The sequence below is a fragment of the Desmodus rotundus genome, chromosome 3, assembly GCF_022682495.2.
Source record: "Desmodus rotundus isolate HL8 chromosome 3, HLdesRot8A.1, whole genome shotgun sequence".
Classification (NCBI taxonomy): Eukaryota; Metazoa; Chordata; class Mammalia; order Chiroptera; family Phyllostomidae; genus Desmodus; species Desmodus rotundus.
The window spans coordinates 31,179,922-31,324,100 of NC_071389.1; the positions used below are offsets into that span (position 1 = coordinate 31,179,922).

General features: G+C 42.2%; 4 protein-coding genes and 3 pseudogenes across 6 annotated transcripts in view; 3 read left to right on the forward strand and 4 right to left on the reverse strand.

Annotated features, from left to right (window-relative positions):
* Positions 1 to 665: 665 nt before the first annotated feature.
* On the reverse strand, positions 666 to 47,758 carry STIL (STIL centriolar assembly protein). Of its 3 annotated transcripts, XM_053921416.1 has the most exons (18): positions 47,557 to 47,758; positions 45,427 to 45,513; positions 41,899 to 42,006; positions 40,101 to 40,213; positions 39,058 to 39,245; positions 35,966 to 36,213; positions 33,459 to 33,542; positions 31,205 to 31,291; positions 27,323 to 27,473; positions 25,043 to 25,152; positions 22,389 to 22,463; positions 21,552 to 21,666; positions 19,748 to 20,155; positions 14,631 to 14,796; positions 10,416 to 10,647; positions 7,159 to 7,372; positions 5,155 to 5,405; positions 666 to 2,240 (listed from the first exon to the last, which is right to left on the reverse strand). In XM_053921416.1, exons 2-18 carry the CDS (start codon positions 45,471 to 45,473, stop codon positions 1,454 to 1,456), a joined length of 3,384 nt encoding a protein of 1,127 aa, XP_053777391.1. In that variant the 5' UTR covers positions 45,474 to 45,513; positions 47,557 to 47,758; the 3' UTR covers positions 666 to 1,453. The 3 variants fall into 3 exon arrangements, with proteins under 3 accessions (XP_053777391.1, XP_053777390.1, XP_024426918.2); XM_053921415.1 differs by lacking the exon at positions 22,389 to 22,463 and having other exon boundaries at positions 7,159 to 7,369; positions 19,190 to 20,155; XM_024571150.3 differs by lacking the exon at positions 22,389 to 22,463 and having other exon boundaries at positions 19,190 to 20,155.
* Positions 39,589 to 40,028, reverse strand: LOC112314481 (small ribosomal subunit protein uS13-like; annotated as a pseudogene).
* Positions 47,759 to 52,554: 4,796 nt separating the features above from the next.
* On the reverse strand, positions 52,555 to 53,033 carry LOC112314665 (small ubiquitin-related modifier 2 pseudogene; annotated as a pseudogene).
* A 7,653-nt stretch (positions 53,034 to 60,686) lies between these two features.
* CMPK1 (cytidine/uridine monophosphate kinase 1) lies at positions 60,687 to 90,121 on the forward strand. The gene is made up of 6 exons (XM_024571051.3): positions 60,687 to 60,937; positions 82,615 to 82,761; positions 85,923 to 86,075; positions 87,730 to 87,806; positions 88,053 to 88,149; positions 89,069 to 90,121. The coding sequence occupies exons 1-6, from the start codon at positions 60,767 to 60,769 to the stop codon at positions 89,108 to 89,110; spliced, it is 687 nt and encodes a 228-aa protein (XP_024426819.2). The 5' UTR covers positions 60,687 to 60,766; the 3' UTR covers positions 89,111 to 90,121.
* LOC112314475 (histone H3.3-like) lies at positions 72,469 to 73,499 on the reverse strand (annotated as a pseudogene).
* A 32,769-nt stretch (positions 90,122 to 122,890) lies between the features above and the next one.
* On the forward strand, positions 122,891 to 124,524 carry FOXE3 (forkhead box E3). The gene has a single exon (XM_053921377.1). The coding sequence runs from the start codon at positions 122,891 to 122,893 to the stop codon at positions 123,830 to 123,832; it is 942 nt and encodes a 313-aa protein (XP_053777352.1). The 3' UTR covers positions 123,833 to 124,524.
* A 17,165-nt stretch (positions 124,525 to 141,689) lies between these two features.
* FOXD2 (forkhead box D2) overlaps positions 141,690 to 144,179 on the forward strand; it is a 2,646-nt gene continuing 156 nt past the window's right edge. Inside the window, exon 1 of the mRNA XM_053920623.1 lies at positions 141,690 to 144,179. This exon is cut by the window's right edge and continues 156 nt beyond it. Coding sequence (XP_053776598.1) covers positions 141,778 to 143,283 — 1,506 coding nt within the window. The 5' untranslated portion in view covers positions 141,690 to 141,777 and the 3' untranslated portion in view covers positions 143,284 to 144,179.

The following is a 144,179-nucleotide window of genomic DNA, read 5'->3' on the forward strand; positions in this document are numbered from 1 at the left end:
TTAGAGAGAGAGGGAGGGAGGGAAACATTAGTGTGTGGTTGCCTCTTACTGGGTTGCGTACCCCTTACTGGGGACCTGGCCTACAACCCAGGCACATATCCCAACTAGGAATTGAACTGGTGACCTTTTGGTTTGCATGCCGGCACTCAATCCACTGAGCCATACCAGCCAGGGCAGGAAGCAACTATTGATACATTCAACAACTTGGATAGATCTCAAGGATATTATGCTGAGTAAAAACCAATTTCAAAAAGTTACATACTATGATTCCATTTATATTAACATTCTCAAAATGACCAAATTCTAGTGATGGATAACAGACCATTGGTTGTTAGGGATTAGGGTTGGAAGGAGGGTAGAACTAGAATTTTTGAGGGGTGATGGAAGAGTTCTTTTTGTATGCTGATTGTGGTGCCGATTATGTAACCTATGATAGTGATATAATTTTGAAATTTCATATAATTTCATATACACCAAAAGGTAAGTCAATGTGTATGTATAGAAACTTGTGAAACCTGGAAGTTCTATAGTTATTAGTACTATATCCAATGTCAATTTCTTGATTTTTGATAATTTCTCATTGTTATGTAAGATATTAATCATCATCGGGGGTCACTGGGTGAAGGGTACTCCTGAACTCTGTACTATTTTTGTAACTTTCTGGTGTCTAAATTTCTTTAAGTGGAGAAGGATATGCTATAGCAGAGGACAAAGGAAAACAGTCAATCTAGACATTTTTAATTAAATTTAATACATATTTTAGTTCTATTAAAAATTAAAACATTTGAAAAACTCACAAAGTTTATAAAACACACTCATACCCAATAATTTTCTTATTCTGTGATAGTTAGCGCTGTATGTTGAACATGGTACATTACCTCAACCCACTATATTGCTAAAGTTTTATTTCCACAGAATTTAACAAATAGACATCTTAATTTAAGAGGATATATACACTCCTTATAAGAAAAGATCTTAAATTAGTTTTTAAAAACAAAACTTTCCTCTTAAATTCAGTAAGGGCTGATTTAGCTCATTGAGGCAGGGTCATGATAACTTTGTCCTTTTGGGCGATTCTGGGCAGATGCAGAGCTGCAGCGTGCTAGGAAAACAAACTTACTTCTCCAAATGCACGGTAGAAAAGAACAGTGCAGATTCAGCGTTAGAGTGTCTGTTTACCTAAGTTTGCTGAAATAACTGATCTCAGGGCTTATTTATTTAAAAAAGGTTTCAGAGACACTGAAAAGCTCTATAACAGAGAGAACTCACCCTCCCACCAGCCAGTCAACTCACAATCAGGTCACTGGTTCAGGTCTCTGCAGTCAGCTGTTGCCAAAACCAGGGTGACCCTTAGAGTAATTAGGAATCCCCAAACTACCAACAGGCTCTGGCTTCTTTAAGTATTTTCAGAAGACATCCTCTCCTCATACCAGGAGGGAAGGGCGTGAAAGATTTAAAATAATTTTGGCAACTGTCTGAGACGCTTTACATCTAAGAAGGTGCCTACGGAATTCATGCTATTCATTTGCTTTAAAGTTTCAGAAGGTTTCAGACTTTCAGGAAAAACTGGAGTGCCCCTTTCATTTTCTTTTTCAGGATGGTGGGTAAACTCTGCTTTTCCGGTTCGGAGGTTGACTACAGGACTCGATTTAAGGTTCTTTAACAAGAAAGCTGGGTTTTCATTCAACCGCTGTGCTGCTTTTGGCGGAACTTCATTTGTAATATTCCTCAGTACTGGCATATCTGTGTGGGTGCCCAAGGATTCACAGTTGTTACAATTAATTCCTTCACAGGCATTCCTAGAAGGCTCCTTCTGACAACCAAGTTGTTCAGGTTTGGATGTAAGGTTTTGATTCAATAAATGTTCACTCTTGCTATCTGTGTTCTTCAGAGGCTCCTCTTCATCTTCACTATTGTCACTGCTTTGTATGAGTCCATACCTCTTCATATATTTTTTGGTTGCAAGCGACATGTTGCTTGGTGAAATTAAGCTGAGCCCCACTGTGCTCCTGTCTGTATTAATATGTAGAAGGCTAAAAGATGAGTCACAGTTGTTCTGGTTTGACCGAGTGAGAGACAGCTGTGACAGCTGATTTTCATTGAGGTATTTCAGAGCTATAGCATTTGCCTCCATGCTCAGATCCACGCCGTTCGGGCTTAAGCCACTCACGCCAACATTAGCGAATGACACGTAGTTCAGTCCGGAGATCACCGCCTCAGGGCTGATGCACGCCAGCACGCTGAAAGACACAACCGAGTGGGCCGTCACGTACCTTATTTGGAGGGCCGAGTAGCATTACTCTAAAGGGGTTCCAGGCTATGACGTAACTAAAGGGCTTCAGCTCTAAGCCTCATGGTGCTCTTTATCTGAGAGCTCAGACTTCTATGTCTTGATGATCCAGATACATTCAAGGGGTAAAACTGATAACCTAGAAGGTAACCCACGACTTACAGACTGAAAGTGGAACAGAAATTAATTTTCCTAACCTTAAACATCAGTCATGGTTTTTAGACAAAATACAGGCCCCTGAATGTAAAAGTTATTGGTAAGGCAAATATTTGTAAAGTAAAACAAAAATTTTAAAAAAAAAACACATTTGATAATATCATAAGCTCTGGTGAGTAACTCAGAATATTACCTTGTTCACAGTTGAAGAGATTCTATTTGTAATGAATAAAAACCATCAACCAGTCTCGGAGCAGAGCACGTGACGGATATGGACTACTGCGTGCTCTAGTCCATATCCATATACCTGGTGTATGGACTACTGCGTGTGTGTACACCCTGATTTCCTTTTATTGGATACAACCTTCAACTCGCTTTGGCTGGTATTACCTCATTAATGTTAACAAATTCACTTGTCTTTCCCTTCATATCATATGTGCAATAAGAGCTGCTAGTTTTGATGGATGCCATATTATATGCCAGGCACTCTGCCATGCATTCGTTATCTTATTTAATCCTCACATTCCCCTTCCCCTACTTTTCTGTCTCCTCCTTGGCATTTACGGCTATCTGTATCTACTTAACTCCCATTTCTCGTTGATTGTCTAGCTCCCTTGTGAAAGCCCATGAATTTTTGTCTATTTCTGTCCCCCACTGCAGTATCCTTGGTGCCTGGGAGCAGGCACTGAATTAATACTTACTGAATGAAAGAAGCAAGTACTATTATTATCTTTATTTTACAGTTGAGAGAACTGAGGAATAGAGATTTTTAAATAATTTTCTTAAGTTGAACAGTAGTAATTGGCAAACTGAGGTCAGGTCTGCCTTACTCTCTGGGACTTATCCAGCAACTTGTATTTTGCTATCGGTTTTTTTGTTCCCTAAAAATAAGAGTCATTTGTATACTATTTGTTATGGTAAACAGTATATGCTAGTCAAAGAATAAGCTACGACTTTCCCTATCATTCAGTGAAGAAATTCAGCTGTTTTACATGTGCTAGCCACTATGCATCCTTACCCCTACAAAGCCCACATAACTATCGGGTAGTTTCACTCTCATCATTAATATTCCCGGAGACCAGCGATGCCACCACCCAGCAACGGGACAGCGTGCTCCGTAATGATGGTTTGTACAAGGACTTCTTCCTTAACCTTCTTGCTACTTAATGCTCTGGAGACTGTGGGAATAAGTTGAAAGAGATACTATCAATTTATCCAGATGTTATTCTTTTATGCTATAGTATAGTGATAACATACTCTGAATATACAGTCCTTTTCTACTTTCTTTGTTTATTTCCTAAAATTATAAGCAGTTTGCACTAAATCAGAAAATGTGTGCACACTAAAAATATATCTACATATTTGTAAATATATTTATAATATTAATGTAAATAATTTGAAAAAGCAAATAGAAACTTCTAATCCAAGAAGTTCGTTATACACTAAAGTGTGTTACTTTCAATGTTTCATACTAGAGACATTAAAATAGTGTGGCCACTGTGAAGAAATATATTACTCCCCAGAGGCAGCCACACCAAAACAGAAGGGCCCCCTGCAGACAGCAAGCTGATCTGTGCATTCCAACAAGTGTACAGCCTCTACCTCACCAATGCTAACTGCCTCACGCTCCTACCCCGTGGGGGGAGTAGAAAGTGGCACAACTACTCTGGTGGGGAATGGCAACATCTGCCAAAACCTCACACGCACACCTCCTTTGAGCCTGCCTATCTGCAGGCATTTATCCTGCAAAGATACTTGTACAAGGACCTGTAGAACGGTGTTCACTCAGCATTGTTTGAGATAAGAAATAAGAGATTCAGACTAAAAGGCCATTAACAGAGGACTAGGGTTCACTATATTATAGTACATGGGTCCCACAGAATATTATGCAGCTGTTTAAATGCATGAGAAAGAACTGCATGCGACTATAAGGAAAAGTAAGCTATAAATGTTAAGGAAAAAAACAACCACCAAATCATCAACCACAATCACCAACTCATCAGACATGTATGTACTTGAACATTTCTAGAAAAATATAAAACAAGAGGAGTAACCTTGGAGGAATCAGACTGAAACGTTTGGAGAGTGGGGGCTTTTGTATTTTATCTGATATTTGTGTATTATTTGATATATTTTTTTAAATCATGAGACTATTACTTTTGTAACTAGAATACAGCAACAAAAATAATTAACAGAAAACACGCTAACCTTAACAATATAATTTCCAGATTCTTATCCTTTTTTAAAACAGGTAGGTGCTAAGGTCATCTGTGACGCAGAGGAGTCTGAACAGAAGAACGTGGCCAGCTGGAGCATTTCTGAGCAGTAGGTAGTGTTCACGTAACTACTAGGGGGCCCAACTTCATAATATCCAGAAGCTGGCACAGACACCATCACCTCCAGCAAGACTTTCCAGGCCCCAGAAATGAATCAAAGCTCATTTCTCTTTCCCCAAGACTCCCAGAGCATTTCACTGGCACTTTACCCAGGAGACATCCCACAATATCTCTGTAATTACTTATATAACCCTCTCTCCTGCTTAAATGGAGAATCTAAAGGGTACAGATGATTTCTTATTCATCACACATATTGCAGGCCCTGAATAAATGATAAATCAACTGAACTGAGTGGCAAGTGTATGCCCTTTCTCATGAAATTGCTGCATACATTTAAAATTTATTCATCCTTTAAATAAATTTTAAAATTACCTGGCATGATCCACTTTATGTGTATTTTTCTTCATTTTAGTGGGAGAATCAATTTTTACTCCAAGGCTTCTTAGTTGCTTAAGGGTTGCATTAAGAACACAATCTTTGTCCACCAGTCCTGAATCATGTTTTTTTTTCTTTGCATGGTAAACATTTTGGGTTCTGGTACACTCATGGCTGACAATTACTGCATTGGTAGATGGTTGCTCAGTCTCTTTGGAAGAGTTATTTAATAGGTGGTTCACTTGACCCTGATGAAAAGAAAAAGGATATATTTTAAAAATCACCATTAACAATCTTAGGAAACAAAAATGTAAATGATAGCGTAAGTAAGGCCAGGGAACAGTAAATTAATATCTTCCCAAATTCTACAAAGTATCAAGTACATTTGTAGGTACAGCCACACCTCGGGACTCATCAGCTTTGGAACTCTGTCAAATCCTGTACTAGATGCATTTGGACCTGAAAAAAAAGTTTCAGCACTCGGAGCTTGCTCAGGACTCGCTGCACGTGTATGAGACATGACGCCACCCCGCAAGAGAAAATGCTTTATCATTCGTCGCTTGAAAAACTCGTTAGGGACTTGTCGGTCTTGGCACTCATCACGAGTTCTGGAGTGAATTGACGAAGAGTCTCGAGGCACCACTGTATTGTGGGGTTTTTATAAAAGCAGTCCATCCCAATAAATGCTTTGAGCAGATCCTAGAGGAAGCTGAGAATGTCTGTTCATGGGTGGGGGGCTCACAATGTGATGCACAGACCATGTATCATAGAAATGTGCACTGAAACCTGTGTGATCCTATTAACCAATGTCATCCCAATAATCTAATTAAAACATAAAAATGACTCAGAGGGAGGGAAATAATAAAAAACTTCCATTTTGCCTTTCACCAGCATATGTCAAAACTAAATTCTCAAGATTTATGAATAAAGTTTCCATCCTGATTTAAAAAAAAAATGTGTATCTGTTCAGAATTTGTTCATTTCAAAACCAACAGACATAAAATTGTTTGAGTGGTATTTCAAGTGTTTTCAGTATTTATAGAAAATTCTTTATAAACAAAAGTTTTAAACCATGCTTTCATCTGAAAAATAGTAATGTTTCAGTTATGCATGTCATAGGTCTTTGTTACTTTCAGAAGCTGACTCCTTTCTTCTCTCACTTTGAGTGAGAGTGAATACTACCTCCATCCTCCTGGCATTAAAGCACATTTCACTCCGGGGGCACACAGTTCCTCGCACCAGTCTAGGACCTAGCAGGCGAATAACAAATGTGTGTTCATTGAGGAATATAAGGGCTCCGTGAAGTAAGCTTAATTAGCCCTCAATTTTAAATGGAGAAATCGAATGTTCCAAAGCCTACAATCTGGATGGAAGTGATAGCTGGGGTTATGTGACCTTCATGTCCCGGTTTACATGTCTTAGCTTTCCTTCAACCAGAATTATATCTTTTTAGTCTGTGTTGCCTTTGCTTACAGCACTTCTCCACCAGCCCCAACTGTTTGTTACTGGTATCCGTGTGTTATTTCCCCATGGTTCTCAAGAGCAGAGATGGTCATATTCACATGTTACATTATCTACTTTACTTAGTTCAGTTTCTTAGGCTAGGCTAAGTATTCAATTAAAATGCTGCTTACCTAAATTGAAATCACTAAACATTATCATAAATAGTCTACTTCTTTCCAACATTCAAACTTCCTGCAAACTCTTGCTTGTTTTTTATGGTGCTAATTTCAGTTTGGATTTGGCCTAATATCAATTATTTGTATTTTTAAAATAAAGCTTCTCCCCCCTCCCCAGCTATTTAAGTACCTGATAACTGGCATGCTTACAGTTAATTATTAGATTTAGGTTATCACACTTTATGAAAAGCTAAAAAATAAATGATATATTACTAATTTGCAGAAAATCTTCTTATATCAAGGTCCCAATCAATTTAAAGATAGGAAAAGCTTAGGCTAAATCACCATCACACAGAAGATGAAATGCTTTACATTTTCTTACCAATAAATCCTGGTATATTTTCTGGTTATCTGACGTTTGATGAGACGAAGGTTGCATTACTTGCTCAATTTTTGGTTCCCCAGAAGTTACAGAGTTGTTACTAGCACCCTCTGTTGGTCTACTCTGTAAGCACATGTTTACGCTTTCTGCCAGCAGGGAATTTGGAAAGAACACAGGCACCTCAGGTTCTTTTCTCACCACTGGAGAAGAGCTGCTTGAAAGGATATATATATATAATGTAAGTGTTAGTTATCAAAGTATCCTTAAGATATATTTGAAGTGCAGTAACTCTAGAAGAAAGAGGTAAGGCTCAAGCAAGCATTCTGGTTTGTAACTTTAGCTCTTAGTGATGAGCATCTCATCTTATAGGCTGCATATAAGCCGGATCATGATACCTTTTTGAGTTACGTTATTTATAATATACTTAGATAACTTTCTTGAAAAGTTGGAAAACAACCTGTTGATTTCTCCTGAACTTGATGCCATAAAATTTTTTAGAGTTTAAAGATAGGAAAGACTTAACTAGTAATTTTTAGATACTCTAAAATTTAAAAATATATTATTTATTTACTTCAAGTTTTTTCAGATTTTATTTATTTTTAGAGAGAGGGGAAAGGAGGAAGAAAGAGATGGAGAGAAACATTGATCATGTGCCCTGACCAAGACTCGAATCAGCAACCTTTCGGTCTGCAGGCTGGCATTCAATCCAGTGAGCCACACCAGTCAGTGCTCACTTCAAGTTATAAACCTGTCAAATAAGAGTACCTAAGTTGTCATTTATAATCACACGACATACTTGGTTGTATTTTTATTCTTTATGCTTATATGTAATTTTCAAATTTCATACAATGAGTATTTATTATTTCCAAATTTAGGATATAAATACATATTTTAAAAGTAACCTTGGAAAGCAATATTTAAAAATATTACTTGTAAGAACAGTAATCTGTGGCTATTGTAGAGAACAGAGAAAAGTAGTAATAAACATTAACTAGCAGAAAGGGCCAGGCATTGTTTCAAGTACACCATCTTATACAATCCTTCCCCAAAAGACCTATGAGATAAATACTACATTTTATCCCTATTTGACAGATGAGGATATTGAGGCACAGAGGTTAGTTGGGTAACTGCTCAAAGTTATACCAGGTATAAAGAAAATAAAAGTCAAGGGTAACGGAATACCTAGAGATAACAGCTGTTAACACTTCAGAGGATTGCCATCTATGCTTTTTTCCTACTGATGACTTTTCTCTGAAGAACTGTACCATATTACAGCTTTAGAAGTTGCTTTTAAAAACCTAATACCATGTCATGAGTATCTTCCCACTTCATTAAATATTCTTAAAAAGCAAGTTTTAATCTTTATATAGTATTTCATTTTATAGATATGGTATGATTTTTCTAACCATACCTCCTTTAAAACTCAGCTTATTTTCATTTTTTTCCCATATTGTTTAGTTTTTTAAAAAGATTTTATTTATTTTAGAGAGAGGGGAAGGGAGGAAGAAGGGGAGAGAAATATCAATGTGTGGTTGCCTCTCATGCACCCCCACTGGACCTACCCTGGCCGGCAACCCAGGCATGTGCCTGACTGGGAATTGAACCAGTGACCCTTTGGTTCACAGGCCAGCACTCAATCCACTGAGCCACACCAGCCAGAGACATAGTGTCTAATTTTAACTTGATATGAAGTGTCAAGCACTCATTTGGTACATGAAAATCTCAAGAAATTATTAGCTAAAACGAATCTTTGTAAAATGCCAGTCAAGATATAATTCTAAGAAAAAAAACTCAATAAATCTGACAATCTAAAGTAAAAAATCATTACATGGTAAAAAAAACATCAAACAAGGTCAAAATACAACTGACAAACTGGAAGAAAATATTCACAATATTTACCACAATCAATGAACACCTCTGATACATGAAGAACACTTAAAGCTTGAGGGGTAATGGACATAAAACTAATAGAAAAATGGTATAAGAAAGACAAACACATAATTAACAAATATTTTAATGATCCAACTCACTTATAAGTTTAAAAATGAAAATTAAAACAATACCAAGATGTCAGTTATCACTTAAGAGACTGGTGAGCACTGTTTCTGGCATGGCTTTGGGGAAACAGATAATGCTACATACCGCTGGTGGGGATACAAACTCGAACAACCCTTTGCAGGGAAATTTGGCAACATGTAACGAAACTACATATGCAATTAACTTTGGATGCAGGAATTCCACTTCTACGATGATTCAAAACTGCACATGAACAAAGTAATTCACAGTAGCATTGTTTGTTGTTGAAAAACATTGGAAACAGTCTAAATGCTCATAAATAGGAGAATGTTTTATTAAACTATGGCACATCCAAACAATGGAATATTATACAGCTATTAAAATGAAGATGATCTCTAGGAACCAGTTTGGAGCGATTTGCAGTCTATACTGCCAAAGGAAAAGAGAAAAGTTTAGGAGCGTGCTTATGGCACACTACTTTCCTATACCCTGTTTAAGAAAGAAATAACATAAAATACAGATATATCTGCTCATCTGTACGAAAGAAATACAGGAAGGATAATCTAGTACCTAAAGAGATTGGGTAGAAGAAGAGGTGGTAAAAGGAGAATTTGGGAACAAGGTAGCGGGAAGGAGAAGGAAACAATCCTTTGAGTGTATACCTTTTTATATAGTTTGGTCTGTTAGAATCAGAGTGACGTTTCCCACACTGGAAAAAACAAACAAAATCAACTAGAACATGGAGGGACCCCCAAATGGAATACAAACAGTAACACCTTAGTGACACTGCAAACAAACAGCATAACCATATAAGGGAAAGGGGAAGAAAAAACTAACCTAAATGACAGTGAAAAAAGGTATTTTCATTCGATATTGTAAGGCTAAAGATAAAAATTATAAACAAATATACTCTAGTAAAGTTGTTTCAAAATTCTTAGTCATTCGGAAGCTACTTCATGTACACACTGAAGTAGGACTGACCCACTAAGTACAGTGCACAAAACGAGACCCAGGTTTCTCAACTGGGGAAAGAAGCTCTAAATAAAGAAGGGGGTGTAGGATTGGAATCAGACAATTGGCATGAAGTCAGGGATTTTCGAGTACAGACAGACACATGGAAATAAATGCAGATGTAGATGTATTCGTGGGTTAGTGTGCGCATTGAGTTAGATCACCAAGAGAACCATAGAATTTAAAAGAGAAAAGGAAGTCGGATGAATATTGAACCATGGAGACCTTACTTGGATACAGAAAGTGGCTGGTTAAGTTCTTCTTCCACAGCAATGTTGCTCTCTTCAAAACTGGGAATATCAACTGCTTTTAATGAAGATGCACTGCCTGGAGGACTTGTGACTTCATTATTAATATCAACAGAAAAATTCATGTCCTCACTGGAAATCTTGGTATCATCTTGCTTCAGCTGAGAGTCAGGTTCTTGAGGATCAGCTGCTGCATTCCAGAACAAGCTGGCACCTGGAGACCAAATGTTTTAACAGACACTGAAACACACATTCCGCTATAAAAATGACAAACCTTTGTGAAGTAAGACTAGCTATATTATTTTAACACAATTACCTAGAACTCTTCTCAGATTATATTTCCTTAGAAATGCCATGAAGAGTTAAGTGGCGGGTGAAAAGATAGAAAACCGGGGTACAAAGCAAACGGGGATATTCTGGGCCCTGATTCTTCAAGAGATGTGATGCTCAAATGATGTGTTTTATGCATGAAAATTTTGAATACAGTTTGGTGTGCTGTGTTGAAAACCACTGTTCTGAAAAACAGGACAAAATATAAAATACGAATCCCTGATTTTGATACTCTAATGAAACATTTATAAGGCCATTTTAGGGATGTATCAGATACAGGCAATATCAGGCACATATTTAAAAATCGAATGTTTCCCAAACTTTATGGATCAATTGCACAATTATTTGCAGAACTATTTGCATGTATTATTTCCCTGCTTGCTATTTTTGTCAACTCACTTTATTTTTACCTAGCGTCATCATTTCCAAGAAATCATAGATTCGAAGTGTTATATTTTTCCAATATTCCTAAGAATAAATACACCCACAAAGCATAAAATATTCATCTGTATAATACTCCAAGTCATCTTCTGAACCTCAGTGCTATGCATTCTACAATTTGGGAAATACTGCTTTATAAAATGATTTTTAGAAATAATTAAAACCAAAAAGTAAACCCAAGTCAAAATGCATTCTACTTTGAGAGCCAACTTGGATAATTTTATGAAAATAAATTAATAAAAGCATGATTTAATCTTGTATTAAACATTACAATCTTTTTTCTTTATTTTTATTGTAGACACCGTTGGAGACATCCCCATTTCCCCACACTTTGCCAGCTTCCACCCGTGCCCACCCCCCCTTCCCTCTGGCCATCACCACACTGTTGCCTGGGTCTGTGGGTCATGTGTATGTGTTCTTTGGCTAATCCCTTCACCTTCTTCATCCAGCCCTGCTATCCCCACTGACTGCTGTCAGTCTGTTCCACGTGCCCATGATTCTGTTTCTATTTTGCCCATCAGTTTATTTTGTTCATTAGATTTCACATATAAGTGAGACCATACTGAATTCGTCTTTCTCTGACTGGCTTATTTCACTTAGCATAATAATCTCTAAGTGCTACTTCTCCTGAATACATATCACTAGATATACTTTTGGGAATTAAGTATTATTATAGAATAAATGTGCTTCTAAGAGCCATTTAATTCAAATGATTAATAATTCATTTTTCTGCATATAAGTAACAACTCTGAATATGAATCCATGAAGTTTCAAAATATTTGAATTCTATATATCATGCTTGAAAACTTATTTCAGATAACTTTGGGATATCAGTTCCAGCATGTGAATAACTTCACTCAGTTATCACTTACTCAGCACATATCGTTTTAGGCATCATGTTAGGTAATGAAGATGCAACAGTGTATAAGGCAGTGTTCCAGACCCCAACAGCTTACAGTCTAGTGACATATACAGATGATGAGCAACTATAATACACTTTATGTACAGAATTTTTACAAGACAGCCTAGGAGGAAACTGAACTTTTGGTACGTTTATTTAGCTCACAATACCCGTAACTCCTTCCCCACCATCCCTCTACAACACACGTGCGCGCGCACAAACACACACATACACTTTCCCTGGGAACCATCACCCCTGCAATTAACAAAGATGGGACTCCAGAAGCTGTGTCCTCATTATGTGATTCCTAGCCCCCTTACCGTTGAAGCAGGGAATAAAACCTAACCCAAACTTGGCCTTTCAGTTTCTCTGCAATTTGGCACTGGGACTGATGGACAGTAACCTGGTTTGTGCATACGGCTAAAACTGTGCACACATAAACTTTGGGACTCTGAGTGAGCTATATTTTAAAATGTAAGGCAGTGAAGACTGCAGATGAATAAAACAGCCATGGAGAAGAATGGGATGGTCCTAATGGTATTCCAGTTTCTAGTTCTGATTTTTCCTGAAGTCCAGCCCCATTCTTGGCCTTGGCTTTCATGAAACATCCCTATATTCTTCCAGTAAATTTCCTGTCCTTGCTTAAATTACTTCAAAGTGGTTTATGTTGTAGACAAAGAATCTTAACTGAGTAATTAATACCTGAATGTGATTTATAAGTGTGCATGAAGTTCTTTTACCCCCACTCCTTCCTCCCCTCTATGTGGATAGTTTAGAAAAGAACATAAAATTTGTCTTCAATCCATTCCCACTCTTTTGACATTTGAGCTCACTATCTTCATTTGCAAGAGTAGCTTAGTCTCAGCAGGTCAGACTGTACTCATCCTCTCTCCTTGACTTCCCTAACTCGCCTCCTTCCCTTCAATACTACCATCTTTCCCTCTATCATCAAGGCTTAAAATCTTGGGATAACTTTTATATTAATTTTGGAATAATTCTAGATTTATAGAGAAGCTAATACGGAGTTTATACTCCTCTTCCAGGTTCCCTTGATATTAACATCTTATACTACCACGATATATTTTTCAAAATCAAGAAACCAACATTGTGCCCTGGTTGGTGTGGCTCAGTGGACTGAGTGCCAACAACAACAAATAAAATAAAATTATAGAACACCAAAATTAATAGCAATTTTAAGGAATTCCTCTCATTGGTAATACATTTTTCTTCTTTCAATTGCCTCATTTTCTGCGTAGTGTATCTTCAAGTTAAAACTTATATGTCATTCAGTAAAGCTGATTCATTCAATTAAAAACTGAGCCAAGCCTTTAACATGTCATTAGAAAGGAATGTAATTTAGCTCCATGCATTAGTTTTCTTGTTACCCGTCCAAATCTCATATTTCATAAGTATTTGATAACTGTGTAGCGGACTTAAAAAAAAAAATCAGCCCTGGATGGTGTGGCTCAGTGGATTGAGCGCTTGCCTAGAAACCAAAGGGTCACCAGTTCGATTCCTAGTCAGGGTACATGCCTGGGTTGAGGGCCAGGTCCCCAGTGGGGGTCTTGCAAGAGACAACCACATATCGATGCTTCCCTCTCTTTCTCCCTCTCTTCTCTTCTATCTAAAAATAAATAAATAAAATCCTTAAAATAAAGAGAAACCAACAGTGGTACATTCCTATTAATTAAAACTGTAGACTTTATTTGGATTTCAGCAATTTTCCCACTGGTGTTCTTTTTCTGTTCCAGGATCCAAGATATCACATTGCATTTAGCTGGAGTAACTTTTAAATCCTTCTTCTTCCTCAACTGCTATATCCAATTAGTTATCAAATCTTATCAGCATTTTAGGTGACTCTTCCTCTTCATTCTTATCTCTACTACCTTGTGTACTACACCTCTTGCTAGACCCCGGGAGGACACAAAGTTGTTCTTGAAGATTTCATGGTCTGGTGATGGATGAGTAAACATGTAAATAAATGTCATTTACATTGCTGATTTTTTTTTTGAGGCCTTTAATGTTGCTTACCTAACAAAGTAGATGGTCCTTTGCTAAGGATGTAAAAAAGGCTCTGCATAACACTGTAATGCAGAGTACTGAACAACTCAGAAGCCTGTCTTCTCTGAGCCCACACTATCTTCTCTGCCCAATCTGTTCTGCCATCTCTGGATTCCACCTACTAAAATCCTACATACCCTTCAAGGCCCAGTGTCAGTAACAGTGTGTAGATGAAACCTCCCTGGATTCCTCAAACCACAGATGATTTATCTTATTAGAATTAGGTCCAGCCTGGGAAAGTAGCAAAAACAATGTATTGTTATGTAGTTTCATACCTGTTTTCAGGTATAGTTTTATTTCATGAGGAGGAAAATTACAGAAAGACTTTAAATAGTTATACTCTTACTACCTTGGTTTTGGTTCTGTTTGTGTCATGCACCAATTTCAATGTAAAAACATTTTAAAGTGGACATGAAAAGCATTTTTAAAAATTCCTTACAAATTAAAAAAAGAAAAGAAATTACCTGTGCTTACAGCAATGCTTACACTTTTTCTCATGTGTAAACCCGGGGACGACTGTGCTTCCATGGAAACCAGCCCTGTTTGTGCTGCATCCTGCCCCATGTCTTCCACAGTGGTCGTCTTAGAGGAGCAGGGCTGAAGAGACTGTGCTTCCAATAAACGCTCAATCTACATCAATTAAAAACATTAAACTGACAGTGAATTAATCACAAAAATGGCAGCTGAGTTTAAATATGAATTATAGTTCTCCAGTTATAAATAACTAAACTTTATATTTTCTCACACTTCAACCAGATAATATCATAAAACGTATTCAATGTAGAAAATCTTTGTCATTCATTATTAAGAAACTGGGCTATGTGTACTGTAAATTTAAAAGTGAAAACATACAAGGATTTAGATTAGCATTCATAAATTGACACTCATGTTGAAAAGCCTGAATGTTAACAATTTAATCCTACATTTTATTCCTATTTCACTTAAAAAAATCAAAAGTATGGTAGGAGGTATATCCCGACTCCATGTACCAAATATTAGACATTTTTACTCAAGGTGCTTCTTATAAGGCTCGTCAGAACTGCCCATGTTTGACCATGGTCAAACTGGAAATATTAACAATTGCTAACAGTTACTGAGTGCTTCCTATATATGACACTATACTAAGAGTTTTATGTATAATTTTACAACCCCATGAAGAACATACTATATATATTAGATACATTTTACAAAGAATAAAACTTCAGGTATTAAAAATTAGGTCACTTGCCCAGGTCACATAACTAACAAGTAGCAAAGCTGAGGCTCAAACATCAAAAATGTCCCCTTCTCCTTTTTAAATTGAGATATAATTCACAAACTATAGAATTCATCCTTTTACAGCATACACTTCTGTGGTTTTTAGTATGTTCACAAACTCTGCATTCATTAATCCCCAAAAACCTCCCAACCCATTAGCGGTTACTTTCCACTGCCCCTCTCACTGGCCCCTGGCAACCACTAATCTACTTTCTGTCTCTCTGGATTTGCCTATTCTGGGTATTTTATGTACACAGAACCATACCATATGTGGCTTTATGTACCGCTTTTTTCACTTAACACAATGTTTTTGAAGCTCACCCATGCTGCAGAATCTATCGATACCGTATTTCTTTTAATGACTGAATAATACCCCATTGTATGTATGTAACACATTGTGTTTACCCACTCATCAGTTGATGGACATTTGGAGTGTTTTCACTTTGGGATATTATAAATAATATTGCTATGAACACGTGTATACAAATTTTTATGCGAACATTTATCTTGGATATATACTTAAGACTGGAAAAGCCTCCCTTTTTAAACAATGTGACTTTTTACTTTCCTATAAATTACACTGTTGTGTTCATCTCATCTTGCTAATTTTAGATTAACTTCATTAACACAGAAAAATAAGTATTATTAAGGAATTGTTAAAATCAGTGCAAATTTGACTTGCATTAATAATACAGAATAGCATACATACTTAGTGGCTTGGAGCATGAGATGTCTTATCATAAAGACATAGGTTTAACCAGAGGTGGCAAACACAAGGCCCACGGGCCGAATCCGGCCCTCCACCTTGTTTCTACCCGGCAGCATTACATTTACACAGTCCTAAAATTACATTTGGCCCTTTGAAGGCAACCTCGAGGCTGATGTGGCCCCTGGTGAAAATGAGTTTGACATACCTGGTTTAAATCCTTCTCCGTTACCTTTTGGAAAAGTGATTTAACCACTATGAGCTTCAATATCACGTGAAACTAAAAGTAGTTGTAAGGATTAGGAGATAAATAAGATAGCTGTAATTTGCTTAGTAGTTACTATAGCCAGGTCCTACAATAAGTACTTACATATGTATAATACACATATCTACATATATATATATACCAATATATGTACAAAAATATCTAATTAAGGCCAAATGACGAGGAGCTAGCCATTAGAAATAGAACAATGTTTCAGGCAAAGAGAAGCACATTTAAGAACTAAAGTGGAAACACATTCATGTCTTTAAAGAAAAAGCACACTATTGCAGCTGAAGTGTAGTGAACATAAAAAAAGTGACAAGAGATGAGCTGGGATAGGGGAGACAGGTGCCAAATCTAAAGGGCTTCAAGGGCCAAGGTAAGGAGTTTGGGTTCTGTTCTAATTGTAATGGTCTACTATTAAGAGTTGTAAGCAGGAGGCCTGTGATCTGACTTGAGCTTTAAAAAGATGGCTGTGGTGCTCCCAAATGCAGGACACACAGGGGACAGACGGTACTGGAAACAACACGTATGGAGAAAAGAAGGCAGTCTGAATTAGGGTGGTAGCATGAAAGGTGGTAAAGAGAGGTTCAGGGAATATCTAGAAAGTAAAGCCTGGGTTCTTGACACCTGGGGTTTGGGCCTGAGCGACAGGATGGGAAGTGATGTCATTAACTGAGATAATGATAATGAAAAGATAGTAACAGTTAACATTTACTGAGCACTAACTATATGCCCAGCACTATTCTAAGCCCTTACCTAGTAATTAATTCAATCCTTAATAATCCATACACATATGTATATCTTCATTTTGTAGATGAGAAAACTGAAGCCAAAGGTAAGAGAACTTGACCAAGATCACATAATCTATGTTACCCAGAAACTGGATTAGAACCCAAAGAGTCTGGTGCCAGAGACCAGCCCTTTAACCATATATCAAAATAAGACTTGGAATATTAGGAGAAGAGCAAGTTTGGACATCTTTGGGCATTTGAAATATGTGTGCTCTTTAACTCCACAATTTTACTCCCAGGAATGTATACTACAGAGATACAGGTACATATGCAGGAAGATGCAAGGATAAGGATGTTCACTGCTGCGTTGTTTGTAATAGCAGAAACTTCCAACCGCTGAGATGATAGGAGACCAACTAGAAACTTCGTTATGCATCATCACAACAGAATTCTATGCAGAATAAGATAGTTCTCTATATACTATACAGAAAATACAGTAATGACATTTTTAAAAAATTTAAATATGATGTTACCTAAAAAGTCTTAAAAATTTACTACACGAGCAAAATACTACATGTATTTATCATAGAAGCATTTTCTACATCATATTTTATATTCTCTAAGTATAATTATTCACATAATCTAGATTAGAGCCAGTAGTTCATAATTTGCATTTTAAGTATATAAATCCCAAATAACTGTGATTTTTTAATCCTCCATAATTCCTAAAAATAAACAAACAAAAAAAAGGTGTAGCTCAGTGGACTGAGCACTGGCCTGGGAACCCGCAGGTCACCAGTTTGATTCCCCCACCAGGGCACATGCCTGGGTTGCAGGCTGAGAGTCCTTGGTTGGGGGTGTGTGAGACGCAGCCACACATTGATGTTTCCTTCCCTCTCCTTCTCATTTCCCCTCTGTCTAAAAATAAAATAAACAAAAATCTTAAAAAAAGAAAAGTTTTACCAAATGTTTATAATTTGTTAAAATCCAATTTACATTTAACAATTTCAAAGAATTTGCCTATTTCTAAAAAAGAGCAAAGCTAAATTTTTCTCAGTCATATCTAAAGCATTTTAAGCAGAATTTTAAAAATGTCATTATCTTTTTTTCTGTTTTTGCAAAACGTAAACACTGATTCCAAATTTACGAAACAAAGATTTAAAAAAAAAAATCACACACATATATGCCCATTACACATATATTTGCAGTTATAGGATCATGGAAAAAAATATGAAGAAGTATACTTTGGGTTGTTTCCATTTGTACTGGGGGGAAGAAAGGAAGGGAGGATTTGGGGTAGGTATGTGGAAGAAGGATGTCAGTAATGAAAGAAAAATATATAATACTTAAAGACTCAACAGTACAAGAGTATCATTAAAAGACTAAGAACTTTGCCATAAAGACCAGAGGAAAGAAAACTTTCAAAATGAAACGAGTGGAACAAATCTAGTATAGAAATACTGAAGAGGTGTTTCTCTTCTTTAGAAGAGAAGAGGTATTTACCTTCCGAACTCTTCTCTAAGGGTTAGCATACATGCCATAAGGGTTACAAGCTAGAGCTCTATCAGAACCCATTGTGCAGCCTTTATAAAGGGTGGGGCAAAAAGTAGGCTGTTAGTACACAAAACAGTTTGCTCTTGTATTATGATTTATTAATTATTGTATTAAACTGTAAACCTACTTTTGCCCTACCCTGTATTTAGTCGTCTATAATGGTTTACTAACTTATATAGGCTTTTCATTAGAAGCAAAAAATGAAAAGAAAAATACAATTAGGTTGTAAGTTAGGATATGCACAAAACAGAGAACAGAAGGCTTGTTTTCTAGTCCTGATTCTACTGCCAATTAGCAATGAGTCATTAGGTAAGTTATTTTCTCTCTCTAATCCTCATTTTACTTATCTGTGAAACAAGGACCAGAATTCAGTTTCCAAGACTCCTTCTAGTTTGACATTTTACAATTCTACTCCAAAAAATATAATTACTGAAGAGTTGCTAGTTATTTTTAAGAAGCCATTTTAATACCAGGAATTTAACAGAACTAAAAAAACTCCCAGCAAACCTGAGCTTGAAGTAGTCTCAGCTGTCTGTCTTGTTCTGTGAGGAACCTGTACGCATCCGGGGACAGTCCCATCATTCCGCGTTCTGACCCCGTGTTGGGTGTGTGCACGCACACTGCACAAGGCCGCGGGTTACAGGAGTCCACGTGTGAAGGCAGTCTTGCCGCAGGAGACGGTTCTACACTGCTGTGGGGAGAGCAACCGCCCATTCTTCCCTGGGGTCTCAAAGCTATAGGACTGCTTGAAGAATAGAATGCATTATGATACATAGCTGGGCATCCACTTGGGTGAAATAATGAATGTTTTTGAACAGCTTCAGACTGGAGGTCCTGAACAGATCCTACTGAATTCATTCCTTGCCAAGAATTTATTGGACTGCACTGAATATGGCCATGATGCTGACAACAACTGCAAATATTTGTGGAATAGTAAGATGGTGGGGGAGTAGGCATCTGAAATCCCATGGGTTTTCCTGAATTATGAGGTGAAAAAATAAAATTGTGTGGGTGGGACTGTGCAGCAAGAGAAGACTGCCGGGAATTAAACGTGGAAGATCTTACAGGATACTCTTCTTTGGGTACATTTCCAGAAGAAGCTGTTTGAAGATTCTCAGATGCATCAGGAGATGGCCCATTAAGAGAAGATGGTTTAACTCCGTTCTTCATATGGGGGTTCTCTTTCTTAAAGGTAGATGGCTGTCTTACTCTGCAGTTCCCCAAAGGAGCAGTGCCCTGGTGTAACTGATTTGGTAGCGCCTCCAAGGAAGGCTCTCCAGCTTCGGATGCTGGGCTGTGTTTCTCATCATGAAGCTGGGGTTGCAGCGGCTGCAAGTGTTCAGAGTGGTTAAGCAGTAAGGGAGGATGTTCATTATTCGCCATTTCCAAAGTATGAGGCAGAGGGTTTGATTCGATGCAATTGCTATCCAACACAAGTGAAAGTTCTGGAACTGATGGTTGGATCTTAGAGACCTGTAAATGGGAAAGAAATAAAAGAGGGACAAGTATTTTTTAGGAGAGAGATATATGCTTCACTTTCCTTGGACCAGTATCTCCCAAATTATATCCAGTCACTTATTTAAAAAGGTTTATTCCTTATCTAGACAGTTGATAAATATTTTCTGGGCATCTTCTATGAGCTAGATACTAGGAATACAATTATGAGCAAAATAAATAAGGCCCTTGCCCTCAAACAATGAAACTGAGCATCTCACAAGCTTATATAATGATGGAACTCCTTTTACTGGAACACTTTAATGTTGCTTAGATCAGAGAATACAATACGATAAACTGTTTTACAGTACATGTTTTCCTGCCCTCCCTGCAAAAAAAATTATCACAGGCAAAATGCTTCAACAGATTTAGTAGCAAATAACGTTTCTGAATCTTAAATAACAAAGAATCTTCCAATTAATATTTCAAAGTATTTTTTCCACTTAGTGGAATTATTTAGTTATTCTTTGTACTGATATGAACTAAATGAGCTGGAAGACAGCAGAAAAGAGAAAACAAAATACTCACTGTGGTGAATTTGGTTATAATTTGATATTAATCTTAAAAAAATCTTTCCCATTCCAGCCCTGGCCAGGTGGCTCAGTTGGTTGGAGCGTCATCCCGTACACTAAAAGGTTGTGGGTACGATTCCCTCCCAATCAGGACACATACCTAGGTTGTGGGTTTGATCCCCAGTCAGGGCATATACCGGAGGCAAACAATCCATGTTTGTCTCTTACATCAATGCTTTTCTCTCTCAAAAAAAAAAAAAATCAATAAACATATTCTCGGGTAAGGATTAAAAAATATCTTTCCTATTTCTTTTTCTTCTAATAAGCCATTAATCCAATTACGGCACAACAATTCTAAAATAACCTGCTGGTTGGCTGCAAAAAACTATGACAGGGGTTCTTAGCAATTCATCTTCAAAAGCAAGTAGGTTTTCTCAGAATATGGTAATAAGACGCAATGTCAAGCTTTGGTGATAGGTTATAGAATGTTGAGTCTATATGGACTAAAAACACCAGATTCTGAAACTAAACCTCTGCAATCAGAATCCCAGCTTTACTACTTACTAGCTGTGTAATCCTGGGCAAGTAATTTAACCAATCTGTGTCTCAATTTTCTCTGGGAATAATAATTATATGTACTTACAACTCGTGTATTTATGTATATCTATTACTACATAAAATAATTATATATACACCTGTGAGGTATATATGCAAATATCACCATATACATATAGATAGCTACATATATCTTAGAATAAAACTTCAGTAAGTTTTAGGCAACATTACGTTATTGAGTATTTTAACATGAACAGACTTTTAGGTTTCTAGCCATCAAGGCGAGTACTTAATAAGATCAGTGGTACCTTCTGACTCACTGGATGAGGACTAGGAATTGGTCTTGGAGAAAAATCTTCATCTTCAACACCAGAGTCGTGATCATTTATTGGCATTTTCCCTGGAGTTAATTTTTGGGAAGACCTAAAGAGTAGAGGAGGAGACAGGAAAAAGTCTTCAGTAATCTAGTGTTTGTTCATTCTTTTGGAAGTTGAAGAAAGTCCTTTATTAAGCTATAGCAGTATTTGGATCATTTAACATAGTATCTAACAATCATAACTTATTTTATTTTTCAGGCCAATGTTAGTTGCCCAGGACAGCTGGCCCAACTGGACTCATGCTTAATAAAATATTCCTTTGCTTGACCATGGCATGTTTAACCTAGTTATTCCTAATGTCACAATAAGTCAAAAGTTACTGAGCATCTTTTGTTTAACCACTTTGAGGAATGTAGAAATAAATGAGATATAGCACCTGCATCAAAAACTAATAATCTGGTAACAAAGATGTATTTTCACTGTATTAAACACTCACTGTGTTAAAAAGGAAAATCAAGTAAGGAATTATTTTTCCTATGTACTTATATCTGTGATGGGAAAATATCGAGACATTAATTGAGGTACCTCCTCCCACTTAGTATCACAGGTAGCATTCCCCAGCAGAGAACACAGAGTTGGGATTGAGTTTCCAAAGCTGAAATCAGAGTTTAACACTAAAATTTGGAAGACTACATACATCAGATTTTTTGCATCCTAAACCAGATAAAATCTCAATAGGATGGGTTAGGAAAAAGGAAAGAAAACCAGAAGGAAGCGAACAGAGCTTAGACATTAATGGATACTGTAAGAAAGGGTCCTGTATCTTACCTCCCTAGCAGGAAGAACAAGAGAAACCCCCAGGTGGATCTGGAAGATCTGATGGTTGCCCCAAGCTCTGGTTGTCTAGAGAGGCGAACACAAAGTTCTTTCTATGCCAAGGTGCCACAATGAAACAATGCCTGCATGGTGCAATTAAACAGAAGGGTCTGGGCTGGTCCGATGGTAGTGGATTATCAGAACTCAACTAAAGTTAGTGTCGTTAAACAGAAGGATCTGTGCCAGTCTGTACAAGGGTCTGTACAAGGTTTTTCAACAGCAATGTTAAAGAAATGTAAGTGTCTCCTTACAGGAGTGTCCAACCTTTTGGCATCTCTAAGCCACACTGGAAGAGTTGTCTTGGTGCACCCATTAAATACATTGTGACAAGTAATCACAAAAGAAATGTTATAATGTTTTAAGTAAATTTACGATTTTGTGTTGGGCCACATTCACAGCCATCCTGGCATGCATGTGGCCCATGGACCACAGGTTGGACACCCCTGCAGATAGTAAAGGTGTTTTTATAAAGCTGTAAGAATATAGCTTTCAGATCAAGATGGCTGCATAGGTAGATGTGGCTTGCCTCTTTGCACAACCACATCAAAATTACAACTAAAATATAGAACAACCATTGCTCAGGAACGTTGGAAATTGAGTTGAATGGAAGTCTGACAACTGTGGAATTGAAGAAACCACATCCACCCAGACCGGTAGGAGGGGTACAGACGCAGAATGAGCTGGTCCTAAACCCAAGTGTGGTGAATAAAAATTTGGGAGGGATATCTCAGGATCAAGGAGTCCCAGCCCCATGCCAGGCCCCCCAGCCCAGGGTTCCAGTGCCAGGAATATAAATCCCCACAACTTCTGGCTGCAAAACTCAGCAGGGATTGAGTTGGGGAAGAAATTGTTAGAGCTGGCAGTAGTTCCTTTAAAGAACCCACACTTGGACTCACCAACTCAGACTCACTGCCTCTGAGCTCCAGTACTGGGGTAGCAGCTTAAAAGGTACCAGCATACTAGGAGAAACTGAAGTGTCTGGCATGAAGGTCAGCAGAGGCCATTGACCCTTTTATAAACCCTCCCCGGCAAGCTGGTGCCATATCTGAGATTCTATCAACATGGCTAACACTGTTTGACCTGCTTTGGAGATCCCCAGAGACTCCACCCCAACCAACTTACAGGCCTACAGAGGGCAGAGGGTTGTGGTAAGTGGTCATAGCCAATCCTTGCAGCTAACTAGCCTGGGTAAATCCCTCCCATTGATCTGTCAACAGCAACCAAGACTCAATTACAAGAGGAGGGTGTACTCAGCCCACACGAAGGGCACAACTCAAGTACCCAGCTTGGGTAAGAGGGGAGGCTGTATCACTAGACCCTGTAAGACACCTACTACATTAGGCCACGCTACCAAGACACGGAGTCAAATCAGCTCTACCTAATACAAACACATGGAAGCTGCCAAAAAGAGGAGAAAAAGAAACATAGCCCAAATGAAAGAACAGACCAAAATTCCAGAAAAAGAGCTAAACAAAATGGAGATAAGCAATCTATCAGATGCAGAGTTCAAAACACTGGTTTTAAGGATGCTCAGGGAACTTAGTGAGGACCTCAAGAGCATAAAAAAGATCCAGTCAGAAACTAAGGATACACTAATTGAAATAAAGAACAATTTACAGGGAGACAATGGTAGAGTAGGTGAACCCCAGGATCAAATCAGTAATTTGGAACATAAGGAAGCAAAGAACAACCAGTCAGAACAACAAGAAGAAAAAAGAATCCAAAAAATATGAGGATAGTATAAGCAGCCTCTGGGACAACTTCAAGAGGTCCAACATTCACATCATATGGGTGCCAGAAGGAGCAGAGAAAGAGCAATAAATTGGAAATCTATTTGAAAAAATAATGAAAGAAAACTTCCCTAATTTGGTGAAGGAAATAGACATGCAAGTCCAGGAAGCACAGAGAGTCCCAAACAAGATGGATGCAAAGTGGCCCACTTCAAGATATATCATAATTAAAATGCCAAAGGTTAAAAATAAAGAGAGAATCTTAAGAGCAGCAAGAGAAAAGCAATTAGTTACCTACAAGTGAGTTCCCATAAGATTGTCAGCTGATTTCTCAAAAGAAACTTTGCTGGCTAGAAGGGATTGGCAAGAAATATTCGAAGTTATGAAAAGCAGGCACCTATAGCCAAGATTGCTCTAACCAGCAAAGCTATCATTTAGAATTAAAGGGCAGATAAAGAGCTTCCTAGACAAGAAAAAAGTAAAGCTACACCAGACAGGGCTTCTTTAAAACAAACTATTTCTTTTTTAGGTAGAGGAATTATTTTTGTACAATAGTTTATCTGATAGGCTTAGGTTTAAGACTATACGGAAGGGAAGAACAAACAAAAGGCAAACTAACCCAAAACAGGATGCTTCTTTTATACTTTTCCCCTATGTAAAAAAGCAGCCCGAATAAGAGCCATATTAGAGCTGTCATTTCATTAAAATTCCCATCCAACTTCTGAGTATGAAGGAATGCATTTAAAGCAAAGACATCTATGGTACATACGATATACAAATAGTTTCATCAGAAATAACTAGAGTTAATTTAATTACTCATCAAAAACTAATAAAAATAATTTAAAAGTATACAGATAATAAAAATATATCTTTTACCTCTTAATTGAAAGATTCTTAGAAAGTCTGTTGAAAAACTCTGTTTCTGCATTATGGCTTTCAGCACTCAGTTCAAAATGCATTGGATTCTTGTCAGAAGGTTCAACATTCTGAAATGAAGTAGGTCACATTTTTGAGATGTGACTTAAAACACCAGAGAATTCTATTTAGATGAAAAGTAGCTCTGAAACATAGAGGGGTGAGCGTGGGGGAGGGAATCTTCTGATTTCTATAATTGTAACCTTTTTAAAAGAACTGTTTTATTGAGATGTAATTGACATATAACATTAGTTTCAGGTGTACAACATAATGATTTGATGTTTGTATATATTGTGAAATGGTCACTATAGTAAGTCTAGTTAATACCCATTGCCACGCAGAGTTACATTTTTTTTTCTTATGATGAGAACGTTTAAGATCTACACTTTTAGCAACTTTCAAATATAATCAACTCTTAAACAACATGGGGGTTAGAGGTGACGACCTCCCGAGCAGTTGAAAATATGGTACAATGATAGTTGACCTTCTGGCATACATAGATTCCCAATCTCAGAATTGACCCTTAAACAATGTGGGTTTCAACTGCTTAGGTCAACTGAAAAATATCTGCATACAAGAAGACCTGCCCAGTTCGAACCCATGTTGTTCAACAGTCAACCCTGTACAATAACTATAGTCACCAGTCTGTACATTGTATCTCCAGGACTTATTTATTTTATAACTGGAAGTTTGTACCTTTATACTACCTTCACCCATTTCTCTTACCACCACCCCCCAACCACCAATCTGTTCTCTGTATTTATGTGTGTTTGTTTGTTTTTTATTTTTAGATTCCAATATAAGTGAGATCATATACTATTTGTCTTTCTCTGTCTGACTATTTCACTTAGTATAATGCCTTCAAGGTCCACCCACGAGGCAATTGGCAAAATTTCCTTATTTTTTTCTGGCTGAACAATATTGTATTTTATCATTCTACATTTTCTTTATTCCCTCATCTGTCGATGGACTCTCACGGTGCTTCCATGCCTTGGTTATTGTAAATAATGCTGCAATGAACGTGGGGTGCAGATATTCTTTTGCATTAGTGTTTTCATTTCCTTCAGATAAATACCTAGCAGTAAATGCTGGATCATACGGTAGTTCTATTTCATGTAACCATCTTATTTACATTGTCCATGTCCCTACTACAAAAGTGAAGTGTTAATCATCTATGTTAATTAACTCACTCAATAACCAGGGATTCAGTTAAAATAATAACTTTGAACTGAAGATATAACCTAAAGAATAAAATGAGTTAATAATGTACGTCTCTAAAATAGAAATAAATTAGACTTCATTTAAGATGATTATATTTATAATTAAAATGCAAAAACTTTATCTGTGAACTGATACAACTGTAAGTAAAGTGGAAGCAGGCACAAAATAAGATCTGAGTGGAAACACATGGTTATTCAGTTAATATTTTTGTAATAAAAAGCAAAATTTTTAATTATTGGTCTGAGACATAAGACAACTAACAAGTTTACTGAGAAGTGGTCTTGGAATGTTTTTACAAAACAACACATATATGTTTATGTATTTTATTAGATATAGCAACAATCTACTCTGATTCCTAGGATTATATATGATTAACTGACTTTTAAGTGTGAGAAACCATTTCTTATACCCCTATGTTTTAAAAATAACAATTAGGGAAAGGCAAACACTAAAATTACAAATTAACTCTCAATATCATAAAATGATATAACATATAAATTCCTGAGATATATACATATATATATATATATATATATATATATATATATATATATATATAAGACTTTATTTATTTATTTTTAGAGAGAGGGGAAGTGAGGAAGAGAGGGAGAGAAACATCAATGTGTGGTTGCCTCTTGTGCACCCCCTACTGGGGACCTTGCCTGCAACCCAGGCATGTGCCCTGACTGGGAATTGAAACAGTAACCCTTTGGTTTGCAGTCTAGCATTCAATCCACTGAACCACACCAGCCAGGGAAAAGCCTCTGAACTCAAAGATTTTAGAAAAAACACTGGCAAGCTATTCTGTGGATAACCTCTGATTCTGTAACATAACTTGGTTTTGGAGATATGACCTAAAGTTACCAAAACAAAATTAACCATAAATGAATAAAGTAATATTCAGTAAGACCGATTATAATTACACAAAACCTAATAGTTACTGTTTTAAAGTAAAGGCCATTGGGCTTAAACTGACAACACGAAGCTCTAAACAGTCATTAATCAAATCAAATCCCTTACTTTGAAAAGGCGTAATGTTTCCTTGCTGGTTAGTAGCTGGAATCGAAGGTCTGGTAAGGTACCATCACAAGGGAGGCATTCATAAAACTCAGGATCCTTATGTGTCACAGAATATAGAACTATAATGAAATTTCCACATTCTGAGAAAACCCTAGATGAAAAAATGCCGTTTAATTAAAATTTACTGAAGATAACAAGAATATACTACGAGAACTCTATGCGAGTCTCTCCGTCTAGTTAATAGACTGACTAAATAGTCTAACTTTTGGAAGAAAACTGGGGAGCAAATTCATGTTTACTTTTTAATGTTACTGATTTTAACTTTTAAGTACATTTTATTAAGAAAAAAAATTCCTTGTAAAAACTTTGAGCAAGACAAGAATAGAAAATAAAAAGTGAAAACCACCCCACTCTACTCTCCAGTTTAGTATATATATTTCCAGATTTTCTCCTAAGCAGACAAAAACATTTAATACAATTTAAGAAAAACAAGGCCATATGATACACACGATGTGCAATTGCTATTTCTTATTCAACCATCCTGGACTTCTTTCCACGTCACTTTCTACATTATACCTCAGATGTCCTAATTCTTCTTTAGCAACTACCAGTATTATGATTTATAGATATGCCATTATTGACTCTCCTAGTCTTCCAGAAGTATATATTCAAATTACAGTATTTACAATGTTTCACTATTAGAAACACTGATAAAGTGAACATTTATTTTATTATTCATTACATAACCATAACTCAGCAAGAGTCTTTAAAATATATACTGAAACCAACTATTTAGCCCTGACTGGTGAGGCCCAGTGGGGTGGGCATTGTCCTGCAAACCAAAAGGTCAGCAGTTCAATTCCTGGTCAGGGAACATGCCTGGGTTGCAGGCCGGGTGCCCAGGATGGGGCATGAGAGATGCAACAAATCCATGTTTCTCTCCCTCTCTTTCTCCTTCCCTTTCTCTCACTCTAAAATAAATAAATAAATAAAATATTAAAAAAAATAAAACCAACTATTTAAAAATACTTCCAATAATTGTCCCTATTTTGTAAAATGTTGAATGAAATAATAACTTGGGTATGTATTATAAGAAAACAAAGCAGTAGAGGCTGAAGAGGCAGAATGTCTATTCTCCTCAACTCCTATCTCTGGGATCAGACAAGGCCAGTGCTCAGAATGCAATGAAGTGCGTACGAGCCTGAGCTACCCCTAAGCAGTGCTTGCTCCTCTCCGGCTCAAACCTCCCTGGAAGGGATTGGCAGTAATTAAGGAGTTCAGTATTAAAGAAATTCCCTAATGCTTCAGACTGAACACAGAGTGAAAAAGCTTCAAAATTGATTTTACTGGGCATTTACTGTCAATAAGAACTTAAAGCAAGACCAGTCATTAATAATTAAACAAGTATGCAAATACACTAAAATGAACATTTGCCTTATTATAAATAAACCTGTCTTTTAAAGTTGAAATAAAATATAAGAAGCAAAACTTTAAAAGCATCTGAAGAAAGCAAAAGAGATTTTTTATTTCAATAAACACTCCTGGAATGGGCAAATCCTTTCTAAGCAAGATAGGAAAAAGTTTTATAAATATGACTTCAAAAAAGAGGCTACCGGTATTTGGGAAAAACACCATTAGCCAAAGTTAAATCAAGTGACAATCAGGGGGGAAAGAAAGCTTCACCATATATTTTTATAACTATTATTTCTCTCTATTTTACATATAAAACACACACACACACACACACGAGTTATGCACTGCTTAATGACAGGGATACGTTCTGAGAAACGCATTGTTAGGCTATTTCGTTGTTGTGTGAACGTCACCGAGTGGACTTACACAAACCTAGATGGCATAACTTGTCACACACCCAGGATATACGGCATACCATAGTCTATATGTGGTCCTTTGTTTGACCAAAATGTTGTTATGTGGCACATGAATGTATATAGAGAATGAGAAAGAGATAGTGAGCTATTTCAAAGCAACAGGAAAGGATGCACAATCCAAGAGAATAATGGCAAGAGACATGAATAGGAAGTTCCCAGAAGATGGTTATAACACATGAGAAAAGACCATTACCATTACCTCTCTGAGGCCTTGCTACTCTCCCCACTTCCCTCACCCCTCTTCAGCCACACTGGCTTCCTTGCTCTTCCTTAAAGATGCAAGGTGATATTTTGCCCATGGCCTTTGGACTTAATGTATGCCCTGCCTGGGACTACCTGGACAGCCCCTGTAACACTTGAGGTGGCTGACTCCCTGACCTCAAGTCTTTGCTGCCTGACCCTATTAAAATTGTTACTCTTTATGTGCCACTACCATCCAGACAGACAACATCCTGCTCCCCCGCTTATTTTCCTCCACAACATGGATCATCTTATAAAATATTATTTATTTTACTTATTTATTTTCTGCCTATATTGGCAGAGTCTTCATTTTGCTTACTGCATATCCACAATATCATGAACAGTGCTTGGTATATAGTAGGTGCTCAATAAATATTTGTTCCACAGTTTTAGTGAAGGGATAGAGATAACAGGCACTGTTGGAAGGCTTATAAATTGGCAGTCTTTTTGAAGGGCAACTTAGTAATAGCTACCAAAGTTTAAAATTACACTTTGATCAGAAAGAACACTTTTAGGATTTTATTCTACAAATATATATACTAGGATATACACACAAAGATATATTCAAAAGAGGACTAGTTTTTAAAGTATAGTATCTATTATTTACTATTCAGTTGTAAAGTGTGTGTTAAATCTATAAGGAATAATGATATAGGAAAAATAAGCAATATACAGAAGAGGAAGAATGGTATGCTTCCATTAGTGATTTAATTTTTACAGGCCATTGGAGGGTGGTATCTGTCTATGCGTTGTATATTGCAGGAAGGAAGCACAAGATACTGTTTAACAATGATTGTCTCTGGGGATTGAGTCTGGGGAAATGAGGTGGAAGAGAGACTTATTTTTATTGTATCTTTATTATGTCTGATTTATTACCATGTACTTGCACCATCTTTTCAATAAAGTTTTTTCTAAAGTGAATTATACACCCAAGGTAGACAGAAACAGACCTTGGAATTTTCATTTAATGGATGGAGAAGGTAAGAGGCAAATGGTGGTATCATGTACAAAGTAACAAAACTAAATGAGCAATTGAGATTAGAAATAAAGTTTCCCTATTAGTTCTACTGCTTGTACTTTAGTTCCAAGAGGAAAATTAAATAAACACTTCCTCTCAAATGTTTCTTCCAGTTCTAGTAATATCACTGTGCAACCTAATAAAACACTTGTAACAAATTCAAACTCATTTCAGCATTTCAATGAAAATGAATCGCTATTTATACACTACAATACTAGAGTACATTATCTCTAGGGTTTTTTCCCCCGCTCTTAAAAAGTCTATCTTCTGTGTTATAGTTCTGTGGCTAGGCAAGTAAATTCCTTCATATTTCCAAATTTAGCGCTTCATCACCTTTGTTTGGTGTTATTCCCATTTAATATAAGGTTTATTTTTCTAATGTGCTTGTTCTTCTGGTTTGTAAGTGTCATAAAATTTTAAGGCTTTGCCTGAATTTTATTTATTTATGGTTTTTTAGATTTTATTTATTTTTAAAGAGAAGGGAAGGGAGGGAAAAAGAGAGGGAGAGAAACATGGATCGGTTGCCTCTCACACACCCCCAACTGGGAACCTAGTCCACAACCCAGGCATGTGCCCTTGACCGGGAATTGAACCAGTGACCTTCCACTTTGTGGGATAATGCCCAACCAACTGAGCCACACCAGTCAGGGCAAGGCTTTGCATGAATTTTAAAGATCAATAAAATATGAACGGAAGAAAAGATCAAAATAAAATACAGGAGAAAATGCCACTTGCCTTTCTTGAATAGAAGAACTGAACATGTATCGCAAGCAGCAAGCCCATACCTGAGGACTATAGATATGTATAATGCCAGAGAGCCATCTAAAAGAAAAAACAGAAATCAAAAACTATAGTCATTTATAAATTGATACTTAATATACTTTATTTATTTAAAAAATTTTATTGATTTTAGACAGAAAGGAAGGAAGAGAGGGAAAGAGAGAACGGGATGGAGAGTGACAGAGAGAGAGAGAGAGAGAGAGAGAGAGAGAGAGAGAGAGAGAGAGATAGACTGATTTGTCATTCCACTTACTTATGCACTCATTGGTTGATTTTTATATGTGCCCTGACCAGGGTTGGAACCTGCAACCTTGGTTTATCAGAAGAACGCTTTAACCAGTTGAGCTACTGGCCAGGGCTGATACTTAACATACTTTAGATTATGTTCTTTTTTAGGGTAAGATTCTTGGCATTCACCAGCACTACAATAAAGGCCTCATAAATAAGAAATCTATTAATACCAGATCATGATAATAATTAAGAGGGAGAATAGATACAGATATATAAAGAGCTTCTTTCTCTCTGTCCTCTCCCACCTGAGATGAAGGGAAAATGGTACGAGAAAAAATGGTTAACTTTAGAGGTAAAAGCAGTAATCAATTAGAATCAATTAGCCTAAGCTCAAACTATAGAGTACTAAAAGGGTTAAATACTGAAATATATATATAGCCTGAAACATAGAAGGTTCTTAATATTCACTTAGTGAGAAAGACAAGTACCATAGGATTTCACTCATAAGTGGAATCTAATGAAAAAATAACAAACAAAACAGTAACAGACTCAGAGAACAGACTGACAGCTATCAGAGTGGAGGGTGGTTGCAGGGCTCAGTTGAAAAGATGAAGGGATTAAGCAAAAAAAAATGGGCAAACAAACTCATAGACACAGACAACAGTATGGTGATTACCAGAGGGAAAGGGGGCTGGGGGAGGTAGATGAAGGTAAAGGGGGGTTATATGGTGGTAGAAGGAGACTTGACTTGGGGTGGCGAACACATAATGCAATATACAGATGATGTATTATGGAACCGCACACCTGAAACCTATATAATTTTATTAGCCAATGTCACCCCAATAAATTCAATAAAAAAAAAAAGATAATCACTTAGCATCAAAAGCCCATAGCCAATACCAGAAGCATGGCAAACAGAATGTAAGTGGATTTCAGGACTCAGAACATTTGTGCATTCTCACTTTTTAATTTTGCATATATTATTCCCTCACATGGGTTTCGTCCCCACCAGTCCTCCCTTCTATGACCCAAATACACTAAAAGTTCCAGCTCAAGAGTGCGTTCTCTAAGAAAATGTCCCCATTATCTCTCTTATAAGTACTAATAGTGCTCACTATTGATACGGTACATTTCAGAGCAAATCCTATACAGTCATACCTTGGTACTTGTTGGCTTTAGAACTCATCAAACCCTGTACTCGTTGCATTTTGATGAGAAAAAAATGTTCCGGCACTTGGCACTTGCTCAGGACTTGCTGCCCCGCTAGAACTTGTATGAGGCATGACACCGCCCCACAAGAGGTAATGCTTCATCATTCAGTACTTGTTGGTTTCGCACTACGCCCGAGCTCTGGAGTGAATTAATGACGAGTACCGAGGTACCACTGTACTTCCTTATTATTTACCATTCTATGTGTGAATATTTGAATATTTTATCACCCACCTTGATTATAAATTTCGTGAGGAGCTTTAAATCCCAACACAATACCAATATAATACTACACATATGATAACCATTCAATAAATATGGAATGAATATAACTTTCTGGCTGAACACTGTCTAAATGTTATTAACTACTAACTGTAAAGAGAAAGCCATTAATATTTAGGGGAATTTCTGCAAAACTGCCTGACAGGGAATTTTAAAGCGTTATCCTCACCCTGTGTTCTACAAGGTGCCTTAAGGACAGCAGGCAGTAAGGAAAGTTAAAGAAAAAGGGTTCTAGTGCTTCAACTTCAGCCAGCAGCACTCAACGTTCTCTGTTTTATACACTGAAGTTCCTAAGATTGGGCAAAATCTTGTTTTAACTAATTCTGCTATTCAAATAAGAAAGTTTAAGAACCACTGGCCATTGTGGTTTTGTAACGTGATCTAAGTTTTAATCACATATTCATAGCACAACTGATTTGCATGTTTATTGTATACATTTGAACACATACATGGCTGAAAAGGTTTTCATAAATAATGCAACACTTACATTCCCACCAATGGTAGAGAATAAACCTTGGGATCAGATTCCAGCAGAAGTAACAACTTGCGCGTTTCGTCCATGGTAAGATATCTAAACAGAAAACATTCACGTAAAAACAACTGGAAGCATACACTTTTGACCCTTAGAAGAGATCAACTGAGTGCTGAAGCACATTTTAGGCAAGGGAGAAAATTCAAATGAGTATTTTCTCTCTCACACACATGTACAGAACGAAAACAGTTCAAAGTGTGAAAAAAAAAAGACTCCAATAAGAGATTAAATATTCAGTATCTTAAAATTCTATCCATTAAAATGGTCATTGAAAATTACACACCCTTTAAAAAAGTTTTGCTCTAAATGTGTCAATTTATTTTAATCAAAAGTATTAAAATAAAAGCTAACAATTTCAGAACCATACACACTTCCCTGTAAGAAGTGCATTTCCTTTTACTGTAAGTGTTCAGCCATCCAGGTGACTTGACAAGTCTGCGACAGATATGACTCCCCCCAAAGGAGGCTGAATTAGGAGAGGTACAGTATTTTCAACCTTCCGCATACTACAGTCCTCCACTATCAAAGAACTTTGGAACCATCGGGACTCAAAAGCTCACTATTCCCTAAAAGGACATTATACTATATACTTTGTTGTTATATTTATTACTGACAGTAAGTTTGGGGGATATAAATAACTACAGTAGAATTGTGGAGAGTTAATTTTATTGTTATGGCTTTAAAATACAAAAATAAAACAAAGCCGTTCGTGAAATAAAGTCTTGATAGTCCCACTGAGGATATATTTCATTGCTATAATAACCCTAAAACACAAAGATAATAAATTTATCAAGCCATGGGACATTAAACCTGAATTGGCAGGGGATTTATCAATAACACTTAGATGTGTTTTGAAAGAAAGCTCTTCTGCCTTACCTACCTGATAAATTCCTATTGTCTAAAAGAACCAGCTCAGGCTTTCCATGATTTTCCCAGGCGATTTGGACACACCTTCCTGCTTTCCCTGCACTGTATGTAAACCCCTATTATTTCTATCCACATCATGTCCACATGCTTATATGTAAATCATGTTAATATGTTAGGCATCATGTTAATATGCTTAGTAGACAGTTAAGTATGCTTTTTTAAAACTATTTAACTTCACTGTTTAACATAATACCTTTTCCATAATGGATCCTAATAAATATTAGGGTAAACAAATGATTGTGGTCAAGGAAAATGGCAAACCTCACAAATTTAATACATAATTTTAGATATGGGGTAAGGGGAATGAACAATTAAAATGTTGAACATCCTGGGTGGCACGCCAAGGGAACACTGAAGGATAATTTACAGGAAGGTAAATTTATATTTCACTAGTAGATGGGCATGGGTACTAAGGAAAACAAATTAGTAATTAGTACTCTGGTTAATTTTAACATAAATTCCCATGTCCCAATTGAGAGTCACTTTACTACTCCAAGGGTATTAAATGTTACACTTAATTCAAACATTGTTATCACCATCTCTTTTAGCCATTCCATGATTTTGGAATATACCAACACTTTTTTTTAATGTCACTCCAACCAGAAAGGTCACCATGTGAGACTCAAAATGGGATCTTTCTTGCTATTCCAGGGACCCTCTGAAAAGAAAATCCTCCTTTCTCCTTACCCTCTTTTGAAGAGGCATTTTTTAGAGAGCGAGACTTGGAGTCTAGTGTACTCTGGCAAACACTGCTAGCTCTAGAGACCTAACAGGAACTAGGGTGGAGTCTAGTGGGAAAGGAAGCCAGAAGTGAACTGCTTGGACTTTAAAGCAGAGGGTGCTTACATTTTCTAACCTAGCTCAGTAGACAATGGAGAAAGAAAGTAGACGATTCAGGGAAGCAGCCCTGCTGAGGAGCAGAAAGCATGCAGTTTGGCTCACATTTCTTAAGAAACTATGAGTGGTGATAGGAAGCTGCAGAGGATGCTGTTCCAGCTATGTGAGGAAACTCCACCCTCAAGCGGCTGACAATCTGGTAGGCTAAGTACTATGAATTTTTATTTGTCTCCTTTCTCTCTATCTGCAATGCTCATTATTCATAATTAAAGCTGCATGTAATAAAGACATTCTCCAGCCTCTTTTAGGCTTATAATCAGTCAGTTATAGTAAAAATTAAAAAAAAAAAAAGACAAACTTAAAAAAAAATGATGACCTATAACCAAGGCAAAATACAAGGGATAAAATGATATAGAGAATAATTTCTCCTTGTATTTTCAAATTAGAAAATACAACCAGTTTTAGTATAATTGTTATCACTAATTTTTCTTGGGGTGGTGGGCACAACTCTTTAAAAGAAAACTACATTCAGCAAAAATTAACAACTTCATTTTTCATCTTCTTTGGTTATTTACATAGCACTGCAGACCTCTGGCATGTATGCTAACTGCATAATTATTTCATATTGTATGGATATCATAAAATATATGAATGTGACCAATATTTAAAAATTTGGCTTAATAGATTTTTTTACTTACCCATATTTATAGGTACCTTGAACTTGAGAAATATTCAGATTACTGCTCAAGTTTCTTGCCAGAGCTGTTGGAATAATGGGGATGGGCTTCACGGGTGTGCATTTAAAGGTATTTGCTAGAGTTACTGCTGCCCAGTGTAAGTCAAACTCCACAGCGTCCAAACTCTCCCTGGAGGTGATATGAGCTCTTAGGGAAAGCAGTTTACCACAATCCAAGGAATCTTTGCTACATACATGGTGCTGCAGAGCCTGAAGAATAAATATTATACACTTGTTTTAAAACTTTGTACTATCTCCAAAGGTTTTATTTGATACTGGCACACATACATTTCTATATCTCACACTAACCAAATTAAACAATTTGACTCACAGCATTTCAATGATCTCATTTCTTTTCTGTGAACAAAAGGTTACATGACTAATTTTGTCAAAGCAATTAAGATTGACTACGTTAAGGTCCATCACATATTTCCAACTTAGATGTCTCAGCAGTATTTCTAATAAACATTTATTACATGGGGGAAAATGGCTACAAATTAACTCTGAGTCAGTCCCAGAGAATCTGAAGTCCATTCCTCTTTCTTATTATCCCAAATAGTCAAGGAGGTTCTTCTTCTGTAGTTGCTTATGCTGTGTCCTTTCTAGTCTGCCACCACTCTACTACAGGCTAATGCACCCCTCTTTAACACACAGCTGACTCTGCAATGGCCTGAATACTCTGACTTCACAGGCCAGCCTGCCCCATCAAGTTAACTACCCCTGATTTAACAGTATTTCCTCTTTCCAGAAACTTTCAGTGACTCTACAAGACCCACATGACAAAGTTCAAATTCATAATTCTTGTCTAGGATTTGGACAAGCTAATACTCCAGTGTGACTGCATACAAATCCAGCAAAAATCTATGCTGTTAAGGGAAAGTCACTCTGAGCACGTACTGCACTTTGCTACCCTGAACACACTGCTTCCCGTTCTGAAATGCTACCTATATATATAATTTTTGTTATTTTTAATATATTTTATTGATTATGCTATTAAAGTTGTCCCATTTCCCCCCTTTATTCCCCTCCACCCTGCATCCACCCTCCCACCAGCATCCTCTCCCTTAGTTCATGTCCATAGGCCATACATATTAAGTTCTTTGGCTTCTACATTTCCTATACTATTCTTAACCTCCCCCTGTCCATTTTGTACCTACCAGTTATGCTACTTATTCTTTGTACCTTTTCCCCGTCTCTCCCCCTCCAACTCCCCTGTTGATAACCCTCCATGTGATCTCCATTTCTGTGGTTCTGTTCCTGTTCTAGTTGTTTTGCTTCGTTTGTTTTTGTTTTTTTAGATTTGGTTGTTGATTGTTGTGAGTTTGTTGCCATTTTACTGTCCATATTTTTGACCTTCATCTTTTTCTTAGATAAGTCCCTTTAACATTTCATATAGTAAGGGCTTGGTGATGATGAACTCCTTTAATTTGACATTATATGGGAAGCACTTTATATGCCCTTCCATTCTAAATGAAAGCTTTGCTGGATAGAGCAATCTTGGATGTAGGTCCTTGCCTTTCATGACTATGAATACTTCTTTCCAGTCTCTTCTTGCTGCAAGGTTTCTTTTGAGAAATCAGCTGACAGTCTTATGGGAACTCCTTTGTAGGCAACTGTCTCCTTTCCTCTTGTTGCTTTTAAGATTCCTCATTTTTAATCTTGAGTAATGTAATTATGATGTGCCTTGGTGTGTGCTTCCTTGGGTCCAACTTCTTTGGGACACTCTGAGCTTCCTGGACTTCCTGAAAGTCTATTTCCTTTGCCAGATTGGGGAAGTTCTCCTTTATTATGTTTTCAAATAAGTCTTCTATTTCTTGGTCTTCTTCTTCTCCTTCAGGCACCTCTATGATTTGGATGTTGGAATGTTTAAAGATGTCCTGGAGGTTACTAAGCCTCTCCTCATTTTTTTTGAATTCTTGTTTCTTCATTCTGTTCTGACTGAATATTTCTTTCTTCCTTCTGCTCCAAACCATTGATTTGAGTCCTGGTTTCCTTCCTGTCACTGTTGGTTCCCTGTAGATTTTTCTTTATTTCACATAATGAAACCTTCATTGCTGCCTGCATCTTTTTTATGCTGTTGAAGTACCCAGTGAGTTCCTGGAGCATCCTGATTACCAGTGTTTTGAACTGTGCATCTGATAGTTTGGCTATCTCTTCATCACTTAGTTGTATTATTTCTGGAATTTTGAACTGTTCTTTCATTTAGGCCATTTATTTTTTTTTGTCTCAGTGTGCCTGTTATGTAGTAAGGGGTAGAGCCTTAGGTGTTCACCAGGGCAGGGCAACCCATGTGGCTGGGATGTGATGCTGTATGTGGGGGAAGGGTCCAAGAGGGAACAGTGCTGTTAACGCTGCTCTTTGCCAGTTTTCAATCACTTCCCCTGCTACCCACAATCAAATTGGGCCCTTCTGGTGCTGATTCCTGGGTGGGTGGGTTTGTGTACTTTCTAGGACCCTGTGGGTCTCTCCAACGAACTCTCCTGTGAGGCTGGGAGTTTCTCCTGCTGTGGCCTCAACCCCCACAGGTGTTTTCAGTCAGAGATTTTGAGGCTTTATTTCCCCGTGCTAGAGCCCTGGGTTTGGAGGTCTGTCTCTCTCCCCAGTTGTTCCTCCCAGTCTATCTGCACACAAATGTGGGACCTCCCGGTCCTCCAGCCACTGCCTTGCCACGAGTCCTCTCTGCCCTGCTGCCCATCTCTGCTCTTCCTACTGGTCTGGATTAATGTTTCTTCTTTAATTCCTTGGTTGTCCGACTTCCATACAGTCGATTTTCTGTCCGTTCTGGTTGTTTTCTGTTTTTAAATTTGTTGTTGTCCTTCTTTTGGTTGTGCAATGAGGCACAGTATGTCTACCTATGTCTCCACCTTGGCCAGAAGTCTTGAAACGCTACCTATATTACCTATCTAGGATTTCTGCCCTTAGAAACTATGTTTAAATGCATTTTAGGTCAACAAATTATTATGAATACTTAGTAAATATTGATTTATTAAAATACAACATAGCACACAGTTTGATTCTTGTGTTAAGAATAATCGAGTTATCAACAAATCTCACCTTAAAAGCTGAACTGAGGTTATCTGCATTGTGAACTATTACTTCTCTTGGACAAAGTCCGTGAGTATGAACTTTGCATGGAATCACAAAGTCTCCAGGAAGAGAAGCAGTAGGGGTCCTTTCAGAGCACTCAGGTACTTCTCGACCAGGATCAAAGCGATCTACTGTCAATACCATACTTTCTTCATCTGAAGAACAAAAATAGCAATTATTACATAGTATGCCAATTAAAAATGTGAAACCAATCAAACAAGCATACATTATAGCAAAACACTGTACTCATACTGATTGTAACATTACGACCTTTTTTTAAAAGTGGCTTGCATATATATTCTTCCTCCTGATCAGACTGAAATCTGTGATGGATAGTGCCAAGTTTTACTCTTTCTCATAACCTTGGTATACAGCAAAGAAAATCAGCACAAAGTACATTACAATAATTGGCTGAATTACTAAACATAAACTCTATTGTAGTCATAAAAATAATTTTTGGGGGTATAAACTATTTATTAACAGACAAGGCCTACAGATTTATTTCTTCTTGGATACACCCACAGTGTGACCCCAGTGGCCGATGGTTTGGGTGTGCTGTCCTCAAACACGAAGACCCCAGAACTGGCGTAGCCCTCTGTGGGACCAAAATTTCTTTAGCCACTCCAGGTCTTCGTGAAGCTTGTTGTCCAGACAATTGGCCAGCACCTGGCTGTATTTTCCATCTTCTATCTGTTCAGGAAGCAGTCTGGAATCCGGTATGGATTCCATATGGTGATCACGTGTTCCATGTCATCCTGTGAGCTCTCCTGCCCTATTGGTGAGGTTACTGTCTACCTTCCTCAACACCATGTGAGCATATCTTTGTGCCACACTCTTAGCTGTAGTGATAGCAAAGGCTATTTTCTCTTGTCCATTAATATTGGTGTTGAGCACTCAAGTATTCACAAAATATGCTAGGGTTGCTCAGGAATCACTAAAGACTAGGCAGCCGTGGTGTGTAGGCCTCCTGTGGAAGAGCTCCTAAAAATAATTTTTTGAAAGTATATTACCTTCATCTACTGTGAGAGAACCAAGTAAAAAGCATGGCAAGTTCTTTTTATTCTGCTTGGCATGTCGACAAGCAAGTCGGATGGTCTTTTCAGTTACCACAAGCTTTGGATTTCTGTAAAACAACAAGTGTTTTATGAAGTTAGTGGGTCTAATATCCTCAAAAAACCTCCTGCCATGAAATGCTGCCTAAAATATAACTCACATCTTTAAAAATGTACAGAAAGGTCATTGTGAGGAAATCCTAGGGTCAAAGGCAGGGCATAGGGAGGGCTGCCTAGAAGTCAGGACTCCAGTAAGCACATGCTGGAGCTACATGCCTGGAGCTTCCAGGCATTTGCCTGACTTATGAACCAGAACAGGGCCTGGGAAACTATGAGGCCAACCTCTGGTTTTTGTAAAGTTGGAATTAAATAGTCACATCCATCAGTTTACTTACTGTCTAGCATTAATGAATATAGAATATAAATAAATATTACCTAAATGTTTAAGGAAATACAAAAGGAACTTAAAACATGAGCAAGAAACAAAATAATATTAAATACACTAGCCAATTTGAAAAAGAACCACAAAATACTTGTGGAATTAAAAATATAATCAATTAAACTGCGCATATATAAAATCTTTCATATATACAGTATACTTCCACATTTAAAAACACCTAAATGAATAGGTTAGATGGTAATTAAGCAAAGCTAAAAAAGAAAATTAGTAGAGTTGAAGAACAAAAGAAGTTACTCAAAACGTAGCACAGAAAGATAATAGAAAATGTAAAAGATAAGTTAAGAGACATGGAGAAAAGAATGAACAAATCTAACAAATATTTAATTGTACTTCTACAAGACTCTTTCTGTCAATGATACCCCTTTTCTCTGCCAACTGGTTCAGAACTTAAATACTTTATCTTCCCTTTAGTTCCTCTGTTCAGTAGGTCATCAAATGCTAGAAATGGTTTCTTTAGAAACACCTTGTTTCATTCTTTCCTCTTGATCTCAATAATGCTCCAAACCCTTATAGTAGCTACCATTTATTGAATACTTCCTATGTTACAGGCACTGTGCCACCTGATGCTTTTCAGTCTGTCTCATTTAACCCTTCTAAGGGTGCTATGAAACAAGGGCCACTGTCCCCATTTTATAAATAAGGAAGCTGGCCCTTGGCCTCTTTACTGAGGCCACATAAATAAGAAATGGTAGAATCAGAATATGACCATCTGAGCTGTCTAACTCCAATTATAGCACTTTAAACCACTACTGCATAAATCTATGTTTCTTATATTACAGAAAACGCTCTCATAGCTAGGCTGACTCTAGGCTCTTCCCATTATGATCCAGCTTTAGAATTCTGCTTTTAACAAGTAACTCCCTTATATAAAAAAATCTCAATTAATCTTTGTTTTCTATTACTTTAAGTTTAGCTTTCTGTGTATTTCTTCCAAGGTTCTGGCCATAACCATAATATTTTATATTCCTTCTGATATGGTCTACTCACTCAAATGAAGTTCAATCATTTCAATATTCTACAAAGTCATGCTGAAGCATTAAGAAAAAGCCCTTTCAGTTATTATTATTGTGTCTCTTGAGTTTTTATAATACTTAGAACTTTAGGTTTGCAGACTATTTTAACTGTGAAATGAAGATTATTTCTCAAAAGCATGAAGAACAGATTTTTTCAAAAAGCAGAGAGAAGATTGTGAATAGAAAAGTAAAAAAAAAAAAGTCATAGTAATCAATTTTGCCTTACACGTTCTTCTGACTCCTGTTTATACTGGTGAGATTTGAAAAGAGAAACATCTCATACCTGTAATAATTAAGATGTAAATAGATGAAATCTCCCATTGGTGTTGGGTTCCAAAGTGCACATTTTGATGGAGGAAAGTAAAAAGGTACCATCCTGCTTGAAGAAAACCTTTAAAAAAAGTTTCAAATCAAAGAACAATGAAAAACAAACTTAGTAGAAAGTTTATAAGACACAGTTTAAATGATGAAGCTTTTCAGATTACTTTTGTTATTTTAGAAGAGTTGAAAATATGTTTAAAAAATGAAAGAAAAACCACTTTAACTACTATCAAGAGAATAAGCACTCAAACTTTAGGTGTAGCTTTTCGTCCTTTTTTTTCTTATGCATACTAAATTTATACACACACAAGCTTTAAAAAAAAGAAAACCCAGTAGCACTAATCCTATAAAATCCTGTTTAAGAGAAAAATGTGTATAAGCCATGAATTTACATTGAAATTTAAAATAAAATCTGTCCTTCAGAACTAATTTCTAGTTTACACCTAATAAAATTATGAAAAATACAAAAACTTAAGTCTTTATTTTTCACTGTTTCCAAATTTTTTATCTTATCATATAAGTGAACCTATCATATAAGTGGACCCTATCATATAAGTGAATTACTGAAACATCAAAAGCACCTTATAAGTAAGTAATTCCTCAACACAGATCCTAGGGGTTGTACAAAGCAAAGTTTCAATACTAAATCACATAGGGTACCATCACAAAGATTTTATTTATGTAAGTGAGTAACATAAGAAAACCACTATAAGAAAAAGACAATGGAAAGAAAAGACAAGAGTTGCATGTAATTAAATGAGAAAGCTTTGACAGTGGGCTACATACAATAGTGCCTTTGCTGGATAGTAGACTGTTAAGTATAATGAATGAATATTTATCATATACCTTCTTACTTTCATGGATCATTTGATGAAGCTTCTCAACTAACATACTAGCCCCAGTTTACTAATCACCTACTAGGTATACCAGGCATCCCACCGGGCACTTCACCTACACAATATTTCTCTCTGAAATTGTTCCAGAAACACTTCATTGTCTACTTTATTGATAACAAACTGTAACTTTCCTAGCTTCATGCAGCAATTAAGTAGCAGAGTTGGGATTTGACACTAAGTGTAGTTGATTTGAAAGCTTATTCTTCCAGAAGTTCAGTGGTCTAGTACTTTAGAGCCCAGGTTTGAATTCTGGTTCCACCACATTTCTAGCTGTATGCTTTCAAATCCTGGTCTAATTTGAGTGCATACTATCTATAGGAAGGATGTTTAATCTGCCTGTTTTGTAATGAGGACATTATCTGAGATTAAGAAATTTGTTCATGGTCACAAAGCTAGTGACAAACTGTCAGTTTATCTATGTCTCTGTATCTAATACACAGTGTCCGGCAGAAGTAACACCTGCTTGAGTGTGGTTGGTAGGGTAATAATATAGGTGTAATAATTTATAGTTTTAATTTGAACATTTCATCTAAAATGTCATATGGTGTGCTTGAGTGTGATATTGTTATGTTACAGAATTACATGCTTATGGTTTTGTAACAAAAAAGGGGCATTACTTGTAGCAGACCCTGTATTTATCATTTCCCAATGGAGGAAAAGCAGTATGATATAGGGGGCTAAAAGCAAAAAGTCTGGAGATCAGCCGCTTGGGTCTGAAACCTGGCTTCAAAATTTGCTATTTGTGTAAACTCAATCAAGTTATCTATTGTCTCTGTGCCTCAGTTTCCTCACCAGTTAAACAGGATTAATATAAGCATCTCTTGGCAGTTATATTTAATATTAAATGAGTCAATATATGTAAAGTGCTTAGAAAAATTCCTGGCTTATTTTAAGTATTAATGTTAGGTATTTCTTTTGCTCTCAGCAGTTCATAATACCTTTAAAGGCCAATCTACACTACTTCAGGTTTACTTCGCTGCAACATAGAGTAGAAATAATATCAGGTTTAAATCCTGGCTATACCACTTATCAATTGTATAACTTTGGGTTGGTTAATATCTCTAGGCTACAAGTTTCCTCATTTAAAAAAAATAGAGGGGGATAATAATGGTATTTACAACTCATAGGTTTGTTGTGAAGATTAATTAAGAATAATACATATGAAGCACCTGGCACCGCAAAATTTTAATAAATGCTGTTTAGTCTTTTTGTTAATTTAAGGTATAAACATAGACACTGGAGGGACGTGAAATAAAAACACCCTTAAATTGCGTGCAAAACTTTGCATGTATGTATATAAATACTTTTTCTTAGGAAATGATATTCATGGCTATCAGGTATTCAAAGCAGTGAGTAACCCCAAAATAATTCAAAATTGCTAAAGCCCATTGGTTACTGAAAAGCAGAGGTTTCAATAAAACAAAAACCCAGAAAACTAGAGATGAATATGGTTTTTAAAAAAACTAGAATTAAGTATACCAGGAGTAATCAGTTTAAATCATGTGGGTATATTATTTTACCTGGAATATAAGGAATAAATTTGACCCAATAATAAGTTAAAAAAGAGAAAAACTTCTGTTGATAAATTTTCAAAGAATAAGAGGTGGCAGTAGAACAAAAGGGCCAAAATTAAGCAAAAGAAATAAGATAGCCTCTTTGGGTCAGGTTTCCCATTGTCTTCATCAAAAGACATCTGGCACAAAGAAAAGCAATTCGAGGAATAAAGGTAACTCATGGAGGCAATTCTAGTTCAGATGGAAAAACATTCGTATGTTGGCACTAATTGTTCTTCCCTAGAGGAAACAAAGGACAATAAAGGATCCAAAGAGGCAAATAACACAGGTAAGTTACAGGGTCCCCTTAGTACTGACAGACTGAGAAATCAGGAAACAGGTGGCAAGCTCCTCCTTCCTACTCCACAGGAGTGGGAAAAGGCTTAGGGGTATCTAAGGAAACCAGGTATATCCAATGTGAAATTTTTACCTGCAAGGAATTAGGGTTTAGAAGAGGCAACCACTATCCCACTTGTCTAGGATATAAATAAATTTTTAGCCTTAATAGTTCAGGTACTATTTCCATCAATAAAAAGATCCTTGCCCTGGTTGGGCAGCTCATCCCAATACAGCAAGGTTGTGGGTTGGATCCCCCATCAGTGTACATAGAAGAAATCAATCAATGTATGCATAAATAAGGGGGGCAACAAATTGATGCCTCTCTCTCTCTGTCTCTCCTTTCCTCTCTAAAAATCAATACATAATTTTTTTAAATATGCAAAACAGGCAACAACCCAATTTAAAAAAATCCTGTGAAACTAAAGGAGGAAATGAAATGAAAATTTACCAAGTACCTATATTTAACCCTTCACAAAAATCTTCTGTTAGATAGAAATTACTATCCTAAACTTACAGATGAAGAAACTGAGGCTTAGAGAAGTTAATTAACTTGATCAAGGTCACCCACCTAATAAGTGGCAGAGCTGGGATATGAACCCAGATTTTTCTGATTCTGAAGTTTTTTTCCTTCTATTCTAATCTACTTTCCCAAGTTATATGAGCGATTGTGGGGAAAAGGTTGTATGAAAAATATTTCTATACCTGGTATTCATCTGGGACCCTGAAAGAGGATACGGAGGCTCCATCATAGTTGGTGAATGATTTACTCAATTTCAAATGCTCAGTATCCTAAAAAAGAGGGTATTACTAATGAATGATACAAATAAAAAATAAGAAACATGATTTAACCACTTATTAGTAAATTACAGACAAAATTAGGTTACTTATATTAAGTGTCTTCATCTATAGATTAATAAGATAAAATCCTGTGGGTTCTAATTATTTTTATACTTTATAGTCATTCTGCCTATAAATTAATATTAATATTTATCCTAGGCAGCATATTTATTCATTATGGAAAGCACAGATTCTGCCCCAAGATCATTATATCAACTAAGTGAGCTGGGTAGGTCTGGTAGTATTTAATATATAAGATTTTGACCAAAAGCTGCAAAATATTTTTTTAAAAATTCAGAAGGCAGCAGACAGGAATAATTTGGGTTAGATATTTATTGGGTCTATAATGAAGTCAATGAACCTTCAGTCTTGTGCACATGGAAGGTGAATACTGCATCCCACAAACTGATTTGAATCAGTGCAAAATCAGTGGTCTCTTTCGGCTCCCCTCTATAGGTACTCTTATCACTCCCACAGCTTCCACACCCATCTGTGTACAGCAAACTTCAGCTTCCACCTCTCTCCTGAGTTTCAAACCCATTTTCCTAATTGCCCACTGGGTTATCTCCATTTAAATATTACCAAAGCAAAATACAGACCTCAAAGTCCTTTCTGTTCAGTTCAGTATTTCCTATATTCTTTTATTTTTGCCTTAAGAGTTTTTTAGGCCCTATACCTTCTATTTCAATTCTAGTAAAAAGGAATTGTCAAAATTAAGATAAGGGTGGAAAGAGTTAATAATGCAGGTGCAGAAGTCATTTAGAAGCGTTTTTTGTTTTTTGTTTTTAAGATAAAGTCAGAGGCTGAAATTATTTACAAGAACAAAATCCTATTTAAAGTGCCCTTGAATGTTGACTAAAAAGTCCTTCTTGGAGGTATGTGGACTTCATGAAAAGCTTCTACAGACGCAGGTTTTAAATTCTAAAGCCCTTCTATGCTGCTTGGTTGTCATAGGTAACAGTATTCAGCTTCTTGATCACTGTAACCCTAAGAAGTACACAGAGTGTCATTTTTCTTCATTAATCAGAGGAGGTTTAAAACTCCAGATATGTCTCTTCTTTCTTTGTGACTTAGGGTAAAAAGTATAATATTGATCCCTTTCTCATTTACAATGATACACATGAGCCAGTTCTGACAGTACCATGCAAGCAATTAAAGCCAGTGAAACTAAAACCACATAACAACTATGCCTGGAAAACCAGGAGGTATCATGTATCAAATAGAAATTATCAAATCATCCTTACCTCTTCTTCCTCCTTTTTCCCCAATAAAATTTCTGTCTTTCCATCTCCACTTAGTTCCTGACTTCATCAACTTACCCGATTTACCATAAGTCCCCACAGTTTGCTAGGCTACTTCTATATAAATCTGATGTAATTATCTCCTGCTTAAAAAGTTGATGGCTCTTCCTTTTATGTACAGAATAAAAGACAATCACAATCTGGCCCATCCTATTATTCCAACTTTATCCCTTATCCACTCATCCTACATCCCAATCAAATTGAACTACTTGCAGTTCCCCGAGTCCGAGCATCTGCACAGTCTGTCCCCTTTACTAGCAATGCTTGGTAAACTCCCACCATCCTTCGCGATCCAACTCTAATATCACTTCCTTTGTGAAACCATATCATAGACACCATAATGTTATTTCTGCCTGTGTTCACACACATCGCATTTCCAGACTTGCTTGTTTACACATTACTTACTGCAGAACTCGAACTTCAAACATTAACCGATCCCTTACTATGTAGCTGTCTGAGCTAGATAATGTGAGGAATGCAAGAACGAGCATTGAGGGTTTCGGTCAAGAAATTTTCACAGTGAAAACAACTACAAACGGCACGTTGTCGACTGAAAACCTCTTTCAAATACCTAAGCAAAGATGATTCCCAAGGAATTCGTGGTCCACTTATTTGTCCCATTAGTTCCCCTTCGCGTCATCAGTCCAGGATCCTGGAGGGCTGAACCCTCTACAGGGCCCTGAACGTTACCCACCTTCCTTTCCCGGTCCTCACTGCAGCCTCCTACTGAAAGCCGAATCATAAAGTGCAACTCTTCGCAACCTCCGCGGAGTCCAGGTCTGTTTGTTGAGCCGGAACAGAGATCGGCTCCAAGGAGCGCCCCCACCGACCCCGCCCTGGGACGTTGGGGTCGCGGGAACCGAGGCGGCAAACACTTGCTCTTGAAACCGAAGCCCGCGCCGCGCCTGCTGACTGGTCAGAAATCCGACCCATCAGGGTGCAGGGCGAGTACTGGAGGCTTTACCCACCTTCTCCTGACGGGCTAGTACACCAGCCAATCAGCGCCCCGCATAGGGGCAGCACTCGGCCAATCCCAAGCCTCCCTGGAGAAACGAGGGCGACACTGGCGTTCCAGGATCAGGTTCCGGAGGATTTAAACACTTATTTATCGTCAACGGTTAAGTTCCGGGGTGGGGCAGGCCTTGCCTACGCACAAAGAAAACCCCAGCTTGGCTGAAGTGCGCAAGGCAGAGGAAGCAATTGCTCCCTTCCCTCATCGCGCGATCGTCGCTCCGAGACTAGAAGAGAGTGAAATTCTTGACTTGAACGGGCAAAAGAGAGGGCAAGTTAGACTTCTTCCAGTTTCTTTCCTAAGAAGCTTCCTCTCTTCTCGATAACAGACGTTTTTAAAAACATTTCTTTGTATATAGCCCTGACCAATGTGGCTGTTTGTTAGACCTCCACCCGCAAAGTGAAAGGTCCGCCAAGTTCTATTCCGGTGGGGACACCTGCCTGGGTTGCGGTGGGGCTCATTCCCTCCCCACGTGTATGAGCAGTAACTGATGGATGTTTCTCTCTGACATCAGGTTTCTAGCCCTCTCTCCTTCCCTTGCCCTCTCTCTAAAAGAAAATAAGTATTTTTAAAGATTTCTTTGTGTATAGCCCTATGTGGTGTATCTCAGTGGGTTGAGCCCAGGCCTGTGAAGCGAAGGGTCGCTGGCTGGATTGCCAGTCAGGGCACATGCCTGGGTTGCAGGCCAGGTCCCCATTCAGGGAGCGTGGGAGAGGCAACCACACATTGATATTTCTCTCCCTCTCTCCTTCCTTTCCCCTCGCTCTAAAAATAGATAAATAAAATCTTTAAATTTTTTCTTCATATATAAATGGCAAATGGTATAAGTATATATGGCATATGTGTATATATGTGCCATATGGTATTAATATTGGTGTGATAAATTATAACCTCCACGACTGTTGTTGGTAATTGAGCCTTCTCCGCCCTTGTCTATTACTGTCCTAACTGTCAAAGTAGAGAGGTATAATCCCTAATCAGTAAGGGAGGAAACTTAAGATACCACACAGTGAGTGCAGGGTCAAGATTTAAAATGCCACTTACTTTCCTCTAGTCTTATTTAGAACCACTTTAAGATATCTGAAAGGGAAATGTAAGATGATACAAATTAGACAAAAAGGAAGGGATGAGCATAACACATAATTCCGTACTCCTTGGGTGTGGGCTGGACATAGTGACATTCTTCCAAAGTATACATTGTGGAAGGGTGGGGTCAGGGAGAGTAACTTTACAGTGGGGAAGTCTGACCAACAGTACTTCAGCCACGTAATCAAGGCCAACATTAATAGTCATGAGTCATGTTGATAGTGTGTACACTCATGCTGTGGTGAAAATGGCCCATTATCTCTATAGTCGTCTTTCCAATAACGTATAACCTCAGTCCTAAAACATCAGACCAATTCCAGTTGTGGGGAATCCTATAAAATACCTGACCTATACTCAAAATTGTCAAGGTTATCAAAACCAAGGAAAGTCTGAGAAACTAGCCAAGAGGCACCTGAAGCGATAGGACAACTAAATGTAATGTGGTATCATGGATGGAATCATGGAACAGAAAAATGACACTAGGTTAACAATTAAGAAAATCTAATAATCCAAGGACTTTAATTAATAATATTGTACCAATATTGGTTTGTTAATTGTAACAAATGTACCATACTACATATGTTAATAATAGGAGAAGCTGTGTGTATATGGGGTATATGGGAACTTTGCATTACAATCTCATTTTTTCTGTAAATCTCAAAGTTTTCTAAACAATAAAGTCTGTTAAAAAGAAAAAAGGAAGCCCTGGCTGGTGTAGCTCAGTTGATTGAGCATGAGCTGCAAACCAAAGGGTCACCAGTTGGATTCCCAGTCAGGGCACATGTCTGGGTTGTGGGCCAGGTCCCCATTAGGGGGCACATGAGAGGCAATCTCACATTGATGTTTCTCTCCTTCTCTTTCTCCTTCCCTTTCCCTCTCCCTAAAAATAATAAATACAATAAAAAAAATAAATACAATCTTTAAAAAATATATTTAAAAGAAAGAAAAAAAGAAGAGGCAAGAGGAGAGTTGAAGCATATGCTATATTTTTTTAACGAAACAACAAAATAAAATACTTTACTGTTGCTTAATAATAATAACTCACATACCAAAAAGAACTTTAATTAAACATTTCATTACTATTGGACTTCTAGGCAGGATATACATTTAATGCTGTGCATAGAGTACATGCTTTTTGAATTGAATGAAGATAAAAGTAGTCTTCATTTTAGGGTTGGAATGACTCAGCCTTCTATTTAGTACAGCTTGGAGATGCCTAAAGGGATTATTTTCTAGATATTAAACATTTTTTAAATTATGATATAGTGTAACTAGCACTGGCTTTGGGGATCTGGCCCCCAGTTCTGCCATTTAATCTAAAATTGATTTTCCTCCTTTGCATATTATACGTTATCATAAAAAAGATTGAATGCATAAAGAATGTAAAAGTTAATTAAAAGCTGCCCATATATTATTAGTGCAGATATACTAACAGTTGGCATTGTTAATAAATGAGCAACACATTGCCATAAATTCATAGAGATTAAGGGAACTAATTTGTTAATTACAAAGAGAATAAGCTTAGTAAAATAAAATCTACAAATGCTGTACCAAGGATACCAAGGCTACACACTAAGTTTTGTGCTAGATGGAAGGGAGAATTGGAAGGATATAGCAAGCATAGAAGAAGGAAGGAACAATTTTATAGACAAGGTAGTAAGAGGCAATTATCCAAAGCAAATATAAATTATTGTTAGATTGCTGGCTACTTTAAATAGATTGACTATGTCTATGCTATTCTTTGCTCTCTTATATATATATTCATGTCAGTTCAGGACACTATGGAATTGTATGGCTGTTGGCCCTAACAGTGAAAAGCTACCAGTCTTATTTTTCAAATTTGCAAGTGTTTTAATTTTCTTCACAGTGAACCATTTCCAGTGTGTTATACTTTTCAAACTATGAATTTGTTGCACAAACAATGCTGTAAGAAAATATTGCAAATGGAAAAATTCACCCAAAATTCTACATCCTAACACGTCAATTGTCTTCACTTTTTTTATTTTCCTTTTTAGTCACTGTCTAAGTGACATGGTCTTTATGATTAGACCAGGTTAATGTTCAGTGCCTTTCAATAGGCCGGCTGTGGGAATTAAAGGGCTATTGTTATCACCAGGAACAGGGAAGTTGGAATCAGTTATCAGTTCTGCTATTCATTTACTGAATTTCTCCAACACCCAACTTTTCCCTGCTCTATTTACACTTCTGAGCTAAGCTGGACTATTGCTTTCTAAAAACAGGTACAACTTCACTTTGTTGCACATCACTTTGATGTTCACTTTGTTGAACATCATTATTTTTAGGGGTGATTGCCAATCTTTCAATTTATGCAAAATTCCTTTGAGATTCTTAAACCTCTCATTAGAGGTAACAATAACAATTTATGAATCATGTAATGTTGACTTATTTTACTTATTTTTTAAAGCTTGGATTGTTTGGAATAAAAACTAGAATAAGTAAATAACACACACCAGTAAATTCACTGATAGTATTTGCTAATCTCAGTTAATATACTATCATCCTGATTTTGCATTCAAGGAAACTAGCTCCTTTGTTGTAAATTAACTGTCCATATATGCAAGGGTTTATTTCTAGGCTCTTTACTCTGTTTCATTGATCTATATGTCTGCTTTTATAACAATGCTATAATGTTTTAATTACTATAGCTTTGTAATGTAGTTTGAAATCAGGCAGCACAATGCCTCCAGCTTTGTTCTTTTTTCTCAAGATTGCTTTGGCTATTTGAGGTCTTTTGTGGTTCCATACAAATTTTAAGATTGTTTGTTCAATTTTTGTGAAAAATACCATTGGGATTTTGATAGGGATTGCAATGAATCTGTATATTGCCTTGGGTAGTATGGACATTGTAACATTACTAATTCTTGCATTACTAATTCCTGAGCACAGAATATCTTTATATTTGTGTCTTCCTTAATTTCTTCCATTAATGTCTTGTAGTTTTCAATATATAGGTCTTTCAACTCCTTGGTAAAATTTATTCCTATGTACTTTATTCTTTTTGATGCAATGGGATTGTTTTCTCTCTTTTTTTAAACAAGTTTATTTAAACAACAACATGCTTGATTTCAAGGGAAAACTAGGATTCATTTGTTTGCATTTATCCCTACTTAAAGACAGATTGCCCTACATGTACCAGCTACATACAAAAAAGTTATAAAACTGTCCTTGGTTTTACAATGATGAATGGGAAACATTAAAGTCTCCAGTCAAACACGACATGCAAGGACTTTTATGGGTTTTTTTGTTTTTTGTTTTTGTTAAACAGTGAGAGCAAAATAACTTACTGGAATATAAAGATAAGAGCTGAATGAGCATGCCACTAATGGAGAAAGGGGGTATTTTCACAGAACCAATATTTTTCCCCATCTCATTTCCATTTGATGTCGATCAAAACATACCATTGGCTATTCAGTTAAAAAATGCAAGTGCTTGTGCATGTACATCATTTACTTTATGCACAATTAAAGGAAAGGGGAAAGGGAAAATGAAAAAACAGAGAAAACTAGACTGTAGTAGTCAGGATGTGGTGGAACCAAATTGCGGTTTACTAATTGAGAATGGCTTCTTGGTCTGCAGGGAGAGTTCTGAAGTAAAGTAGCAGCTTCCCTTTTTAGCAGACACCTCCTGTCTGCTGCTGGAACACATCAATTGTGTCTTCATCCTCCATTTCCAACTGTGCAGATGTGTCTGTTTCATTGATTGGCTACCCATCCAATCAGAATCTGATCTGCCTCATTGACAAACCCTATGTTTTACAATAGGCTTTCATTAGTTTACTAAGTGGTGTATGCCTCTTAATTAAATCTTAAGCTGCACCACAGAACCATCTTGCCCCGCCACCTTCAAATTAATATGATCATTATTCTCAGTCTTGACTCCTTCCTTGGGCTTTATGTCTGCCATGGTGAGCACTGGTGTCTCCTCAACTGTTGCTTCACAAAAGAGGTACCAGGTCTACACCGAATGAGCACACAAGCAGCACCAGGAGCAGCAGGAGCGGATTGTTTTATTTCTGACAGTTTGCCACACATTTTTATGTATTGATTTTGTATCATGCAATTATTTACTGAATTTGCTTATTATTTCTAACAGTTTTCTGATGGAGTCTTTAGGGTTTTCTATATATATAATATCATGTCATCTGCAAATAGTGACAGTTTTTCTTCCTTTCCAGTTTGGATGACTACTTTTTCTTGTCTAACTGCTCTGGTTAAAACTTCCAATACTATGTTGAATAAAAGTAGATGATGGTATATGATCCTTTTTATGTATTGTTGAATTTGGCTTGCTAATATTTTGTTGAAGATTTTTGCTTCTATGTTCATTAGGAATATTGGCCTGTAATTTTTGTGTGTGGCATTATCTGGTTATCAGGGTAATGCTGGCCTCATAAAATGTGTTTGAAAGAGTTCTCTCTTTTTTTATTTTTTGGCTAAAGATTGGTATTGATTCTTTTTTGCATGTTTGGTAGTTTTCACCAGTGAAGATGTCTGGTCCTGGACTTTTGTTTGTCAGGAGGTTTTTGATAGTTAATTTTGTGTCAACTTGGTTATGCCATTGTATCCAGTTTTTCAAAAAACACCAGTCTAAAGATGCATGTTAGATGACATTAATATTGAAAGCAGTCACCTTTGAGTAAAACAGATTACCTTCCACATATGAGTGGGCCTCATCAATCTATTGAAGGCCTTAAGAGTAAAGGCTGAGGCCTCCCAGCATTTTCTGAAGAAAGAAGGAATTCTGCCTCCACACTGTCTTCAGGCTTGAGATTGCAGCACCAATTCTTTCCTGGGTCTATTTTATTATACATATTATATTGGTTCTGTTTGGAGAACTCTGCCTGACACAGAAGGTGATGCCCCAGACCCAGCCTGCCCCCACTGCTCACATGTAGGGTATCAGTGTGTTTCATGCCTGAGGACAACAGAAGTGCAGCATAAATGGGAAAATTGTGCCACGGGGGCCCTGCAGCTCTCCTAGGAGTGACTTCCTGCTGGCAGAGAGAGACAAACATGGCAGCCATCTGGAAGGTCTTGTCAGGAGGTTTTTGAATACTGATTCCATCTCCTTGCTAGTACTCTATCTGTTCAGATTTTTTATTTCATCATAATTCAGTTTTTGTAGGTATGTTTCTAGGAATTTATCAACTTCTTCTAGGTTGTCCACTTTGTTGGCGTATAATTGTTTACAGTTGTCTCTTATGATCTTTTGTATTTCTGTGGTATTAGTTGTAACATCTCTTTAATTTCTAGTCTGAATCTTCCAGGAAATTTGGAGTTCCCTTAAAAGAGTGAATCATGTTATAACAATAAATACATTGCCATGTTGTAGAAAGAGTGATGAGACATAGTCCCTTCCTTCAAGGAACTCTAAATCCAGTGTGGGGATACCCAATACATCACACAGTCTTACAACAGAAGCAAGCAAGGGACAGAGTGAGTGGATAGGTGGTATGTGTAGAAGCACAAAAGAGGGGCATCTAACCCAGTCTTGGGAATTTAGAGAGAGCTTGCTGGAGGAGGTAAAATCGAAGCTGAATCCTGAAAAATGAATAGCATATACCACCAAAGAGGTGTGGTCAAGAATGGGAAAGTAAAAGTAGGCAAACAGATGATCTATCTCTAAAGGGCAATTATGACCAATGGGACAAATAAATGGTGACAAGGCCCTATTTCTGAAGCTCCTAGAGACTTCACTAGGAACCTAACTATATCCTGGGAATAGTATGTGTTCATTGAATATATGCAAAAGACCTAATGTACCTGATAATAAACAAACACATACGGGTAGGAGTGGGTTTAGAGGTTAGCTCTTGTTACACATCATTCTGAGCTCAGTCTTCTCATATGTAATAACACTTACTTCGTAGGGATTTTGTGAGTATGGAACTTTTTATAAGGTGTCGAATTCTAGAGAAAGAATGCAGATTTTGAATCCCAACATGCTGAGTTTGAAATTTTCTTTGCTATCTACTGTTTATGTAGTCTTGGACAAAAAATTTCCATTTCCTGGCTTTGTTTTTCCATCTGCAAAATGGCAGCACTAACTTCAGAGCATTATGATGATTTTATAAGGCAAGGCTGATTTAAAAAAAATTTTATATATTTATTTTTTAGAGAGAGGAGAAGGGAGGGAGAAAGAGGGAGAGAAACATCTATGTAAGGGAGAAACATTGATCGGTTGCCTCTTGTATGCATCCCAACTGGGGGCCAAACCTGCAACCCAGGCATGTGCCCTGACCAGGAATTGAACTGGCAGCCTTTTTTGCTTTGCGGGCCAACACATAACCAACTAAGCCACACTGCTCAGGGCAGGGCAAGGCTGATGTTTGGCCAACACACAACTGGTAAGACTCTACTGGAAGATAAAATATTGAATTACTTTCATATGAGTTGGTATATAGCTACTCCCCTGAGCACTTGAGTACCATTCATTCCTCTTCTGGGATACCAAGGACCTACCCATGGTCCAACAATTAGAGGGCTGATGCCCAGCATAGCAAATCCTGGCACAGAAATCTCTACAGATACTCTGATTGTGCTGATTATTGAAAAGTTTGAACATTATCACAACATGTAGGTTATGTAAGTGAAATGCCTGGTACATAGTGGATATTCCACAGATACTCATCCAATTTATTTAAGCTATGGATTCAATCTATGGGTTTAGATAAGGAATGGACCTCTAATGGGTAACATCCACTTACTCAATATATATTTATTGAGGCATATTATTATTGAAGGTCTGTTATTTGCATTTAAATGGAACTCAGTGCTTCTCTGCCATCTCCACAGTCTAGGAGCACTGATATTAGGCTAAGACAAAATGGTTATGGTGGGGAGAAAATAGGATCAAAGTGCTAATTGACCTTTCTCTGTGGACAGCAGAGGGATTCAATGTTCAAGCATCAGAGCAACATGGTGTCTTATATGAATCCTGGCCTCCTTGGCTTGGCTCCTTGTGACTACCTGGTATAGTAAGGTGTTTTGGAAAAACTCTTCCATGCGTCTCCTGTCTCTATTCACAATGCTACTCACACTAAACACTTCTGCTTACCAAATGTGTGTGTGTCTTAGTGGGGAGGGGACAAGGTTTCCACACAAATCATCTCTTGTAAGCCATTACATTTTGGGTTTGGGTTGTTATGTAGCAATAGATAATCAGGACAGGCCCAAAGAGCCAATAAATAATAAACTGTTCTTTTGCCTAGCCTTGTTCTTCCTGGAAATAACTCCCTGAAAAGCCCTTGGCAGAGATAGGTATCTGTGTTTAACTTTTTCTTTTCACATTAGATTTTCCTTAGTTGCCTAGCGTGGTTGGCAGAAAGAGATGGATAAGGTACAGGACTGTGAGTACTCAGTGCACTCTGGACATAGTTCTCCAGGGAGGCATAGAGAGAAAGTCACTACAAAATGCTGTGTGTAGGCATACAGTGAAGGTTTGGACCCAAATTCTTATGTGGAATCCTTAGTTCTGGTAGACTCTATCATCAGAGCAAAAAAGACGTTTTATTTATGGCCCTAACTAAAAACATGTGAACAGGGCCTAGGGCCTTCATTAAAAGCATGCAAATAGCTTCCTAGACCCTTTTCCCACAGACCCGTACCTTAATATCTTTCAATTCTAATTGCCAGCAGAACTACAGAGAAGTTGCTAAAAAGAATGTGCACGAAGGAAAAGGCGGCATATTTGCTTTGATGTGCCCTTCTATTGTACTCCTAATCCTTTTAGTAATATGACCGGCTGTTCTTGTTTTCAGCTGACCTGTGTCCTAACTTCTCCTCCCCAGAACATGAAGGTTTGGAGGCTTCCTTTGAGGCTGGATTGAACTTCTCACACTAGGCATTTTGCCAGGTCAGGGTTTAGCAAACTATAGACTGTGAGTGCCTGTTTTGTTATAGCCTGCAAGCAAAAATGATTTTTGCATTTTTAAATAGATACAAACATAAAAGAAAGTATATTTTGGGACACATGCAAATTGCATGAAATTCAAATTTCAGGGTCCATATAAAAAGTTTTATCTAACCATACTTATTAATTTATGTATTGTCTGGGTCTGCTTTTGTACCTATAGTGGCAAAGTTGAGTAGTTGCAACAGAGATGATACGGCCCACAAATCCTAAAATATTTATTATCTAGGTCTTACAAAAAGTTTTTAAATCCCTGTGCTAGTTACCAGGGACATGTCATTAAAAGGATTAGTATGAGCAATTGGATAACTGTCCTTTTTTTCGTTAAAGAACATGAGCATGTAAGACCCTACAGATCATCTACAGCAAGACTTTCATTTTACCTTTCCATTTCCCAGTTTGACAATGAAAAACTGAAGTTCGAAGATTCATAGCCATTTCCTAAGTTTAGTTTGAGTTATTAGTAGCATAGGGACTTTGCCCTACTCTTGGTAGGATACCCCTGCCTATTCATCCTTCCTGAGTCCTAATATCTAAAGTGTGGCAAGATCTTGGGCAAGTTACTTACTTTCTCTGCATCCCTGTTTCCCTGTTGTAACATGAAGATTCTGAACTTAGTTTAGCCCCTCTCAACCCTGATGTGCACTGCTTTTTAACAAGATGATACCTAGTTCTATAGCAATAACAACAAGAACATGAGACATGGATTCAGAAGCCCAGAATTCCAGCTCCTGCTGCTTAATGCCCTTGGACAACATATAGCTTCAGGTTTCTTTCACAAAATGAGCATAATAGTAACATCTAGGTAATAAGATGGGAGTTATGATAGGGCTCAATAAATGACAAAAAAGGAATTCATGAAGGAATATGAGTAATTATTAATAATAAGATTTCTTCAGCTGTGTTAATCTGAGATATTCTATCCCATCTTCCGTGGTGGGAAGGAAAAGTTATAAATTGTGGAAAAGAAGGAAGTAGGTGCTGAAGAGGGAAGGGATAAGAGAGGCAAAGAAAAATAAGAAGGTAGACAGAAGGAGAGGAAAAGAGAAGTAGTTGGGGAGAAGGAGAGGAAGTTACAAATGGGAAAAGAAGGGGAGGAAAGATGGGAAATAAAAAAAAGAGGAGGAAGAAAAGGTAGAGTGAGACTGGGAGGAAGCTGGAAATAGGGAAGAGGCATAGCAGAGGGAAAAGAAGACTGAGGGTAGCCAGACAGAAGGCTATGTCACCATCCTCCCCTGCTGTTTGCCATCATTTCCCAGCCTTCTGTTCACTCTGCCCTCAACAACTTAGTTCCTCTCTCATAGTCTCTTTCTTCACTCTAATATTCCCTGACTTAAGCTTCTACTCAGATGATAAACCTAGCACCCTGTCTTCTCAGTTCTAACATCAGGGCATTCATTCTGCCTCAGCCTTCCATTCCCTATGTCTTACCCAGCATGGGCTCACGATGGACCCTCGCATTACCAGAAACTCACAACCTCTGAAATCTCAATTCCAAATATCCTGTTCAGACCACCAACATCTGTACTGCCAGTTCACTTGCTTAAGTACCGTACTGCAACCATTCTTTGACAACAACACTTCTAATTCTTTGACCCCTTTCTAGGCTCCCATCACATGCCAAAAATTGCTTTCTGTATGGTTTTGAGCTCACATACATCATTGTAAACATTCTGTTGCCAATATCCTCTTGGCTCAGTCTCCCTCAGTTGTACTTGTTTGGCAAAACTCCTACCCTGGATAAACTCAACCACCTGTCTTCTCTCTGCCTGCACCTGAACAAACATCTTCAAATACTTTTAAATCCAAAATCTTCATAAAATTTATGACAGAGACTTTAACCTGCACAAAATCCATAGGTAGGGCCTCCAGAGAAGCTAGAACCTGTGGGAGGAGCCCTAAAGCAGTGCAATCTCTTACCATGGTCAGCTGTTAACAGGAAGGTCAGGGAGGAGCTCTTGGGGGATGATGCCGAGGTTGAGTTCTGAACGGGCTTCTGGTAGTTCATGTACATGGCCTGCGATGTTTGTACATACTGGATTACAATATTTTTCCTGAATAAATCATTTTTGGTAACAATTCCTAGTTGATTCTGTTTTATGGTTGACAAACTCAAACACCAAATGAGTTCCTAATATTGCTCGGAAGTCCTACTGATTAGTTTTCTTTAGAAAGCCAATTTTCCACCCTGAAAGATATCTACTTCATACCTTCTCTTTTCTCAAACATCCTACTCCCTTCTTTTTGCCCTCAGCTGAATGCTTCCTTACCTTCAAACTTTCCTGTAATTGTACCCGTCTTGTAACTCCTATTATAAGTGAACTTCTTTATCTCTAAGACCTTTTAATTATCTAAGGCTGTTCATGTGCCCTTTGGAACCCACTGGATTTATCTTTTCAAGGGGTTGCCCCTCTTCCTTTCTTTCACATCGATCTTAGTAGCTCAAATGTAAGTTCTAATACAGCATTTGCCCAATAAGAAACTTTGTGATGATGGAAATGTTCTGTATGTGCACAGTCCAGTACAATTGCCTCTGGACACGTGTGATTATTGAGCACTTGAAATTTTGTTAGTATGACTGAGGAATTGAATTTTTAATTGTATTTCATATAATTAACTTAAATAGCCGTATGTGGCTAGTGGCAGCCATATTAGACATTATCACTCCTAGTGTCATCAAATACGTTGACCCCTTATTCTCTCTGTTGTCTTCAGCACCTCATCTCCTACCCAGTCCTCTTTCAATCTGGCTTCATATTAAATATAGTGTGTGACCTGCTTTGGGTAGAACTGTAGAATTCATAAGTCTAAAGTCTTCCTATTGCCAAAGTCAATTTATTTATACTTATCTGATTTTAACACAATGTTCACTACTGCATCACCAAAATCCCACCCGAAATACTTTTTGCTGGAACACCACATTCATATGTTTTTTCTCCTACCTTTCTGGCTCTTCCTTTTTAGGCTCCTCTTCCTCCCTCCAACTTTTATTAAAGGTCTATGGTCACCAAGACACATTCTTTAGACTCCTTTTCTTCTCCTTTAAGATTGTTCTCCTTCATGCAAGGGACAGAGGAATGGAGTTAAGAGTTAAAAGAGCTTCCCAGTGCAATTAGAGTATAACCCAAACTCCTTTCCTCAACTAAAGCGCCTGAATGACCTGCCATCAGTCTAACTCTTGCACCTTCTGTTATTCACGTCATTCATATAGCTCAGGTCTTACTTGTCTTCTCTAACACAAGCCGTTTCAGGGTTTTTGCACACGCTTTTCTGTTTTCGTGGGGCACTCTTCTAGTCTCTGCTTGGTTTTGCTCTTTCCTATCCCTGTGTCTTGGCCTAAATGTCAACTCTACAGAAGTCTTTTCTGACTACCTTTCCCAAATTACATTCATCCCTGTTATTATTCCGTTTCTTTCCCCTTCGAAGCTCAAATTGCTATTTTATTTTTTTCTTTGTATGTTGCTATTTGTTTTTATTTACTTATTCGTGGGTTGGCTTGTTCAGGTCGGGTGCCTCTCCACTGGAATTTAAACTCCTTGTGAATAGAGACAATAGGCTCTGCTTTCACGTGTGCCGCGTCACAGACTCCAGCACAGACCTGACACAAGGATGTATAGGATAAAGAACCAACGGACTGAGCCAATGAACGAGCGGGCAGCAACGAAGGGAGGGGAGGGGGCGCGGCCCCGTCTGCCAGGCCCAGCGCCACCGCCCGAGAGCAGTGGAAGACCCTCCTCTTCCGGCCCGCGAGGACGCCCGGGCTGCCCGGCTGCGGCGGGCGCTGGCTCGGCCCGCCCCCTTGCCGCCGCCCCGCCCCGCGCCTCCGCCGGCCGGCTGCTGTCAGCTCCCTCAGCGTCCGGCAGAGACACTGTGTATGCTGAGCCGCTGCGGCAGCAGCCTGCTGCACGTGCTGGGCCTTAGTTTCCCGCTGCTGACCAGCCGGCTGCTCTTCCTCGGCCCTCACCGCCTCATGAAACCGCTGGTTGTGTTCGTCCTCGGCGGTCCCGGCGCCGGCAAGGGAACCCAGTGCGCTCGCATCGTCGAGGTGAGGCCTGGGCAGCTGGCTGTCTCCTGGACTTGACCGGAGGCTGGGCCGCCTTGTCCCGTGGCGCCCGCCGTCCGCGCCCCCTGGAGCCACGGAGCCGCGGACTACGAGTCCCGGCGACCGTCGCGCCACCCGCGTGGCGGTGTCGGGGGTCCCCAGGCGCACAGCATGTCGGGACTAGTAGTCCATGACCGTCTGGCTCTGGGGGCTCCGGGAGTGGAGGGAAACTGCTTGGACTCGCTTTGTTCCTGCGCCCCTCTTGGTTTACGTTTTGGGACAAAGTTCGTTTTGAGAGTGGGCTGGAAAGGAATCACGGGAGGATCAGCATCCGGGGACTCCCCAGCGCGCAGAGTTCAATGTGTCGTTGGGTGTGGAGTAATCACAGGCAGCAGGAGCGCGGATTTAGGTTAGAGGCGGTGTCTGTCTACAGCTGCTTGTCTGAGGGGCACGCCGATTTTTCTTATTTTATTTCTCACTCGAGGATGTGTTTATTGTTTTTAGAGAGGAGAAGAGGGAACGAGAGTGGGGGTGGGAGGGAAAGAGAGAGAAACCTCGATTTGTTGCCTCCCGTGCTCGCCCCAACCTGGGATGGAACAGGTGACATAGGTACTAGTGCCTTGACCTGGAATGGAACCCTCAACCTTTTGGTGTAGAGGACAGCGCTCCAACCAACTGAGCCACCCGGCCAGGGCGAGACCGGTTTTTCTACTCTGCCGTTTCCCGTGGGCTCTCTAAACTACGAATCTTCAACTAACCAGGCTTAACCCTAGAAAGAAGTCCCAGTGGACAAACTATTACTTCAGGTGTTCTGTGATCTGCCAGTAGCGCCTCTGGCCTCTTCAGTTGGCAGTGCCAGCCCTGACGCAGTCAGTGGTTGGAAAAGCCGTGGAGCCCAGCGCTGAGATCAAGCTGCAACCTCAGGCCGTGCCCAGCCAACTCACGCTTTGTTGGTGGTCAGGTTACTTCCTCTCCCTCAGTCTCGGTTGCCGCCTCCAGAACATAACAGGCTGTGCACCCAGTTTAGTTTAAAGTCAGTGTAAAATACCTCCCAACTCTGACACTGTGATACTTTTTTTTTTTCTCCCTAAATCGTGATAAGGTTACCACTTCAATTCTGTTAAAAACTTTAAAACAGATACGTGGTTACTTGCAATAACACTGAAGAGAAATGCTTATTGGACAGTCTGGGGAATATTTCGGAGAGAAGGAAAACAAAATATGTAGAAACCGAAGAGGTGACATGGGTACTTAAAATACCAAGAGAGTGCCTGTGAAACTCGGTGACCAACAAAAGTTTTGACCCAGAACTTCTAAAATTATTCCCTCTGTCGCGTGATGTGGCTTATTTTAGCTTTGGGCTTAGTTTTTTTCCTTCCGTGTTCATACGGTTCACTCCTGTCCTATGTTTAAGAACATCCAGAAGAAGTCGGATGGTAACATCTACTTCATTGTGTGTTCTACAGCTGTATTTATCTTTATCGATCATTTTTAGGAATAAAAGTGAAACTGATTCAACCAAAAATACATAAATATTTTTCTTTATTTTTGTTGGTTCTTTTTTAGAAGCCAAGTGACAATGGGATGATTTCAAGTTTCTGTTTTAGGTATGAAATGACTCATGTAAATAGCATGATAGAGGAAAGAGCAAAGACTTTAGAGTCAAATAAATATGGAGTCAAACCTTAACTGCCATTTACGGTTTCTTTAGTTCCAGAGAAGTTGTTACTTTTAGCTTGAGTTTCTCTGTAAAAAAGGGAAAAATAATACCTATGGTATTTGTGAATATTAAATGAAGTAAAATCTGTGGCATACATATATGCAAATATTTTTTTCTCAATTTTAGGCATCCTGTCTTTAATTTCTGAGATTGGTTATTTTTACTTTGTAGTAGTGTTACTTTTTAAAAATTAGTTTATCACCGTTATATTTAAATGCACTTAAATATTTTGTTTCTGAATCATAAAGTGGCTTTTTTTTCCTTAGTAAAGTGGCTTTAAATGTCCACAACCAAACTAATAATACCCGTGTTACTGCACTGGATTAAAAATAAACTACATATTCTGTAACAAGTATTTATTCTGATCTCTGGTCAGTAAGGCCTGATAATATTTTAAATCTGTTAATTATCTATTGTAAGATTTCCATAATGAGGTATGTTTTATAATTTTTTTCCAAAATTCCATGTATACTTTATGTTTTTAATTCATTTTTATCGTATTTTTCCATTAGCATTTAGTCCTCCTTACACCTCCCTTGCCCTACCACACTGTTGTCCATGAGTCCTATTCCTTTTTGCTTGGTCCTGCCACCCTCTTATAATTTATTATCTTATTCTTTAAGATTTCAACAATTATATAAGCTTAAACTGTTTTACACTGTCATCTTTCATGAAAATAGTTACCGTTGATTCCAATTGCCATATACATTAAGTTGATATCTGCAAATTCCAAACAGTTGATAATTTAGTAATTGCTATCATCCAGCTGACTATTAAACAATGGAATGTCTATGGTCAGGTAAATCAGAGAGGTTTTTTTTTTCTCTTTATGAGTCCCTTGTATTTTTATTCAATATTTTACTATCAGGCAAACATTAATTGAATCCCAAAAGATTGTAGTTCTTGGAACTGATTTTTTTTTTCCTATAGGGAAAAAGCTATATAAACAAGGCTAAATTTCCCAACTATCATGCCAATGCTAATCTAGCTCACAGGAGCCCTGAAATATGGTTGAAATAGAATAATTTCTTTGTGGAAAGTACATTGATTTCCAGATCAGTCTGCCTGCCTAACTGCATTTTAGGAACCTGGCTACAGAACCTGCCACTATCTGGCTGTCTGATGTCCTGGGGCATTGCTTTTAGGGATGAGGGTGGAGGTGGAGGGAAGATAGTACTTATTTTTCTTTCTGGAGGGGAAGGCTACCTCTGTTGCTTGCTCTCCTAGACCTTGAGGAAGAAAAGGCAAATCTAAAAGTGTTCTGAACTAAGGAAGAAAGGTTTGAGGGGTTTTACTAATTTGCCCACTAATTTGTACTGGTGTTTTTCAGTTTAATTTTATTTTCTAACCAATTGTTTCTATTTTCTGTGTCCCCTCATACCCAATTTGTTTTTGAAAATTAGCCATTTTTTATTTTATTTTTTTATTTTTCAAAATAGTGCGTTTATTTCAGCTTTTTTTAAAGTAAAAAGATGACTATATTTTTTTATTTTAATTTTAATTTTTATTGTTATTCAATTACAGTTGTGTGCCTTTTCTCCCATCCTTCCAACCCACCCCAGCTGAACCCCCCTCCCTACCCCACCTCCACCGTCCCCCTTGATTTTGTCCATGTGTCCTTTATAGTAGTTCCTGTAATCCCCTCTCCTCACTGTCCCCTCCCCACTCCCCTCTGCCCATTGTTAGATTGTTCTTAACTTCAATGTCTCTGGTTATATTTTGTTTCCTTTTTTTCTTCTATTTATTATGGTCCAGTTAAAGGTGAGATCATATGGTATTTGTCCCTCACCGTCTGGCTTAGAAAATTAGCCATGTTTTAAATCAGTGCAGTCCTCTTAGAGTTAGTGTTCAGAGTAGAGTTGTTGTGAAATAACTTGTTACTAAAAAAGTCATGATGGGAATATTGCCTTATTTATGAATTATTCAAATTAAACTTTATATTGTTTTCACCCAAGAAAAACTATGGTGCCATACCCAAACTTGTATTTGAAAATAACAACTACAATTTTGCATGTGTTAGCTGGAAGGGATATTTAAATCTTTCTTTTGAAGATGGTGAATATTTTGCTTACTAAACAAATTATGCTAAAGCTTATATCCATGCCAAATTGCTTTCTATAGTACCCCAAAAGCATTCTTGTCTTTTGTGTCATGACTTCCAAGTTTTGTAACTCATACTTTGGCCATCCTACCTGCTGTCCTTAGAAAGTTTTGGTTGATACTGACTTTAAGCATGTAGAAATCAGAAACTTGATTTTACTTATCTTTGTGTCTTAAGTATTGAACGTTGTGCCTGGCACATAGTAGGTGCTTAATAAGTATTCTTTAAATATTGTTAGAGGATACTAGTTTGTCCTAAAGATGTAAAAATATTTTTACCCTGGCTGGTGTGGCTCCATTGGTTGGAGGGTTGTCCTATAAACTGAAAGGTCTGAGGCTGCGGGGCCCCCATAATGACACATACCTGGGTTGCAGGTTCCGTCCCTGGTCAGGGCGCATACGAGAAGCAATCCATTGATGTTTCTCTCTCACATCAATGTTTCTCTCCCTCTCTCCCTCCCTTCCCCTCTCTTGCAAATCAATAAGCTTGTCTTGTAGTGAGGATTAAAAAAAATTAAGATGTAAATAAATTTAAAATTTGATCCCCAGGGGGCGCCCAAGTAGCAGTTAGCTCTCCCAATTTCAGGATAGAGGGATTTGAAGGAGACCTACCTCTGTCTTGCTCAAGTTTCTCATGTAACATTTCTGTTTACTCTCAGTAAATGAATGGTATGGTTGTGAAAATCTGAGCGTTCTAGAATTTCCAAGCTCCTGATTACAAGCCCCTGAAGCAGATTGCCATTCATAGATGAAACTAGATAGGAAGATCCACTGGACATTAAGCTAGTTTAAGAATAGGTTTCTCTCTCCTTTTGGTGGGATAGGGTAGAGTAAGAAATAGTTGTTGGGGTTTTTTTGAAATACAATTTAAATTGTTGTAAAAGAGATAGTTCACAGAATTCTTGACTCTTCTGAAGCACCACCGTTTCATTAAAAGTGGTTGTAACATAGGATTTTTTTTTGTTATGAACATGGAGGAAAGACTATATTTTGACATTACTCTCATTTTTAAAACCTTCTCTTTTTTTTGGCCTATTTTAAGTTACAAAAGTTACATACTGTTTGGGAAAAGTTATTGTCCTCTAATCTGAGGTCACTATAACTGTCTGGTGTTAACTGCCTCCTCATCTCTTTCTTAACATTCTTATAAATAAAAATGCATATATTTATCGTTTTTATGTCCAGTTGGGAGTATTCTATTTTCTACTGAATGTATCATGGATTTTTTTAAGGTCTTTACATATAGATTTAATTCATTCTTATTAGCAGCTGCAGAATATTCTATAAAATGGATGTTACATAGCATGGTTGTACCATTCCCCTATTGATAAACATTCATGATAGTCTCCAGGAATTATTTTGCTATTGCAAGTAGTGCTTCAGTAACCTTCTTTTTTAAAAAAAAAAAGATTTTATGTATTTATTTTTAGAGAGAGGGGAAGGGAGGGAGAAAGAGAGGGAGAGAAACATCAATGTGTGGTTTCCTCTCACGGGCCCCCCACTGGGGACCTGGCCTGAAACCCAGGCATGTGCCCTGACTGGGAATCAAATGGGCGACCCTCTGAATCACAGGCCGGTGCTCAATCCATAGAGCCACACCAGCCAGGGCAGTAAATTTCCTTGTAAACATAACACTGCATATTATTTTTGTCAGTAAGGTTCCTAAAAGTAGGTCTTGGTTGCCTTTAACTCAAAATAGTCCAGATACCACAGAGGCACATCTTGAAGTGATTCATTCTGAACCCCTACATAGGATTGCTGAGTCAGAGGATAGGTGTGTTTCAAATTTTAATAGATAATTAATTGTCAGATTACCTTTTTTAAAAATTTATATTTATTGTATTTTTTCCATTACCATTTATCTCCCTTATACCTTCTTCCACTGTCAGATTAGTTTCCAAAAACATTATTGTTTTTATATTTATATAAGCAGAGTATTGATTCTTTGCCGGCACTGGATGATTATCAATCATTTTCATTTTTACAAATTTGTAAGTTTTCTTTGTAAAGTTTTTGAGTAAATTCCTTGTTTTTTTCCAAGAAGCCCATTAAGGTGAAATGGCACAAGTAGTTTTGTTTTGTTTTTTAGTTCCCTGTACTTGTCATTTATTCAAAAAACATTTTTGAGAGCTAGACACCATGGTAGTTGCTGAGATGAATAAGGCACAGACCCTGTTATCACAAGTTTACAGTGAGTGGGGAGACAATGAATTTAATCAGTGACTACTACAGGATAAAGTGGGAAGTCCTGTGATAGAAATATACCACATACAGTGTTTAGATAAGGGACATATAGACTTCAGTCTAGTGGGTCAGGGAAGTCTTTCCAGGACAGTTAATATGTGTGGCCTCAATTTTGAATGTCAGTGGAAAAGCAGCACTTGGGAGATATGAGGGAGTAGAGAATACTTAAAGCAGAGTTACCCTCGCATAGGGTAATTGGAGCTTTCATTTCTGAGAAAAGCCTAAGGAGAGTAAACTTATAAAAGTGCAGTTGACCCAGAAATACTTCCTGAATGCAAACTGTGCTGTATCTGTGTGCTGGGATATAGGCTTTTTGAGGCTCTCAATTTAGAATGGGAATAGACACACACTTAATAGACTTTCATGAGAAAAGATATGAAAGATTTTTGCAAGTATTCAAGTTTTAAAACGTTTTATCTTTTAGTTTTGCCTCCTTAGCTAAATGTAACATCTTCAAGGATGGGGACCCTGTCTTTCTTGTCTTTTGCTCCTTCTACTACATGGTGTTTGAAATGTCTATTCATCCTTCAGATCTTAGTTTAATACAGAGATTCCCAAACACTAAAGATTCCCTTAGCATCTCAGTAAATTTTTTCACAACCATTTCAGTTGAAAAGAAATATCTAATAGTTCTATTTATTAAATAAGTTAGATCTAAACAGTACTTAATAAGTATTCTCTAACAATTTTTGTAGCTGTTTGAAGAAATTAATACCTATAATTTAAAAGAAGAAGTAGCAATTGCCTTTCCGCAATTACTTAACTAATGGGATGTAAATGCCTTTTGGGCACTGTAGTTTCTCATATCTTGGAATCAGATTGTACACTTCCATCCTCATTTCCTTTTCCACATTACTTTTCATGTGGTACTTATTATCATAACAAGCACCCACCAAAAAATCAGCATCACAAAGATATGTCTTCAAAAGGAATGTGCCATGATCTAAAGTTGAAACTGAACTACCCTGAGCTGCTAGTTCATGTGATATATAACAGACATCAAATATTGCTATTTTCCTTAGAAATTTAAACCCAGGATACTCTGGTGAATTAGCTGCTGTACTCCAGGCACTTTGGCTTATAGTTTGGGAACCATGAGCTTAAATGTTTCCTCTGAAACCTGCCCTCCCAGGTTGAGACGAGGTCAGATTTCTGTACTGTATGTTCTCAGAGCACCTCATCACGTCTGTTGGCTTGTAATTCTGTTGTCCTTTATAATAGTTACCAGTTTTTAAATCTGTTGTTCTTTGTAACATTTATCCATTCGTAATGCACCTTTATTTTTATGATTATTTGATTGTCTCCCTGTGATATTGTGATTTATAAGAATTTAGATCATCATGTAGATGACCAAATATATATTTCTGGTATATACAGTCATATGCCACATAATGATGTTTCAGTCAACAACAGACATGTATGATGGTGGTCCCATAATATTATAATGGAGCTGAAAAATTTCTGTTGCCTGGTGGTGTCGCCGTCATGTTTGTGGTGATGCTGGTCTAAACAAACCTGTGCTGCCAGTTGTAGGAAGAAATAGCACAGTTATGTACAGTACATAATATTTGGTAATGAAAATAAATTACTATGCTACTGATTTATGTATGCACTATATTTTTTATTGTTATTTTAGAGTATATCCTTTATACTTATGTAAGAGAAAGTTTGCTGTAAAACAGTATGCTGTGGTCCTGGCCAGGTGGCTCAGTTGGTTGGAGCATCATCTCATGCACCAAAACCTTGTGGGTACCATCCTCTGTTAAGGCACATACCTAGGCTATGGGTTTGATCCCTGGTTGGGGTGCATATAGGAGGTAACCAATTGATGTTTCTCTCTTTCTCCTTCTCTCTCCCTTCCTCTCCCTGTAAAATTAGTAAATATATCCTCTGATGAGGATTAAAAACAAAACAAAACAGTAAGTATTCTATCTTATGCCATCAGCAGCCTCCCAGCATTTCATGTTCACCCCATCTCTTGATTATGTCATTTTCTCTTGTGCTTGATTTAATCTCATGTTTTGCAAATTTAGTGTAGCCTAAATGTACAGTGTTGTAAGGTCTATAGTAGTGTACATAATGTCCTTGGCCTTCACGCTCACTCACCACGCACTCACTGACTCACCTAGAGCAACTTCCAGTATTTTAATGATTGTCCTTCTGAATTGAAATTCAGAGCATTTCAGAGACATTGCTCTAGTAATGGGACTTTAGATCAGGTTAGAGAGAAAGGGTGGAGATGGGGAGACTGTCTTATTCTTTGTGTCTTGTTGGCCCGATTACCCTGACTTTGTTAATCATGAAGCTAATGTGTTTAGCCCAGTTGCCATATGAAAATGTATTTGCTCTAACAATTCAGTTGCTTTAACCTGACAAATCAGGAACATTTTTACAGACTAAATATGTGATAAGGGCATTTAGAACACGTGTAACTTGACATGCTCTTGAATTTGTTTGCCAACAGTGTTAGGCTGCATGGTGAACAAAGGTCCTCATCTGGTAAAGGAAAAAGCACCATTTGTTACCTATCATTCTCAGAAACTTTCACTTTGATGGTGTGGGCTCCATGAAACAGTATGTTCCATGCCTGGGTTCCATCAGTCTTCTCCAGAAGACCCATAAGTTGGTTCCATTCATCATTAGCCTATATTCTATATCAACAAGCCCTACCTTGGGACACAGAAAAAGACTGCTTCCTCAACCACTTTCTGTTTGGACTTTCCATAATGTAATAGTCACTGATGTTTGCAATTGGGACGTATTGTGTTTAATTTGATCTGTAGGACTTACCTTTATGATTTAGGTTTAGGTAGATAATAACATGAATTTCTGTTTTCTTGCTATCTATGAGAGTAGAAAGACAACCTGGATGGTGTTTTGATTATGTAATTGGGAATTGACTTATGGTTAATTTAGGTTTTTAAATAATGGAAAATTTTATTTGCTACTTAATTAGTGATTATTGGGTGAGAAGCGGAATGGTGTCAGAAGTGGAGAATGGCAAGAAGGAAGCAAACGAAGCTTGGGTAGTCGGAATCTGGCTGAGTCAGATATGCCTGGCTCTTGTGTGTGGATCTCATCTCCATGCTAGGATACAACAGAATGATCAAGTCCATCAACTCTGTGTCGCCTTTTTAATTTCCACCAGCAGATTCTGTATTCAAAGACTATAGTAGCTTGAAGGCAAGAGAGTCCATCTGCATACCTGTCACCTAGGAATTACCTCAGGGACCCACTGTGGAGTAATGGAGTCACTGAGAGGAGATCTGGTTTCAAGTGCCAGTTTCCTTTCCACCAACTGGCAAATCACTTTATCTCAATTTCCCCTTTTGTAAAATACAGGGTATGGAAGTAGGTGGTTTTGCTCATCCTAAAACAGATCTGTATCCTAGATGTCAGCATAAGATAGTGTGTAATCCAGTATAGTCACTCAAGAAGCAAATTTTCCAATCACTTTGATTATGTACCTTCTTTGGCATGCTGTGTTGTATGAATGAGAGAGAGACAAAGTATTGTATTTATAAATTCTTGCTGTATTTCATGTTTACATTGAACTTCAGAATGGTAACAAAGAATGTGTAAAGGCAGGAAAAGAAATAGCTTTTTGAAATAGAATAATTCTGTACATATGTATTTTTTTAATTAAAAATATTTAAGAAATGGGAGAGTAGGGCCAGCTTTTTTACAATATAGCATAGTATTAGAAAGAATGAGGACTTTTGAAGTCAGATGTTTGTTTGAATCTTAGTTCTGATTCTGTATCTTCATTTGTAAAGTGATGATAATAATGCCAACCCACTGGGTTGTTATAAAAATGAAATGAGATAATGCTTCTACAGTGTTTGGCACAGTACATGGCACTCAGTAAGTGTGTAATGGTAACATTTCTTTTTTTTGAAAAAGATCTACAGGAAAGAATTCAAAGAATAATTTGGATCGGTAGTTTTGGGGAGCATTATATTCCCGTTGTTTACTACAGCATAAGGAAATGATTACCCACAATAATCAGTTTACAGATTTTTAAAAATCTCGTGTGGTATTTTCTAGTCTATTGAATGTGAAGGATTTTTCTACTTAGAGGAAATGTGTGTAGTCAACTTAAATGTAAGAATCCTAGAAAGGGCAAATGGATTTAAGGAGAAGTTTATAGTATAAATGCTAATTATATTCAAAATAGGTTACTAGATGTCAAATGACCTAATGATCAGATAAGTATCATAAGTTGTATACTTTAACTGTCCTGTTATTAAAGATGTGTATACTTTATATTTTGTTTACTTTCTTATTATATGAGTAGTATACATACATTATGGAAAAATTAGAAAGAAGAGTATAAAAATTACTAGTAATTTTATCATCCAGAGAAAACTACCAGTAATCAGTATTTTGGGGCATAGTCTTGCAGACCTTTTTTTTTTTTTTTTTTAATTCTTACCCGAGGGCATTTTTTCATTGTGTTTTAGAGAGAGAGGAAGGGAGATAGAGAAACATTGATTTGAGAGAGAAGTACCTGTTTGTTGCTTCTCTTATGCACCCAGACCAAGGATCAGACTTGCACCTAGGTATGTGCTCTGATTGGGAACCCACAACCCTTTTGGTTATGGGAGGCACTCCAACGAACTGAGCCACACTGGCCAGGGTAGACTTTTTTTTTAGTAGGTTCGTACTCTCTGGAAACCTGCTTTTGCCTTATTGCAACCATATTATGTTAATAAACTACTTTTACTATCTAATGTATATAATAATATCATAATCTCTAATTAGGTATGTTATTTAATTAATTCCTTTTTTTGAAATTTTCTGATTTTTCCAAAATTGTGTTTTTTAAAAAATAACTTGATTGAGATATGGTAATTCACAAAAGATACAATTCACCCATTTAAAGTATGATTTAATGATTTAGTATATTACATTATTTTTAAAAACTGTGGCAAAATAAAATATGAAATTGCCATTTTTAACCATTTTAAATGTACCCTTCAGTGGCATTAATTGCATTTACAATGTTGTGCAACCATCACCACCATTTCTAAAACTTTTTTGTCACCTCAAATACAAACTCTGTACCATTGAGTAATAACTCCCCATTGCTCTCCTCCCCCAACCCCTAGTAACCTCTAATCTTTCTGCTTCTATGATTTTGCCTATTTTTGGTTCTTCGTATAAGTGGAATCAAACAATATTTATCTTTTTGTGTTTGGCTTATTTCACTTGGCATAATGTTTTTTAAGGTTCATCTATGTTAGCATGTATGGGAACTTTATTCCTTTTTATGGCTGAGCAGTGTTTCATTGTATGTATATATCAGATTTTATTTATCTATTCATCTTATTGGACATGGGCTATTTATACCTTTTGGCTTTTGTGAATAATGTCACAATGAATGTTGGCATACAAGCATCTGTTTGAATCCCTGTTTTCCATTTTATTGGGTATAAGGCTAGGAGTGGAATTGCTTTACATTGTCCAGAAAAATTTAACAGGTTTATTTATATTGTTATAGAGTTGAACTGCTTGAAACTTGTTCACTGAAACACCTTGACTTGCATTAATGCTTTATGTCCCCGCATTTATATTTTAAAAATTCACACACAAATGAAAATGGAAAAGCTGCCAATACCTGATTTCTGTCCCCTATTTTCTATTTGCAATCATATACTTAGGTGCCTCTTGAACCCATGGAAAAAAGAGATCTAACGTTCAGAACTACCAGTAACAGGAAGAAGAGAATTAGTTCCCTTCTTTTTTATTTTATTTTATTTTAAAGAATGAAATGTTTCCCATCATAGTGGATTCTTAAGCACGTTCTCTGCGTATGTGGCGTGCTAGCTGGATGACTTTTGGCATAATTGTTACACGTTTGGCATGGATAGCACAAAGGTTGGTGTCTTCAAAAAGGCCAACCAGATAGGCTTCACTTGCCTCCTGCAAAGCACCAATAGCTGCACTCTGGAATCGCAGATCTGTTTTGAAGTCCTGAGCAATTTCTCACGCTAGACGCTGGAAGGGAAGTTGGCGAATCAGAAGTTCAGTGGACTTCTAATAACGTATAATTTCATGAAGTGCCACAGTACCAGGCCTGTAATGATGAGGTTTCTTCACCCCTACAGTAGAGGGCGCACTCTTGCGAGCGGCTTTGGTAGCCAGTTGCTTCCTCAGTGCTTTACCACCAGTCGATTTGCAGTCAGTCTGCTTTGTATGAGCCATGATATAGGGACCTCTTTACTCACCCTCCTTCTGCTTCGGCTGGAGCTCCGCTCGGTGAGCTGGAGGAGGTGCTGGCGTTTAGAGGGCACGTCAGCTGCAAACACAATTGAAAGATGGCTGACACCGAGGTTATCCCCCAACATACGCCCGTGAATTGGATTTTCATATATTACAACTCTACTTGCTCTATGGTTATTCTTTGACATTGCATTTTCCTTGTATATATTTCATTTGCTGTTGAGCCAGTAAGGTAGTTCTGTTCCTTTATTGTTATGTAATTTGTAGTTAGTTTAGCCACCGATTATTTGGGATTTTGCTTTAGGACTGCTAGCCTGTATGAGTTTGTTGGACTCCTCCCTGACCTATCTCAGTACTCTGACAGTAGGTCTTGAATCTAGTAGCAGAGAGCACATTTTTAGGAGTATGTTCTTTGGGAGATGCTTCTAACAGCTAATAATATTAACTGTGTAGTGTAGATATTATTTTTGGTTATATAGTGTGTATTTTTATTTTACAAATAAGAAACTGAGATCTAAGAAAGGTTAGATAAATTTCCCAATGTCACACTGGGTTGTGGCAAAATTTAGTTATAAAAGCTTATCTCTTAACTTGTAGTTCAGTGTTATGAGTATATGACTTTATACAAGGCTGTGTACTTGTGTTCTTGCTGAATTCTGTGTGTTCTCTAAATGCACTTCTGTATTCATTTGATAATTTTGCAGATGATCAAATGTCATGTTTGCATGTATTATTGAATTCAGAGTTTGATGTCCTTTGTACATTTTTTTCAAGTGCTGATTCATAAATCCAAATACATTTTAGTTCTTTTTTTTTAAAGAGCAATTCTTTTTCTTAAACGACTCTTTTATTTATTTATTTTTAGAGAGAGGGGAAGGGATGGAGAAAGAGAGAGAAATATCAATGTGTGGTTGCCTCTCATGTGGCCCCCACTGGGGACCTGGCCTGCAACCCAGGCATGTGCCCTGACTGGGAATCGAACCGACAACCCTTTGGTTTGCAGCCCACACTCAATTCACTGAGCTACACCAGCCAGGGCACATTTTAGTTCTTAAAGAGAACCTGAGCTATTAACATGTTGTGGTATTTTGTGATGAGGCTCTTTACAAATTGCATTCTCAAGTAGTTATTTTTCTTAGGGTGACTTTCTTTTCATAGGGTAAATGATATTCTCATTTTAATGTTAATTACCTTTTTAAAATGAGAGGAAAAGTACAGTAGGGCATGCTTACTATTTAAGGAACTCTTTGTCATAAGGTGAAAGCACGGAGGCTAGGATGCAGCTGGGTGGTTGGATGTCTGCCCTTCGAGTGTTCTCACAGTAACTGAATTAACTGAATTCCAGGCTGTTAGACCACCTGCAACAATATTTGGGTTGTAGTGAAGTGAGTGTGTAGCTTGTGGGCTCTGCAGTGACTTTAAGAGTTGATCATTTAGTTAACGAGATCAGATTAGTGTTTCCTAAGAGTAACAAGACCTCAGTGCCTATCCATTCATGTTGAAGTTTCCAAATCATTGCCTCTAAGTTCCTGGAATCCCTGGCGGTTTCTGGGCCTGGTCTTTATCTTTAGCCATTTTCTATCCCCTTCTGTTATAGGAATGCAGATCTATTCAGAAGGGCTGAGATAAATTAAAAGAAAAATACTGGAAATGACACACTGGAATGAAATTGGAATGTTAACATTCCAGTTCATAGTTGCTGTAGGGGCCCTTTGGTATGTAAATCAGATACCTAAGTCCTCAATTATCTGATAAGCCTTCTGCAAAATGTTAGAGATATCCAGGCCTATGCAAATGAGGAAACAGCCTGGTGGCTTCTAACTCATCATTTCTTTAAGTTTTATTTATTGGTCTATCATCTTGCCACTGCCTTTGAAGAATCAACTTCTTCCTCAGGCAGACAGGGCTGGTGAAGACGGGATTCCTTAGCAAACGTTATACATATATGAAGACTCGCCTTAATTAATAGTAGGGCTCAAGTCACTTATATATGCAAGTCACTAGTACATCCTTTGTGAATATAACCTTTTTACCTTCTCTGAAACAGCACATTGCCTGCCACCTTGTAGACATTCAATAAATATTTATGGATTTAAAATAAGTTCCATGTATTGCCTGAATTAAGGTTTTCTTTTATGAAGAGCAAAGCATTGAGGAAAATGAAATAGTGCTGTAATTGTCTGTAGTTGAATTTATATCCCTCCTCTTTTCTGCTTTACAGGATGTAAGCTTTTAAAATATTACTCTTTAATTAGAGAAAGAAGTATGCTTTGTGTTAATTTGGAGTCTGTCTTCTAAGGCTTTTTGCTTTAGAAAAGATTTAGCTGTGTTTGTAACTTCCATAGTTTATATTAATATGCAGATTTGCAATTAAATACGCATGGTCAAATAGAGTGAACACATTTGGAAATCCAATGATGACAGACTAAAAATGAGATTGAAAATATGCCAGTAATTTAAGTTAAATATTACACTTTAGCTTTTCTCCCACTGGATAGTGGGTTTTTTTTTTTTTTAATGTTAATCTTTCTTTAATAGTGATTATAGGAAAACCCTTTTTCTAACCCTTAAACAGTTGACCAATTCGAAGTACTGTCTGTGCACTGAGTAGCTAGCTGGTTTTGCAGTCAAAGAAAAGTAGTTCCCGGAGACTGGCAGGTACTGTTCCTGGAAAGTGCTTACCAGACACATCATTTAGCGGAATTGAAAAAAGTTCTGTTGGGAATGCCTTTGAAATAACGATAGCCTCACGAGACGTGTAGCTGGGATGCTGTCGGCTCTACAGCCATTGTTGGCAACAAGTACTAGACTGGTGAGTGAGAATGGCTCTGAATAGTACCTGCAGCAGGTCCAGGTGTTCTGCTAAAGCTGCACTGTTGATAGTACGTAGTCAGAATTTAGATTTTAAGGTTCACTAATCTTCCAGGGAATGCAAACTAAACTTCGTCTTAAATGTTTCACAGATGTGTCAGCTATTTAAAGGACACCCAGGAGTTTTAACTCAGTCAGTTGTATTACTTATTTATTTATTTTAATTTTTTATTGAATTTGTTTGTGTTATATTGGTTAATAAAATTATATAGGTTTCATCTGTACATTGTATTGTGTGTTTACAACTGTAAGTCAAGTTTCCTTCCACGATTATTTATCCCCCATTCACCCTCTTCTACCGCCCCTCACCTATCCCCGTTCCCTCTGGTAATCACCATACTGTTGTCTGTGTCTATGAGTTTTTGTTTTTCCTTTGTTCAGTCCCTTTACCTTTTTCACCCAGCCCTTCAACCTCCCCTCCCCACCTCCCAGCAGCTCTCAGTCTGTTCTCTGTATCTACGAGTCTGTTTCTATTTTGTTTATTTGTTTATTTTATTCATTAGAAACTACATTTAAGTAAAATCATATGGTACTTGTCTTTGTCTGACTGACTTACTTCACTTAGCATAATACTTTCCAGGTCCATCCATGCTGTCACAAAAGGTAAGATCTCCTTCCTTTTTATGGGTGCGTAGTATTCCATTGTGTAAATGTAGCACAGCTTTTTTATCCACTCATCTACTGACAGGCACTTGGGCTGTTTCCAGATGTTGGCTATAGTAAATAATGCTACAATGAATATAGTGGTACATATATTTTTTCAAATTAGTGTTTCAGGTTTCTTCAGATATATTCCCAGAAGTGGAATTGCTGGGTCAAAAGGCAGTTCCATTTTAAATTTTTTGAGGTAACTCCATACTGCTTTCCACAGTGGCTGTAACAATCTGCATTCCCACCAATACTGCATGAGGGTTTGGTTTACTCTACATCCTTGTCAACACCTGATGTTTGTTGATTTATTAATGATAGGCATTTTGACAGGTATGAGGTGATAGTTTTAATATGCATTTCCCTGATGATTAGTGACATTGAGCATTTTTTCATATGTCTACTGGTCATCTGTATGTCCTGTTTTGAGAAGTGTCTATTCAGGTCCTCTGCCCATTTTTTAATTGGATTGTTTGTTTTTTGGTGTTGTTTTATAAATTCTTTATAAATTTTGTATTATTGGCAAATATGTTCTCCTATTCAATGGGTTGTCTTTATTGATGGTTTTCTTTGCAGTGAAAAAACTTTTAGATTGATGTAGTCCCATTTGTTTATTTTTTCTTTTGTTTCCCTTGCCTAACCAGATATATCAGAAAAATACTGCTGTGAAAAATGTCTGAGATTTTATTGTCTATGTTTTCTTCTAGGATTTTTAGTTTCATGTCTAACATGTAGATCTTTAAGCCATTTTGACTTTATTCTTGTGTATGATGTAAGAAGGTAGTCTAGTTCTATTTTTTACATGTATCTGTCCAATTTCCCCAATATCATTTATTGAATAGACTGTCTTTACCCCGTTGTGTGTTTTTGCCTCTTTTGTCAAATATTAATTGACCATAAAGGTGTGGGTTTACTTCTGGGCTCTCTATTCTGTTCCATTGATCTATTTATCTGTGTTTATGCCAGTACCATGCTGGTTTGAAGACTATGGCCTTTTAGTATAGTTTGATATCAGGTAGTGTGATTCCTCCAACTTTGTTCTTTCTCAAGATTGCTGTGGCTATTTGAGGTCTCTTGTGGTTCTGTTGCAGAGGGGAGGGACCCCCAAGGAGGTATCAGGAAGTGCCAGAGGTAGTGGGACCAAAACTGCACAATAGATTTCTATACCCCCAGGTAAGGATAAACAAACCAGCCCCATGGCAAGGGACATCCCAAGCTGCAGTGGGGCTAGAAACCCTCTCCCCGCTTTGGATCATGGTGGCAGGAGAGGGCCCTTGCAGAGGGCATGCACCAGGCTTGTGAAATGTTTGGACAGAGAAAAAGACCCTCCTATTTGCTTCAGGAGCACATAGGATTTTGGACCCAGACTTTTAAATGGAATTGAACATGGACACTCACTGGTTTTTTTCCTTGCCCTTGCTTCCTGGGTCAGGAACCGGCTCATGAAGGCTGAGTCCCACACTGACCTGTGTGCCTCGTCAGTGGCAGCCCACGGGACGCTGTGGCTCCATGCAGCACAGCCTGAGTCCTGGATAGCCCCTTCTCAGCTCATGGATGCACAGGCCAGAATCCTTGCCGGCCTTGGGAGTGCAAACAGCTTCAGGCTCTGGGGGGCTTCCATGGACACAGCCACTGCACAGCCAGCTGTGGTGATATGGCAGTGACCCAGGGAAGGGGAAGAAGCTGTGGCAAGGCAATGGCAATGCTGGCCCCACAAGTACGCACTCCGGGGAGAAAGAGCCTGATGGAGAGCCGTTGCCATTCGTGTAAGTCTTGGGCCCCAGGAGGACAAATAAGAATGGAGCGGGGTGTCTGGACACCGACTCTGGTTCTGGGGGTGGCTGGCTTCTTTCTGTGTTTTATGGAAGAGATTGGCCTAGATCCAGGAAGTCCCCAGCTTCCTCCAAAATTGGGCAACATTTTAATAAAGACCTTTTTCCTTCCCCATCAATCTTTGTGTTACGCATGTGTATGGTGGCAGGCAGCCAAATCCCACTTTGTTCAGTAACAGTTCCATATAAGTTTTTGTAACATTTGTTCTGTTCTGTGAAATATGTCATTGGTATCCTGATAGGAATTGCATTGATTCTGTAGATTGCTTTGGGTAATGTGGACATTTTAGTGATGTTAATTCTTCCTATCCATGAACGTGGTATATGCTTCCCCTTATTTGTATCTTCTTCATTTTCTTTCCTCAATGTCTTAATAATTTTCCAAGTACAGGTCATACACCCTTGGTTAAATTTAGTCCTCAGTATTTTTTGATACAATTGAAATGGCATTGTTTTCTTAGCTTCCCTTTCTGATAGTTCATTGTTGGTGTATAAAAATGAAACTGATTTCCAGATACTTATTTTATATCTGGCTACTTTACTGAATTCATTTATCTGTTCTAGTAGGGTTTTTTATTCTTTTGGTGGAATCTTTAGGGTTCTCTAAAGAGAACCTATATAGTATCATGTCATATGCAAATATCAATAGTTCTCCTTCTTTTCTGTTTTTTTTAAAAAAAAGTATTTGTATCTCATATCTCTGCTGCATTCCCTTTATGTAATGCAAGGCTCAGTAGCAGTGCAGTGGCACTTTCTAATTGCCACCTCGCAGGGGGAGGTGCCTGGCATTTGGGTCTCTTCTTGCCTCCCGCGACTTGCCATTTACCTTGAACTCTTTATTTGTTGTTGTTTTTGTTTGATTGTTTTTCTTCATGCATAACCACATTACCTAAATTTAGAAGGAAGACAAATTTCTAGGAAGTGAGAGAAATTGATCAAGGTGATTTGAGATTTGATATCATAATATTGTCAACATTTGCCTCGTAGTAGTAATATAGAATGCCATTTTGTACTTGTTGAGAACATTGTGCTTTTTTCCTCCCTCCAAATCTTTGTGGAGGAAAAAATTAGAGTTGTTTTTTAACTTCTTAAGAAAGAAAATGAAAGTAAAACATTAGGGCAGTTACTCTAAATGAACTGTTTATACATTTGTCACTAGAAAACTATTTTTAGTTGAATAGTAGCTCGTAATTGTAGTTATTGTAGTTTATGGTATTTATAACCTGCTGTGGTTTTGAATATTGCTCTTAAGACTGTAGTTAGTGACTCACTAGATTTTAATTGCTAGGACATTTCAGAGAATGTGAAAAAGTTTCGATTGAGCCTAGGACATATCCGTTCTTGCTTTCCTCAAATTGCAATCAGTGACTGCTTAATGACAGCAAGATGCTTGAAAACAAGCTTTTAAAGTGTAGCTGTTACTAAAATATCATAATAACTAATATGTAAGTGATAGGTGCTTTTTTGCTGTAGAAACTTTGTGATAAGAATCTTCCACAAAATCCTTAAGAAAAATATAGTATAAAAAAGTAACTGATAAATGGAAGATATATTTTTAAATGGAATGTGGATGAGAAATAGACACACTTAAGGTTGGATGTGGTTATGTTTATTTAAATTCCTTGGGTTGCTTTTGGGCTTCGCAGATCAGGTTCTTTTCTTTCTTGACAAATGAACTATTTTTTAAAATATCATTTGTGTACCTCTACAGTTTGCAAACTAGTTTCTTTAAAAAAGTGGTATACCAAAACCCATTTTAATGCAAAATAAAGTTTGCACATTTGAGCTCTGCAATGTCAGGAAACAAACTGTGTATTCTAATTTCTAAATTACTAAGATGTGCTTCCAGCTGCCTCTGTTTATGTACAGCAGAGGCAGTCCCTGCAGAGCACTTGTACTGTTGGTGTTTCACAGAGCATTTGCCATTGTTTAGTATTGTTTGTCTCTGCATTTATTCAGTATTACCATATGCTGTGATTTCTAGACCAGCGAGACCATCCTGCAAGCTTAGACTTCCAAGCAGGAGCCCAAGTGAGCAGTGGGAAATGAAGCTGCTGTAAAATTCTGTGGACAGTATATATGCAAAATGCTTTTTAAAAATTGTACATAATAAATGGGAAAGCAGGTCACACCTCATTTTTTATAAAGTCTTTTCTACATCCATCTTTCAAAAGTGTGCTTATACTTGGTGATCAAAGGAGGCGTTTAAAAATGGTGTGGTGTGGAAATAATTTTAACATAACAGTTTAAATAATTAAACACTCATATTTATTTCCATTTTCTATAAATAATAGGGAATGTTTTAAAGGCCTATTAACAGCTAAATACACTTTTGGTCATTTCTTCTAATGGAAGGAACTGGATGATTGAGAGACGTGTGTGATACTATAGTTTTTGTTTATTCTCACCAAACTTTATGCCCAATTTTAGTCAGCAGATAAACTGCTTAGAGTTTTTCCTTTGCTGATGACCTTACTGGTAACTTCTTTTAGGGAGCAGGAACAAGTTTAGTTAACAATTTTTGGAAATAGAAAAAGGGGTAGAGAATGTATGGCTTCTGCAATCCAAAAAAGAGAGAAATTTACCATACCTTAGGAAATTGAAAGAGTTTTTGTAAAATGTGTAATTGAAATGCTACTTTAAAAGGGGGCGGGCATATGGGCTGCCTCAAATCTTAACATTGAAATTAAAGATAAGATTTAAGTTATCAAATATTTATTGTACACTTACTATGGATAAGAAAAAAACCCACTTAGGGAGTCGTAAGAATTTGGGATGAGATGATTGTTGTAACTGAATATTGGATATGGTTCTGAGTATCCTCATGTTTGAGAGTAAAAACATTTAAAAAATAGATTTTATGATTCTTTTGATTCAAAAAAGAGGATGTACAAGTTCTTGTAGAGGAAGCTTTTCAATATTCAGAATTGTTTCTTAGATCAATATTGTGTTCTCATTCTGACCTTGGGGAAATGGCAGAACGATACCATAGCATATTACATGACTTAGCTCAACTACCCTATACTGTGACCTATGACCTAATACATCATTTGTAAGTCCTTAACGATTAGCCAGTCAAATATTATACTTATTGATCTTTCATAGGATATTCATATCTATTATCTCACTTAAGTCCCTTCTAATGAAGGGACTAATAGTCTTTCTATCAAAACCATTAAAGTGAATATATACATACACATATTAAAATATGAAAATGGTATATATAAATTGTAAAAATGCTTCTGGATTATTTAAGATAAATATTTTCATGATGGCAAAGAGCTAATTGGTGGCTTTTATCCCCTATTATGTGTTAGGCTCTCTGGTATGCAATTTCCATATATTATCTCATTTAATCATCCCACCAACTTATAAAATAGGTAACTGTATTCTCATTCTAATATGAGACCTCATTAGAGAAGTAGGAAATGGACTTTGGAGAGTGGGAAGGAAGATGCTGGTTTACTAGGTGGAGAGACAGTAATACTTGGTAAGATACTTTTTGATTGTGTGCTGTTTACTGAGAAAGGTAATAAAACAGAAGAATGGGGGTTGTGTAAATGCCTATGAGTTCAGTTTAGACATGTTGAGTTTAAGGAAGGGAAGCAGACTTTAAAGAAGGTGGGTACAGCCAACAGTGGTAAGATTTTTGGGGGGTTTTTGCCTTGAATTTTTTAAAAGATTTTATTTATTTTTACACAGAGGGCTAGGGAGAGAGAGAGGGAGAGAAACATCATGTATGACTGCCTCTCGCACACCCCCGTCCTCCCCATTGGGGACCTGGCCCGCAACCCAGACATGTGGCCTGACTGGGAATCAAACCGGTGACCCTTTGGTTTGCAGGCTGGCATTCAATCTACTGAGCCACACCAGCTAGGGCTAAATTTTTAGATTATTTATTATATAAGCAAAGCTTTTTTATTGTAAGAAAAAATAAAGTATAGAAATTAAAGTATAGAGTAAAATGAAGAGATAAAACCAATAGTCCTACTGGGTTAACTGTATTCTAATTTTTTCCCCCTATTTGTTGTTTCTTTCAGAAATATGGCTACACTCACCTTTCTGCAGGAGAACTTCTTCGTGATGAAAGGAAAAACCCAGATTCACAGTATGGTGAACTCATTGAAAAATACATTAAAGATGGAAGGATTGTGCCAGTTGAGATAACCATCAGTTTGTTAAAGAGGGTAAGGAGTGTGGATGCCAACCAGTTTAAACCAGCAAGGAAACAAGAATTTAAATCTACCTTTAGAGTAATGAAAAACAGAGTATGGAATTTCCCTGTAGAAGATGATAGTGGTGTTTAAGAGTGGGAACTCCACTTCCACATGGGAAGAAAATGGACAGTAGCAAGCATGCTTTACTTTGGTCTGGGATCAACTCAACATTTATATGTGTGCACTCGATGATCTCTTTCCACTTGTTTCTTCTTTTTCTTCTTTCCCTCTTTTTCCTCCCCCTCCTCCTTTCCCTTTTCTGTTCTTTTGCAAACTTCCTTCCTTCCTCCCTCCCTGCTTCCCTACCTTTATCCCTGTCTTCCATGACCTTCCTATTGTTGCCATTCTCTCAGTCTTGGTATCTTCTTTTCTGGTGTATGCATCACCATCTTCAATATGAAATGCTAAGATTAACAGCTATCTAAGTAAAATATTTCCCATAAGAAAAAAAGATGCATTTTCATAGCTTTCCACTTCTAGTCATTAATGAGTATTTTCACATGTAAGAAACAGTCAAGGAGAAATGCAAGAATGGGAACAGCAAGGAATAGTTGAAACTTGATGGGAAAGAGATATGTGAGCATCTGGATAGAATCAGAAACTTGAGGATGAAGAGTAGCTTATTCACACACATTCTCACCTCTTGTCTCAGAGATTGAAATAACCTACTTCCATTCCAGGGTAATAAATCTCCTTATTCTCTGGATGTAATGCTCTTTCTCCACTTACAGCTAAGCACCGTGAAAGACCTGTCTACATTTTTTACCTTTCCACTTTCTACTTATAACCCATTGCAGTCAGGTTCTATGTCCACATTCATTGAAACTATTCTTGCTGGTGTTACCAATAATCTATATCAAATACAGGGGATATTTTTGTCATTTTTCTTGTAGCATTTAACTCTGCTCGCTGTCTTTTTGAAACTCATTCCTTCTTTGTTCTCTGTGACCCCATTTTTCTTGATGTTCTTGCTACTTCAGTGACTACTATTTCTTGAGTCTCCTTTGATAAATCTTCTGCAAGTTTCCTAAACCGTACATTTCTCAGGGTTTTATCCTGGGTTCTTCTGTCATTTTATGTATTTCTTGCCTGGATGGTTTTAGCCATGCCTAAGGCTTTCCATGTGCTAATGGTGCCAAAAATCTGTAGCTATAGTATGCTTTTGTTTTCTGAACTGCAGGCCTACATCTCTAACCAACTACTAGGCATCCATCGGTATGTCTTACAGGTGTGTCAAAATCACCATATCAGAGACTGAATGTATCATCCAAAATGTGATCACCTTTGTTTCTCGTCCTGCTTAATGGGTCTGCCATCTCATCTACCCAGCTGCCCAGGCTAGAAATCTTGGTTTCATGCTATATTTTCCAAGTCTGCCTCACTTTCCCACATTCATTCAGTGAGCAGATCCTTCCATTTATCTTTCTCTTAATCCTCTTCTGTTTCTTCTCTTTTCTTTATTATAACTGTCACCTTAGTTTAGACCCTCTTTTCTTCTTGACTATCTCTAGAGCCACCTCTTAGTCTTTTTGCCTAAATCGTTCTTGTCCCTTTCTAATACATCCTTCATGGTGCAGTCAGGGTGACTTTTTCCCCCCTGAAAGGTGATGTGAGCATGTTCTTCTTTGCTTAAAGTTCCCTAGTGACGCTGTATTGCTTCCAGAATAAAAACCAGACCCTCTGTGTGGCATTACAAGGTCTCCGTTAATCTTGCCCCTCTTATTTTCTAGTCGCATCTCCCACCATTTTATACACATATCCTAAGAATCAGCCATACCAGTTCACTTCAGATTCATCAGAGCTGGACACTTTCTCATTTCTGAGCCTTTATACATGCACTTTACACTGTCTGGAGTACTTGGATCCCTGTCTGCCTGCCACTGCACTATTCAGGATTCAGTGCTGCTGCCACCTCTCAGATAAAGCTTCTGAGTTTCCCAGGTAGTTTGTGCTTGCTTCTTTGTTTTATCATAGCGTCCTTTTATACCTCATCATAGAACGTAGCACATTTAATTACATATTTGTTATCCACTGGACTGTGAGCTCCCCATGTCCTTGCTCTTCATGTCCCCTGAGAGTTAGCCTTGAATAAATGTATGTTGAGTGAGTAGAATATTGATGTACCTTTTCATGTATCTTCCACTATCATAATTGGTGTAGAAATGTTATAGCAGGGGCATGAAAGCATGCTGTGGAAGTTTCGTGAGTGTTGGAGAAGCTAGATGCGGAAATAAAGCCTGCCCTCAGATAAAGGAATCAGGATCCTGACAGCCGGTGTTCTTGAGGAACTAGAAAACAGTTTGAGCACTTATGGGACCAGATATTGGTTTGCATTGGAATAGAGGCTCCTCTAGACTTTTTCAAAGTCACGCATCTGTGCTTGTCCCGCGGTGATTGGTGTGGTAAGGATTTGGAGATTAGAGATCTGCATCTCCCATTCACATATTCCCATCCACTTTCTACTTAAATTCAGACTTTGGCAGAGGGTGGTGAAATGTGCTCTTCTTGCTGTCTCTCTGAAGGTATTGTTTTCTTTGCTACCTGTGTTTGGGGATACCCAGTGAGTGACATTTAGGTTTAATTAGTTTCAGTTAAAAGAAAAATAAAAGAATATTGACTCCTACACTTACAGTGAATGCTAGCAGTCTGTTTTATTTTTCCAGAGCTTTTTGCAGTTGGACTTGAATTATTCCAGAGAGTCTGAGTGCCTTTAGATGCAGCATACATACTTCCCACCACAGCAAAGTGACGCGGGAAGAGGAAGAGGAAGACAGGATAGGGTCTCTAGTGGCTGAAGTAAAGATATTGGTTAATACTTATTTTTCTCTTTGCTGTTTATAATCTTGTGAATGTATATATTAAAGCAATACATGCTTACTATAGGAAATTGAGAAACTACAAAAATGTATATGCCCATAAAGTGGGGGAAGGGTACACATCCATAATTCCACCAGCAGCCATGTTAATACGTTGGATCATTTTCTTTTAAGTCTTCTTTCCCTATGCATCCTTCACACTTTACTTAGGATTTAAAGAATAGTAATAAAACAAGCACGAACATATCCACTAGCCTGCTTAAGAAATTGAATTTTGTTAATGTAGTGTGATCCTAAATCTCCCTTTTCCTTTAGGAAATGGATCAGACAATGGCTGCCAATGCTCAGAAGAATAAATTCTTGATTGATGGGTTTCCAAGAAATCAAGACAACCTTCAAGGCTGGAACAAGACCATGGATGGGAAGGCAGATGTAGCTTTTGTTCTGTTTTTTGATTGTAATAATGAGGTAATACACATATCATCTGCTCACATGGGTTTTAAGCAACCTGATTGTCAACTATACAGAAATAGAAAGTGGCTTTTAAAATATATATATGTTTATTGATTTTACAGATAGGGGAAGGGAGAGAGAGAGAGAAACATTAATGTGAGAGAGAAATGTCACTCAGTTGCTTCCCATTTGTGCCCCAACCGTTTGGAATACAGGACGATGCCCCAACCGGCCGAGCCTCACCAGCCAGGGCCAAAGTGACTTTTTGCTGATATTTGCATTCTGTGTTGGCAGCAGTGTCTTTCTGAACTGGAACATTGGATGGACAGAACAGCACTGTCTTGCCGTTGGAGTGCTGCACACTCAATGGCATCAGCAATCGTGGACCTAAAATTTGCTTTTTTTTCAAAAGAACAATTTGTTTTGCATTGTTTTTAAGTAGGAATTGACTTGTACAACAATGTTACCTGATAAAGCTGCCCCCTAGTACTTCTTAGGTATGAGCTGTTATCAGAAAGTATCTTGCCTTACGATAGTTGTTCACTGGAAAAGAAGCACACATTTCTGGGAAGTTGAGAAAAGTTTCTGTTTTACAGAAACATTTAAGATAGCTGATTTGTCTTCTCAGAGTAAAATGATCTTGGAAAAAAAAGCAGGAAAGCATTCTTTTTCTTGCTGGCACTTTTAATAACATACTTAGACATACCTTTGAATAACTAAATTAATTTCTTGGAGTCATTTAATTAAAAGGCCTGTTTCACACCTGTAAACGTCATTAAATTAATGCCAACAGCCTGAAGGAGTAAGAATCTGAAGTGCTGCCCTGGTGTGGCTCAGTTGGTTGGGCGTCATCCACAAGGCCAAGGGTGGCTGTGGGTTGATTCCCAGTCAGGGCACATGCCCAGGTTGCTAGTGGTTGGGAGTGTAAGAGAGACAGCCCGTCCATGTCTCTATCTCACATCAATGTTCTCTCCTTTTTCTCCCTCCTTTCCCCTCTCTCTCTTAAAAAAAAAAACAAAACTGAAGTACTGCCTTGAAGGAAATTGGCTGGTCGAATTGCAAATGTCCTCTGGTAGAGGGACTTGCTGAAGCCTTTGAGTTGTTTTAAAATGTAACTGTCTTCTTCCAGCCCCCAAAAATATGTTTTCACTTATTCTTCAAAGTTAACTTTAGAGTGTTACCATAGCTTTATAACCAAGGAATGTTTATTCACAATTAAAAGGGGTACTTTATTACAATGCAAATATGTTGATTTTTAAATATTTGGATATTTATGGGATTATTGAAAAGTAAGCAAAAATAGAACAAAGTTTGAGGCCTGTAATTCATACCTAATAAGTTAATAATAATATATCCTAGCTGGAACCATACACATACAGATCTTTTTATTGCGGTTTGAAAACAAATACACAGGAAAAACTGAGTCATGAATGAATTCTTATTATGCTCTGTACTTATTTAACCTAGTTTATATAAGTTGAACCACATGCTTAAATTTAAAAGGACTTTATATGTTGATTAATGAATTAGACACATTTGGTTTAATGCAGGTTTTTTCTTTAACTCTTAAAATTTCATCCTTTTTTCGGGTTAAAAGAATGGCAGATTCATATCTCTCCTTTTTATTTTGTCCTTTTCAAAATAACTTTTAATTTATTGATCTTTTCAGATCTGTATCGAACGATGTCTTGAGCGGGGAAAGAGTAGTGGAAGGAGTGACGACAACAGAGAGAGCCTGGAAAAGAGGTACTTTGCAGTTTTTACACAATAGCCACCTTGGTCTCAGCTTGCAACTTGAGTAGCAGGCTAAACACTTGCCTCGTTTGGTCCGGAAAGAGAAAACGCCACGCTTAAATATGTGAAGTGGCTCACCTCAGATGCTGGTACGGGAATCGGCCGAGTCGGATCCAGTGTTTTCCTCTAAGCTGTCCTATAACATGGGGGAGGGTGGATAGAGACTTAGAACCTTGCAGTATGTCCTTTTTTTTGCAGAATTCAAACCTACCTTCAGTCAACAAAGCCAGTTATTGACTTATATGAAGAAATGGGGAAAGTCAAGAAAATAGACGCTTCTAAATCTATTGATGAAGTGAGTATCTCTAGCCTGCCTTAGAAAAAAGTCAAGTAAAAATGTGATGGAGGGGTTAGGCAGGAGAAAAAAAATACTGTGACAGAATAGTTTGCTTTTCAAGACACTGGAGACTAAATGAAAAATTAGGCTTTTTCTCCTTTTTGAGTAGAGTCTAAAATGGATTTTACAACTTCAGACTTGTTCTTTCTAAGAAGTGGGTGGTTTATTAATTCCAAACCTCATTTCTTAAACACTGGAAAATTGGCACTTTGAGACTATGATTTGGACCATGATCATTTTTTAAAAATCTGTAATGTGCATGGCAAGTCTTGTAGCTCAGGAGCCCCAGGCTGCCTTCATCTCTTCTATTGCAGAGCACACAGCTCCAGAGATGCAGGGTTTCCGTGACTCAGGCAGTAGTACTGCTCTCTCCCTCATGAGTCAGCTGTCTCTAAAGTGTGGTTTGCAAGCCCTCAGTGCCCAGCAACTGTTTCTAGTGCCTTTTAATTCACCCAGTCTTTTCCTGATTTCCTGAATCTTCTTCCTCTGGACCTTTCTTTTTTATTACATGGTCGTTTTTGGTTTTTTGTCCTTTACCACTTTCTATAGCGGTGAGGTAATACATCAGAAAACTTACGTGTTTCAGAATCAGAACTAGGAAGATAAGCCACTTCTATTTTAATCAGTTTTGGGTAGCTGATCAAAAAGTTTTGTTTTGTCCTAAGAACACTAATAAAATTGAATGCAGCATTTTCATAATTTTATATGTATTATTTATGGTGTTATATTACTGTCTAAAGTAAAATAGATGAAAATAAGAAATCCTAATGTGTTTTTTGATGATCTATTTTGGAAATTAATATAAAATTGATACATTTTAAGGCTATATGGTATTTTAACAATATCTGCTTTTAAAATTATAACTCTTCCTTTATAGGTTTTTGATGAAGTTGTGAAGATTTTTGACAAAGAAGGCTAACTCTAGACCTGAAAGCATCCTTGAAATCATGCTTGAAATATTGCTTTGATAGCTGCTATCACAATCCCTTTTTAAGTCAATTTTAATGTTTAATCATTACATCACAATTAATGGCCACAAAGTATGTAAGACAAATTAAATTTTTTTATCTTCTTTTTTTGTTTTGGTCACAGGAGTAGAGAGTGAATTTGGGTCTAATTTCATCTTAGCTGTGGTGCTCACAAAACAAAGAAGGGCATTAGCTAGTTCTTTGTTTTTATTCAATAAGAAAATCCCTTTTATAATTTGTGCCTTCTGTGAGCAAAACCTTTTGGTATGTGTATATCCCTTTAGTAATTACAATGTGTCAGGACTGGGGATCCTGCATTTTCTCTTTTTCTTGCAGGTTTTAAATTTCCGACCTGTTAAGTAAATTTGTGGACCAAATTCCAAAGGAACTTTTTGTGTAGTCAGTTCTTGCATAATGTGTTTGGTAAACAAACTCATAAAATGAATTGCTAGAGGTGTTTTAGTATTTATCAAATAACTGGCCATATCCTATAGAAAGGTAAGAAAACTTAGGCTACATTTTCCTACAGCTTGTACAAAGCCATTTGACAGGGCATAGTTTCTGCTTCCAGGGATCGGGATGGGGCACTGGGGTTCAGAGCCTGACAGAGTCGTCAGCTTTACTCTGACATGAGTCTGAGGGCAAGGGGCAAGGACCACTTCTGATGACATGTGCTCCTCACGCTCTGTTATATGGTGTTAGTAGTGATTAAGTTGATCTCAACAAAATTCCCAGCAGTGGAATCTTGAAATGCATGTACTAGATTTATGGTAAAATGAGTTCTTTTTGTTTGCTTTCCAGACTAAATATAATGTTAGAATAAAGTAGAAGAAATATAATGGTTAAATTCCCCATTTGTATTTTATTTTTTTGAATATTTTTCCCATAGTTATTTGTTTAAGAAGATTAAAAAAATCACTGCACTTTGGTCAGAAAAATAATAAATATATCTTATAAATGTTTGATTCCCTTCCTGGCTACTTTTATTCAGTACATTCTTATTTTTGGCATCATGTTGAAGCGTGGAAAGGTATAGAATAAAAAGGGCTATAGAGACCAAAGAAATTTTTTCTTAAATCTATTCTTCCTTTAAAAATTTCTGAGAAACTCATTCTCTCCTTCTTTCTGCCATCACCAATGCAAAGTGGTATTTAAAATGCTTCTCATCTTCAGCACATACACTGTTTGGTATACAGGGTTAAATTAGGCAAATATTTTGACTTTGTATAATTATTAATATAATTAAATTTTTATATTTAAAGCCACTGGGAATAATAAATAAGGACAGTTTATAGATATTCTTATATAGGGGTGGGGCTAAGGTTTATACTTGTTTGTATGGAAAAAGACCTGTAGGTTATGATTATTACACTAGCTTTATTAACTCTTTCACATACAACTGTAAACCCACTTTTGCCCACCCCTGTAATATAACAGATTTATTTATTTCTATGGGTGTTATGAAATTCACTTATTAATGATGAATTTTCAAACATACTTTCTCTTATAAAAATAAAGTATTCATAAGTGCTATAACACATTAGCCACCAAAATTTGTATTGACATTATCTTGGTTTCTTGGAAGAGATTGTAATGAATTCTTATCAAGTGATTTGGTCCAGTCAGCACAGCCCTCTGTACTGGGTAATTTCATTAAGCAGCTGGAGTATGAAGCAAGAGTAAAGACCTAAGGTTTTGAGTGCATTCCTACTCACATAAGTGAAGAAACGCATCAGATGGGGATCTAAATATTTATATTGGTATCGTGAAAGCAACCTTAATTTAAGGATTTTAAGAAGACTGTTGAGACTAGGTGCTTTGCTTACTTTCATCAAATATCTTTCTGTGGCTTCATAATTACTAAATTATGAAGCTCTGCTTTTTGTTTGCTTTTTAAGTAGAAAAACATGTTAGCAATATTGAGTTTAGGAGCTGATTGAGACACATCTAACTTTACTAGTTAGGTCATTCCATTTGTTAAAGATACAGTCACTAAGAAGTTTTTTACTTTCTTGAAAGACCCCAGTGGAAGCTTTGCTATTGAAAAAAAATTACATTATTTCCACTCAGTGATGCTGGATATATATGAATATTTAGTAAATAATCTCAATAAATTTTGTTCTATGGCCTTTGTTGTTTGCTGGTTCAGATTTCTGTTCTCCAGTGTATTGAACGTTTAGCATGTGGGTCCTCACATAGCAAAAGCAGAGTTCAGGATCCAGGAGAATTTTCTGCTCTGTGTGTTATGTTTGTGTGTCTTGAATTAAGCAGAAAGCATGACTCGATCCCAGTCCTCCAACAAGTAATCTGGAGTGAGGCACAACCAGCCTGCAGCATCGATTCCTCGTCTCTTTGAGGGGGAAATTGGCAACAGGCAAGCAGTGTGTCTGTCTCAGGATGCGGTGGTGTCTTTTGTGGGTTTGTGGCTTTGTCCATGTAATTTAAGTGGTTGTCTGACATTTCAGTGGTCCCTGTAGATAATAGTGGCTAAAAATATTGGCCAGACTAGGTCAGCATCTTTTCCCTGGAGGTTTGGTCTTTCATCTTCAAACACTTATTAACTGTACCAGCCACAGAGCTGCAAACACATTCTCTGCCTTCCAGGAAATTTCTATCAAAATCTAACACTCTCATGCAGACAGACCTTCAGATGTCTTATGTTGGCTAGCTTCAGTCATTCTTACATAGTCTCCTACAGTTCTCCCTAGCCTACATGCATACTTCAGCTAAAGTAAGTAGTCCTTCAGTCTCAGTATTTTTTTTAATGAAAGAAAGAAATGAAGCTCATTTATTGTGTAACAAAGGAAAAAGGTAAAAATGGTTCTAGTCTCCTATCCCTTCTTTCCCTCATCACGGACTCCAATGATCTTGGAGTCCCTCTTGGATCCAGGTCCGCTTTCCTTTGAATGGGTGTGGTTATTGTGATTGTGACGGTAGTCTGGACCTTGGTTAGGTTCTGCAGGTCACCGTCTTTCCTGTCGAGAGCTGAAGGGCAAAGTTGAATTTCCGGCTACCGCCCTGTACCCAATGTCAGCCATACTGACTGCAGGCTATTCTGCTCAGACTTATGGGATCCCTGCTGTCCTCATTCATTAGAGCAGAGCCTGCTTCTCTTGGGTCCCTCTTTTCCAAAGAGGCTTTTCTTCCATGACTTTGTCCTCATAAGGCCCTGGCATAGGAGAAGAGGGCTTAATTACTTTCTGCTGTTTAGGGAGATAAGGTTACAGATCAGCACTTCTCCAGGTGTGGTTCTTTGCGCCACAGAAAATTGTTTTCTACTTATGATACATTTTCAGGTAACTATGCAACTTCCTAACACTGGCCTTTGACGCCATAACCAAGCAGAGGAAAAGCATCTGCAGGGGTACTACAACATCCCACCCTACAGGTAGATAATAGAAGCAAACTTTAAGAACTGTCTTCTGCATGGCAGAACCAAGCAGCTAAACAGCATACCATATAAATAGTAGGTGTATTCCCATTTGGTTGATCAACCACATTTAAAAAGAGAAAGTAAAATTCAAATAAAGACATGTGTATGAGCTTTAAGGAATCCTCATATATCACTACTATGAGTTAGAAGGCTTCCTGGAAGAAATGTACTCTCAGTAGCTGCTTCTAAGAAATTAAGGGAGCCCTGGCTAGTGTGGCTCATTGGATTGAACACCGGACTGTGAACCAAAGGGTCACCATTTCGATCCCCCATGGGGGCACGTGCCTGGGTTGCAGGCCGGCACCCCCCGCCATTGGGGGTGCATGAGCGTCACCTGATTGATGCATCTCTCACACATCGATGTTCCCCTTTCTCCTTCCCTTCCCATCTCTCTAGAAATAATTAAGAGGGAAAAATTGATACAGTGACTGAAAATGGACTTTCAAGAAAAGCCCTCAGTTGAGTAAGTTTCCTTGCTAGTTTGTAGTCCTTTGAGGACTCAGGGTGGAACCGGCCCTCTCACAGCCCCCTGGCTCCAAGGGCTTTCAGAGCCAGAGGCAAAGGACATTGAGTTCAGCAGTTCGTTCTTGGAAGCATGGAGCTGTTGTGCATGGCTCACCCTAGGTTGTTTATTAGTTTTAAACAGTAAGTCCTCATGTAACTTTAAGTGAAATGATATATAATGAAATCCATTTTAACATAGGCTGAGTGATAAAAACAAGTCAAGAACCAATGTTAAAACTAAATGATATTGAATGAAACGTTTTTCAAGGACCAAAGTATCTATGGTTGTGATGAGGCTGCATCACAATGGACTTGTCAAAATGGAAACTTTTTTTCTTTTTAATTACCAGGTAACAGGCACAGTAGGCAATACCGCTATTCTATCCTCAACTGGGATAGTGGTCAAGATGGACACATTATTTGGAGGAGAAATGCTCAAGTTTAATGGCTTTCAGATTGGGTCAAAATATTCCCCCATCAAAACAACCAAGTTAAAACAGCTGCATTGAAATCCCGCCGGTGTCACATGTGTCAGAAAGCAGAGACTCTGTATTTTGTCCTCTGTTTGGGGTCCTCACTCAGGTTGGGATCAGGGCTGGCAGCTGCTGCTACTGTGTGCTAGTGCAAGATTCAGAAGTTTGGGGGATGGGATGGGGCAGGACGAGGGTAGGGAGAGTAAAACCGTTTGAACAGAAAAGCAAGAGTTGGTTCAGTCCAGTTCTAGAGCTTACTTTAAGTCTACCCATAATCACTCCCACCAAATACCATTTCTTAATCTGCCCCAAAGTCTTCACGATCATAGACCACATTCCCATTTCTCCCCATAAGTATTTTGTTGGTGAAAATAGATTTCAGGAATGTGAGTCCTTAACACCACCTATTTTCATCAACCCTTAACTTGTGGTTTGAATTATATGATAGCTGTTTCTGAGTTTAGGTCTGTAATTACATGAATGTAAGATCTGCCACCTTCATTTAGCTGACCGGTCACCTCAGCAAGCGGATTTCAGAGGTGCTAACCCTGTGACTGAGATCAGAGAGTTTGTTACAAGAAAGCTACATCTTCCTTTGGCAGTGTGTCTGTCACCAGACTGGGGGATGACCATAGCACTAAAATAATGCATTCACACAAAAGAATTCGCTGGCCATTCATCCAACATGTGTTTGAGACAGATTTATTAGGGACACAACAATCAGTCAGACACAGCCCTTGCCCTCAACATGCTTACCAGCTCAAATCCAGTGGTTGCTTAACTGTATTGTTTCCATATAGTGCTTGTAATGCTTTCGTGCAGACTTTTTTACCCCTGGGATCTCATTTAGTTTTCCCACAAGGTGGATTAATATGGTGATTCTTCTGTTTCGTGGATGATTAAACTCAGGCCCAGGGAGTTCAAGTCAGTTGGCCTATCTGCATCCTTCAGCTAAATTAAGTACACCTTGATTGTAAGCATTTTTTGTTTGTTTAAATTAAAGGTCTTCACAGCTAGTCAGTTGCGAGTCTAGAACTGGAACCCAGGTCTCTGGGCCTTACCAGGTCTGTCTCCTGTCTTTCTAACAGCCCCTGCTGACTGCCTGTAATAAAGCCCAATTTTAGGGGACTTCTAATGCCCCATCGTGCTGGCCTATTAACTCTCATTTATTTTCTCTGTTCCACATGTGTGCAATTTGTGAAGTTACTTTGCTTACTTACTGTTGCTCTCCCTGCTAGATTAAAATTGCCAGGGCAGCAAAAACGTCTTTGTCTCTTTTTCCCAGTGCCTGCATATAGTAGGCAATCAGTACGTATTAGTTGAAAAAGTAAACAAAAGAAAAACTATTTTTTGGCTGTCACTGTAGTAGCTACAATTTACATCACTGAACTTTGGGTCCCAATTGGATCCATTTGCAATCTCCTTAGGATTCTGTTCTCATTCACCCTGAAGACTGGAAGCTGATAATCATAAAGTACTAGGGCTGGGAGGAGAGATGAATTTTTGACCCTGTCAGCCTCCCTTTACTTTTTTTTAAATCCTCAACCAAGGACATTTTTTTCATAGCTTTTTAGAGAGAGAGGAAGGGAGAGAGAAACCTATGAGAGGGAAGCATCCATTGGTTGCCTCCCATACCCTCCCGGACCAACCAGGATCAAACTAGCAACCTAGGCACGTGCCCTGACTGGAAATCAAACCCGCAAACTTTAAGTTACAGGTCGACATTCCAGCCAACTGAGCCACGTCGGCCAGGGCTCTCCCTCTACTTTTAGCACACAAGTCATAGAAAGATTTGGAGTGTGACCATCTTGGAAGCAAGGAAAGACTGGGGCCAGAAAATGTTTTGGTGAAAATCTCATCCAACCATCCATAGTTCAATCTCGTTGATAGACATTTGACCTATGGTACCTCCTCTATTTTAATGTTACTATACTATGACATAGAAAATCTCTGCTTTATGAAGACAGTTTCTGGTTCATGTTACAGAGCTGAAACCTCTTAGTGTACATTTCTACTGGAAGCCTTCTAAGACCACAGTGCGTGCTCAGCACTTTCACTGACTGTATTGAATTGGGAAAGAATAAAGGGAGAAGCTTTCTCCTCTGTGGTTATGCATTGTGGTTCTTGATCAATAAGAGTCGTTGGGACAGAGGTTTTAGAGATCTTCGTTGCAGTTCTCTATTCTCTTAATGACCTGGCACAGAAGAGATTATTAATACATTTTATTGTTAACACATTGTCTATACATTTTATCGCAGCTTAAAAGAAGGAACATGTCCTCAAAGCCCTCCAGGTAGTTAGAAGGAGAAAAGGCCTAGCATCAGCCTCCTGTCTCCCAGCTCCATTCCTCAACACCGGCGTGCTTCTACCTCTGTCATTCCTAACAAGGACTTGGGAAAGCAGAGGAAGATCTTGTGATGCTCCAGGGACAGTTCATTCAGTATGCTGAGCAGGTCTTTTAAGCCATAGTAAGAAACAAACAAACCAATGCCCACCCCCAGAAATTCTAACTTAATTTTAAAAGATCCCCAGGTGAATCTAAAACAGTGATTCCCAAACTTTTCAGAACATACAAATCATTTGAAGGGCTGGTTAAACCCAGATTGCTGCACTCAGCCCCAGAGTTTCTGGCTCTGTAGATCCTGGGTGTGGCCCAGGAATTTACATCTTAGAAAGTTCCAGCTGATGCTGATATTGATACTTTGAGGACCACTGTACTAAACAAAGTAACCAGAGCAGGTATTTGGGAACTCCTAGCCTCACGTCTTTGTGGGCAAAGGACCAAGTCTCCTTGCCTAGCATAGAGTTAATAGGTCCTTAGTGTTTGATGAGTTGGTAACAACACACAGGAAAGCCCACTAACTGCACAGTTGCCTAGTCTGCCATCCTGGAAGCTCATGGGTTGAGCAGGGAGAAGTACTGCAAGGAGATCACAAATGTTCTGGCACTCAAAAAGTTGTCAATGAGTGCCCACGACCAAGTAGGGCTGCCTTCATCTAACTTAGCAGCTGCCACAGCCTTAAAAGATGAGGAGAGCCCAGGGGGGAGAGCCGGGGCAGGGGAAACAATGCAAGAAAGACCTTTTAAGGTCTTAGAGCTGCGCAGCAGCAACCTGGGCTGCGTGAGGACATGATGAGCTCCCCGTCACTGGAGGTGTGCCAGCAGAGCCTGGGTGCCTACTTGGCAGGGTGCTTTAGAATCTTCGAGCCCCGAGACTCCGTGGTTTGGGACCATCCTGTTCAAGCTGTTGCTCTCCAAGCCTGAAGTCCACCTGGAGCCCCAGCCACATTCTCTGGGTGTCCAACCTTTTGTATCTCAGCCATACTCGAAGAAGAGTTGTCTTGGGCCACACATTAAATACACAAACACTAATGAAAACTGATTAAAAAAAAAAGGTTTAAATAAATTTAAATGATTTTGTGTTGGGCCGCATTCATAGCCATCCTGGGCTGCGGGTTGGATACCCCCGCTGGGTCTAGGCCCTCTTATAACCCAGGGTGCAGAACTGTGGGAGGAAAGGCTAAGGAACATTGTGACAGTCTGTACCTTCCCCTAAGAATCCCAACACTGAGAAGTTTCCTTAAGCTTCTGCTTTTGCCCCTCGGGTGCCCTCCCCAGTGCCTGGGATAGGTACTCTGAACAAAGTTTACTGGTGGTCAGGGGGTGCCCGGTTTGTACTGGATGAGAGGAGCGGTGTATTCCAGGAGAGGGAAATAGCACTAGCAAAAGGAGGACAGTGAGGATGAGTGAGGGGTGGGGAGACCCACGTATGCAGAGGGGATGGGGGTCCATGTACTGAACAACGGGAGTAGGAGTATGCAAAGACAAGGTGGGAACATAGATTTAATAACAGGTAAAGGACTGCGGGTTTATCGTGTCTGTTTAGCTGGGTCCAGACTAGAATGCTGGGTAACTGCGAGGCTGGATGAGTCAGTTTGACAAAGGCATCTCAGATTTTGGAGGCTGCTCTGCTCCCCCCTCTTTATTCTCTTTCTCTTCCTCACTGTAAGCTGTCCCTTGAGTTCTATTCTGAACCCTTAATGTTTTTTCCATCCCACTGAGGACAGTTTGCAAACCTTCCCTGGCTTGGCCTGGGTGGGACTGGGCCCAGGGCCGGCTCAGGCGAGCTGGGGAAAGGAGGTGGCTCCCAGCAATAAGCAACCCACAGAATTGTGTCTGTTATTTAAGAAAAGTTTTTGGGTTTTCGGCTAATTGCAAAAATACATAATGGATGCTTTTCGCATCTGCTAGTTATTCTGGAACAGGCCTGAATCCAAGAGCAAACTTTAAACAATAAGATTATGATGCTTAACTATTTCAATGTGTAACAGAAAAGAAAGCCAAGGCCCCAAAAGTTACATGAACACACATGCACTCAGACACAAGCAATCACACCGGTAGATACAGAACACATGTAAACATACAGATGCACATTTTGGCACCAGTGCTCACAATCGCATCCTTGCATACTAACACCTAGTACACACGTGCCTGATCACTGGCAACAATATACATACTGTCACTTACACACCCAAATTCACATTCATACACTCATATACATGTGTACTTACACAGTTGGGTAACACACCCCACAACCCCAGGCACATGCATTCTCACAAATCATTTTTACTGCAACAAGCGGTCCTCCTGGGTGGAAGAGTGGGTCCTCCCAGCCCAGAGGTAAGTGAAGCATTCAAGTCAGGGGGCCCTGTTAGTGTCAGTGTGGTATCAGGTGTAGTTACTCATTGTGGCCACCAAGGGGCGCCCAGGATCCATCCTGCGTCCACCTTTCGCTGCCTCTGCAGGCGGGTGGTTTGTTTTCACACACAAACGTGCACTTTCCTGTCCGAGATCCCTGCACAGAACTGGAAGGCTCTTTGCTCCCAGCTCCAGCCTTCTAGGATCCCCTTCATTCTCACCTTTTCTCTTTCCCAAACCACTGCAACAACAACTCCCCATCCCTCCTCCCTCCTAGCTGAATGCATACTGCAGAGCCCCTGCTCAGTCTTGAGGCAGCTCCTTGTAAAACTGGATCTGTCAGGTCTTGATCACAATGTGGCTCCTGCAGGAAGTTCTCTTCCAGGAGCAGCTGTCACAATCCCACCTATTTTTCAAATCCTCTTTCAGCACCTCCCAGTGATGGACTGCAAAAGTTAACAACGTTAAAATTACTGAATGAACAAATCAGTGTCCTGCTGAGCACTTGATTCTGCCTTCCCCACCAACCCCAGCTGGACAGGCCTCTCACCTTCAGCCTCTGCCTCCCAGCTTTTTCCTGTGTGGTTCTGTGAAGCAAATCCTGGCTCCAAAACACAAGCTAGGCTAGAAAGACCCAAGATGTCACGAAGTTGATCCCTTTCAGCATCCCTGACAGGTACAGAGGACTCACCCTCCCTGAGCTGTCCTCGCTGAGCGGCTCAGACTTCTAGAAAGTTCCTCTATGCTCCTTCTCCATAAACATTCTCAGAGCTCCTTCATGACAGGCCATGGCAGGTTCTGAACAGACAAGGATTCTGCCCTTCAACAGGCTAACAGTCTGGTGAGGGCATTTAAGCAGAACAGCGTGAACTAGCACAGCAAGTACAAAGTACAGGGGAGGGTGTGATGAAATTTCCAGAGAGGAGAGGCAGGGAGGCAGGGAAACATTTACTGAGGGAATGAGAGCTGAACAGAGACTCAAAGAATGAATAAGAACAATAATTACAGTTCTGTTTGTTGGATGTTTACTGTGTTCGTGACTGCTAATCCTCACAGGGGAAAAATTCTAAGCCAGGTCTGCCTGTCTGCAGTCTGAGAGATTAACCACTAGGCCAGAACACTTCTTATGACCTAAACAAAATAAGAGTTTGGGGGCAGACCAGGAGGGGAAAAACATGCCAGGTGTATTAGTTTTCTATCGTATAACAAGTCATTGCAAACTTTGCAACTTTAAACAACATCCACATGTTAGTTACCTCACAGTTGTGTAGGGCAGAAGTCTGGGTTCTCTGCTCACAGCATCATGAAGCTGAAATCAAGATATCAGCTGGGCCTGGCTCTCATCTGGAGGCTTAAGAATCCGCTTACAGCCTCATCCACACTGTTGGCTTCCTTGGGATTGCAGGGCTGATGATTACGCTGCTGGTGGTCAGGAGGTGCCTGTCTACTGAAGGAGGGGAGCCGTGTATCCCAGGCCACTGGAGTGAGCGGGGCACCCTTGGCAGTAGAGGCCAGGCTCAGGTCCTTTCCACATGCCCCCTTCATTTTCCAGACAACAAAGGCAGATAGAACTGCTCGCAACCTCTGACTTCCTCTCTGTCACCAGCTGGCTAATCGAGTAGTCTGTGCTTTGTTTGTAGATGGACCCCAAAAGTTAGAAAGTAATAAATCATGGTTTTTGTGTAATTGTGTTAGTATCATTCACTAGAGAGATGATAGATAGTAGATTGCATTTCCTTTCTTACACCACTTTTTCTTTCCTTCGGTTCCTTAGTGCGTTTATCTTTCCCCCGTGTTTACTCAGTTTTTCCTTAAGGCAGTCTCCCTCTCTCCCCAGAGGCCTCCTTCCAGGCCCTCTGACCCACTGCAGTCTGGCCTGCTGCTGTCCAAGCCTGCCGGACTTCTGTCATCCTGACTTCCTTCCACAGGTTTCTGCATGGGGCCCTCTCTTTTCTTAGCTCAGGTTTCTCTCTTTCATGCTTTGTTTCCACGTTTGTCCAGAGCATCCCCTCCATGTAACCACATAAAGAAGGGTGTGTGGCCTGTAAATCTTCCGACTGCTTGTCCGTCTCCCATGTCTTTATTATATCCTTGTAATGGGTGGTTCAGCCTATGTGGGATTCTAGATCGAACGCCATGTGCCCTCAGCACCTTGAAGCATTTCTCCAGTGACTTCTAGCGTCCAGTGTTGCTGCTGAGAATTCTGAAGACATTCCACTCCCCTCCGAAAGATTTTAGATCTTTTCTTTACCCCCCCACCCCGGTTCAAAAAAGTCAGGATATTATATTTGAGTGGGGGCCCTATTTTCATTCATTTTGGGGGCACATATTGAACTCTTTTAATACAGAGACCTTGCCTGGTTGATGTGGCTCAGTGGACTGAGTGCCGGCCTGCAAACCAAAGGGTCGTTGGTTTGATTCCCTGTCGGGGCACATGCCTGGGTTGCGGGCCAGGTCCTCAACTGGGGGCATGTGAGAGGCAACCACACATTGATGTTTCTCTCCCTCTTCCTCCCTCCCTTTCTCTGAAAATAAATAAATAAAATCTTTAAAAAAGAAGTACGGAGACCTTATGAATTTTGTTTATAGAGAATTTTCTTATGTAACATTTAAATAATTCTCCATTTTAATCTGTTTTTGCTGGAATTCCTATCTGTTGGATTTTTAACTTCCTTTATGTCTTATATTTTCTACCTCATCATCTTTTTTTTCACTCTCCAAGAAATTTTCTTAACTTGAAAACATTCTATTATTTTTAAAACATAATTATTTTTATGTTTTAAACATCTATTATTTTTAAAGCATACACACACACACACACACACATGAGGTCTGTCTAGAAAAAGTCCAGCCATTGTTAATATAATGAGAATGGTTTGCACAACACTGATGTAACCTGGCAGCCAAGGAGAGTGGACTGGAATGCACACGTGTGAACAAAGATGACTTCACTGCACTAGTCAGTGGGGGCAGTAGATGCTGTTGAGTGAGCGTGTGTACTGTGTGACTGTTGCGTTCAAAGTGACTGAGCGAGTAGAGCAACGAATCCGCATCAGATTTTCTGTTAAGTTTGAACATTCCTCTGTGGAAGCTATTCCGATGGTTCAGAAGGCCGCAGCTACGGGCAACTGGTGACTGGCAGCTTCATCGCAACAACATGCCTGCTCATGCATCACGTCTCATACAGAGTTTTTGGGTAAAACATCATGTCACCCAGATAACTCAGCCCCGCTACAGTCCACATTGGGTGCCCCGAGACTTCTAGCTTTTCCCCAAATGAAAATCACCTTTGAAAGGGAAGAGATTTCAGACTGTCAAAAAGATTCAGGAAAATATGACAGGGTAGCTGGTGGTAATTGGGAGAACTGTGAGATCCTATGGTGCCTACTTTGAAGGGGATGGGGGCATCATTGTCCTATGTACAATGTTTCTTGTATCTTGTATCCTCTTCAATAAATGTCTGTATTTTTCGTATTACATGACTGTGTACCTTCTGGACAGACTATATATATAAATTTTCAAGGGCTCCTTCTTGTTTTGTGGTTGTTTCTTTTTTTCTTCATACCATCCAGTTTTTATTGATACAATACCTCCTCGAATCTCTGTGAGGATACTATTAGAATGCAAAAAAATTTTTGTAGTTCTTTTCTGTCTTTTTGTTTTCAGTTGTTTTGTTTTTGTTTGTTTTGTTTTGTTTTTTTGCATTTTTTCCATTTCCTCTGAGGTCATTTTATTTGTCTTTCTTTCAGTTGGAGGCTTTCCTCAAGTGTTTGGTAATCTTCGTCTATTCATACCTAAGAATGAAGAACTAAAAAGCTTGTTGATTAGCTAGTATGCCTCAGGTTGACAAGGCTTCACTCAAGGCAGGGGACTTCCTTTCCCCTCCCACCCCAATGCCAGAACATGAAGGTCTTTCTTCTGGGGACATTAGATTTCTCCAGAAAACCCCTGATCTCCCATTTGGACAGCAGACCCTGGGCTCTTGGTGCTCTGTGCCCAGGGGTGGAGAGCCTGTCCAATGGACAGATTTTTGGTTATCCCTGTGTTTAAGCTCTGTGTCTGGTTGGTTCTTCCAAGTCTTCCTCTCTTGGCTCTGTCTTCCTCTCTGTGCACATTATATGGGGCTTTCTCTGCCCACTGCATCAGTCACCACAGCCCCATCTGTTTTCAATTGTCCTGAAATTTGTTGTAATATCTTGCCTACTGAGGTTATTTCACCCATTATCTTTATTGTTGTGGGTTTATTATCCCTTTAATTCTTCAACAGTCATTTTGGAAGGCTCCCAATTCATCATCCCCTGTGACATGTCAGCCTAAGCGCCTTCCTCTGTCCCTCTCATTACCACACTGGCCCAATTGTGACATCCTCAAAGTGTGTCTCAGGACTGCCGTGTTTGCTCCCTCCTGCCCTAGCCCCACGCACCTCTTCTTCACCTGTCGAGGCCCTCTCCTTCTCCGGAAAGGACTGGAGATTCCTTTACTCTGGGGGTGCATGTCATATGAGCACTTCTGTGAACCCAGTCCCTATTGGTTAAAACCTGAGAAGCAAAGAATAAATAGTGAAATTTCAGTTCTAGGACTTGGTTTTGTAAAGCTATATCTCAGGAATGAGCACAGTCCCCACATGTTTTAAGCCCCTAGAATGATCCCATGTTATTCATTGGTGATAATCACACAAGAGTGGTTCTCCTGGCTGAGACAGGTCAGCTGAGGCTGGAGAGAGGCTGCTGCTACCCCGCACTACACCCTCTGTCCCCAGGCCTGGACAGGAAACCTTTGATGGCAGGAGGGGTGTGGCTGTCCCCGACCTGTGATACTGTAAGTACTGTTTGCCCTGGAAGTGGCTCTGCATCCCAGGCCTCTATGGGATGGGCCTACTGGACTTGGGTGATAGTTCTGAGACTGGCTCACCTGGTATCCCAGAGTCCTGAAGGGCTCCACCGAGAAGATCCCCAGTCAACAGGATCTGAACAACCATCCTGGAGTGCTCACTACTGAGGGTCTCCCCAGGATGTGAGATATTGTCAGTGCTAACACTGGAAAGTCCTGGGGGAAATGAGAAGAATTAATCACCCTCCCTGCAGAGGACTGTTCCCCTGTCTCCACCCACCCTGCCCCTCCGTCCGAACCTCAGGCAGGTTTCCATAGGAGAAGGTTTGGGACCTCACTGACTGCTCTAAGCTGATTGCCCCAGGTCCCAACTAGGCTACTCTCATCAGCTCCCAAATTCCAGGCTCACTTTTCCCACATTGCTGAGCTGTAAAGAACAGTCCAGCTCCTCCTGGGCAGAAGCTCCTCTGCAGCCTCTCTCGTGGGGCCCCTCAGGTCTGTTTGTGACCCCAGAAATGAAAGTGGGCCCATCCAGAGGCAGCTGTGTCCCTCTCAAAGTGCCCTCCTGACACTTCCCCTCAATGGTCCCAGCCATGACCTTGGGCATCAGACATCAAGGTGGATTCCTCTTCCTCATCTCAATAACATGATAAAACAATGATGATGAATAAGATTACAGACCACTTATATATTTTAGATCTAAGGCTAAGCTCATCTCATTTAGTCCTCAGAACAACCTCAGAGGCAGGTGTTATCATTCCTATTTTATAAACGAGGAAACTGAAGCTCAGAGAGGCTAACTTGCTCAGAGTCATGCAGCTAGTAGTAACTGCTGGACTAGAACTCAAACCTAGGCGCACCTGATGCCACACTGTAAGAATTTTAAGTGGTCTTGAAATGTCCAGTTTAAGTCCTATCTCCTCCAGAAAGTCTTTGACAGGAAGTCTAACTCATAATGGTTTATCTCTTTAGGACATTATATATTCACTTGAGAAATCCAGAGGGAGTAGTCCTAGAACTGTACAGTGGCTCATAGATAACAAGGACCATGACTCCGTCCTTGTCACCTCATCATCACCCTCAGGGTGTGGGCATGGTGGGTTACATTTTCCAGAGATGGATGGAACAGTATTTCCCATGCTACTTGTTCTTTTGCAATGTGACCCTCCCATTGAGTCATCAAGAGGTAGAGTTTGATTCCCTTTCCCTTGAATCTGGGCTGGCCTTAGAGACTTGTGTAACCAATAAAATGTGATGGAAATGACAATTTGAACTTCCATGGTTAAGTCATAAGCCTGGTAGTATCTGTCTGGACCTTTTCAAATGCTCGAGTGCCTAAGCGTGTGCTCTGAAAAACCTGCTACCATGCTGTAGGACAGCCAGGCCACAGAGAGAGGCCACGTGAGGTATCCTGGTCACAAGCCCTAGCTGAGCTCCACTGGCCACCCGACATCCACTGCCAGCTCTGTGAGGGAGCCCTCCAGAACACCCAGCCCAGTCAAGCCTTTAGATGACTGCCCTAGCCTCCATCACACTACAACCATATAAGAGACCTTAAGTAAGAATCATCAAGTTGAGCCCAGTCAACCTACAGAATGATGACAGGTAGTAACAAATTGTTTTTTTTTATGATACTGAATTTTCGGGGTAATTTATTACATAGCAATAGATAATTGGAACAGATGCCTTTCTTCCTCTAGTATGTTGCTTCAAGTTACAAAATGGCTGCCTCAGCTCTAAGCATCATTATAAACGACCACATCTAAAAGTAGAAGTGAGATGCCCTGACTGTTGTGGCTCAGTGGGTTGGGTGTTGGCCTACAGACCGAAAGGTCACCAGTTCAGTTCCCAGTCAGGGCACATGCCTAGGTTGCAGGCCAGGTCCCTGGTTGGGGCCTGAGAGGGGCAATCACACATTGATGTTTCTCTCCCTGTTTTTCTCGATATTTTTCTCCCTCTAAAAATAAATAAATAAAGTCTTTAAAAAGTATTTAAAAGCAGAAGTGAGGGAGTGGATTTGAAGCAAAGGCTTTCCCCTTGAGTGACTTGAAAGGGGAGGAAAATCTTACCCAAAAGTCTCTCAGCAGAATCTCCCATGTATTTCATTGGCCAGACCTGGGTCATGCAGCCTCTCCTGGGTACAGTCTTTTTGGAGAGAGGGAGGCAAAAGAAAAGGAGGCTGGGAATGAGTGTTGGGTGCACAACAAACAATGTCTGCTATGCGTCACACTTGTTGCTATGGTGGTTGTCCTAGGAGAAAGAAGAATCAGGTGAAAAATAACCCCATGCTAAAGAAGGAGCCTTCACTGCTTCCTCCAGAAGCCAAGGGGCCTCAATGAGAACAAGTTTATTGGAAGCTCCCTCTTTCCAAAAGAAGCATAGTGTCATGGCTGGCGTCTTGGTCTGGGAGGCAGAACCTGGTGCTGCTGCTTGCTAGTGATGCAGTACTGGTGGCCATTTCCCCATTCTGTACCTCAGTGTTATCATCTATACAATGAAAGGATTCCTCCCAATTCCTTCAGGCTGGGAGAAGGCAGGGAAGAAGGGAAGTGCTGGATGCTTAATGTGCATAGAGGCTATGCATTGCCCAAGTCAAGTTCAGCAGAGCTCGCCTCTAGCCACAGATGTTGGGATTTGCCAAACAAACCCTAATCACTTAATGAGAAATGAAAATGGTGTCTGGTTTCTCCACTTAATTGCCCCTTTGAAAACAACATATAGTAATCACCATAATCGCCTCATAAAAACCCGAGAATGTGATGACTGACACGCCTCATTTCTGGGAGGAATTAGAGGCAAAATTAAAGTGAGGAATTCCTCCTGGTCTTCCTAGGCCCTGGCTCTCTGGAATCCAGAACTTTGCCCACAGAGTTTCTGCCACTCTGGACAGCCTCCTGCCCCTGCCAAATAGTGCTCCAAACGCTCCACTGCCAATGTTTCCTAGCAGGCCTGCTCCCTGGGCCTCTTCTGTCATTGGGGCTGCCTAGGGAGGTAGACCAGATATATCGGGAAGGCCTGCCATCTCTGAGGGTAGGATGGAGGACCTGCAGGAGGACACAGGAATGCAATGTCTGAGCTAAAGTCCAGGAGGAGAGGTCAGGGGACACTGGCTTTCCCTGGCCTATGGGAAGCCACAGCTCATAGGTTCTCGTGAAGCCATCCAGTCTTGACCTGCAAGAGGTGTTCTGACCTCTGGAACATTTGCTAAGACAGCCAAAAAGTTCACACTCAGCTCATCAGACATCTGCTACCTTTTACGTCCTTATAACTGGACTTAGAAACACTGAGTGTCAGGGTTAGAAGTGTCCTCTGGGTTTGCCTCTCCAGCTTCTCCCCTCAATAGTGACTCCTTTCTCTCTTCCGTTTCACTCTTGCTCTACTCATTCATTCAAAAATACCTCTTAATTCCCTAATGTGTGTCAGAAACATCAATTCTTACCACAGTAGCCAGAGTGGTCCTTTTCAAACCTAAATCAGATCAAGTTCCTGCCCCATCCCTCTCCTGCGGCCTCCCAAATCAAAGGGAAGGCGAAGCCTCTCCAGTGTCCTGCATGGTTCTGTGCTGCCATTCCTCACTCTGCCCAGCACACTGGCCTCCTTGCTGTTCCTGAAAAATGCCAGGGACCCTCCTGCCTCTGCACTTTATATCTGCTGTTCCCTCTGCCTGGAAAGCACTTCCCACATGTACTCAAATTGTTCCCTCCCATTCTTCCAGGCCCCTTCCTGACCTATATAAAATCGTACCCCAACCCTCTCTATTATCCTCCCCTACTTGTTTCCATTCGTCATACTTATTACCTTCAAAGACTGTCAGATTTGCATATTGCCTGCCTTTCCACACCAGGAGGTAAGCTCAAAAGGGCAGGAATTTTTGTCATTTGTATACTCTCTGTATCCCTAACAACTACTAGTGGCTGTCATGTAGTGGACACTCAGTAAATATTTGTTGAGTGAATGAACAGGTGCAGATAGAGCAGTGAAAAAGATAAAACCCCTGCCCTCAGGGAACTTAGGGCAGAGGCAGACATTAGGCAGGTAGTCCCCCAGGGGACTGAGAACCACACTATGATAAAGGCTGGAAGGAAAGTGCAGGTGTGGTGAGGGCGATCTGACTGTGGAGCCTTAGAGAGCTGTTTGAGAGGATGGGGCATGTACGGTAATGAGGGTTTGGGGCCATGAAGCTTGGGGAAGAAAAGGTGCCCCAAATCCTCTAACCACAATGGGGCTCCACGATGAGACGGCAGCCATCTGCACACTGGGTTCAAACCACTTCCCAGCCATGCGCCCTGGGGCAAGCCACCTCAGTGCTGGAGTATCTGTTTCCTTATCTGTGAGATGGAGAAGGGATAAGTAGTTTGTCTGCTATTGGGAGAAACTCCAAAGTTGCCTCTTCCATATCTACAATGTCAGGTGGCTAAATGCTCTTGAATTCCAGTTCCAGACTATCCTACTGACCTATTCTGTGACCTCAGGCAAGTCCATACCTTCTTGGGGATGCAGTTTCTTCATTTGTACAGAGGAGGGTGGGACTAAGTACTCTATTGGGCTCCCTAACTCTCTAGGACTTTGGGGCAATTACTTACCCTCTTTGAACCTCAGTTTACTCATCTGCAAAATGGGAGTAATGAGATCCACCTCATAGAGTTATTCTAGGACAGTGGGTATGAAAAAATCTAACATGGGTTAGGTACGGAGATGCTCAGGAAATGCTAGTGACTTTAGTATATTTAGATTAGGGTGGGTTCCCAGCTCACAATGCTTTCCCCCAAGAGTCATGGCTGTGATATCCTCATGTATTGGGAAGAATTATTCCCCTTCTTTTAATCTTTTTCTTTTCTTAAATATACCCCTTTAACATTTCATATAGTAATGGCTTGGTGATGATGAACTCTTTTAGTTTATTTTTGTATGGGAAGCTCTTTATCTGCCCTTCCACTCTAAATGATAGCTTTGCTGGGTAGAGCAATCTTGGCTGCTGCTTTTCATGACTTTGAGTATTTCTTGCCAATCCCTTCTAGTCTGCAAAGTTTCTTTTGAGAAGTCAGCTGACAGTCTTATGGGAACTCCCCTGTAGGTAACTGACTTCTTTTCTCTTGCGGTTTTAAAGATTCTCTCTTTATCTTTAACCTTTGGCATTTTAATTATGGTATGTCTTAGACGGATGCAAAGGGTGGGCCACTTTGCATCCATCTCATTTGGGACTCTCTGTGCTTCCTGGACTTGCATGTCTATTCCCTTCACCAAATTAGGGAAGTTTTTTTCCATTATTTTTTCAAATAGATTTCCAATTTCTTGCTCTTTCTCTTCTTCTGGCACCCCTAAGATGCAAATTTTGGAACACTTGAAGTTGTCCCAGAGACTCCTTACACTATCCTCATTTTTTTTATTCCTTTTTCTTCTGATTGTTGATTTTTTGCTTCCTTATGTTCCAAATCATTGCTTTGATTTTCTGCTTCATCCACTCTACTGTTGTTTCCCTGTAAATTGTTCTTTATTTAAATTAGTGAATTCTTTATTTCTGACTGGACCTTTCTTGTGCTGCTGAGGTCCTCAGTAAGTTCCATGAGCATCCTTATAACCAGTGTTTTGAACTGCATCTGATAGACTGCATCTTGTCTCCATGTTGTTTAGTTCTTCTTCTGGAGTTTTGACCTGTTCTTTCACTTGGGCTATATTTCTTTGTCTGCTTATTTTGACAGCCTCCCTGCGTCTGTTTCTATGTATTAGAGCTGTTATGACTCCCTGTCTTGGTAGTGTGACCTAATGCCACACTACCAAGTGTTCTGTAGGGTCCAGTGGCACAGCTTCCCCTATTATCCAAGCTGGGTACTCGAGGTGCATCCTTCATGTGGTCAGAGAACACCTTCCCCTTGTAGTTGAAACTTGATTGCTATTGGCAGGGCAATAGGAGGGATTTACTCAGGCCAGTCAGTGCAAAGACTGGCTGTGACCATTGGCCACTGAACTCCACCCTCTGTGGAAGATCAGCTGTGCAGAGGCAGGGTGGTGGTGCTTTGACATGATCTGTAGCTGTCCACTGCTGCACAGGCTCTGGGGTTTCCCAGGCGGTGCAGGCCTAGGTCAGCCCCCACCTGTGTTGTACCCAGGGCCACCATGCCTGATCCATAAATCAATCTGAGATGGTTGCTACTTGCGCTGGGCTTGGAGATTCCCAGGTGACGCTAAGCTGTGACTCTAGGCTGGATGCTGCTAGTGCTGGGCCTGGGGCCATTTAGCAAGAGGTATGGGGGTTGGGGGCTCACTGAGGCAGGCTGTTGCTTATTTGAGAGAATTTAGGAAGTTGTAAAACATGAGCCAAGACCAGCTATTCATGTGGAAAAGTCACAGTTAACAATTTGGATGGGCCTGTAAGTTGAGTGGGACAGAGTGTCAGGGTATCTCCAGAGTGGGGCAAACAGTGTGAGCCAGGTTGATGGAGTCTCAGATATGGCATCTGCCTGCTGGCTCTGTGGCTCTGTACAGGAATGGCTCAGAAAAGGGACAATGCCCTCTGCCTGTATTTCTGTCTGGGAAAAAACTGTCCCCTAGCTCTTGTCTTGATGCCAGACACTTTGGTTCCTCCCTGTGTGCCACTGGTGCCTTTCAAGCTGCTACCCAGGTGCTGGAGCTCAGAGGGAATAAGTCTGGGTAAGTCTGTGTGTGGCTTCTTTAAGAGAAACTGCTTGGGACTCCCAAAGTTTCTTCCACCAACTCCATCCCCATTGGTGTTTGCAGCCAGAAGTTATAGGGACTTATAGTCCTGGCACTGGAACCCCGGGCTGGGGGGACTGGTATGGAACTGGGACGCCTCACTCCTGAGATATCCCCCGAATTTTTATTCACCACACGTTTGTGGGACCAGCCCACTCTGTGTCTCAGCCCCTCCTACCTTTAGAAATGTATGTGTGTGAAATGTATGTGGTTTCTTTAATTCCATAGTTGTCAAACTTCCATTCAACTCGATTTCTGACAGTTCTGAGTGATGGTTGTCCAATAGTTGAGTTGTAATTTTGATGTGGTTGTGTGAGGAGGCGAGCCATGTTTACAAACGCTGCCATCTTGACCAGAAGTTGGTTCCAGATATTTCTAAACCCGGTTTCATTTTTGCCGTGATTTATGAGCCAACATCCTCTCCCATTTTCCTTAAGTTAGTTTGAGTTGGCATTCAGTCATTTGTAGCCAAATATTCCTGGTAATACCTTCTCCTTTCCCTCACTAAACCTCTGCAACTTGCCCCTTTCATCTCTTATGCTTTATTACTATTGTCGTCAATTTATTCATTCAATCAATTAGTCAGCAACCATTGGGTATCCATTGCGTTCCTGGCCCTCAGTTGGACACTGGGACTTCTGCTGAAGAAATAATTCACATTCCCATGTCTCAAGACTCACAGAGTTAGGTAGGGCTGGGAACTAAGTAAGCATTCAGTACTGAGTGCCGTAAATGGCTGTGAATGAGGGAAGCACAGGAGCTGTGGGGAGGTCAGAGAAGATGTATCCCTGTTTGGAGGGCTTCCTGGAGGAGGTCACCCAAGCTGAGTTTTTCAGATGGAAGTGGGTGCGCAGAGTGGAGGAACAGCATTTCAGGAAGAAGAATTTACCTTTGTAAGGGGCCAAAGGAGAATGAAAGAAAGAGGCAGCCTGGTGCCAGAGGAGAGGGGACACCAGAGATGAACTTATTTGTATTTTCCACCCATGTAACTTCTGAAAACAAACACTCAAAAACAAACACTCAAAAAACAAAGCACTCCATTTTTTAAGCTTGGAAAGTCCCCAGGGTGGAGTCTTTGAACAGGGATGAAAAGAAGTGACTCTTGACCACAGTAAAGCACTGGCACGACTGATGCTTCCCTCAGTAGGCTGCCCCACTGGTCCTCTGTGAGCCGTGCTCACAGTCGCATCCAGCTGCTGGTCCTAAGTCTGTTGGACCCATCTAAAAATAGGAAGGCAGGGAGTCTAACACCAAGCAGACGGCAGAAAAGCAGCCCAGGCAGGCCTGGGATGAGCATAAATATCCCCCCTGCCCAACACACACACAGAAAACATACTCATTACATTCTGAGCAAAGGAAGTTCACAATGCACCCTGGAGAAAATATGCAATTATTGCCCCCAAACATGCCAAAGCCCTACTAATGACTGCACGCCTGCACCGAAGGCTAAACTGTTCCAGATGCTGCTTCCTGCCTCTAGGAGAGCTCTTCCCTCTTCCCGCCTGAAGAGTTCTGGACTCTTCCTTGGGTCCTAGTCCTTTGGGAGACCTGTGGTCATCTTGGGGTCTTGGGGTAAGTGATCGCTCTCTCTGGGCCATCTAGGGGTCTTTGCCTCAACTGACTGTTGGGAGAAGGGTGGTGGGCAGGAAGCCAGCACTTTTGGTGACTTGGGGGTGAGGCAGGTGGGCTCTAAACTCGAGTACTTTCCATTTCTGCATCTATCAAGTGATAAGGAGTCTGTAGGGAAGCAGTAATCTGCTAACTCAAACAAAGCCCCAAACCCTCTCAGGGACTGGACAAGCGCTGGAGCTTGGAACGGTCTTCTGGCTGGGTGACTCTGGGCAGCTTCCTCCACCTCTATGAAGCTCCATTCTCTCATCTGCAAATTTGGGATAGTTTCTGAAGTTAGCATTTCCCCCTCTGATTAAACAACTATGCATTCTTATCGTCTATTTTTTAGTTTAATCAACCTGTCTTTGAATAGGTGACACACTCACATGATTCCAAGTTCAAAAGTTGCAAACGGTACAAAGTTAAAGTCTCCCTCTCACTCTTGTTCCATAACCACACCGTTTTCTTCCACCAAGGCAACCATTGTTATTGGTTTATGGTGTATTAAATATGTATGAAATTTTAAAGCTTTTTATTGAAGTGTTAACACAGATGTATACAGCAAAGTGCATATGTCTCAAGAACACATCTCAGTGAATAATGTTCAGTTTTAATTCCTAAAAAAAAATAAGAAAAATCTCTGACTGGTGTGGCTCAGTTGGCTGGGTGTCATCCTGCAGGGTGGGAGGTCACTGGTTCGATTCCTGGTTGGGGCATATGCCTGGGTTTCAGGTTCAGTCCCCGATCAGGGCGTGTGTGGGAGGCCATCAATCCATATTTCTCTCACACATTGATGTTTCTCTCCCTCTCTTTCTCCCTACCTTTCCCTCTCTCTAGAGATAAAGAAATAAAATCTTTTAATGAATTATAAGATAAATGAGAAAAAAGAAAAATCACCCCAAATCCATGCCCTAGGGATAAAAGTTATTGATGTTTTGGTGATTTTCTTCCCATTTTATATATATATTTATATATATATAGTATAAAATATATAATATATATATCATCTGTATAATTTTGTACCCTGTTTTTTATATTTAACATTTTAACATGAACATTTTTTCATGCCATTAAAAATTTCAAAAAAAAAAATTCCTCAAAAAATTTCTTTCAATGTTTGCTCATTGTTTCAAAGGAATGGACCCAACCTCACCGTGGAAGCTTCGGCTCCAAGCTTCCCCTGTTGTAAGTAGCACAATGGTGACCATCCTCGATCATGCATCCCTGAGCACATCCCACACGATGACTTCTTAGCATGGGAATTACTGAATCAAGTAGTGTGAACTACAGCCACATACTACATAACAACGTTTCAGTCAATGACCAACTGCGTATACGGCAGTGACCCCATAACTTTATAACAAAGCTGAATCTCCTGTAAGGAGCGGAAGGATATGTAGTTCAGGAGGAGGTTTTTTCTCTGACGGGAGCCGTACCTGTGGGGCGTGGCAATAGATTCTCTCTCACTCAGGGCACCTCAATTTTGAGTGTGCACGTTACGTCCCAGTCAGCTGGCCACTGACGTGTTTCAGCACAGACAGCCTGTCCCCCGGCAATACATGTGCAGAGGGTGCGACAGCCCTCGCAGATCTAGCCTGATGGCCTTCTGAGTACATTGCCGTACGTTCTCTGTGGAGGACCTAAGGTCCTGTACAAGGACACAGGTCCTAGGAATTACCATAACAGGTAGTAGGTGCCACTGCCACTTTAGTTAAAGCTGTCTGTGGTCCTGTGGACCCAGCCTGTCTCTGTACTTTGGAAATGTTTTCAGGTTGTAATGATGTAAAGCACAGATAAATTGTATTTCTTCCATCAGTTCAATGCCAGAGAGAGCCCTTTGTGCTAGACAGGGTTCATGGAACGAAAAACAAATTTCCAATGTCAAAATATCGAGTCATCGGCTCTATACCCTCATGTTCAACACTCTCTTTTCTTTACGGATACAACAAATGTCCTAATCTCATGACCGTTCCAACATGTAATCGCTAAAGCTACATTGCATGACAATTCCCTATGTTCCTTTATCTCTCCATCCTGACTGCTTATTCCTCCTGGTCCTCAGGCCTCTTTCACTCCCTCCTGACAGTCACTACTGTGGTGACCTATGCTTCACCCAGCCAGTTTCTCCTCATTATTTCCAATCAGTCCTGCCCACGTCCCTATTCATGGAGCAGCACTGACAGCTTCGATGCTCTATTTCTGACCCTGTCAGAAGCAGGCAAAGGGCTTGTGGGACCCAGTGTTTATAAAATCTGCAGTAGTGTACAGTGATGTGCTTGGCCTTCACATTCACTCACCACCCACTCAGCAACTCACCCACACAACTTCCAGCACTACAGGCTCCATTCATGGTAAGTGCCCTATACGGGTGTGCCGTTTTTTATATTTCATGCTGCGTTTTACTGCACCTTTTCTGTGTTTACATATGTTCAGACATACAAACCCTGTTGTATTAAAATTGCACACAGTAGTCAGGGCAGTAGTAGCATGCTGCAAAGGTGTGTAGCCTAGGAGCCACGGGCCATACCACTACGGCTAGTGTGTAGCAGGCTCTTCAATCTAGGTTTGTGTAAGCGCACTCTATGATGTTCACACAACAAAAATGCCTAATGACTCATTTCTCAGAATGTATCCCTGTCTCTAAGTGAGACCTGACTGTATTGTAACTCAGAATGAAAAGGCCTCACAGAGACATTGTGTTAGAGATGGTGTGTAAGGCTCTGGTCTAGACACGGCGCTCCATGAGTGTGGGGCTAAGGGGTCCCAGAGAGAGGACAGACACAGGCCTGCTGCTCCTCCCTCCAGGCCCTTCCTCCCTGGAGCCTCCCCACAGCCACAGGGGAGAGTCTTGGTCTTGTCTGAGCTTAATTATTTTAATCATTGGATTCTTGCCAAATAGTGGGCTGGTGAATATTTAACATCTGGATCTCTGGGGTGGGGAGGGTTAGGTTCTGATTTGTAGTGTTTTTCAATTTCTGTGGTGTGAAAACTCCCACTACGGCCATTTTCAAATTACCAACAACATGTCTCCGAAAGCAGAGTTGGGAGGAGAAGCACGTGATCTCACAAGCTGGTTGGAGCTGGCTCCAGCACCCCAGCTCTTGCCTTTCGACCTGTCCAAGTCTCTCTCTTCTTAACTCCTCCCCGTTGCCCCCTACCCTGAGACCCATCCAAGGTGACAGAACATAAACGGAACATTTTGCAGGAGGCGACTGTTCCCAAAGAACAAAAACATCCTCTCTCTGTTCTCCAAGGGGGAACCTGAGGCTAGAGTTGGTCAAGATGATTGCCCAGGTCACCCGGCCAGATGACCTTTCACAGCATGTCATTCCCTGGTCCCTGCTTGAGGAACTTCCCAGATGGGAACCCATGCTTCCCACTATAGAAATACACCGTCTTTTCTAACTACTCCTCTACTTCTTCAGGGACTTCTGTGCCTGGATCCGCAGGTGATGAGCCCCAGGCCTTGCAGTCAAGGAACTGAGAGCCCAGAGAGGAGGGGGACACCTATGAGTGGTTTAGACAAAGCAGAGACCCGGGCACTCTACAGAAGCTGCCTGTTCAGTCACCTGCAGTCTGGGCTGCCAGCCTCCTCTCTTCTCTCTTTGTAGCAGACATTGCTGAAGGTCCTTTTCCTCCTTTCTAAAGGGAACCATTTTTTTCCAGTATACACTCTCTTCCACACAGTAACCTGCCTGATGGGAAAGTGACCCACCACCAGTTCCTGGAGTAAATAGGTTCTGATTAGTCCTGGTCAAACCTATAATATTTTTACTCCTTGCCAGTGATTGGTTTAGGAACGGGGGAAGTGATCTCATTCTGGCCAATGAGAGCTGAGGAAACTTTGGGGAAGGGGAGTTTTTCTCTCCTAAGAAATTTAGGCATAGAGCGAGACACCTTTTTTCTGGATACCTGGAACTCAGGTATTTTCATTCTGGGTGCTGTAAGTATCTTGTCACCAGCCTAAAGATGAAGCCACCTCATAAGGGACAGCAGAGCCAGGAGAATCACTGAAAAAGGAAGCCAGAACCCTAACCGCATACTACCTCTGAACTTGTTAGGGAGAAAATACATTTCCCTACATCCTAACTCACTTTGAGTTGAGGTTTTCTGTTACTTGAAGCCAAAAACAGCCTGAATGATAAAACCCTTCTGGTCCATTGTCCACATTGCAAATGTAGTGGTTATTATACAACAGGAATCTTATCACATCACTTCCTGATTCCAGCCCTTCAGTGGCTACTTTTAGCAGTTAGGATAAAGGCTTTTTCAATGTCTCCTCTGCCCACATAATACCTACCCACTCCTGGGCACCCGTCAGCCACTGGGACTAGGACTGAGGGTCTGCCACAAAGCAGGCACTTAGCAATGCTGTGGAATAAATGCAGAGAAAAGGGGCTGGGGGACAATGTCCTAGACTCCACTCCTGGTTTCACACTGTCTTGCTTGGGGACTTCAGGTAAATCACTCCCCTTTCTGGACCTCAATATCCAAAACTGTAAGAAGTCATATTAAACTAAAGCAGTAGTTGAAGAACAAGATTAAAAACACCGCTCAGCTACTTTGTGTGATAGTGGTTGGGCTTTTGGTATCCACTAATGGGTCGAAAATAACAAGGTCTGCAAAGCTTTCAAATGTGGGCACTTACCAGTCACAGCAGCATCAACAACCATTCGAAAGACATCCATTCTTATGCGTGTGAGACACATTGTGCATTCTCTTTCAGACAGCCCTGGGTGGCACGTGGCTTCCAGATGCCCAGCTTTTGCTAAGGGGCCCAACCGTTGGGATTTACTGGCCTAGATCATCTCGGGATTCTTCAGGCACTAGGGGCTGATGCGTCTAACACGGGCCACAGGAGTTGCACAACTCACTCAAGATCACACAGCAAATGAGTGGTGGATTCCAATGCACTCTCCTCCAGCCTGGGCTCTCTTGGCTCAGCCAGCCTGGCCAACAGTACTCCCCCTCAGCCTCCCTGGAAGTGAAAAGCAGGGAGGTCTGAGAGCCGTGAGATTGTGTAGAGTGCAGGCAGAGGTAGATGGCAGAATGCAGTATGCTGACAGCCCAAAATGATATGGAACATACTTCAGATACCAGTGTGTGGTTTAGGAGCGGCTGGAATTACACCCTCAGGGCTGAGCCAACATTGTCTGAGTCTGAACCTGAGCTAAGGCAAGGGTTGCATGGGGGGGGGTCTCAGCCCTGGGCCGGCCACACAGCCGAGCAGAGAGACAGTGAGGGCACGAGGTGGATTCCTAGCTGGAAATCAGGCACAGAGTCCTTTTGTCTTTCCAGACACATGTGGGCATTTGTTAGCTGGTTCATTCATTCATTCATTCATTCATTCAGCAAGGTAGTCCATTAGTCACTCAACAAATGCTCAGAAGTGTGCAGCTCAGCAGCCAGGCATAGGGTTTAAGGATGAACTGGGCACAGAGGAAGACAAACCAGAGCATGTGCTGAAGTTTCTCTGGGTACAGTTGGGCCAGAGGGCCTTTTGTCTGGGGAAGGAGAAAGTGGGAAATGTTTTTTAAAGAATAAAGTAGTTATTTTCTATGAGCGGTTCTCAAAGGACGAGGGGCAAGTACACCAAGCAGGTTGTGGAAGAGCTCCTGGCAGAGGGTCAGGTGGGAGAGGGGGTGAGTTCCTTCTTTGCATTTGGATGGAAAACTCTCAGGATTTTTGTTCACTTGCTTGTTATTTGACATTCTGGAGGTGCAGTCTTTCAGAGGGACAGATGGATTTCTTGTTACAAGATCTTAGGAAATCAAGGGGCTGGTAGGAAAAATAAATGAGACTGTATTTGCATTTAGAGCTGGCAAAGCGGGTTGTGCTGATTTGAGTTAGTAAAGGCTCAGAGAGGGAGAGGACCTGGCCTTTGACTAAAAGCAGCTCTGTATGGACTGTGTGTGTGTGTGTGTGTGTGTGTGTGTGTGTACGCGCTTCAGGGGAAGTGGGCACAGGTGGGTGGTGATAAATGAGGCAGTAGGGGCTACAGGTCAGGTCGTGTGGTGCTCGCCAGCCGTGTTAATGACTTGGTCTGACTCCTGAGATAATAGGGAGTCACTAAAGGTGTTTAAGTGGCCCTAACATCATTCTAGCTGCCGAGTAGAGAAGAAATCAGAGGGGGAGGCAGTGATCTCAACCAGGAGGCAGCCGCAGTTGGCAGTGTGAGTACAAATATTGGCCTGAACAAGGACCGAGACAGGGGACAAGAAAAGAGAATGGACTTGAGAGAAATTTCTGAGAACACACGGGTCTCGGTGACTGGAGGTGGTTAGAGAGAGACAAAGGAGTAGAAATGAAGGCCAGTTCCTGGACTTGTGACGAAGTCAATGTTTAAGCCGTTCCGTGAGATGGACAAGGGGAGCTTCACTCTCTGTTCCGGTCTGGAGTGAATGGGACCGGAAGGTCTGGTGTGGCCCCCAGAAGCAGAGCCTCGGTTCACACCTCATCATGATCTCAGCCTCCCTTCTGCTCTCTCAGCCTCCAGCCTCTTCCCTCTCTAGTCTATCTGCTACCACACTGATCTAAGCAATGGATGTGATTGTATCATTCCCATGCTGAAGAATTTCAAAGGTTCCCTGTTTCTAGAAAGATCTGAGCTCTTTAGGCTAGCAAATAAAGTCATCTACAATCTGGCCTCATCTACCTTCTTTGTCTAGGTTTCTTGACCCTCTACATTAGCCACTGTGAGTAATAATTGTAACAACAACAACAGCAGCAGCCTACACTTACATGCTATTGATACGTGCCTGGCAGTCTCCTAAGAACTTTATACATATTATTAGCTCATTCTTAATGGAAAACCAATGAAAAGTCTTACACTTCCCAGAATGGACCATATCCTCTCTTGCCCTCAGAACTTTGTACTCACAGTTTTCTTGTCCTGGTATGCAACTGTCCTTCCAGCCATCTGATACATATTTACTGACCATCAATTTGTGTCAGGCACTATACTGAGTGTGACATAGTGCCTGAGTCTAGTGCAGGAGACAGGCACACAAAGAGTCAATAAGGTAAGTGCAGAGATGTGATGGGAGCACAGAAGAGCCTCTAATGCAGCCTGGTATCTGCCCCACCTGGCCAGCTGGAGATTTACTCTTCCAAGAAGCCTTCCTGATTTTACCAGGCTGGGTGAGGTCCCTCTTCTGAGCCTCTGCAAGTTCCTTTTCTGCCCATGTTACACACTGACCACTGTGTATGGGGAGTGACTATGTGGCTGTCCCCTCCTTAGTACAGTGAGGGTAGAGAACTGTCTGACTCATCAGTGACCCACACCCAGAGTGGCCTGGACACAGATCTTTAGGATTCGCTGAATAGAAGATCTTCAGGAATGAAGTCACAAGAAGGGCTACCCTTCTGGGTTGTTCCCTGATGCTCTCCCCAGAGTCAGGCCTACACTTGTGTCCTTTTTGAGCCTGGCTGGGCTCCTGGGCCCAGAGAGTGTGCCCTCTGCAGGAATCAGGCCCTTCAGATAAGGCTGGGGCTGCTGTTGCCATCCCTAGTTCAGGAGCAGCCTGCTTAGAAAAGGCCATGCCAGAATGCCCCCCAGCCAGTTTGGAACTGTCTACCCCAGGCTTCTGAGGAACGGGCAGTATCTGGGGCAACTCTAGTTGTGGGGGTAAGAGGGAGGGGTCCTACAGCAGCCCTCAGAGTCCCTGCGTGGCAGAGGTGGGGTGGGGTGTCTCAGATTTCCTTTGGTTCCCGAGCCCTTTCTGCAGCCTTTGGGGGAGCCCTTTCTGCAGTCTTTGGGCTATGAGATAAGTGGACAATGTGATGGAGGACTTTAGGAATAAACGACTATGGAGCAGTGTCAAACTAGAGGTGTTTGAGGGATATTCCAGAAAGCCTTAAGGGATCTGGCAGCAGCTCGGTGTGACTCCTTGGACCCTTGTTGTATTAACATAGCTCTTTGGCCCCAGAGCTCTGGAGGGGCTACAAATCTCAGGGTAGGGAGCTAAGATGACTTTCAGACTAAGACCGCTCTCCCTGGCAGAGGGGCTGAGAGGCTCTGGCCCCCACCCTCTGCTCCTTGCTGTGATGTGCATCTTGGCTGTGGTGCCTCTGTTGAGGTGGGGCTGGGGGCAGGGAGCCTTGGGGGCTAATGCTAACAGCTTTGCACAGGGTGAGAACTTCCAGCCCTATCTAAGGAGCCATCAGTGCTGTGTGCCCTGACCTGGGCCTTTGGCCTCCAAAGGGCAGTGGGAAGGCCAGCCCCAGGGCCAATCCCTGGCCATTAATCCCTCCTGCCAGTCCGAATATCCACCCAGCATGGTCAGACAAAGGACTGCCCAGTCCAGCCTCTGTGTTCCTCCTGCCCCAGGGGCTCCACTCAGACACTGGGCCGCCTGGAATTCAGGCCCATGAGAAAGGGGCTGCCTTCACTGGTCGTCTTATGCCCGGATGCTCAGCCACATCCCGTCCGGCCCAGGGCCTATGAAAAGAGGGCCCAACCACGCTGAAAACACGGATTAGCCTTTGGGCTACCCCTGACACTGGCCTGCTCGGCTCTGGGAAGCAGGCCCATTGGAAGGGGCCAGGCAGGCACAGAGAACTGATAAAGTCTGGGTTCTCACCCCTTTGGCCCAGCTCCCTGCCTCCACCCACCCCAGGATTAGCACAGCCAAATGCACACTCAGTATCATTTACTGAACATATACTATGGCCCAGGCTTTGCCCATGAAACAGAAAATTAATAAGAGTACAAGAAAACTGCAGTCTGATATGGAGATAAGAAGAGCTGTTGCCCCCTCACTCGTAATGTGGAGGTGTGAGACAGAGGTTGTGGTAGGGGGCTTCAGAAGGCACTTCAGCCCTGGGGGAGGTGGGAAAGATGGTAGCTCCTGTTCTGTGCCTGAGTCTAACTGCAGCATTATGCTGCAGCCATGTGACAATATGCAGGCTCTGAGATCACTTCTCTGGCTCTGCCTCTCTCCTTCATCCCCCGGTTTAAGTCTGGATCTCCTATTACCAAGTGCAGTGTGGGCCAAGCCCTTTCATACATGATCTCATTTAAATCTCATAATAATGCTGAGGGTTCATTATTGTCCCCATTTGGCAGGTGAGGAAACTGAGGCTCAAATGAGCAACTGGTCCCAGATCACTCAACTCTGGGAGCAGCATCCCACGGCTGCAGTTGCTTTTCTTGCCTTCTTGGCGAGCTGTTTGTTGTGACAGCTCTGCCTTGTGTTCAGGCAGTAGTACGCCAGGCGGGGAGGGTGTGGGGTGGGACCTGTTCATGTGTAAGCCAGCTGAGTCTTCACGGTTGTGGGATAGGGGGTTGTCTTTAGATCTCCGACTGTCACCTCCTTCCTCTCTGCTTCTACAGCCCCTCTACCCCCTCCACCCACCTGTCTCATAGCTGTAACTGTCTGTGTCCCTCTCTCCACCAGACTGTATCTTCGTGTCTGTCTTCCCTGAGCACCGGCAAAGGGACTGGTGCAGAAGTGCTCGAGGCATGATGTGGGCTAAGCTGAGGCAGGACAACTGAAGGACGATGGACTTGGAATCCATGTGGTTGACGGGACTTGCAGATTGCTTGGATACAGGAGTGATGGGGGAGGGAGGAGCCCAAGATGATGACTGCATTTCTGCCCTAGGTGGTGAGGGGAAAGGGGTCCATTTGCTGAGATCTGGATGCAAGAAGGAGAGCAGGTTGAGAGTGATGTGCAGTAGACACTTGGAACATGCCGACCTGGAAGGTCAGGACAGAGGCTAGGCATCACCTTTGCAACTGAGGTTGTGAGGGCTGGAAGAACTCTATAGTAAATTATTTCTACAGTCTCAGATTTAAAATACGACGTGTTTGGAAGAGCCACGGTGCCAGTGGTCTGAGCTCTGTGGTCCCTGCCAGCTCTGCGACAAGCTGGTGAGGACGGGTACGGCACTCAGCCTCTCAGGGGTAACAGAGCCTGCCGCACACGGTGTTCACACTTCAGTGCGATAATGCGTATCATGTGTTACTTCATACGAATTGCTCCGTGATGATGGCTGTTATATTATCAGCTGAGACTGGAGCTGAGAGAGGGGGGCCCTTGAACCTCAAGTGTGGATACTGAAGCCCTAGCCCACAGGCCCACCATACCCAGGCGCCAGAACTCGGGTGAGGCACCTGGGGTCCAAATTTAAGGAAACTGGCTCTCAAGTGCTGACCTGGCACTCACACCGCTCTGAGAGTGAGTGCCCCCTTAAATTCGCCTTGGGAATGCCACTTGCCTGTCCTACCACCAGCCCTGCTCCCTTGATCTTGCCTGCACCTAAGACAAAAGCCTCCTTAAGATAAGAGGTTTCATCCTTCTTTATCCTTTGGTTTCCTCCAAGCCAGGGCTGTCTCTCCTGTCACTTTAGGGGGGTTTCCTGAAATAGGCTCTGGATGGTGGTGGTGGGCAGCACTTCCCAGAGTGAGTTTTTAGTAAAAACTTCTAAGACATCCCTCCCTCTGGCCCCACTGAGATTGAGGGCAGCGTTTCTGTGCCAGCAAGCAGCTCTCTCAGACCTCCGGTCTGTGGAAGCACTTGGGGGTCTTTCTCTGACCAGTAACTGCCCCCTTGGAACTTTGGGCTGTGCGGCCTGTGTTCTGTGCAACTTCCCAGTGTGCAAACTGTGTGTGTGAGCAAGGGAGCCCTTCTTCTGGAACGGAAGGGCCATGGAGAAGAGGTGGCCAGGAAGGCAACTCTGAGTGAAGGATTTTCAGGACTCGTAATTCAAAGCAGTCAAATCTTCTGCCACTTTGCAAAGGACACTCACAAATGTCCTGGATAGGGACAGGGTTGTGGGGGAGACCCCAGAGAGAGGAGATGGTGACTGTGGACCCACCAAACATTCTCCCCCCAGACAAAGCCCTTCTCCTCCCTACTCTACCCTTCTCCATTGCCAAATGTCTGGGCGTGAGCCTCACACTGCCCTGCCCAGCACTGCGTTAGGACGCTGAAGGCTGGCAAGGCGGCCTGGTGCGCTCTCATCTCTGCCCCAGTGGGGGTTGGAGAACAGGGTGGAGGCTAGAGGATGGAGGGGACAGGTTTCAACTGGAAAAAGCGTGGTGGGGAGGAGGCCCAGAGAGTGGGCTGAATGAGTGGATTTGTCAGTGGCATTGACTCAAAAAGGGAGGTGGTTTAGGGAGATAATGGGAAAGGAAAGGGAGCTGATGAATTCGGTGGAACTGAGGAGTCTCCAGGGCCAGGGGCTGATCCGTGGGATTTGGGGAGGGGAAGAGGCTGAGTCTAGGAAAGACTGACCCAAAGGGCGGAAACTAAAGGAGGGGCAAAATGTAGGACTGGGAGCTCGGCAAGCGGATAGGGAAAGCAAAGTAGGGAGGGAGACGCGGGGCCGGGGGCAATGTCGAGACTTTTGGTCAGCGGGCGGGGGAGGGGAACTGTGTCCATATAAGGCGGCCCCGCGGCCCCTGCTCTCTCAGAGCAGCGCAGCGCGGGCAGGGGCTGCCCCCTCCCGACGACCGGGCGCGCGAGATGGAGCCCCCGACCGCCTTCTCGGGCTTCCCGGCCCTGCCCTCGGTCGCGCCGTCGGGGCCGCCGCCGTCGCCGCTCGGAGCCGAGCCGGGGCTGCAGCCCGAGGAGGGGGCCGCGGGCCGCGGGGGGCCGGAGCCCTCCCCCGGCCCGGGGCGGCGGCGGCGGCGGCCCCTGCAGCGCGGGAAGCCGCCCTACTCGTACATCGCGCTCATCGCCATGGCCCTGGCGCACGCCCCGGGCCGCCGGCTCACTCTGGCCGCCATCTACCGCTTCATCACCGAGCGCTTCGCCTTCTACCGCGACAGCCCGCGCAAGTGGCAGAACAGCATCCGCCACAACCTCACGCTCAACGACTGCTTCGTCAAGGTGCCCCGCGAGCCGGGCAACCCCGGCAAAGGCAACTACTGGACGCTGGACCCGGCGGCCGCCGACATGTTCGACAACGGCAGCTTCCTGCGGCGCCGCAAGCGCTTCAAGCGCGCGGAGCCGCCCGCGCCCGCGCCCAGCGCCCCGGGGCCCGCGGCGGGCGCGCCCCCGGGCGCCTACGCGCCCTTCCCGCCCGGCCCGGGGCTGCTCGCGCCGCTCCCGGTCGCCCCCGGGCTCGCGCCGCCCGCGCGCCTCTTCAGCGTGGACAGCCTGGTGAGCCTGCCGCCCGAGCTGGCGGGGCTGGCGGCGCCCGAGCCGCCCTGCTGCCCCGCGCTCGACGCCGCCTTCCCGCTCTGCGCGGCCGCCGCCTCCCCGCCGCTCTACGAGCCAGACCCCGACCGCCTGGGGCTGCCCCCGGGCGCCCCCGGCCCCGGCCCGCTTCCCGCCGAGCCGCTGCTGGCCTTGGGGGTGCAGCCGGGCGCGCTCGGCGCGCTCAGCCCGCTCGGCCCGCTCGGCCCGGGGGAGGCCTACCTGAAGCAGCCCGGCTACACGCCCGGATTGGAGCGCTACTTGTGAGCCCTTCCGCACTGGCTGGGGCCACCTGGGGGTCCTCTCACCCCCAGGACTGGGGTGCTACCTGGGAGGGCCCCCCCTTCTCCTCTTGGACTGAGCACACCTGTTACCTCTTTCTCTGTATCCCATCTATGGGGAGAATCCTACCATCTTGCAATCGGACCGACTGCCCCTCACATCCCCCCCAAATGTGAGCCCCTCCTTTCTTCTTCCACTGTGAGCCTCACCTGAGCGCCGCCCCGCCCTCGCTCAGCGCCGTTGTCGGTGCAGGTCCCTGAGCTGGCTCACTACCCAGGAACCTCCACCGCAGGTTTCTTGCTGAATTCCAAGCCTTCAGAAGCCAGACCTTCCTTCCATCTCAAGCTGCCTCCCGGACTGGCTCCATATTTAAACATTCCCTCCAGTTTTTATACCACATTAGAGGTCAAACTCCTGGGTTCGTGACTCCCTTGCTCTCTTCCCTTCATTTCCCACAAGTTTATCCCCAACCCCGCTTACCTGCCTGTCCTCAGTTTCTTGCTGGGAGAATGCTGCCCCCCTTCTACACAGACACACCTGGCTGCGTGCTTTCAGGCCCCGAGGCCAGTTCTGAGACAAGCAGCACCAGGGGCTTCTGACTGAAAAGGAGTTAGTGGGCTACTCACTATCTGGAAGATTTAGGACTGACTCATTAGGTTATCATTATTTTTTAATTAAAGCTGGTCTGATTAAAAAGAAAGAAAGCTTTCTCTGGGCTCGGTGTCCTGGCTGGTGCCTGGGAGGAGTGGTCTGGGGAGATAGTGGGTGAGCTTTTTTCGGGGTCTTTGGTTGTCACACAGCGTGAGCCCCTTGTGGGTTGTCAGGCTCATGACATAAGGTTAGGATGGGTTAACCATAGCCGTGCACCTGCTAGGCCTAGTAAGTGCCCCCACCTGCTGCATCCCAGAGGCAAATGTGTGTGCACATGAGAGTGTTTGGCCAGGGGGTGTTTTGGCGCATGTGTGTGATTACTCCCAGCTTCCATGGGTAAGGGAGCAGTCGCCGATCCTACAACTACTTATTGAATGTGCTGGGCTCTGGGAATAAAGGCATCACTAAACAAATGGGCAAGATCCCTGCTTTACTGTGTTAGGGACCAAAGGGGAAGAGACATTACCAGTCACTCCTCAGAGAAGGGAGATAAGTGCTCCATAGCCTTGGACTCGGAGTGCAGTCCAGGGACCTTCACCTTATTAGACATGCACAGTCTCAGGCTCCACAGCAGACCCACTGATTCTGCATCTTAACAACATTTGCTGGTGATTAGTATATGGTATTCCGGAGAAACGGCACTGGGCATAAAGCTCCCTATTTAAAGAGTGGGACCAGGCTACAAAACCACACACACGCCTCCGCACTTGTGGAGCTCGGCACTGCACCACCAGCTATGCCCCTCGTTTTTAAATTGGGAGCTGGGACAGCACGGGACCTGAGCTGATTCATGACTGTCCCCAGCACCAAGGACAGGGCAGCAGTGAGCAGAGACTCAGGTTGCTGTGTGAGGAGGGATAGGCCCTTTGATCCGATCCCACTTTGTGGTGCTGGCCCAAATGCTAAGCATAAGGCTTTCCCAAAGTCCTCTGCCCCAGGGCCCCCAGTATAGTACGCTCTAGATTAGATGTAGAAACGGCAGGAGGGCATCAGTGCGCCCTGAGCCCAGGGCGAATGTGATTTGCACGTTGGGCATGTCTGATGCACATCTCTTAGATGTAAGAGTTTAAAGCTCTGGGTGGTGAGACAGGTGAAGATGGAAAGCTGGCAGCTCATGGAAAGGAAGGGTGCAGGACATCTGAGAAGGTGGGGAAGCTGTCTTTGGAGGTGGGACAGTAGGCCTGCACAGTCTGATGTGAAACACCCTGGTTAGACTCCCTCCCTGGCTGTTAACCCCTTTGAGCAAGAGTCAGAATGCATATGCCTGATGCATAACAGCTCTTCACTTAATATTTGTTGAATGATTGGCTGACCGAATGAATCCCTAGTGTCTATTGTGTCTGACTTAATGAATAATGACTGGGTTGACAGTACTTGGGTTCATTCTTATCCATTCTCATTTGCAATGCCCACAGTGACTGGCAAAAGAGGTGGAGGTGGAGGCTATTTCCCCATTGGTCCAACGAGAAAACTGCCCCTCTCTGGGGCCCAGCAAGTAGCAAAGATTCAACCTGGTTCTCTAAGGAGTACAGCTCCACAAAGATCAAAATGCAATTTTTTTTTCCTGCTTCAAATGGTGTTACAGCCTCTCCTCCTGCCTCAAAGCACCTCTTGCTAAACTTCCAAATACAACAAATTTCCAGGGAAGGAGAGGATGCTTCACACTCTACTGGAGCCAGGAAGTGCTCCTTGAGCTCTAAATTTCATTCTTCCGACTGCCCTGGAGGTCTCTGTCCCTGGAATCTTGGAACAAGGAGACGGTGGTGGGAAGTGTCTGCATGGAAATACTAGGGAGGTCACTGCTGAACTGGAAAGTCAGAAAGATTTTATTTGGGAATGCCTCTTTAATTTTCCTTCATTCAACAGCATGGAGGGCTCACTGCATGCCAGGCCGTGTGCTGGGCTCTGAGGCCCATACACATACAAATCAGAGATTGTTGCTGTTGTCAGAGTTCATTATCTGGAAACCTATATGAGGAAGGACCAAACAACCCCCCAGAATTGTCTTCTGGAGGGCAGGCCCCTTAGAGTACAGGCTTCCCCCACTAGGTTAGTGTTCAAGGAATCCTTCTCTATCAGTGGACCACTGGCATTGTTGTGAGAGGTTGCGTTCAGCTTCAGTGAATTTTTTGGAAGACTCTTTCAACGCATTTGCCCATTTCACGGTGGGTGATTTACCAGCACACCTGCCTACACTCTGCTGAGTGTTCAGCTGTTTTTGACCAAAAATGGCATGACCACCATGCCCCACCCTCCCTATTCACCTGATCTTGCCCCAAGTAACTTTTTGTTTGTTTGTTTCCCTGATGAAAAAAGTCCTCGAAGGGAAACATTTTGCCGATGTGAAAGAGGAGAAACAAAAAATGGTAGAAGCACCAAAAGATAACAAAATTGATGAGTTCAAAAACTGTTTTGAGCAGTGGGAAAGAAAAGTCTCAATAGGTGTATTGCATCAAGTGGAGAGTACTTTGAAGGTGACTGAATTTAAACATGTAAGACTAAATACACAATTTTTCATAAATGGATCCCGTTTTGGGGGAGGTCCCCCCTCATATGTCAGAGGGCCCTAGGAATTTTGACACTTGGGTAGATGTTGGAAACACAAAACAAGGCTCCACCCCAACTCTGTTTTTACAAAGCACTGAGCACTGTTTACCCAGAAGCAAGATTTCAATATGGAAGTAATATTTTCCTCCCCTAAAAAGGAAAACATTATTAACACGTAATTTTTGCTTTTATTGCATTGAAACAAGCAAATAATCTAACAGGTCAAAGGGCAGTGACAGGGTTTCAGTGGGGCCCCGCCCCCTTCTCAGGACGCTGTCGTGTTCCCTAGAAGTATCTGCTTTCAATTCATATCTGTCTCTTATATACTTCCATATCTCCACACATACACTCCTCTCTTGAAATAGTAATGATTAATTTTCCATCATTTACTTCTAAAATCTCTGTCTCTTCCAATTCCCACCCAAATTACCAAATTTTAGTTAAATTAGTGTCTAGCAGTTACATATGAATACTATAGGAATATTGTTCTCTCATAGCTACTAGTGTACCATGACCACAATTCCTTTGGATGGGGGGGTTGCAACGTTTTATTTTTCCTGGAGTTTAATGCCTTATTTTTTCTTTTGCTTACCTTTCTCTGTACCCATGGCTAAATCTCTTCCCTAATTTTCACAAGGTCAAACTTATCAGGAAATCTATCATTGCTTTTGGTTTTTGTGCTTCCTTTCCTGGGGGCGCCTCTCCCCCAGCCCTCTGTCCTCCAGCTCCGTGTCTGCTGCACAGATGCGGACCTGTTTCCCTTCACTGTTTTCCTTGGAATTCCCTTCATCTCTATTCTGTGTTGGATGCTCTGCTTCCTGGATTCCATACTTTCCTTTTTCTTGGTTTATTTCTTTGTTTCAGTCAAGGTCAATTTGGGGGGAAATTTTGCACATCTGAAATTAAGATGATTATTTTAGCATGAGAAGCCAAGTGTGCACTTTGACAATGAAATGGTTGAGTTAAAGCTGTTTTTGTAGCCTTTTCCTTTTTGGGGGGTGGGGGCTGAGGAAGAGGAGAATGGGAGGTGGTTTTCTGGGTTCAGTGAACACTAACTCCTAGGAAGGTGGGAAGGTGGCTTGGTGTTATGGAAATGAGCGGTGCATGCTTTGGTTAGAGGATGGAGGCAGGGGGATGGTTCTGAGTTCCTTATGGAAGTAGGTGAGCTGAGGGGGCTGCTTTCTGACTTAGGGGACCTTGGAGCACAGGAAGGATGATTTGGGGTGCAGGGTGGTGCTGAGCTGGTTAGAGGACCTGTTGGAAGGAGGCCAAATCACCCTGGCACATGGAAAATCGAGTATGTAGGAAAGTGACATCCTTGGCGGAAACACTGGAAACATAACAACAGAGGCTCCTTCAGGCAATTTTGAGAGCTGTGAGCTTCACTTGAAGGCAGAAGGGAAAATAAGCAACGTGGAGGACTCTCCACTACAGTGACTGGGTCAGCTGTGAGCCCATGTGAAGTACCTCTTTGGGCGATCCTAGAAGGATGGGGTGGGGGTGGGGGGTGATTTTACAAGATACAGGAGGCTACAGTAGTCTCCTTTTTTTAAAAAAAAATATTTTATTCATTTATTTTCAGAGGGAGGGGAAGGGAGGGAGAAAGAGAGAGAAATATCAATGTGTGATTGCCTCTCATGTGGCCCCTACTGGGGACCTGGCCCAGCAACCCAGGCATGTGCCCTGACTGGGAATCGAACTGGCAACCCTTTGGTTTGCAGCCCGCGCTCAATCCACTGAGCTACACCAGCCAGGGCAGTAGTCTCCTTTTAAAGGAAAAAGATTCTGTAGACCTCTAGTACTGACCTTAATTTTTTAAATTATAACATCATTTTGTGTGGGCAGATATAAAATCCTTAGACTTGTATCTCTTATGCAACTATAAAACAGAATTTTTTATAAATTAAATTCAAACAGCTACAAAATAAAAATTCAAATTCATAACACTAATGAAATGCAAAAGACATTGTTTCACTGAAACTAAGTCACTTGCACCTTGAATGCGGCCCCGAAGGCTCCGTCTGGGGTCTTTTGGGTTTGGTGTGCCCTGAGCTGTGTGATGAGTAAATTCAGTCACCACTTTTTTTCTCCTGAAGAAACTGTCAACAGCTGGCCCAGACATAACAGTTACGTATAAAATCCACATTGCTTTTTGCCTTATCTCAAGATTAAAGTAGCACTACTTGCCCTGGTTGGTGTGGCTCAGTGGATTGAGCATCGGCCTGCGAACCAGGTCACCAATTCAATTCCTGGTCGGGGCACACGCCTGGGTTGCAGGCCAGGTCCCTGGTTGGGGGTGTGTGAGAGGCAACCAATCAATGATTCTTTCTCACATTGATCCTTCTCTTCCTCTCTTTATCCCTCCCTTGTCCTCTCTCTAAAAATAAATAAATAAAATCTTTTTAAAAAACCTGACAGAGGGCTGAACAAACAAAATCTAGCCGTTCTCACATATAAAAGAAGATGCAGAGTTCCTTCATGAAATATTAGCAAATTGAACCTGGTGGTACGTATATCACAAAGATGTGTGATTAAATACAGTTTATTCCTGGGGTGCAGGGTGGCGCCGGAATTATTGGCTCCCTTTTATCAGGTCAAGCTGCAAAGTGACGGATTCAGAACGTGATCCGTGCCCACCTGACTCCAGTCATTCTTCTCTGAGGAAGAGGCCAGTGGAGGTAGAAACTTGGTTGGAAAGCTCCCGGCACCAATGAAGTCCTTGGCTCTCTCCAATATTCCCCACCCACTCACATCCACAGTCTGGATCTGGAAGGGTGCCTTTCCAAGCCAAGTGACAGGTTTTGGTTTCCTTTTTCTTTCAGTTTTCCTCTTCTTCCCTGTTCCATGTTTCCCCTGTCCCTCTCCTTTCCCTGTACCCCTGTCCTCCTCCCTTTCTCTCCCCTCAACAATTTTGTGGAGACAAACACGCCACCTATTGCCCACCTTGTATGCACCTGATTTAAGCAGGAAATCAGTGGAATAAACCAGGACCCATTTGGATGGTATTTGGAGCTGGGATTGGCTTCTGGTGAATGAAAGGCACTTGCTCCAGTGGGGATCTCAAATGTTTGGTGTGGGAGAGGAAAACTGGCTGCAGTTACCACCTCCCATGGGAAGCCCTCCCAGATCTTCGGTCCTCCCCACCCAACCCCCTTCCCTCACATTCCTCTTGGAAGCCCTTGGTAGCCTTCCTCTGTAGAGGGGCTGGGAATGGGAGTGGGGTGGGTGGTCCTAGGAGATCCACCCTATAAAAGGGAAGTAGAGGAAAGCATGCTCAACTGAGGTCAGGAAACCTGAGGTCCAGTCCCTGGTCAATACGTAGGCAAGGCCTCTCCTTTCTCTGTCCTTCACAGCAATTCACAGCTTTCTCCAAGCTCATTGATAGTGTCCCCTTCCACAGCTGAGGACTCAGGAGATGCATCAGACACCTCCCTGCTAAGAGGAGTAAAATAAGGGTGACAATATAGTGTGCACAGTTCTGACAACATGAGGGAGCTATTAGGTCACCTTAGTCACTCACCAGGTCAGGCCTCTGCCTCAGGCTTCTCTGAAACAGAGGGAATGTGACCTGTCCTCTCTTCCTGGGTGGAATGGCCTTTGTAACTGCTAAAGCCATTAGGATGGCGGGTGAGGATATCCTACCTTGTCTGGTGGGGGTCATCTCAGAACAAGGCCTGTGTCTGCTCTGCCCACTGTTTCCCTCTCTGGGCAGCCTGGCTAGGGCTGGGCATGCCAGGCTTAGGCCTGAGCTACCTCTTGTCTGGAGGCTGGATTTGGGGTTTAGAGGGTGGAGCAGAATTAGAGATCCCTGGACACTGCTTGAGGGAGACACGGTCCCCACCTTAGGCATCAAATTGTCTTCCCGAGTGGTGGAGGGGCTGGGGACTTTGTGGGCTTCATGAGGAAGGCTTCCTGGAGGAGGTGAGCTCTGGTTTGGTTTTTGAAGGAAGGGAACAGAGGGCCTGTTGCTCCAGTTCCTGTGAAAACCCCTTTCCTCCATCCTAACCCCTGTCTAGCCTGGAAGACTGAGAAAGTCTGACTATTTCCAGAGCATTTTAGGTGGGACTAAGGGAAGAGCCAAAGACAGAGGACTAGAAACAGAAGAGAAGTGCAAGGTAGAAAATCTGGGGTCCCGGCTAGCAGCCTCGCCTACTTCCGTGTCTGAAGGGCAGCACCCACCTGGGTGCATGCCCCTGCCTTCAACACTATAGCCACCACCTGTATTTTCAGGTTGAAATCCATAGAGTGTGTTCAGCACATAGTACTGTTTTTTATTTTCTGTTCTGCATACTTAGTCTTATTTATTTGAATGGTTCCATTGTTTCTTTTAAAGTATTTAATTATTGAATAGGTAATACGTTTACTTGGCTTTAAAAGTATAAGGAAGTAGCCCTGGCTGGTGTGGCACAGTTGGTTGGGGTGTTGCCCCATAAACCGAAAGGCTGAGGGATTGATTGGCGGTCAGGGCACATGCGTAGGTTTCAGGTTCATCGCATGTAAGAGGCAACCGATCCACATCTATCTCTCTCTCTCTCTCACTTCCCCTCTCTCTAAAATCAATAAGCATCAATAAGCATGTCCGCAGGCGAGGATGAAAACAAAAGCATAAGGAAGTAGCCCTGGCTGGGGGGCTCAGCTGGTTGGAGTGGCATCCTGTAAACCGAAAGGTTGAGGGTTCTATACTTGGTCAGGGCACACACCTAGCTCTTGAGTTCCGTCCCCACGGTTCAATCCCCCATCAGGGCATGTGGGAGGCATCCAGTCGACTTCTCTCTCCCTCTCTCTCATCAATATATCCTCAGGTGAGGATTAAAAAATACATAATTAAATAACAAGTTTCCCATTTACCCCAATAGATAAACAGTTATTAGTTTTTTGGTCATCTTCCTATTTCTGTTGCATATACAAACCAAAACAAATATACATTATTTTCTCCTTTAAAAACACACACACAATTGGAAACATAATGTTTACAGTGTTATATATCTTGATTTTTTTCCACTCAACAATAGATACTGGAGCTCTTTCCAGATAAATAAGTAAAGACCTTTATTTTATTTTACACAGCACGCTATTCCCTTATGTAGAGGTGCTGTTATTTAACCAGCCCCCATTGATAGACATCTTATATCCTTTCCAACCTTTTGACATTCCCAAGCCAGCTGCAGTGAGACCTTGCACATATATCATGCGTGCAGGGATGCCCACAGGAAAGATCGCTAAAGTGCGTTTCCACGCAGCCCTTGTCAGGGTACCAAGCCCCCTGTGTGTCCACGGTGGCTCTTTTCCCAGCTGTTCTCTCATTTCTCAAAGGGACCCTTGGTGACAGTGGTCAGAATTTCATCTTTTCTTTCTTTTTACTTCTTTTTTTTTTTAAAGATTTCATTTATTTATTTTAGAGAGACAGGAAGGGAGGGAGGAAGAGAGGGAGAGAACCATCAATGTGTGAGAGATGCATCGACTGGTTGCCTCTCACAAGCCCACCGCCAGGGACCTGGCCTGCAACCCAGACATGTGCCCTGACTGGGAACCAAACTGGTGATCTTTTGGTCCACAGGCCGGCGCTCAATCCACTGAGCCACACCAGCCAGGGCTAGAATTTCACCTTTCGAACTTCACTGCCCTCCTCCCCAGCGACCTTCCCATCAGAGTCTCTAACCAGACCCCCTCACCAGGTGTTTTGACCCCTGGATCTGGGAAGCCTGGGCAATTGCAACCTCCATCCTAGGTGGGGTCTGTGCCCTGGCCACCCACCTGTCCAGGGTGATGGCTCCCTTTCCCTTCTCCCTCAAAGTCCTGGGAATCAGTGGCAGGTGTGGGGAGCTAGCTCTTCGAATCTCCACTGTCAGGTCTCCAGACTTCCTGCCAAATGCTGCCATCTCCCCTTCTCTTCCCTCCCCACGGGGGCTCCAACTGCCGCTCCCTTCCTCTGGTCACAGGATCATGCTCTAAGAGTTGCTCCTCTCTGGCCTCAGATTTCCTGTTTTATTGCCTCCAATCCCCCAAATCGGAATGGCCTCAGCTTTGTGGGAGGAGGTGGACAAGGGAAGATCAAGCAGAGCCCTCTGAGAAAGGCATGCCCATGACTAAGGTCGGGGGCGGGGGTGGTGGAGCCAAATTCCAAGGCTGCAAACAAGGCCCTCAGCAGCCAGGGAATCTCTGGATGGGCCCAGACCTCTCTCTTATGATGTCAGCTCATGTGGCACGTGGCAAAGTTTGGGGCTGACTTAGGAACCTAGGCAGGGCAAAGCCTTGCAGATACATGATTATTATACATGCTGTGAATAGCAATTGCTCCCACTTGGAATTGTAGGTAGGGCACAGTAGTTAAGGCCCTGATTCTGGAGCCATATTATCTAGAACAGGGGATGTACTTCTCACAGGTCAGATGAGGAAATTGAGTACTCTGAGAGGGGCAGAAGAATATCTGAGGTTGCACAGGAAGGCAGGGGCAGGAATGGGAGTAGATCCTGGGCCTCTCAACCCAGGCTCCACTGCTCCTCTCCAGCTGCATGAACAAACCAGGGGAGGTGCATTATCCTGGCAGGCTGAGCAGGCATCTTCAAAAATGTCAAGGTAAGGGCTTCAATGTCAAACAGCACTCTGCATGGCAGGAAGGTTGGCTGCTGGCAGCTTAGCCTGTGTGTTTATCTTCTGATCCCAAAGGAGAAGCATCCCTCCAGGGTCCCTGAGTCCCTATGTCCCATAGCCCCAGAGTCCATATACCCTGGAGTCCCGGAGTCCATACATTAAAATTTGTAGGAGCGATTGGCTCAGCTTAGGTCACTTACTACCACCTGGACCACTCACTGGGCCTTGGACTTGCAACGCTATATTTGGTCCAGCTGGGTTGCCTGCCTGCTCTTGGAGGTAAATACAAGGGGGACAGAGATTGGACAGTCCCAACAGGACCACATGGAATATGGGAGGGGAGGTCTTACCCAAAAGAGAAGTGGAACACCCCAAAACTGTAAACATGTTCAGCTCACCATGCTTAGGAGACTGAGTTTTATATTATAAGCAATGAGGAGCCTGTGCAAGATCGTGGCAGAGTTTAGCTGGTATGATTGGCCACAACTGCTTTATTTTTGAAATGTTGTTATTATTTTTAAATTATAATTGAAATTCATTATTATACTAGTTTCAGGTGTACAGCATAGTGATTCAACATTTATATACCTTACAGAGAGATCACAATGAATCTAGTAACCATCTGTCGCCATATAGTTATTACAAATGTAATAATTATGCTGTACATTACACCCACATGACTTAGAGTGTATAACTGGAAGTTTTTGTAACCATTTCAAAGAAGGAAACTGAGACAGAGAGCACAAAAGAGAAACCCAGTGACTGCTGGGGCCAGGGACCACGGAAAAACTCTGATGGGGGATATGTTTTTCTCCCTTTCAGGATGCGGCCTGAGGGGGAGAAAACATATCTGTTCTCAAAGAGCACATATTTGTATTGATGAGGTAAGCTAGCTTCCTTGAAAGTCTCAGACAAGAGGAAGGGATATGTCACACCATTCATTCATTCATTCATTCATGTGTCCACACAGCTAACCTTAATTAAGTACCTACTATGAGTTATGTTTTGTGCCTGGCAGAAGGTAGAGTGATTAATAATGATGATAATAATGAGAACTATTTATTGAGCTCTTTCAAAGTATCAGACACTGGGCTAAGTGCTTTATATACATTACCTCATTTAATCCTCACAACAACTCAGTGTGGTAGGTACAATTCTTATCCCCATTTTGTGGAGGAGAAAGATGAGGATAAAAACAGTATAATGCTTGTTTTCAAGGAGCTTACAGTGAACAGAAGGCGACAGACTGGAAAACCAACCATGACAGCAGAGGGAGTTTCGTCTTTGGGAGCACAGGGGCAGGAGTCCCTCACAGACTGGTCAGTGTGGGGTGTTGTTAAGGGAAGCAGCTCATAAAGCTTGACTTTTGAGATGGGTGAAGGATTAGGAGTGCGTCAGGCAGGAGTGAGGCCAAGTGCAAAGGTGAAGAGGAGAGAAAGAGCAGATCAGCTGTGAATGCAGTGCAGGGGTTAGAGGTGAGGCTTGACATGCAGATGAGCACCAGCAGCATTTCTGAGAAGGCCTCAAATTGCAGGGCAGGTATCACTGGAGTCTCATGCAAATCACATGCAAATCGCCCTCCCAGTTTCTCCCTTAACTTTATAATTTCAAGCACCAGAAGGACTCCTACTGCTGATCTAACATCTCAGCAGCACCCTCTGGGTGTGTATTAGCAGAAGTTTCTCAGCACCTCCTTCCCTTCCCAGGGCAGAGAAGAGGATGGTATTTGCCTGAATTGAGTCTGTTCCCAGCCTCCAGCTGACCTAGCTGTTGATATAAGACCCCTGAAATCTGGAGCCTTCAAGTAGCTTGATCTGGAGCTGGGGTTGAGGGAAGGAATAGTCTGACCTTTCAATGAAGCGTTGTCCTCCCTTCCTTCCTTACTACCTCATCCTGGAGCAGTGACCCCCCCCCACTCTCCCACCCAGTACCCTCCTGCATTTCCCCTCTCCTATGTCAAAACTCCTCCAACCAGTCCTCATCCCTTAAAATGAGCCCTCCCCTACATCACCTGCTCCCCATACAGGTGATGGAGAAAGGGGTTTGGTCTGGGAAAAAGGTGACTAGGTATCTAGTTCCACCTCTACTACCAATTTACTGTATGACCTTCAGAAAGTCAGTCCACTTTCTGGGTCTCAATTTCCCCATATGGGAAATAAACTTTGAAAACCTGCAGTTCAATTTTGGGATAAATGACTTCACTCCTACTTTACTGGAGGGGCTGGGAGTGGGGAGGGGAGAAAAACAGTACACCCAGCATGCAATGCAAAGGGGGGAATGGAGTGGATGGATTAAAAATCTCTGGAGAAAGGCGATGCTGGAAGCAGGTCAGCTGTGCAGTGCCCGGTGCGAGCACTGAAGTCGAGGGTTCAGGTTTTAGGTTGTGAGGATCTCATAGCAAGAAGACGAGAAGATGAGCTGGGCTCTGGAGAAGACTTCCTTCTGGAGAAAGCGGGATTTGAGCAGGGTTTTGAAGCATAGGTACACATTGGGAAAGGAAGCAAGCATTTAGGAAGAGGGGTCTGGAGGTTGTGGGTGTCGGGATGACTTTGTCAAAGGTGTGGCGTGGGACGCGGGGAAGGGGAGCTCCAGGCCCGGACCTCGTCGTCCAGTTCCAGACTGCGTGGATGCGCGGCTCCTCCAGAGGGCGCTGTTCCCCAGGAGTCTGTAACTAGCCTCCACGAGACAAGGTCAGGACTCGCGCTGGTCCCTCGCTCTGCTTCCGTAGGACTTCCTCGACTTGGCATCGGCTCCAGAGACCTCGGGCACCCGGCCAGGCGAGGCTTATGGGTTCCACCTCTCCGTTTAGGAATCGGAAAGGCTAAGCACACGCGCGCGAGTCCTGCGTAAGGGGCCAATTTCCGACTGCTCTGTACTCTTCTGCCTCCAGCCCTGCCCCAATTCAGGGCTCCGGAAGGGCGTGGGGTTCCCGAGGCTTGCTACTCCGGCAGAAGACGTGTAATTGGTCAGAAGGAGGTCCCCGCTACAGCCCGCCTGGCTGTTTGCAGCGTGGTCCCTGTACGCTCTTCCCCTTACCTTTGCTATTGTCCCAGACACCTACACAGGCTCGCACCCTACACGTCCTCCCTCCCTGCCAGGGTCTCGCTGTGGGCCTGGAGCAGGTGTGCAGTCCCCTGACCAGGTGAAGCCGCTCCAGGACCTGGGTTAAAGGCAAGCCATCCAGGGCAGGCACCCGCACAGATTGTGCTTTGGGGAGGGGAGGACTCGGGACACGCGCCAGTTGCTCCGGAAAGTACTCGGGCAGCCAGAGCCACTGTTGCACGGGGGGCACAACGGCCACACACACGGACAGAGAGACAGACCATCCGACTCAGGAACCCTGCACGCACTTAGATATCAGGGCACTAGACTTGACGTTCGCGCTCCGACATACCTAGAAGCGTCCCCTATTCCCCTGCAGGTCTCCAAGCGTGTGGAGCCTGCCTTATCACGGTCTCTACGAAGCCAGCCCCCCAGGCCGGGCGTTTTGGGAGCGGCGTTGTGTTCACCATCTCCTGGGCTTGCAACCCTCTTCCTACGAAAGATAGTCGACAGGCCCTGCAGCTCACTCTGGTCTCAACCGCAGTGCTAGGGCCATCGGGTGCCCAAGTGAGCCCCACCACCGGGATAGGTAGGGCTGGGAGGGGACTGTGGCCAGGCGTAACGGAAGGAAAGATTGACATTTCCTCCTAGAAGTGGAGGGTCCACAGGTGTGGTGCCCGACCCCGAGCCGGCGCTGGGGATGGGCAGGCGGGCTTCCGTAGCAAATGAGCGTACGCTGGAGACCCCGTTAGTGCTGTGCTTGCAGAGGGCCCGGCCTCTCCCTGAACTCTGATCCGGAGTCCCGCTGCTCCTGCGTGTAGGGAGCCCCGCCGCCTGAAGTTCACCCTGCAGGTCACAGATCTGGAGTCTCCAGCCTCCCAGCTGGGCAGAGGGTGCTGACACTCGGGAGCAGGCGAAGATCTGGGGTCGGAAGCTGTACAGGCTGCGCCCAAACAGGGTCTCATTCCAGAGCTGCAGCCTCGTGAAGGGGCGGGAAAAGCGGGAGACTCCGCGAGTCTTGACACTTTCCCCGAAGCTAGCCAGGTTTGTGAATAAAATGAGAGAAGTGTGAAGGCGTTGTGTACCTCTGCCCAGCCCAGGCCGCGCTTTGCAGCCTGGCCACTCCGGGGCGCGGCCCTCTGGGCTCCCGGAACCTTGGGAAGGCCGCGGGCAATCGGTCCGCGCAGCCATCCGCCTCTAGCTAGGTCAGCACGGTCTTCGCCAGTTTCTCTATTGACTTCATTATGTTCCCATAATCGTCTGCTAGCTCTCGTTTCTCCGGAGCTCGAAGAGCACCGCTACGTGGACCACAAGAAGGGAAGGGAGGTGGCGTACGGCGAGTCGCTACTGATAGCAACACAGCTCAATACACACATAACAACTCCTCCCGATAATCCGAACATTTTGGAGTGGAAAACTTCCGAAAGGGCACTCCCCAAATACTTCCTTCCAATCATTTCTGGGCTGCTCAAGAGAGGGGGCCAAATAGTGAAGCAGACGAAGAAAGAGGCTGGACACGCTGTCTTGTAAGTCCCTCAGAGCCTGTCGCCTCCAGCTTTTTGGAGGCAGTAGCCGTGGGTGCTGGAGCCCAAACTTTTGGAAAAGGCCTAGGTTTTCGCGGCGGGGGGCGGGGGCGGAGGCGGAGGCAGGGGTCACAGAGGCGGGAAAGGCTGGAGCCACGGGAGAAGGGCAGAAACTGAAGGACTCCCTAATGCCCCGATGGCCCTTCTTCCAGCCCCCAGTGCACTTACTCCTGGCATTATTCAAAACAGATGGGCTCAGAATCTTGGGAAGGATGAGAAGCTCCCCAAAACACCCCTCCTCAGGCAAGAGTGGAGCCCGGTCAGGGACTAGGCAGGCATTTGGATAAACAGATCAGGTCTGGGCTGGGAGTCCAGACACCTGGGTCCCACGCAACTGCCCCCTCCCCCACCCCCACAGAAGCCTGGCAAATCAAATGATCTCCTGGGCCTCCCTGATTTCCACTCCTGTAAAAGTGTGTGTGGTTGAAGATCATGTGCCACTCACACTTTGCAGAACTGGGGCTGGGGTCCTCTGTCCCAGTTCCCCAACCTGAGTCTCCCAGCAGTTGGTGAGAAGCAGGGCCAGGCAGAGAGGCAGGGGCCTGCAACTGCAGCGGCTGTGTAGAGCTCTGCCTGTAGCATTAGAAGCAGAATATCTGGAGCAAACGCCTCAGCCAGTCTTCCCTGAAGCTGGCCAGGGGGCTGGAGCATGGGGAACCAGGAAAGCTCTGGCAAGGAAGGAAGCTACTTATTTACATTTGCCAGTTTAGAAAGGAAGACATTTAGAAGGTGAGGTGGAATGGGATAGGGCTGGTCTTGTTTTTCTCTCCCTTTAGGCACTAGCAGAGCTGAGCTAGGCTGGAGTTGGTGCATGGTAGACCGTGTAGGGTGTCTGTGATGTGAGAGAGACTGATCAAGTTGGGGGTGTGTGCAGGGTTGCCAGATAAAACTAATTTGCTATATCTAGCAACCCTAGGTATGTGAGTTTATCTGGACTCATGAAAGAAACTTCTTTCCAAAGCTTCCCCTCCATACCGCCTACTCTGCTCCATCCCTATCACCTAGGAAATTCTGATTCCGGGACCACCAGTCCCTGCCCAATTTCCTGTCTGTGGCTTCAGGACTGGGCCTCTTCTCTTTTCCCCAAGAGTAGTGTTTACACAGGCCCAGCACACTAGGTGGATCTCCTTGGTCTGAGGTCCCAGAGAGAAGCCCTGAGGAGGTGTTCTCACAGGACAGGAGCCGTCAGACCTGCCTTCCACCCTTCTTTGACTCAGGAGGATGGAGAACTCTAGCTTGAGGATTCTGTGGCAATGGTTGCACCCAGCTCTGGTCTGAATTGTTGGAGGAGCCTAGAGGAGTCTTTCCCCCCCTTGGGGACTCTGTCGTCCTGCCTGTGGAATTGAAGAGTTAGATTCACACTAAATTATTCCCTACATTGAAGGCTGCTCTTAGATGAAGGGGGGAATTACTCCACCCTCACATGGCCCTGCTAAGATACAGCCGGCAGGAGCTGCAAATTCCCTCCCACTCTCCTCCCAGCGCTTCTCTACAGGGGACCTACTTCAGCACAGAGAGGAGACGGCAGTGGTAACCCACCCAGTCAGGGGGCTGGACCAAGGCTTGAGATCAGGTAGGAGACTACACCACCTCCAACTCCTTTCTTTCCCTCCAAGAGTCTTTATAGTGTTCGCAATACCCTCTTCAAAATTAGCCCAGAATGATTTTGTTACTACTGCCTATTAGTCACGATCAAGGTATTTTTCATCTCATTTCTACAGAGGAAGAAACAGGTACAAAAAGTTGAAACTTATCCAAGGTGGCGGAGACGATAAGTACAGGATTGGGACTCTAGAAGCCTGACTCCAGGCTGGCTCCCTACTCTTAACTACTTCTCAAAGAAGGAAACTGAGGCTGGGAAGGGAAGTAACCCGCTGACTGTCATGTAGCGTTGTGCCAGTGGAACTGGCAGCTGGGTCTCAGGCCTCGCATGTCGGAGCTTCGGCCACTGCGCGGCGCTGTCGGGGCAGCAGCCGGTCCCTCCGCTCAGCTCTTGCCCACCTCCATTGCCCATCTCCGCTTTCACCCCCCAGAGGTTGAGACGCGCCCAGTCTGAGAGGGTGCTGCCCGTTGCTGGGTTCCAGGAGAGAGACCAGCGGAGAAAGAGGCCCACTGAGGTGGAAGGGAGCCCGGCAGCGGTGCAAGGGCACAGGACCAACCTGTGCGCTCAGGATTCTGAGAGATGAAGGCAACAATGGCCCGGGGCTGCAGACAGGATTGCTGGGGGAGGTCTCCGTGGGAGTCCTGCTGTCCCTCTGTAGAGCTTACGAGTCCGGCCAGAAAGTTGGGGGGCAGCCCTTCAGTACGTCAGGACGTGGGGAAGAGAGAAAAACAGAACGAGGGATTCCTAGACCCACTAACAGACATTCATGCAAATGCAGGGTTTTCACAGGAAACGGAGACTAGGATTCACCGAGCGCGAGAAAGACGCAGAATCACAGAGCCTGAGACAGAGATACTGAGACAGAAAAGGGTCTGAGTGCAGGCAAACTCGGAGCGATGGGCCGGACCGCTCTCGCAGAATGCGGGCGCCGCGCAGAAGCTTCGGGGCGGGAGTGACGGGCAGGCGGCGCAGTCCCCGGGTCCCCAGCGCACACTCTCGCGTCTGGAGTCCAGCGACGGGGCAAGGGGGATGGCGACCGGGTCCAAGCCTTGTGGGAGAGAGAGGGGAGCAGTCGGAATCTCTCACCTCTCCGAGGCCCGAGGTTGAGAGCTCCAAGTTTGCTCCTCGCGATTACTCAAGTACGTCTCCCCTTGGGCCGGAAGCCGCTCAGGATCTGGCGGGCTCCGCTCCCGCGGCGTTTGTCCCGGAGTCTCAGCCCCGCTTCGCACTTCAACTGCATGTCGACTTCGGTGGCCCGGCGCTGCAGTGCGGATAGACGATGGGGTGGGGGCTGTCGCTACTTCTCCCAACTCTGGTTGGCGCCCGTGTGAACCTTAAACTTACAGGGGCTGAGCCCACTGCAGGCAGCGGCTCCTGGGAACCGAGCACTTGTGGGGTCTGCGGGGAGGAGGAGGACCCGCCTCCCGGCGGAGCCGAGCTCCTGCTGCCGCGGTTGTTTGTTCCCGCCGGGCCCCTCCTCGGAGCCACTCCGCCCGCCGCCTCCCGCCCCGCCCCACCCTGGGAGCTCCGCCCCGGGCTCGCGCTCTTCCGCTTAGGCAGCCGCTAGGCGGGAGGGACGAATTCCCCGACCCTCCCCTCCCCACATCCCGGGGGGCCCGGGGCCCGAGACTGGTCAGGGTGAGAGGAGGCCTCGGCTCCTTCCGGGGGCAGGCCCCGGCTCGGGCTCCCGGGGCAGCGGAGAGAGCAGCCAGTCGGGTGCTCACCGCGCGGCGAGAGCGGCCGAGTTGGGCCACGAGGGGGCGCTGCGGAGCCGGGGGAACCCCTCCCGACCCGCCTCAGTCCCCCGCCCCTTCCCCGCCCGCGCGCAAAACACACTCGCCCCAGAGGCAGCGCGGCGGAGCCGGAGCCGCGGCCGGAGCGGAGCCGAGAACGGCGGTGGTGGCGGCGGCACCATGACCCTGGGCAGCTGCTGCTGCGAGATCATGTCCTCCGAGAGCTCCCCGGCCGCTCTGTCCGAGGCGGACGCAGACATAGACGTGGTGGGCGGCGGCGGCGGCGGCAGCGGTGGGGGGGAACTCCTGGCCCGCGCCGGGCCCCGGGTCCCGCGGGACGTGCTCCCGCACGGCCCGGAGCCGCCCTCGGAGGAAGCCGAGGCGGACGCAGCGGAGGAAGAGGAGTCGGGCGGCTGCTCGGACGGCGAGCCCCGCGCTCTAGCGCCCCGGGGGGCGGCGGCCGCAGCGGGAAGCCCTGGGCCAGGCGCGGCGGCGGCCCGGGGCGCGACGGGGCCCGGACCCGGACCGCCGTCGGGGGGCGCGGCGACGCGGAGCCCGCTGGTGAAGCCGCCCTACTCGTACATCGCGCTCATCACCATGGCCATCCTGCAGAGCCCCAAGAAGCGCCTGACGCTGAGCGAGATCTGCGAGTTCATCAGCGGCCGCTTCCCCTACTACCGGGAGAAGTTCCCCGCCTGGCAGAACAGCATCCGCCACAACCTCTCACTCAACGACTGCTTCGTCAAGATCCCCCGCGAGCCGGGCAACCCGGGCAAGGGCAACTACTGGACGCTGGACCCGGAGTCCGCCGACATGTTCGACAACGGCAGCTTCCTGCGGCGCCGCAAGCGCTTCAAGCGGCAGCCTCTGCCGCCGCCGCACCCACACACGCACCCTCACCCGGAGCTGCTGTTGCGCGGCGGGGCTGCGGCGGCGGGGGACCCCGGAGCCTTCCTGCCCGGCTTCGCCGCTTACGGCGCCTACGGCTACAGCTACGGGTTGGCGCTCCCCGCCTACGGCGCCCCCCCTCCGGGCCCGGCCCCACACCCGCATCCACACCCGCACGCCTTCGCTTTCGCCGCCGCCGCCGCCGCTGCCGCGCCTTGCCAGTTGTCGGTCCCCCCAGGTCGTGCCGCTGCGCCTCCACCAGGACCTCCGACGGCCTCCGTGTTCGCGGGCGCGGCCTCGGCTCCGGCCCCTGCGCCTGCCCCTGGCACGGGGTCGGGCCCGGGCTCGGGCCCCGCAGGCCTGCCCGCCTTCCTGGGCGCAGAGCTGGGCTGCGCCAAAGCCTTCTACCCCGCGTCACTGAGCCCTCCCGCGGCTGGCACGGCGGCCGGCCTGTCCACCGCACTCCTGCGCCAGGGCCTCAAGACAGACGCGGGAGGTGGTGCGGGCGCTGGGGGTGCCGGGGCCGGGCAGAGGCCTTCCTTCTCTATAGACCACATCATGGGCCACGGTGGCGGCGGGGCGGCACCCCCGGGCGGAGGCGAGGGCTCGCCGGGATCGCCGTTCGCGGCGGCGGCGGCGGGTCCTGGGGGTCAAGCCCAAGTCTTGGCCATGCTGACTGCCCCGGCTCTGGCTCCAGTGGCCAGCCACATCCGGCTCTCGCACCCCGGGGACTCCCTCCTGTCCTCAGGGCCCCCGTTTGCCGGCAAAGTTGCTGGTCTAAGTGGCTGCCACTTCTGACCGCGTCGGGCTCAGGGCCACTTAGGCCCGTACTCCTCAGCCTCTCCCGAGAGCTCCTGCCGTCCCAGCGGAACTCAGGGAGTCTATTTATGAAGAGTCTCCAGACCTTGGGCCTGCGCGTGACTTGGCTCCACGCTCAGAATCTCGGCGATTGTTGGGACGAAGCGGGCTCCAGCGCTCAGGGAGAGGCCCGGGTCTGCGCGACGAGGGCGCAAGCCATGATCCCATTCCAGTTTGAGCAGTAAGAGGGGAAGGGGGAAGTCTTCGCATTTCCGAGCCTCTGCGCTTCTGGCAGCCCGGGAAGAATGCTTTCCCCGGTGCCCTCCCAGGCCCTGCGGATCCTGCCAGAAACACCGACTGCGCAGAGAGGTCTTTCTCTCTCTCTCCTCCACTTCTTCCCCGACTTTGAGGCCCTGCCTAGCCAATATTATAATTTAAAGACACCTATTACCTGCTTCGTGCTTAAAAGAAAAATTCAACTCCCCCCCCCCCCTTGCCTTTCTCCAAGGAAGTTCGTTCTCTCTGAAGCCTAAAGCTGTGTCTACACAGGTGAAGCTGAACCGAGAGGTGAAATGAGGGGCTTCCGCAATCCCTGCGGAAACTCTGGATTCCACTCCGCTGGGAAACATCCTTCCTCTTTTGTGTTGGGGTGCTTTTGAAGGAACTTTTCCTCTTTCCCGTGGCCGGCTGGGTCCAGCCAACCAGGGCCAGCAGCCCTGTCAGCGTTCTGCTCTGCCCCAGGCCCCGAGATATTTATTGTAGCTAAGGCAATGAGTTTGGGGTGGGAGAGGAGGGACCGGGGCAGGGACTGGAGAGGTGGGGGTGGGGTGGGCCAGGGCACATCCTGTGGCAGGGGGTCCTGTAATTATGTGTAAATATCTGTACAGCGGGCTGCT

What these genes read in the sequence shown, in the direction of transcription:
- STIL (XM_024571150.3), bottom strand. Translation starts at nt 45,473, where the DNA reads ATGATGGAGCCTCCGTATCCTCTTTCAGGGTCCCAGATGAATACCAG. An exon ending in TTCTCTCACAGTAGATGAAG is followed by an intron (nt 39,246 to 40,100) that starts GTAATATACTTT and finishes TTTGTTCTTCAG; the next exon opens with ATGAAGAAAGTATGGTATTG. An exon ending in AAGCATTGCTGTAAGCACAG is followed by an intron (nt 10,648 to 14,630) that starts GTAATTTCTTTT and finishes TTTGGTCTCCAG; the next exon opens with GTGCCAGCTTGTTCTGGAAT.
- CMPK1 (XM_024571051.3), top strand. Translation starts at nt 60,767, where the DNA reads ATGCTGAGCCGCTGCGGCAGCAGCCTGCTGCACGTGCTGGGCCTTAGT. An exon ending in AGTGCGCTCGCATCGTCGAG is followed by an intron (nt 60,938 to 82,614) that starts GTGAGGCCTGGG and finishes TGTTTCTTTCAG; the next exon opens with AAATATGGCTACACTCACCT. An exon ending in CCATCAGTTTGTTAAAGAGG is followed by an intron (nt 82,762 to 85,922) that starts GTAAGGAGTGTG and finishes CTTTTCCTTTAG; the next exon opens with GAAATGGATCAGACAATGGC.
- FOXE3 (XM_053921377.1), top strand. Translation starts at nt 122,891, where the DNA reads ATGGAGCCCCCGACCGCCTTCTCGGGCTTCCCGGCCCTGCCCTCGGTC.